The 121896-nt window shown below is 45.5% G+C and overlaps 2 protein-coding genes and 1 long non-coding RNA gene across 4 annotated transcripts; 2 read left to right on the top strand and 1 right to left on the bottom strand.

Annotated features, from left to right (window-relative positions):
• The first annotated feature begins 417 nt into the window (after nt 1-417).
• On the top strand, nt 418-45764 carry fzy (cell division cycle 20 protein fzy). Of its 2 annotated transcripts, none has more exons than XM_050183249.3 (10): nt 418-577; nt 2440-2666; nt 5231-5349; nt 7180-7315; nt 10313-10438; nt 16377-16567; nt 19136-19465; nt 20255-20380; nt 41009-41126; nt 45291-45764. In XM_050183249.3, exons 2-10 carry the CDS (start codon nt 2453-2455, stop codon nt 45470-45472), a joined length of 1542 nt encoding a protein of 513 aa, XP_050039206.1. In that variant the 5' UTR covers nt 418-577; nt 2440-2452; the 3' UTR covers nt 45473-45764. The 2 variants fall into 2 exon arrangements, with proteins under 2 accessions (XP_050039206.1, XP_054929912.1); XM_055073937.1 differs by lacking the exon at nt 418-577 and adding an exon at nt 813-886.
• An 18235-nt stretch (nt 45765-63999) lies between these two features.
• Nucleotides 64000-100319, top strand: LOC126536788 (uncharacterized). Its single transcript, XM_050183791.2, has 9 exons — nt 64000-65473; nt 70800-70926; nt 72528-72616; nt 74870-74971; nt 78545-78604; nt 92499-92633; nt 94432-94482; nt 96513-96566; nt 99785-100319. The coding sequence occupies exons 1-9, from the start codon at nt 65420-65422 to the stop codon at nt 100205-100207; spliced, it is 1095 nt and encodes a 364-aa protein (XP_050039748.2). The 5' UTR covers nt 64000-65419; the 3' UTR covers nt 100208-100319.
• On the bottom strand, nt 81559-84786 carry LOC129386238 (uncharacterized). Its single transcript, XR_008613685.1, has 2 exons — nt 84744-84786; nt 81559-81730 (listed from the first exon to the last, which is right to left on the bottom strand). It is a non-coding gene; the product is annotated as an uncharacterized lncRNA (long non-coding RNA).
• Nucleotides 100320-121896: the final 21577 nt, after the last annotated feature.

Below are 121896 nucleotides of genomic sequence, written 5' to 3'. Positions count from 1 at the left end.
GGTTGCATTTCTGAATACGGAGGCAGCCGCGGTCCTCGGTTTCACGATTCTTTTGAGGTGTTTCAATTATACCAAATACAATCGCACACGACAACGAAATAGCAAAGTGATTCAAAAGAAAAAAAAAAAGCTTCCTTCCTCCATGAGGCGATTAGTAACAAATGCTTACGCATCATTTAGATAACTCCCACAGGCCCACAGGAGATTCTGCGTATAATTTGTTCATCTTATACGCTACAATATACATTTACTACTCAACTTGCAGTCCATGAGCTACGAAGGTGCGTGATAATTGAAAAAGAAAGTGGTAAAAATAAGATAGAACGAGCGAAAATTGTTTTGTGCTGCCCTCTATGGTTACCGTTGCAAAAGGTAGCGTGTGCTCGTGCATGGCTGGTGCGGGTTGTTGGGCGCCACCATTTAAATTTCGTATACTGCTGGCTGGCTGGCCCAACGTCTCAACACTCAGCTCGCTGACGTCGAGCGTTATTGTTGTATCCCGGCGTGGTGCTCTGTGGAACTGCTAGGTCGTAAAACATTTTTTTTTTATTCTTTATCACCGACTTCTGCTTTTAAGGTGAGACACAACTAGTCTTTTAATTCGGTTGTGTTAGCGGTTTGACGTGCTTTTGTTCTGCTGGGTGTGCTCACGCAAAATATCTGCTGCTCGTAGAATAATTCTGGCCGAGTGTACCCTTAATGATCGAATCTATTAAGTCACGCAGGGCCGTTTTAAAAAGTATGAGTGAAAAGTCGAGAATGGTTTGCGTTACCTGCTGTCACCCCTACTTCACAGGCTGAAGTCGGGTAGTGCTAAGCAATAAGCGATGGAATTTTGTGCTCTGGAGTTCTGGGCACGACTGCCGACGATAGTGGTGCGGAACCGGTAATGCTGAGCTTTCATTGCAAAAATTCCCCGGCCAAATTAATTTAACATGTTGACATTACGATATGGGGTGCCTGCAGCATTTCAGGCCCGACTGTCGCGCATTCGTTGTCGTACAGTCATATTGCAATTCTCCTATGAGTATATCGTTTGTTCGTTCTTTTTCTCCCCTGGTGATTGTGCTCTTGACTTTCTCAGCGGCCTGTGATGCTATATCCTGCTTTGGTTTTTAGTGAGCACGTACATACACCCCGCACAACTAGGTGGCACTTCCCCTTAGTAGCGCCTTAGGTGGGTATGAGCCACAAGTTTATAGGATAACAGCGGCATACACCGTGCGTATCGTCGCGAAGGGGTTCTTATGCTTTCGTTAATTTTGAGGCCTTTATTCAAACGTATGTTCTTTTTTCATTTGAAGCCGCTTTGCGCTCGCTACGCCAGACTCTTTTGTTTTTCGACCAGGTTTCGCGTCCTTGTGCTGAACAGTTGGAGGTACCCTTGCCAGTTGCAGCGCATTACTTTCTCCAGGCTTGAATGCGAAGTACGCCTTGTCTCGTTACCTTGAGAAAACTTTCTGGTGTTTAGCCACGCCACTGAAATCAAGTGAAGTCAAAATTCAATTAATTCGCCACCGTCTGTATTGTGCTGTATTAATGTCTGTTCAGCACGAGCACCATTAGGTGGGTAGGTCTGCGCAGCAGATGAACTGGTTTAATGCGTGCTGTGTGACGACCTTGCAACTTCAGTGAGTGAGTGGAAGTCTCTATCAAGATGGTCTATTTGGTGCGTGCACGTACGCGCGCATTAGGATCTGCAGATATTTAACTTGTGGTTGTTTGTTCCACTTTGCAATGATTGGATTATGATTGCAAATGTATTTAAATGATTTGCAAATGTATTCAGCAGTGTCGAGGCTGTGCACACACTCCAGTGTTCTGCACTTGTTGGCACAATGGCACCTTGGTCACAGAGGGTTGAAAGCTCCAGCATATAGCACTTTCAATCAGAAGAGTGCTTAGATACATGATAAAAAAGAAAATGGGACCGGTGGGAGGGTGGGGGGGGGTTGAGGTGAGGGTTCTCTGCACAAGAGTGGCAGCTTAGGCATGTTAGTTCTGGACTGCTAAATCTAAAGTGCGCAAAAACGGAGCGCTGTAGTGTTAAGACCTGGATCTGTTTTTTTCTTCACACTCTTCATTTCAGCAAGGGTTCAGTACCATGTCTGCTGGCTGCACTAGAGTAAAGGGCTACTACAGAGGGTGTTAAAGCCAATGTAACCAGCATGCAATTTACTATAGATGTTGTACTATAGCACGCCTCTCTTCTACGCAGTCGGTTTAGCAATGTTTTATTTCCTTAAGCTACTTTACTCCTTTGCTAGCGTGACTGTTAACGTGCCAATTTCGTGCCCTGCTTTGTTAACTCTTTGAGGTTCCCAATTTTAGAACTTCTTTTTATTTGTATCTGGTTTTTCACCTGAAGCACCATTTCAGTACAGCAGGCAAACAAACTGACTCGCACCGATTTGTAATTTCAACTTGAACAATTTCCAGTGACACCAGCACCATGCCACTGATCGAAAGGGACGGCAAGGACTTCAACAACAGCCGCGGGCTGACGCGTTCATGCAAGACGATGGACAACTCTGTCCTGAACACAACAAACACTTCCATTTTATCCACCTCTGCCCTATTTAACTCTTCATTGCAAAACCTGTCGGCTTGCCAGGCCAACATTTCCACAAGCAAGACGCCCTCAAAAACTCCGAGGAAGACTCCTGGTGAGCTTCAGTTTGAAACTTTTATGCGAGCTTGCTGATTGACAAATCGCTGTCCTATAAGTTGTGCATATCCAGTTTTGGTCAACTACGCAGTCCTTGCAAAAGAAAGTTTGGTGTACTGTGTCACAGGATGGGTTTTGCTAAAACGTGCAGCACTAGTGCAGTTGTAGCAGCATCGTGAAAAAAATTTGCACAATACTGTTTTCTTTTTCTTTTTTGAGCCGCTGTTGGCACATCCCATTCAAGTTTACACGTCTGCAAAACCAGAGCGCTAAGAGCATCACATAATGTTGCTGAGGATATAATCTTGGGAAAACCGCGTTTTGGTTGCTAACACACCTAAAACTTGTATTTGATCTGTTATAAATATTTTGGGTACCACTTCTAGCTGCTATGTTGAAGCAATTTTGGTCCTTTCATGGTTATTGGCTGTAGTTGGGTCTAGTGTCGTCAAGGCCATTGCGTAGGAGGGCCGCATGCACGATGAGAAGCTGCACATTATCCAATAGACTTGTTTTCTGTGCCATGGTGGCTATAAATGTTGCCATATAGCTTATATATGTAGTATGGTGTAATAAATATTTTTTGCTGCCAGGAGAAAGATGTGGCAGCACCACAGCTGATGCAGTGTGCCTCCATTTGGCATTTTACGTGGCCGATTTTGTTTCGCGCTGCTGAAGCTTTTGAACATATGCAACTATACCGATCATTGTACCTGAGGTTGCGCTGGTGCAATCTTGCAGGCCACGCCTAGCTGCACTAAACATGTGCAACGTGCCGCATTTCGAAAGACAAGTGTGACGGTTAGCTGCTACTTGCGTGAGACCGTGCGAAAGACCAGTGCATCCACTTCTCTCTGACTGCGGAGTGCCATGCAGGCTGGTGCAGCTAGATGTGGCTTTAGAGGTAGCATCAGCGCCGGTTCACCCTTGGAGGTCATTAGTCGTCCAAGCCAGTGCATCGAGGTCCGTTGGCCTCCTCATTCACACAGTGGAGCCATGTGAGAGCGGCGAATCTGCCTGGATGAGCAGCCTAGTAGGTGCGCCATGTTGTGTGAAAGTCGTTTTCTTCAACCACATCGCTATTTCGTCGGTTTCATGACTGTTTAAACGAGCCAAATGGGAAGCAGTAGCGAAAGACCATCTCATCGGAACAGAGGGCAGCTATTGTAAAGGCAGTCATGTCGGGTGCTAAGAAGTCGTGTGATGCACATGCCGAATATCTTTTGCTGTTCTATTAAAATTTTCTTTGTACATCACCATCTAGCAGGTCCATTTGCTGGAAAGTTCCTTCTTTTTATGCATGTTTAAATTTGTGCACCGTATTGGGCATATATTGCAAAAGGGCAATGATTTATACAGGGTGTTTCAAGGAACTTTCCAGAATTTTTTAAGATAGCCTGGGGCAGATAGCACAATTCTAGTGGGTGAGCTGGTCTACTCGAAGAGGCTGACATTCCTTGCACAAAATTGAAATGCCTAGTCGATTAAAAAAAAATTCAGTAATTGAGTTTTAACTAATTACCTTGTGGCACATATTGCAATTTACAAATTTTAGTGGGTGTGACTTCAAGGCCTATCAACTTGAAAAGAATTGTGTGGATGACACCATTTACGACCTATGCCACGTCAAACTTGCTATAAGAATGCACTGTTGTTCCACTTACTTTCTTAACAAAACGGTGTTTTATGCATTGAAGCACAAAAGTAACTGGATTTCTCTGCAAATTACGGGAATTAGTATTGGTGCTGTCATCCTGATAATTCATTTCAAGTGGATCTGCCTTGCGAACTTCTATAGAATCTGTTAATAACAATGTGCCATAAGATGTCAATTGAGTTGAACACTTAATTGGTGAATGTTCATTAATTATTCAATTATGAATTTTCGATATGTTGTACAAGTAATGTCTGCCTCTTTGAGTAGAGCAGCTTATGGACTATAATTGTACTATCTGTCACACCATTTAACAATTTGTTAAGGTGTTTGCTGAAACCCCCGGCATAACAAAGTATTAATCAATATAACTAAGTAATTTTGACGGCCTCTTCATCTTAGTTATAACGAGGTTTTACTTCAGTTGTTCACAGGCTTAAAATGTGCTATTCACGAAATTGTCATGGATTCGTTTTCTGGAAAGTTCAGCTGCAAAATCTGATGTTCAATCCAACTTTCCACTTTGTGTAGCATTTGCTGCAAAGCCAGGTTTCTGTAAAGTCCAGGATATGATACACTGCAGTAAGAAATTCTGCATTCTTACAGTGACTTGATTTGGTAAATTGCGAAGCTGAAGGAAAGGGGGGTAGTCTGGTGGTGAGTGTGGGGTGCATAAAGAATGACAAGTGTTTACAGAGCTTCATGTGCACAAGTTATAGCTAGCTCTTGTGGTTTGCTCTTGGTGTTTCCCTTAGTTTTCTTGTATTAGGTTCACATTGCCATTAAATTAATAAAAATTCAGTCCTTGTTGCTTATGTGTTTGTGCTAGGATTTCTTTTGAGTCTGCTTCATTTTGTTTTCGGTGGTGCAGCGTGTGCACAATTAAGTGTATGCATTTCCTTTTTCAGGCAAACACAACCGCAGCCACAAAAACCCATCAAAACAGACGACGCCACTTGGCCGAAGTGGTGGTGATCGCTTTATACCGAACCGGCACAAAATGCAGTTCGAACTGGCAAACTATGTGGTCAGTATTGCTTGTGTAGAAGGAATTTAATGGTTACGGAAAACTGTTTCACCATTTATTATTGCTGAGACGAGTTACATGGGGTACAAACTTGGAGCTTAACAATGCGGTTTGAGAAGTTAAAGGTTGCTTAATGGGTGAAGGAATAAAATATGTTGGGCGTAACCTTAAGGGACAGGAAGACAGCCAGTATTCTATTGGACGTTAACAATAGAAAGTAAAGCTGGGCAGGCCATGTAAGCTGTAGGACAGATAAACGATGGTTTATCAGTAGGGGTATGCAAATACTCAAATATCGCTGAATCGAATAGTCATCATTCAAATAATTTGATTTGAATAGAGTATCTACCATTCGATTTATTGAATATTCAATATGTTCGGTGTAAAGACCCATGCAGTGCCGTGTACCCGTGGTGTGTGAACATGCCACGACCTCTTGGATTTCAGAATCTCTTTGCAGGGGGCAAATTGTGCCAAACTTGCAAATGAAAAAGCACGTATGGTGCCAGCTACATGCGGAGCAGTGATCAAGTCGTGTGATGCGCGGCCTTATCATATGTCGCACTGATTGGCCTTGCGATGACCCCCCTAGAATACAGATATATACACCTTGTGTATTTTGGCGAAAAACTGAAAACTTTCTATGCAATAAATAAAAGGTTGCCTTAAAACACAGGTCCACTATTAAGCTGAGAACCTCGGTACAACATAACATTGCTGATTCATTAGCTTCAGAGGAAAAAAAGACAATTGATTCTATTCAGAAGATGTTCTATTGATAAAAAAAAATTCCGCACCATATGCTAGAACTGAGCTGGTAACCACTGCTGGCATACTAATTTGGCATTTCCTTTAATAAGAGTAGACTGTTCAGTGTATCTTGATTTGTACGTACCTATGCAATCCTAGGAGACTCCCGAGCAGGTGCAGCACCGCACTTTCTTGCCCAGAATTTGTAAGCATTTAATTCTGCACAAGATTTTGATATTCAGCTTTGTTTTCGTGGTTTTATTTTAAATCTACTATTTGGTGTCCACACACCCCTATTTATTAGTTACAAAATAGGTGCCCAGGGAAGGGAAGCACAGCAGAGTATGACAGAGAATTGAGTGATGTGACGAAATTGGGAAAATAGTAAGCAAAAGATGGGATCAGCTGGCACAAGACAGGGGTAATCAGATTGCTGGCAGAGGCAGTCATCCTGAAATAGATGTAAATAGGCTGATGATGATATGACTCTGTGGCAGAGGCCCCGTAAGCCTGTGTGCTCTCCTCGAACACATCTGATCTTCTCTTCGCATTTCTACCTAACTCAATACCATGTTTATTTTTGCTTGTGGCTTCGTTGGTTGCCAAACAATGTAAATGAAATCAAAGCCATGTGCTCCCACACGTCTTATGCATGTCACACGTACAACTTCTATCTGTAGCTATTGCTTGTAGCTGCCTCCTCAATGTATCGCGTACGTCCTCTTGTATCTGCACTGCTCAAATGCTATGCAGGGGGAGATGAATTCTTCTCCATGCCCTCCAGCTGTTTCTAGAGAATTAGTGCCATGAGTGTGAGACTATATGACCACGATTTGTCAACCGTATTGCTTTCAGTGGCTTCATTTTGTTTGACAAACTTACTGTAAAAGTGGTTCCCTCCCTCCCGCCCCACTATAGAGAGGTATTATGTTGATGCAGTGGCCATTTCTTTTTTCCTTGGGTAATTTCAGAACTGTTGCTGCTGCTGTGAAATTCACATTATGAAGCTCCTACAGTGTTTGCTTGGCATGGTAATGTCCATGGAGAGAAAATGATGCCTTTTTTAATTTTTTGTTTTAGCTGACAAATCAAGAGAACATCAATGAGAACTCTGAAAACCCAGAGTATCGGGCTGCCCTGGAAGGTCAGCTCAATACTGACCTTGCCAACTTTCGCATCATGGCCTACAGTGACAAAGCCCCTCCAGCACCTGAAGGTACTTTATTGCCACTTTTATGCTCATTTATGCTAGATTACGTTAAAATGACCAGACTAGAAGCGGCATTACTAGGGAGTTGCAGCCAAAGTAGGGGAAGAACACTGCCGAGAGTACAAAAGAATGCACACATCTGCAAAAGGAGTACAAAATGGAAGCAGGGGTGGGATTTTAGGTGCACTATTTCTCACTCTTTAGTCCAACCTCGATTTAATGAAATTTGTGATGTAACAAACTATTTTCACTTCCCAATCTTAGTTTCATTGAAAACCAAATTCTTGCATAACTTTTTCTTTTTTTTTGCCATTTAGTGAATTTTGTGACTGTTTCGATTTTACAAAGTTTTCGGCAATTTAAAGCATGTACTCGAATCCTGTATGGCTGCAAATCTAGCAGAAAGCTGTAAAAGTGTCGGCCAAGGCAAAAGTTATTTCAAGTGTTCTTTTGCATGAAAAGCTAGTGGCAGAAACGCCATCGGAGTGCGCACACTGGCATGCGGTAAGTAGGAATCACCGCTGCGCCATTTCTCCTGTAGAACTTGCAGAAGCTGCGGGGCACACTGCAGCTCGCAGTGCTTGAAGAAACGAGAGCTGAGGATTTCTGTGCAAGGGGGCATAGGGAGGGAGTGAACACGTGGTAACGGGATCAAGCACGCGCCAGGGATGGAGAGGGGCAGAAACGCATGCCTATCTGTTCTCCCCTCCTAGCGTGCGAGTCTTCTTCTTTCACGCATCCATGCACGGGCCATGCTCCATTATTTTAGAGGTCATATCCATAGCAAATGCAAAGTCAAGACCATTGGTGCTTTGGTGCGCATTCGGTTCTCGCGTGTCTAGTGTTAGCGGTCACATAATCTCAAGTTTCTGAAGTATTCGCATATGTTGCAACAGCAAGTTCGTGGTCATCAGGTTTGATTCGTTAATGTTTGCCTGAGTGCATGTCTTGCCAATTAAACTACAAACCTTACTTCGAGTAGTGTCTTTCTACTACCATCATCGATGCTGTGCCTTTTTAGTGAAACTGACTTTTCTTTTTTCTTTTTGCTCAGGTTGAATATCCGTATCTTTCTACACTTTTTAATTTGTGGGCGTCGCCTGCGGGCATGGAGCGCAATCGGCCATGGTGTCCACGATTTATGGCGTAGCGCGATGCAACGCATGCTGACGCTCCGAGCCACGTTGATGCATATCTCTCGACACTGTACACGCTGGCACTCGTAACACTCTGTTACTACCCGACCATCTTGCAATTTATTTATATAAGTATAAGCGTGATACTGACAAGTGCTTAGATAATACTATCCACCAGGAATGCTCTGGGAAATTCTAAAGTTGTTTTTACAGCCGAAATATGAAAACCTCGAATTAGTGAAACTTGCAATTGAACAAAGTTTTTGCTGCAAGGACAACTTTGTTATATCGAGGCTTAGCCGTACTAAGTTTAAGGAATTCGTCGGCATATATACGTAGGCCGACGCCTTTATACCAAAGTGAGTTGGACCTGCCATACCTTTTTCCATGCAGGTCAGTTTGTTGCAGTTGTTGTTCCTTGGAGTACTAGATAAGACAAAATGGGCTGTAACAAGTCTGAACTTATCCAGATTATGCCACAATTTTTTTTTTCCACACATAACATTTTAGAGGGATGGCTGCTGATCTAATATTGTCAAAGGCGACAGCGTTCTCATTTGGAAGCTCTGGCAATGAGGCCAGGAAGAGCTGCAGGAAATTGAATGTAGCTTTCACAGCTTTGTGCGTCAAAGCAAAAGTGTCTGGCTTTATCATTCAGTCATTGAAGGATTTGCATGTTGTCGTCGCAAAGTTAAGAGTCTTTGGGTGCTTAGGCAGAATGTTGTTCTCAAAGATGAAAATATGACCAGAGATTCTTTTATTTAAAAAAAGTTGTTGCAAGACTGTTACAGTGGTGCTTGCAATGCGTGTGTGCATTGTTCAGGCCATGTTGTCCTCATCATTATACTGCCAACCCCCCTTGCTTGCTTAGTGGCTGTGGTGTTGTGCTGTTGTGCACAAGGTCGTAGGTTCGATTGCAAACATCACTTACAGCACGTGCATAGACAGGGACCAAAAGAACGAGGAAGGCAAGCGCTTGTCTTCGTTGTTCTTTTGGTCTCTATGTACGCGCTGTAAGTGATGTTCACAATGGAATACCAACTAGCCCATACCCAAACCCTGCATAGGTTCGACCCTGGTTGTGGCAGCTGCATACAGGCGGTGGCAGAATGCAAAAATGCTCAGGTATGGCTATTTAGGTGCTTGTTCCACAGGTGGCGAAATTTAATCCAGAGACCCGCACTATGGCATCCTCTTAGCCCAGTGTACAGCTTTGTGAGGTCGCACCACATTTTAATTTTAAGTAACATATACAGCTCATTTTGTAGCAGAGACATTTGTGTTTAACAGCCATTGATTGTAGTTGTTTTATTCCTGTTAAACCTTGGGGAAAAGACTGTGTTTGCCATGTAGGAAACATTAAAAAATGGACTGCACAGTTGCTATGATGGTCCCCCATAAATTAGAAAATGGGGCAGGGAGAGCGAGGTGTTTCATTGCAAGTTACTGTTGTTTAGCTGGAAGCTCCTGCTTATGCGTCTCCATGCACAGTATGTTTCACTGTATCTGGGGAACTTAAGGTACCTGTGAACAGGTAAACTTGCCTTACACTGTTGGGGACCTTACAAATGTCTTTTATTAGGCTTAGCATGCGGCTCTGAATCTGTAGAATATACTGATCCGAAGTCCCAGCAATGGGAAGCTCGGAGAATTCTCATTGAGTTTACCCTAAAGGGAATCCTGCACATTCATTTTTTGTTTGACAGTCGCAAAGAGGATAGATGAAGGCCCTAGTTGTTGCCCTCACTACCTTTCACATTTTTGTCTCCCATGGCCAGTGATCCCTTTCAGATTTAATATAACCGAATTTCACTGTATAGGCCAAAGTGATCTCACATTTTCTCCCCTCTGTCTCGCCGCCTTGCAGGCCATGGCGGCAACAAGGTTCTCTACAGTGCATCCAAACAGATTCCGTCTGCAAAAAAGAACACCAGATTCATACCGAAGACTGCCGAGCGGATACTGGACTGCCCTGACATCAGGGATGACTTCTGTGAGTTGTCTTTCTGTAGTTGGACCTAGCTATAATTTGAAAGCATAGCTTGTATTAGAATTGGTATTGGCACGTAATGGTCGTCCTATGTTTATTCAAGTGTCTGGCACAACTGCTTGAAATTCAGTAGATTTGCTGAAAAGAGAGCCAAGCGGCCTCATTGACAAGCATAATTTTACAGATGCCATAGAATATATGTAAAGTTAATTCATGTTTCACGGGGCTGGAAACGCAGTCGAATTATCGAAAGTATCGAGAAAATAAAGAAAAGCTTGCTACACCAATTCCCCGTTATTTACTGTATACTAAACCGCAACGCTTGCTTCTATGTGGTACAAAATCTGTGCAGAAGCGGAAGTTCTCATTTCGTTACTGGTTAGTGCTCGCAGCGGCATGGGCCTTGCGACTTCCTTTGCAGTGCAGCGTATCTGGCCATGCTGTAAGGCATTCGTCTTCATGCGAGTAGACTTACTTTTCACTACTACGCGCACATCTCTATTATTTTTTCGCCAGTGAACTGCAACGGATCGCGCGCATTCCACTGGGTCAAAATGGAGCTACTGCTTGCGGCAACCACTGCGGATGAAACTGCTGTCTCTGCGCAATCATGCATGGTTATTTTGCAGTTCTGAAAGCATGCGGCCAACACGCGCATTTAGTGGGAACGATACTGTTTGCCACAACTGCTGCAGACGAAACCGTGGGCGTTATCGAAGCGATCACGGATGGCGACTACGCAGCTCTGAACGCACGTGCGGCCAACGTGGTGTCATGTGTGGCGGTAAATGCATGAATGCGCAAATACACACGAGTCATTTCTGTAGATTCTATACGGTTTCTACTGATGACTAGCGATGCGAACTCCACCACTTAGTTTCAAATGGCCGCTAGTGCTGCTTTCTTTCTTTTCTTTTGTTTTTCTTTGCGGCACTTCATGCTCACTGTTATCTGAGGGTTGTCTGAACTCACTGATGTGCGGCCAAATACTACGTACAAATTAACAAGTTTGATGCTATTAACTGATGTATACGCCCGCCGGGACCAAAGGACAGGTCCGAATTACCACATTTTCCGAATTAACGAGGGTCGAATTGACAAACTGTTTACTGAAGCACTGAATGAAATGTGTTGATGGAAACTTGTTCCCTAGAAGGGACCGTGGTGGCAAGTGCTTTTGCTTGCCTTTGTAGTAGTGGTTTTGACGTGCCAAGCCTGTCCAGTGATGCAGGAAAATGCAATAGCATTCAATGCAGTAACTGCAAGGTCCATTTTAAAGGTGTAATAGCCCAGATGGCTGTTTCACTTCTACAAGATGGCAGTGTTGAGTTGTTCATCCGAGTCTGGTTTGCATTGCTCGAGCCCACATCGGCAGGCAATGAAAATGTATTTGCCATAAACGCTTCTCTCTACTTTAGCTGAAGACTTTGCCAGTTGTGTGTCAGGCGCAACATAGCTTTGTTGGCAGTGTTTGAACCTTGTCATCAGCTGACTGAGTCGTTGCGTTGATCATCCCTAGCTGTCAAGTGCTTGCAACTAAATGCAAGTGCAGTGTGATGTCCACTGGCAAAAGGAGCACACGAGTAGTTATGTGGCAGCTACAGGTGCTGGTAAAAATGTGTGCTTATGCACACAGAGCTACAGGCATCGCTTCCTCCATGTTGTCTGCCATATAGTAGTTGTTGCTTAGAGAACTGCAACAGAGATATCTCCTTGTCTCATGGGCTTGTTTTTCTTAACAGTTGACTGCTCTATACACTGCAGACCATTACAAAAACAAGTACGGTAAAAGCTCTTTAATTCGAATTCCACGGGGATGCTATGAAAATTCTAATTATACAAAATTTGAACTTATGAAAGTCGGGGGAAAAATTGTTCGGTTAAGGGGGGATGAGGGTCTTGAAAACTTTTTTTTTTATTTCTTAACATATCTTTCTGAAAATTGGCATGTAGATATATCTTTGAATGCTGATTCCAAATATATATTCAGATTTTATATATCTCATCTAGAAATCAAGATATTGCAAAATAATTTATCCCACATAGGTCTTTTCTTACGGGCCATTATGATAATTTCTTAATTAAAAAAACTAGTTTTAAAGAATAGCTGTCATTTCCAAGGGCCCACTGCACATCCTAAAGCTAAAGAAATTTTCAAAAAGTCATCATATGGGTCATGAATGAATAACAAAGTAGGAAGAAAAATACAATGCGGGAGTAATTAGCTTACATCTGACTTAATTGCTAGTCTATTGGGTTTAATGAAAAATGGAAAGCTTTAGGATGTAGCTGAGGTCTTACTGAAAAAAATGATACCTAATTCAATAAAATCAGTTGATGCGAACATTATGAAAAGTTCTGTAAGGCAAAGGCATTTGATCGAAAAAGCAAAGCTGAGAAAATTGCATTCAAAGTTTTGCTTACTCTACCACTTTTGTTTACCTATCACATGGAAAAATTTAATGCTTTAGCATGCAGCCCAGTCATTACTGAACACAATAACACCAAACTCACAGAAATCTGTTCATGTAAAGATTGTGAAAACCTCTGTATTGCATTGGCACTTGACAAAAAAAAAAAAAAAAGCTCAGAAAGTCACTTGCTATTTTCTTTGAATCTGCCACACATTCACAAAAGTCCTGGGCAGTAGTCCTGGGTTCTGTCAGGCTTGTGCTTCTTGGCCATCCTCTTCTTCACCTTTTCAGCATTGGTGTGACTTTTATCAGACCTGCAGAGCCTGTTTATCTTTTTCAAGGCTCCTACGAATGAGGTAGCTCCCAGGAGTGTAACCAAGCTGTGCTGCAACAGCTCTGCTGGTTCTCTCACTGCTCTCTCACTGCACTTAGCGAGTTGGAGAGTGGCCATCCCACACTTGCTGCAGCTTGAGGGCGCAAACAGCTTCTTTAGCACAGAGAGATCAACGATGATGTACTCTGTGCCGCGATCGTCGTCTTCACTTCCTGTGCCGACGTTCATTAGCTCGAACTTGCGGGAAGTCGCGGACTTCTTCGCCAATGAAGTTTTAATGTTGTCTGCGTATTTTTTCGCGCTCCGCGCACTCCGCCTCCGTGAAAAACACCATGTCGAAGCGTTGAGCACGCGAGCTCGGTTCAGCCGCGTCCGTCGGCACCGAAGCGGCGTGCGGAAACGCCGAAGTCGACGGTAAGCTTAGGTCAGCCGGCTCGGCCGCTTCCGACGACACGGAATCCGAAGCGACTTGCAGCGTCTCAAAAGTTGGCATTTACGACGGGCTTAGTCCAAGCGCATCCACCGGCACTGCAGAGACTTGCGGTAACACCGAAGTTGACACCGATCGGCACTGTCCAGCCGCGTCCTCCGGCGAAGCTGTTGTTCGCGAGCTCAGTCCAGCCGCATCCACCAAGGGCACAGCAGCTTGCGGCATCACCGAAGCTGTAATTCTCGACGATGTAGCGCTCTTCTTATTCCATGCGCGTCTCTTTTTGCTGACTGCTATTCGCGTGCTTACTTTCAAGCGCGCGTCTTGCGCCATCGTGACACGCGGAACAAAGACACCAGGCACGCAAAAGCAAGAAATTTGTGGTTAAAAGAAGCGCCTCAATAGCCAAAATATCTACAAGAACGATAAAGGAAAAGGCAGAACGAAAAAATACTAGGAAACAAAGAGGTGCGCGAAAAATGACGTGCGTGCAGGCGAAAGCAGACGACGCGAAGGAGTCGAACAACGCGGCCGCGGCAGGCGAAGCATGCGTCACGGCCAATCAGAGGGCTGCCCTCGAGGAGGCGCCCGTTTCACCCAATCAGCGGCTGTCTCGCGACGATTTCCCGCTTGAGAACGGGTGCTGATCGCTCCGCTGCGCGAGGGTCTACAGCGTGCCGAGGGGCGCCAGAATGGAGAGCGGGAAACCAGCTTTCAAACGAGACCAAGATGGCGCCGATCGATTCGCGTCACGCGGAGCTACGGCAGCTTGAAAATGAGGCAAACCTTCGCGCTTGGCGTTCAATTTCGGCTCACCGACGTTTCTAAATTGCCGTTTTTCTTATACTTCGAGTAGGAATTTAGCCATAATATTTTGTAGAGGCATAGTTGGGACATTAAAGACTTCAAAAACGCAATTTTTGAAAATTGCCATTTTTGACCATTTTTCGCGATTTCAAGACCCGCGTCCCCCCTTAAGGCGCGCATATAGTCCAACGTGGTGTGAGCACGTGCGCACATGCTGCGTCACGTTGGCGTGAACCCTGACGCAACAAGCATAACCGGACGCGGCCAACGCGGTCCAACGTGCCTGACGTCGGGACGACTCTTGCTCCATCCGCACATTCGTCACGCTGACTGGCGCAGAGAGAAAAAAAAAGTGGCGTCCGAAAAGCGAAGCATCGATTGCGATAGCAAATTAGTAGACAGCTATACAAAGTAATGATAGTAGTTTTATTGGCTGATAAACTTTGAAACATTCGCTTACCAACTAAATAAACAAGCACAGTATTGCACGCGCACAGGTAAGCATGAACACATTTAGCTCTATGACCGCGGAAACTTGCTGAAAAATGGTGGAGTGAGGAAACTTGGCAGTAGCAGCGAGCGAATTGACCTTCGCACAGCTCTCGCTTCAACGCGAATGAAATGTAAAAAGCGCATCGCATACGAAGCTACCAGCACTATGCGCACTCTGCAAACATCGCAGATCGCTTTAAAGATGAGGCCCACGCGGGCATGCATTCTGGCCACGTCGCAGATCGCTTTCAAGATACGGTGCCCGCATGGCCACGTTGTAAGCAGCAGCAGCAACAACTCCCTTGCTTCACCCCCTGCCTCCCACGCGACAGGAGAGGGTGCGCTCCGTCCTGCCTTCCTCGCTCGGTCATGCGAGATTGAGCCGCGTTCGCCAGCTCACCCTCGCATGCTTTCGCTTGTACACAAAGAACACGGCACTCGACGACGCCAGTGTTGCCAACATGCTCTTGCGCACTAGCGCTCTCTTCATCCACGATGGCGCAGAGTTCGAATTATCGGTGGCAGTACGGATTTCAGTATGAATTAGTGGCATGTGTTACATATTGCTTTCAATACATTGTTGGACGGACGGTGATGGCTACTTCGAATTATCAGAAATTTCGAACTAACGAGTTGTGAATTAACAAGCTTTTACTGTAAAAGGCCAGCCACCTGTTCCAAGCAATGGCTGGCTGGCCTTTGCTTCTTTTGTGGCACCAGTACATATTACAGTCCTTCGTATTAAAAAATGCAGCCACAAACAGTACTTTATTTGCATGCCTTTTGGTTGTACATATCTTGCAATGACGCTTTCTCATTTTTGTGTTGTCACGATTGCACTAGCTTAAATGTGCAAGTCTGCTATGGTGTGTGTATATGTGGTGATACTTCTGTCATGTGCTGTTCCATGGTGGTGGCGGTGACAAGGCGAGTGCAAAACTGAGGTGTATAGTGCACTCGTCAGAAGTGAGATTTTTATTAAAATGAGCAAGATGTGAAAGAGCCGTATTTAGCATGGCTGCCAGTTGATTTGAAAGGGATGGCAAAGTACATTTGGCAAGGTACAATGTTATGACATTGCAGCACTGAGAAGCCTGGAAAGGTGGGTAGGTTGAGGGTGTACTGGAAGGAACTTATCAGGAAATGATGATTTGGGATTTTTATGGCGCAGCAGCCATGCAGGCTATAATGCGCCCAAGCACAAGCTTATCGGGAAAACACTGACTCATGGGGCATGGCGCATAACTGAACACGCTGAACTACATAGCTTCCATCAGCTACAATGGCTAGATTTTGCTGTGATTGAACAATATTCTTGACAAGATGCTCAGAGTGCCTGCTGTGTCAGGGGAGAAAACGTGCCAACACTGCACTCCAGCAGCAGAAGTCACAGTGCTCCTAATTCTGTGGTAGCATGGTGCTGTTGTGAGGGCTGTTTTTGACTTCGCTGCCCCTTTTCTGTAGACCTGAACCTCATGGACTGGTCTTCCACCAATCTTCTGGTGGTTTGCCTCATGGGGCAGGTGTACACCTGGAATGCCTCCTCTGGTGAAGTGGACCAGCTGCTGGAGCTTCCCTCCCCTGCCGAGTACGTGTGCTCAGCCTCGTGGTGTGCTGATGGCTCATATCTTGCCCTGGGTACCTCGGACAGCCAGGCATGTGTAACCATTCCTCTACTGTCATCTTTGCTTGCATGCAAATACCATAGATTCTAGCATTGCCATTTGTTGGGCGTGTTGGTAAACTGAAAGCATATTTAGCGCCAGCAAACAAGGACGGAAGGGAGACAAGGAGCGCATTGTGTTGTCTCCCTTCAGTTCTTGTTTGCTAGCGCTAAATATGCTTTCACCATAGATTCTAGTTTGCCATGGGGTAGAGAATCTACAACTCGGCATTTGATAAAGGACCTTGCAGGCTTTCGAAAGTGCTAATGCGCCTTTATGTCCCTACTTGCCTAGATGTTACTGAAAATAGAATTGGGTAGGTGAGCTATTGATGAACAGAAACAACTGTGTTACTGTCGGTTGTCTCTCCGGGGCCATGTTGTGGGAAGGGTGCAATTGCTAAATGGAAAGTGAAATGTGCAGTGACAAATGAAAAAAATTTTGAAGTCTTTATGGGTCGAACTTATGCTTTCTATCACAACTTAGTCGCTGTGGTAGTGGCATCATAGTTGGTGGTCATCGTATTGAATGATGTTCCTTGTAATTGGGCCCTATTTACCATTGTTATATTATGTATGGGTCGCACCCCCACCCCCTCCTGTTTAGGACTAGATAATTGAGAGCATAATGGAGCAGCCATGCCCACATGTTCCTGTTGCAGCCTGCTTTCTCCCAGATGCAAGGACACCACCACCTACAATAATTACGAACCTAGAGCCAAAATGAATTATGGAAATTTCTAACCTGTGCATATGGCATCAATTTTTATTTTTCAACACAAATAAAATAACATGTGTATGGGCTTCACCTTGAAAATTCACACCCAATTAAAAAAAGAAATGCGACCCTAACAAGTTTGCACAGTAACTGGCATGCACTACGCGTTTTGTATACAACAGATAAGACTACGCCCGTCCTTGGAATGCGCTGCATTTGTGACTTCACAGAAGTATGACGCTGCTAATGTGTCTTGCGCAAGCACTGAAACTACCTAGTTGCCAGTGATAGGGCCTGTATTGCACATGTCGCTGCATGGGTAAGTGGTTCTTTGGGGTCTGCCGTGGGCAGCATTAAGCAGCAGCAGTTCAGGTACATAGGAGCACAAGCGGCACATAGATTTGTACTAGTCAGATATGCGTGCGTGCGACACCATGTGTTTGAATAGGCCAATTGGAGGATGCCTCTCGGAGCATCTTGCTGGCAAGCAAGGTTCCGTGTGGCATGAGAAAGACCAGCTTTCCTTATGCTCGCTTGACTAGGCTTGGCGAATGTATCTACAGTTGACTCCGCTTAAACGTAACTCAAAGAGCTAGGAAAATGCGTTCCGTTTATCCGAAGTTTCATTTAGCCGAATCACTCAGAAATCGGCGAAAATGGTTTAATAGAAGTGTCCAGATGTCTTGGTGCTAGTGCTGTGAAAAAGGAGACCTTAGTATGTTTTACTTCTAATATTGCAGCTTATCTTTGTGCAAGGTTCTGTTCGTACACCAATAAATTCTAATAAATTGAAAATCATTCTGCACAGATCTCGCATTCAAGATAGGCCTGCAGAATCTTAAGTGCATTTGTAGTCTTTTGGTCAGAAGCAGTTATGTGCATTGGAATAGTAAGTCTTTATCAATAGAATCATGGTCTTTGCCATAATCTTTACTGACAGTATATTGAATGGGGTCCTTTTAGCAAGTAGCAATTGCATCATCTTGGGTCTCTTGTTCCTGGCAGTGTGAATGAAGCAGTAGTGGCAGCCTGACTGCAAGATGCTACTTACTCTGTAGTTCTCTCTTCCTCTTCACACTTCGGGGATTATTACTTGCCTAGTGAAGTCTACATGATGGAAACGCCGATGAAACTTTAACATCCTTAATTTGCACTAACTTTCCTGCTACTGCCCGATGGATTGGGTTTTCTTCAGGTTTATAATGTCGCCATTTGACATATTTATCGCACGTTTCGTGCTCCATAAGCTGGTGATCTAGGTGGTAGTTTCGTTTAACCGAAGTTCAGAAAATGATGGGTTCCGTTCACCACAAGTTTACTAACATTGTGCCTCATAGGTGGCCAACCAAAGTTCATACCGTAGTTCTTCTAATCCAGCATTTCAGTTTAAGCAAGTTTCGTTTATCCGCAGTCCACTGTAGTAGCCGTATGGATTCTGGTATCTATAGATAGGCTAGGGACACTTTCTTTTCTTTTTGCTGCGTCCTGGGCTGAGTGACTAATACCAGTGAAAACTGCAGTGTGTTTATGATGACCGTTGTGAGTAGCTAATCCTGGCAAAAAAGAAAAGAGGATCCAGGAAGAACTGATCAGGAAAAAGCAACATTGTAAAATCTGATTCCCAGTCATTGTTTCTTTTGCGGAATTAATATGAATGATTAAACCTGTTGGTTGCTAGTTGTTTGACATCTAGTTGAACAATTGTTTGGTGCGTTGCAAAAGCGTTCTTAACCGGCTACAATTCCACTATTTGCACAACTGTGTTTGCAGCCAGTTAAAGGAGTGTTTGTGCCTGTCTTTCATCTGAGTGTGTTGTTCAAAAACCTTTTGCATTGTGTACAGGTCCACCTGTGGGACATTCGTCAACGTAAACGGCTGCGCGTGCTGACGGGGCATGCGTCACGGGTCTGTTCGCTGGCCTGGAATGGCCACACACTGTCGAGTGGCGCCCGGTCGGGGTTTGTGCACCACCATGATGTACGTGTGGCAGAGCACCATGTGGGTACGCTGTCGGCGCACCAGCAGGAGGTGTGCGGTCTGCGGTGGGCGCCTGATGGCCGCATGCTTGCGACCGGTGGCAACGACAACCTGTTACGTGTGTGGCCCACCACCATGAGCCACGGGGCTGTGCAGCCTTTACACTCTTTCACTGAACATCAGGCCGCCGTCAAGGTCAGCTGACGGGCACGGCATCAATGTAGCTGCATGCAACCAAATATTGCTCACGGTGATGTAGCAGAAATCCTGCGAGCTGCATTGATGTTTCCGTTATGAGCACTGCGGGACAGTGTCGAGCTGAGTGTTCACTGGAACATAGATACATTTTGCCACATATCTCTGGGCGTATTTCTCATAAGTGGTGCTAAGCACAAAATTCCTACTAATTGAATGATCTAATTAGTGATGAACTTCATTTCTGCAAAAGACACGCATCATAGTTAAGTTTGTAGCATTGATAAAACTTCGTGAACTACCAGCTAGCTAAAATCTCACCATAAATTGTTGTTCCAGTGTCTGCCTCAACTAATCCAGCTGATGTGACAGAATTGCACTCGTGAATTTTTTTTCTATGCTTCCACATTAAAAAAATTGCCTGCTCTGATGTATACGACATGAATGCGAAATCTAAATTTACTTAGGTGCTAAGGAATACTAGTCATGTAGCACGTATTTTTTTTATTTTTAAGGACATGCTGGTATTCAATGCTTTTTTTTTTTTTTCAACATGACATTAGATCATCTGAACTTTGTTTTGAGTCATTAACATTTGCTGGTGACTTTCAATTCTACCAGAGCAATGTTCCGAGACATATGCTAACTTGCCATCATTTGTCACTAACTTGCCCTACACATAACAGGTATATAATGTACTGGACTGTGGCAGAGCTAAATGCAAAGCCACTTTGTCAGATGGTTATTCTGCATGTGTCTTGCATGCATTTCCACTTTCCTTTATTGCAGGCCATTGCCTGGTGTCCTTGGCAATCTAGTGTGCTCGCCAGTGGAGGTGGAACTGCTGACCGCTGCATTCGGTTTTGGAGCTGCAGCATGGGTACACAGCTAAACTCTATTGACACAGGATCACAGGTGAGGTTGTTGCTTACTTTAGTGCAGTCCCCGCTATCAAGAAATTGGGAAATTATAGCCTCGCGACTTCTTTAGCAGCATAGCTGTGATGCGCCTATTCATCTAAGAAGTGCTTCTCCCTACCCTGCGGACATCCTGATTACTTTTTTCGCTGATGAGCTGGTTGCGATGTCACCGGTGCTCATCACCCTTGACAACTTTGCACAGTGTCAAACCAAAACTACTGTTTACTGCAACAACTGTGGACGAAACCGTGGTGACTATAGACATGATCACAGATGGCGACGCCCACTGGGGTGTCTGCGTAAGCAGGAGTTTGGTGTGTTGCGACACCACGTACCTGAGTACATGAGGATTCGACCCTCCTGTGCCTAGCTGTACGTGGCTTTCCCATGTCCGGGGAAAAGAGGATCCTGGGGGTTGAGTCACCGTCTGGCAGACGGTGACTCTCTAAGTCCTCGCCCCCAATAGCGGCGGTGCATAGCTGGTGTCTGCAGGTATTCTCCAAAACTTGCAGCGTCGCCTAGTTGTACTTGGTGGTGAGTGGTTAACAACTCCACTGAATTTCGAAATCATGTTATGGCAGAAGCTTTCCCCCGCCTTCCAGATCGGCCTCTAAAAAGAGGTCGCAACGAGGTATCTTTCGAATTCACTCGGAATTCACATTCTGAGTAAATCCAGGCACATTCATAGGTTATCATGTCTTGCATAGCGAAGAAACCACCCCAATGCGACAGCTCACCTGCCGTGGTTGTTTAGTGGCTATGGTGGGCTGCTAAGCATGAAGTCGTGGGATCGAATCCCAGCCACGACGGTTGCATTTTGATAAGAGCAAAATACAAAAACTCCCATGTACTTAGATTTAGGTGCACGTTAAAGAACCCCAGGTGGTCAAAATTTCCGGAGTCCCCCACTATGGCATGCCTCATCATATCGTGGTTTTGGCACGTAAAACCCTGTGATTAAAGTTTTTTTTTTTTAAATGTAACAACTGCCCCCTTTTTTTTGGTGCCAAAATGCCTCAAAAAGAAAATAAAGACTACAAAGCCTCTAAAATAACAAGGGGAGACATTCTCCTCGAGCTTAAAAAGAAACAATTGCAAAAGCTCTCCCATCTTGCCAGCATCGGTGACATCAAAGTCACGATCTTGCCACACTACTCCCTAAACACAAGCAGGTGTGTGATCTTGGAAGACGACTTCCTTAACTTAAGCGATGAAGAACTCCTCGGGATACCAAGAGCAAAACGTGATCAAACTCCAGAGAATAACAGTCAGCAGAAACAACGTACAAATCCCAACCAAAGACCTGTTCTCTTCACAGTTCACTCGAAGTGGGGTATGTAAACATTGTCAGGCCATACATGCCGAACCCGAGACGGTGCTTTAAGTGACAGAGGTTCGGGCATGCATCACAATCGTGTAGAGTTAAAGCAACATGCGCAAAGTACCGTATTTACTTGCATAGTGATAACTTTTCTGTCAAAAAAATTGATGCTAATTCAGGGGGGTGATCATCGCGTTGTTTAAATTTCCCGTGAAAAGAAAAAATTTTTCTTTCATCCCGCATTTGCTGCGGGATGACAACAGGTCAACAAGCAGGCGGCTGCGGCAGTAACAGTGTGGGACACCAAACCAAAAATGTTGGCTGGCGGAGCAAGCTGAACGCGATTTTTTTTCTTCTCGTGTGCACATTTCGTGCATTGAAACAGTTTCTTCCGTATCAGTAATGAATAATGTTGTTACTATCGGCAAGTTTGTGGCAATAACATAGCCATGACCACTTTGATGGGACAGAAACGGAGACTGGTGCGCTTAGCTGCCATTAAAATAGAAACCCATGGCGGGCACGCTGCAGTAACTGTGGCATTTGTCTTCACCACTATCTTAATACTGCACGCTTCCGCTATGGGTGGACGAATATCTTGGCTGTGTTACAAACGTTGGTGTATGAATAGGGTACACTTCTAACGTATCAGTGTAAACGTGTGGCTACTATCGTTGCCGCTCGTGATTTGTTGCGTGCCCACGAGTGCAGATGAGAAGAATTGAAAAGCGCCTTTTCTTGTTGTTGACCACAACCATTATAAAGCCTACAAATAATAAAGCCAAGACAAGTTTGGTGGTAGCTTTTTTCATTGAAGTGCGGAAAGTGATGAAAGGAATGAAAGGGGGCATCTACTTAAGAATGTTCGGTGCGTGCAGACCACTTGGTATGTTTGAAGAGTCGTTCGCGTAGCATTCGACAGCATTTGACAAATGGCAAGCGCGATCACCATTAGCTAGACTTGGCACACGACATATTGCTGTGGCAAGTTCGTGGTGTGATCATTACATGGGAAAGGAAAAAAATTGAATTTTGACGACAAAATTCAAGGGTGTGATCATTACGCAAGTGCGATCAATACGAAAGTAAATACGGTATAGTGCCAATGTCACCCCTCGGACAACTCCACATAGTGCAAAGGAAATTGTGCAGCTTATTCGCAATCTTGTCCTTTCTGGAGAAAAGCGAAAGAAATAATTGCACTCGTGATGAGAGTTCTTTCTATGAAGCAAGGAAGAAGCCCTTTCACTTACCTTAAACGAGCTAAGTCAGTGTGGCGTGGTAGGGGGCAGCGCGTCGCAAGGCCCAAGACTTAATCGAAATCGAAGGCATGAGATGTGTGTCTCGGCGACTAGTCCTCGATCCTCCAGCGCCTCGGAGAAGGCCATGGAGGTTGGTCCAAAAACCATGGCGTTGTCGACACCAAAAGACCAGTACTCCCTGGAGCGCGCTAAGACAATCTTCCTGAAACTGCGCCATAAAAAAAGGGACAGGTAACCTGAAAGGTTACCGCTCTCGATTAGAATAGCGATCCTTTCATTACATGTCACCCATCAATTTCTAGCTCACGCACATATAAGTGAGCAGTTTTAATTGCTTTACAATGGCTTTCATCATCCATTGGAATTGTAGAGGTCTGATCCATAATCTAGATGACATCAAAGACATAATAAAGAGTTCTTGCCAGTGGCATTCAGTCTTCAAGAAACAAACCTATGGCCAAGAACGGTCAAATTCTTAGAGGTATTATTGTTGTTCGAAAGGACTGTGAGCACTCTAGCCGTTTGTCAGGAGTAGTCGCTATAATCTTTCAGGACTGCACTTCTACCTGGAATGTTCAGTTGAATACCTCTTTCCAGGCTGTAGTTATCACCGTTCTATCGCATAAAAGCATCACCATTTGTTCAGTGTACATTCCAACCCATACTAATTTAATTTAGTGCCCATAGTACCCTACGGGGCAGCGATAGACAGACCAAAGAGGGCAAATCATTGAAGATATTATTTTGTCAACCAACATATGTCTTTTAAAGGGGCCCTGAACCACCCCTCGGGCTTGTTGTAATAACAGTGCTATAGAGAATGCAATGCAAAAAGACGGGGATAAATAGCTCTCAAGCAGATCGCGAAGTCCTCTTTCTCAAACCTTCTTTTCAACAGAAGGCCCTGTCTTCACTCTTCTGGATGCTTTATTTTGTCATCGGACGCTTTATTTAAACTCTTTGCTCATGATTTTGTGCTTTATTGCTTAAAGGACGTTTCTATTTTGCAATCCAACATTGATGCTATTTCTAACTGGTGCAACAAGAGGTTTATGAAGCTAAATACTTCAAAATGTGAGGTCATGAGAGTAAAGCGTCACAATAAAGCTAATGACAACTTTGCTTTATACTCTTAATAGTTCCGCTTTAAGGGTATGCTACTCGCCTCTCATCTCTCATGGAATATACATGTTGAGCATGTAATTAAGAACGCTAATCGCATGCTCGGATTTCTACGCCGAAATTTCTCTTCCGTTCCCTGCGATTTAAAGATTAAATTGTACGACGCAACTCTTGTTAGATAAAGATTAGAATATGCTTGCTCTATTTGGGACTCGTCTAGCTCCGCATTTATCACCGCCCTTGAATTCATTCAGAACTGCGCTGCTTGATACGAGCTCTCTAATTACTCTTGCTACACCACCGTTTCTTCAATGAAAGCTAATTTAGGTCTACCAACACTTCGGTCACGCCGCAAGTGCTTCCGCTTAAACCTCCATCATAAAATTTTTTACACTAACCCAACACTTGAAAGCGATCTTTTCCTCCCTCGAAGTTACGTGCCCTCGGGGATCTAACATAAACTCAACGTTAAAATTCCTTTATGTCGCACTAAGCCTTAACATGCCGCTTTTTTGCCACAAACAAGCAGTGACTGGAACCACCTTCCCGCCTTCCTAGCCGCAATCGAAGACCCTGTCGCCTTTAAAGTTGTGATTAACAATTTATTGTTAGAACACTCCTCTCTGTAATACCCCCGGGTCCCAAGAGCATGAAAATAAACAAATAAATAAATGTGAACAGATGTATTGATGGCCGAAATGGTTAATTTTGGGAATTTCACTGTAACGATTTTTCAGAACAAACTATGTAGCGCGGTCCCTTGAAGTTCGTTATATAAAGATTTCGCTGTATGTCCCAATGATGATTAACTCTGAGAACATAAGTCAGCATGAGTTGCGTTCTTTCCAGGAATGGCTCGTTAGTTCCTGTGTATAGACTAGGAACAGGGGGAGTTCTGTAGGCGCCAGTTGGTAAGTGTAGCTCTAAATTATGTACTGGATCTAGCTGCCTGAGGTATGACTGTCTGGCTGACCCATAGATTACACAACCGTAGCCTATTTTGCTGCGTACCAAAGATTGGTGTGTATATATATATATATATATATATATATATATATATATATATATTGTAATGAAGAAGAGCACAAGAACAAGGCCAGCCAGAACGTCTCTTCCATGCCTGCTGTGCAACCAGTGGGCCAGCCAGACCGCCAGTGTTTAGCACGAGTGTGAGCTGTTCGGGCAACCAGCTGTTCCTGCTCTGCGTCACCTGCCTTCTTGGTTACGAACAGACGTTACCCTCGGAACTGTTCAGTACACCCATTACAATTGGTGGAAGGTGCGGGGTATTCAAGAACATCTACACCCTGGAACTCCGGTCTCGGACTCTGCCTCCCGTCATGCCTGACTCTCCCCAGCCAATGTCATCGCCAACCCCCGTTGCCTGCTCTGGCGCTGTCCCGCAACGCCATCCAGCGGTTTTCAGCAGTACGGATGAACAGGACGTCAATGACTGTTTGTCTACGTACAAAGGAATGAGCTTGCACAATCCATGGGATGATACCGCCAAGTTAAATGCAGTCATATTCTACCTTGCGGGAGTAGCTCACCTGTGGTTTAAAAATCGTGAAGCCGACTTTCAGTCCTGGTCTGCATTCAAGACCAGTTTCGCTGCAGTTTTCGGTCACCCTGCCGTCCCCAAGTTGCGTGCCGAGCAGCGGTTACGAGAGCGAGCGCAACAACCCGGTAAAACATTCACCTGTTATATAGAAGAGGTTCTTGACCTATGCAAACGTGTGGATGCTTCTATGTCTGAAAATGACAAATTGAAGCACATTTTGAAGGGCATCGCCGATGACATTTTCCAAATGTTGATCGCCAAGAGTCCGCGCATCGTAGCAGAGCTCGTAAACTTGTGCCAAAGCTACGACGAGTTGAGGAGGCAGTGCGATTTGACCAGGCGCCCCTCAGTGGCTGACGAGGCCCTCTCTTCCATGACGGCCATCTCTGATCGCTCCCCCTTGCTCACACAAATCCAAGCTTTCGTGCGGGAGGAAGTTGCACGTCAGCTTTCTCTACTGCCCTTCACTGAGCTACCCCAACAGCTGCTGCTGCAACAGCCTCCTACACAGCTCGCTCCTAATCTCTGGCAGGTTATTGAAGACCAAGTTGCTGAGGCTCTACCAATGTAGCATCGGCAGTACCCTGTCGCCGCGCCACCTACTTACGCATCCGTCGCCGCACAGCTTCCTCGTCAACCACTCGTTGCGCTACATCCTCGGCCGCTACCACCCGTTCATCATCCCGTTTGTCGACCTGCTCCTGCCTTTATTAATCCTTGGCACACGCAAGACAACAGGCCCATATGTTATTATGCCTGTGGTATTCCCGGCCATGTTGAATGACCCTGCCGTCACTGCATGCTGCACTCTGATGAGTTTGTGCAGTCGCCTCCCTGTGCCGACGTGCAGCCTTTCCACGACACTTATTTTAGTCGTCAGTTGAACAGGCCACCAGCCGAGCGCTCGCTCTTTACACGTCGTTCAACTTCCCCACGTCGCCGCTCGTTGTCCCCCATGCGTCGGCGCCCTTCATCCACGCAAGAGGAAAACTAAGCGCCGCAGTTCAGGAGGCAGGAACTGCGTCGCCATCGATCTGTGCAAGTCCTCCATTGTCGCCTTCAAATGTTGTCGACCTTACTGTTGACGGTGTTCCTACGGTTGCGCTAATTGATACTGGAGTAGCAGTGTCTGTCCTAAACGAACGCCTCTCTCGCGCTTTACGAAAAGTTACAACGCCACTTTCCGGGTTTTCTCTTCGCACAGCAAGCGCCCAGCCAGTTCAGCCTTCAGCAGTATGCACAGCTAGAGTTGTTATTCAGGGCGTTCTCCATATTGTGGAGTTCGTAGTTCTGCAGTCCTGTTCTCACGACGTGATACTTGGGTGGGACTTTCTTTCGCGAAATAACGCCGTCGTCAATTGTGCACGTGCTGAAGTCGAATTATCGCCTCTGTGTGACGTGCCCCTCGTCGGCACCACGTCTCTTCCCGCTAAGCTAGTTCTTGGAGAAGACATCGCCATACCGCCGTACTCATCTGCCGTTGTTCCCGCCTTCTGAAGGCGCTGTCTCTGAAGGCTCTGTCCTCTTCACACCTTCAGAACTCTTCATGACCCGCAAAGACGTTCCCCTCCCTTTCGCCACACTTGACATTTCAGCCGGTTTCAGCGCCATCGTTGTCTGCAATCAGCTTCCTACAGCCCTGATGGCTCTTTGCGGCGAAGCACTTGGCCATGTTCAGCCTCTTGACGACATGTTTATAACCGACGTGCCGGATGCTTCGTATGCAGAGCTCACTGACTTCTGTGCACTTCTGCTCCGCCATCACCTGACTTATTCACACCTTTCATTGCCGATGACCTTACTTCCGGGCAGCGCTCCCAGCTTCTTCACCTGCTTGCCCAGTTCCGCTCTTCTTTTGATGTCGCTCAGCCTACTCTGGATCGCTCTTCAACCGTCAGCCACCACATTGACACTGGCTCCAACGCGCCATTGTGGCAGCACCCGTACCGCGTGTCCGCCAAGGAGCGTCAGGTGATCAGTGAGCACGTGGACGACATGCTTCAGTGCGGCGTCATTCGACCTTCCAATAGCCCGTGGGCATCACCGGTGGCTCTCGTCACAAAAAAAGATGGTTCCATTCGGTTCTGCTTCGATTATCGCCGTCTTAATGAGATAACGCGAAAAGACTTCTACCCTCTACCGCGCATTGACGACGCTCTGGACAGCTTGCAAGACACTAAATTCTTCTCTTCGTTGGATTTATGCTCGGGCTACTGGCAGGTCCCAATGTCGGCCATTGATCGCCATAAAACTGCATTCATTACACCAGATGGTTTATACGAATTTAATGTGATGCCATTTGGCCTATGCAATGCGCCTGCTATGTTTGAACGAATGATGGACAATATCTTGCGTGGCCTAAAATGGAGCATGTGTTTGTGCTACCTCGACGACATCGTTTTGTTCGCCCCTGATTTCAGCACGCATCTTCTTCGCCTTAGGCAAGTGTTGATGTCCTTGACCAACGCAGGCCTGCAACTGAACCTGAAAAAGTGCCAGTTCGCCGTGCGCAAGCTCATGATTCTAGGTCACGTCGTATCACAAGACGGCATTTGCCCCGACCTATCAAAACTTCGCGCTGTGGCAGAATTTCCGAAAGCTAAGACACTCAAAGAACTCTGAGCCTTCATCGGCCTCTGTTCTTACTTCAGACGCTTTGTTCGGAATTTGTTTGCGCTGACCAAAGTGGAACGCAATTACAGCGTCGCAGAAAAAGAATGCCTGGCCATCGTTTGGGCACTCGGGAAGTTTCGCCCTTATTTATACGGCAGGCGTTTCAATGTGGTCACTGACCATCACGCCCTTTGTTCGTTATCCTATTTAAAAGACCCGCCCGCTGGGCTCTGCGCATTCAAAAATACAACATGCACGTCATATACCGCTCAGGTTGCAAGCACTGATGCTGACGCTCTGTCCCGCTCTCCGCTGCCCGCCGAGACGGCCTCCCTCTCCACCATTTAGGCGGTATCCTCGGTCGACATCGACACCTTCGCATCGGAACAGCGCAAGGATCCTTGGGTGGCCTCTCTTTTGGATCTCCTTTCTGGCTCACCTGCATCTCCCATCTCCCGCTGCCTGTGTCGCCATTTTCCTGTCTGGGATAACCTCTTGTATAGATGCACCTACCAGCCCGATGGTCGCAAGTGGCTCCTGGTTATCCCTAGGACTTCGCGTTCCGACATGTGCGTGTCTTTCCATACTGACCCACAATGTGCACACGCAGGCGTTTTGAAGACATATGAGCGCCTGCAACAGCGTTACTACTGGCGAGGAATGTTTACTTTTGTCCAAAAGTTTGTCCGCTCGTGCCCGCAATGCCAACGCCGCAAATCTCCGCCTAATCCGGCCCACGATTTATTACAGCCGCTTCCGTTCCCTGCTCGTGCCTTCGACCGCGTGGGAATTGACCTGTACGGACTGCTACCGCTAACACCCGCTGGAAAACGATGGATTATTGTTGCAGTTGATCACCTTACACGCTATGCTGAAACCGCTGCTCTACCTGCAGCGACCGCCAGTGACTTTGCATCCTTTCTGCTCCATCGTTTCATTCTCCGTCATGGCCCACCTCGGGAGCTGCTGAGTGATAGAAGCCGTGTGTTTCTGTCGCAGGTGGTTCAAGCTCTGCTTGCTCAATGCCGCACAGTTCACCGGACCACCACGGCGTACCATCCTCAAACTAACGGGCTTGCAGAGCGTTTCAATCGCACCCTTGGTGATATGCTCGCCATCTACGTTTCATCGGAGCATACAAACTGGGGCACCATCCTCCCATTTGTCACGCACGCATATAATACGGCTACACAAAGTACTACAGGATTTTCTCCATACTTTCTTCTCTACGGTCGCGATCCTTCCCATACCATTGATACAGTTTTGCCTTATACAGCAGACACGTCAGTGTTCTCCCGTTTCAGCCGTCGCCCGATATGCCGAGGAATGCCGTCAATTAGCCCGAAAGTTCACCTCCGCCGACCAACGACAAAAAGCCAATCGTGATGGCGATGCTACGAATCCGAGCTTCGCTCCCGGCACACTTGTCTTGCAGTCCGTGCCTTCTACCACGCCTGAACTTTCGACAAAACTTCTCTCGCAGTATGATGGACCATACCGCATCGTCGAACGCACCTCTGCGGTCAACTATGTCATAGAGCCGCTTGCATAGACATCCGACAAGCACCGCCGTGGACGGGATGTTGTTCGCCGCCTGAAACAGTTCTATGGCTCCGCTTTTGCACCGGGGGTACAGTCGCTGACCGAATTTTTCGGACTCCAAAAATTCGGACATGCTCGATTAATTGGTCCGCTTTGTGGCACCGCCACTCTCCCCATAGACCATAATGTATAAGAACTGCCGAAAGTTCGGACACCTTGCAACCTCTAGTCAGATTTTTCGGACACTCCTTGAGCCAATTCGGTCGAGCACCATGCACCGACTTTGACCGCTGCATGGTTCGACTTGCTGAACGACATTTTTGTATTGAATGAAGCCTCCTTGCTGCCCCACGAAGTGGCGCTACTGCAAATCCCCGCTCATCATCATCGTTTTTGCCCGGTTCGATAGAGTGGCTCTACAGCAGTTCCGGTTTCAGCTTAGTAAGCGATGTAAATACAATCCAGCAGCTGATTTGTTTCTTCGCGCACGATGCTGCGAGTAGGCCACGTTTTTCATTTGTGCAGCTGGTGTCAGCATGACGGCATCGTGATGTTTGCTTTGTGTGCTGTGTCAAGGTTGCGGTGACCCACCGTGGCATACGGAAACATTGCGTCAAGTGTCTAATGGCGCAGACAGCGCTGGGGAATGCTGGCAAGTGGGTGCCGGGAGGCCTGGGATTTGACGTCTACCGATGTGTTCTCTACTGACACCGAATATGTTCTGCCGAGACCTGCGCAGTGGTTGCATTGCGATTCCGGACACCGTCTCATTTGAGTTTTACAGCTGCGGACACTGCTGTACTGACATGCGCAGAACTCGACGACGGCGAGATCATTCGTCAGGTTTCTGCTGCACCGCCGGACGATGAGTCGGAAGATGACGTACCATGTGCTACGCTGCCGTCGCATGCAGAGCGTGTACAAGCAGTGACTGTGCTTTCAGCCACCTATAGTGACCGTACGACCCTCTCCGAGATTCGGGCTTATCTGATTGCATGTAAACGGAACAGCGTGCAATGGCGCATTCACGATTTCTTCAAGCCTACTGCCGAGCCAGAATAAGTGCATGGAAATCAAGGATTTTTTTTTTCTTAATCTGCTTTTTTGGACGCCTGTTTATTCGGACATTTCCACAGTCCCCATGAGGTCCCAATAAACGGTTGGCGACTGTAATTGTAATGAAGAAGAGCACAAGAACAAGGCCAGCCGGATCGCCAGTGTTTAGCACGAGTGTGAGCCGTTCCTGCTCTCCGTCACCTGCCATCTTGGTTACGAACAGACGTTACCCTCGGAACTGTTCAGTACACCCATTACAATGTATACATATATATGTGTATATATATGTGTATGCAGAATGCATTTCCAGTGAGAGCCCCACTGTTTCCGTGACAAGACTAAGTACGCTCAGTGCATTGTTCACTTTAATTTTCAACCTGTTTATGTGTGCTAGAAAGTTTAGCTCCTTATCGAATGTGATACCTAGAAAACTGGTAGAACACATTGGTGCATCTTCAGGACAGGGTCTGGATATAAGCCCCTTTTTTGGGGGTAAAAGACCACAACGAGAGTTTTTTTCAGCATTTTCGGTTGCCCATTGTGTAGGTTTATTTAATGCGAGAGTTAATACCAAGACGTTAGTCATTAATGTAAGTAAGAAACAGTAATAGACCAAAACCGACCCTTGTGGTACGCTTGAAGTAACAAGAACAGTAGGGGAGTCATAATCATTAGCGTGAACATACTGTAAGCGGTTAGTCAGAAAGCATTGAATCCAGTCTAGGATATTTGCTCATTTGCATATTGCTCATTTTTTAGGAGGAGGAGTTTGTGTGGTACAATGTCGAAGGCTTTAGTGTAATCTATGAAGATGCAATTGGTTATCAAATTTTTGTCAAAAGCTCCAAGAAGAGAGTTGTTAAATGAGTAACTGCATTTCACAAGAGAAGTGCTTCCTGAAACAGTGTTGACTAGGAGAAAAAAAAACATATTTTATTCAAGGAAAGATGCCAAGTTTAGATAAGTGTGTTTGAGAAGTTCACAGGGTACACTGGTTAAAGGGACACTAAAGGTTACCAGAAAGCAAAGTTAGTGATAAAGCAATGCTCTAGAACATCTAAGGCGTCAATGTAATCGCAAACAGAGCATTAGTAACCGAGAAATTGAGGTAAATGCATGACACAATTCCGGTACTAGCCCGATGACGAAAGCACTCCTCATCATAATTTGTCACTAGTACTCAACTACTTGTACTAAAAAGATCATTTCATTAGATTATGAGATGGAAGAAAATGCTACTTGTCTACTTCTATTCGATTGCAAGAAAAAAAATATTTTGACGTTACCCTTGAGTAGTATGGGTGATAGAAAAATTTCGGTTTTGCTCGACTCTGCGCACTCGACTTTGTGCCGCGCGCACCTCGGAGTTTCAGTTGTTTCTTTAACGCGTCGTGCTGCGGTGGCCCTGCTGGCTCGCGGAACTTGCATTTGGAACAAGCAGCGAGAATGCCACGTCCATGTGACGTCGTGGGATGCGCGAACGGTCTGCGGAACTTGGCCAAGGGCAGTTGCAGCGGCGAATCCAGCGTTACTTATCACTGGGTGCCAACGAGTGAACCTCTCCATTCGAAGTGGTTAAGTGCCGCCGTACCTCTGCCACAGCGCGCTGGCAAAGAGCCGAAAAATCATGTAGTGTGCTCGCTGCACTTTCGTCCAGAGGATTAAGAGTTCAACGCAGACTTACTGAAGTCGTGTGAAGTGCCTTTCAAAGCAGGCTGTCGTCGTAGTAGTACGCAATGATGCCGGCAGCGCGAGCCCTAAACAGCAGGTCACGTTCATCAGTGCTTAAATCGCTGAACTCGAGCCCAGCATCGCGAGCTAATCTGTCGTCAGGGTCCTCTATTGCTACGAGCGTCGAAGTTAGTGTCTTAAAATAAAGAACCAGCTTATCGTTGTGCGCTTTCCCTTCCACTAGCCACCATAGTTACGCTTTCGCACTGCTGTCGGCTCTGTCTTGGCTCTGTTTCTGGCCGCGCGTTTGCGTTTGTGCAGGAAAGCCGTAGCGCTGTCTGCGGGAGCTGTTTTACTCACCGACGGCGCAATGTCACTGAGACCATGACGTCAATACTCCTCGATCGGAGGGCAGGTGATGTGAACAGCGTTGGAGGTATGCGGACGCTTCAGAATGCATTTTATTTTAAAATAAGTCTCTTCTTCGCACAAAACAAGCGTTTCGAGGTTTCTGGGATGGTATTTCAACAGTCCACGTTGACTTAATATTAACCTTTAGTGTCCCTTTAAAGATATTGGCCTGTAGTTTAGGGGACAATGGGTGTTATTTGATTTGTGAAGTGGAACCACCTTACCCACCTTCCAATCTGCCAAAGTAGAAGCAAGGTAAATATACCTGGTAGTGAAGCTTCTATAGGACCCCATACGTTCAAAACATGGCAATTCATCGATGGTTCATGGGGCTTAGCGCCATCTATATGTGGAGACAACAATTCCGGCGGAAGAAGGAAATGTGACGCCATATCCGTTAAAAATAGAAGCGACATCATTTTGTTTTCAAAGGCGAAAAATTTGTTTTGTTGGCCTGCTTTTAGAGCTATATATTCAAATGCCCCGCCATTCGACTTGCTGGGTGTTTCGAGCTTTCAGCACGGAAAGCGATGCAGGAAAAGGCCAGCCGTACGGTTGTTGAAATCTCGCCCCTGTACAGAACATACTTTCTTTGGAGGCCGACGGAAGCTTTAGGTGTAGAGTGCTGATCCTATCGTCGGATGCCAAGCCCCTTGGCCAGCGCAGTCGCACGAAAACTAAACAATTATCTGGCGGTCGTAACTCGCTACTTTTGACTTAACAGGTTAAGAAGCGATGAAGCTACCCGCATCACCAAATTCAGACAAACTTAGTCAAGCAAAAAGCACAATGTGGGAGGGGGTTTTATTTCAACAGGTGAACTTTACAAGCAGGCCTTTCTGCACATTTCAAGAGCTGCATTGCATTTTGAGTGATAGTGGTGTCAACGCCCCCTGTAATGATGGGCGCTGAAAAGAAATGTATTAATAATCGTAAAATTAAATTAACTTGTATTTTCTTAACTCGTCACAAATATGTAAAATCGACCAGGAATTTTATTTTCGTTGAATGACTAACTGCGTCTCGCTTGAATTGAAAACCGCTTTTTTCTTTTCCAATGTTTGTTCCCTCCAAACATAGTCGTGCTTCAATTGCTGCTCCCATAACCACCCTTGCTGATGTCGGTGACAATTTGTACTGAACCGTTTTTCGCCCGAAGCTTCATGACCTATTTGGATCGACCTTGGTAGAAGTCTGTAAAGACTGCGAATAGAGTTCAAGTATAATGGAACGGTAAGCTTTTGTATATCTTAAGAACTTCAAATTCATGTTGTCATTACCTGCAGAGCTAGACGACTTTATATTTTCTATCAGACAGCACACCTCGCCTGAATCTAGAGATGAAATCCATTGGAACAAAACAAGAGTTCGCAGCTGTTGGCATAGAAAACGCTAAGCTAGAAAAGCAAGAAACAATAACATTGTTTAACACATTGCAGCAGTCACAATTGGGAACAGCATCGCCATTACTGTCGAGCAAGTGAATTGTGTTAGATTTGCTGCCACAAACTACATTGCAAAACTGCCGAGGGCTATCTTGAAGCAGAGTGGGCAAGGTATAATTGTGGAACACGTCTTTTGCCTGCGCAGTGGCATTTTTGTACTCGAGATCAGCACAGGTGTACGCGTGCCATTGTTCGAGCTTCATCATCACTTTCGCTCAGCGAAATATCCTTTTCTTTTTGTTTAACAAGCTCTTCAGATAGACGTTAAACCAAGGAGCCTTGGAAGAAGAAACAATGCATATTTTTTAGAATGTCACAATCGATCAAGTAGGCAACTTTTTCTTTTAAGAGACCAATTTTCTCTTAACGGTGTGACTGTAAATGATAGCTCATAGATTGTCGCCATATGAGCTATCCATAAAAATGTCTCTGTTGGCTCTCGGCACGTGCTGTTGCTATTTTCCACAGATTCCGCCGCCATGCACCACTGAAGCATTGTATAATAAGAGCGACGCGCGCAAAACACACTGAAGCCGAGAAAACTGCTGGAAAAAAGGTGGCTCCATGTTACATTTCACCACGCGCATAGGTGGTACGGCCGCCGAAAGAAGCGTGAAAGAAAGAGGCATGTGCAGAAAGAAGGGTGAAAGAAGGAAGAGACCTCTGTTGCTAGGCAACACTTCTAGGTGGAGCATGCGCCCGCAAAACCTGATGTGTTGTCGCCTCTGCTCGCTTGCATTGTTTCTTTCTCGGGTGCTGTCTCAGGTTTTATGAACCCATGCGCCACGACGTCCGCTCTCAGCGCCTTGTCGTCTGCTAACCTACTGTTTCAGCTGTCATGAAGGATACACGAAAATCTAAGAATCCCCAGATTTTGGAATATTAGTTCATAGTACTGAGGCGTTAACATCACAGGGAGACTGAACAAAAATCGTTATTCTGAAAAGTTCGGTATTCTGAAGGTCGTAGTACTGAAATATTTTTACATTGAAAATATAAGAAGTCAGCAGGGGATTTCTGAAAAAATTGTTAATCTGAAAAGTTCGTTAATGTGGTGTTCATAGTAACGAGGTTTCACTGTATATGCTATGACATTGTCACATCCTGTAACACATGAATACACTATAGGAATAAACCACCTGCCATCAAGCTTCTCAGGCTTTGGTATGAAGAAAAGCGTTGAGTGCGATATCCCAAAAGAGACACTTCATGTTGCAGATAAACTATCCAGATTAGCCCCCTGGCACGACTTTACACAATTTCTAATTTTTCACTGCCGCACCTTAAAGGGACCCTAAACCACCTCTGATATTTTTCAAACATTTCATAACATGCTCATCAAGTACAGAATGCCATAGCAATCAACAATGTCAAGCGCTACAGCACCACGTGCTGCGGGCGTGCCACAAAATAAAAAAAACATTCCTGTGCTCCTCTCCGGGCCTTTCCGGTATCTCCAGTGCTCATCGTGATGTCACCAGGGTGTATGGAGCAGACGCTGTTGATTTGTCGAACAAGAACCTACAACTTCTGGTTAGTCTGCTAGCAGGTACGCGTGCCCGCTGCTCTTTTTCGTCGTGTTGCTCGCTCGTGCACTTGCGAATCGGTAACTACGGCCTGCACTGCAAGTGCCAAGTTGCTAGTGTTTTAATACAGTCGTGCTTGGTAGTCTGATTAGCTGCACGAACAGTCCGACAGCGTTTTGCGATCTGTGTGCAGTGCTTGGCTGCAAGAGCGCCGAATGGAAAAACGAACCGCCAAGACACTGGCTGCGTCATGATGGCACCCTGCGCAATGCCTGGCTTGAGTGCATTGGAGTTCTGGCAGAATCAAAGTGCAATGGTGATTCACGTGTTTGTGGGTGCCACTTCCGTGCTGCACGCGGACCTACATTGATGATGCCGGTAGCGCAGAACGGTTTAACAGCCAGTGGGTGAAAACGGCAGAACATACTAACCTATATCGTTGCCAGGACTTGGGGAAGGCGACAACTGTTCACCTCCAGCAGAGGTGCTTAGGCATGGCGTGTCACCGTATGGATCCATTATATTGACGAGTTTTTCTAGACATGCACGCAACACGGTCCATAGTGGCACGCTTCGCAGGAGCACTGGCACAGGAGCAACAGCAGGTAGCCGAGAAGTGTGGAGTCACAGTAACCGGAAGTGGAAAGTGTTTCGAAAAGTGGGTTGGTGATGACGTATGTGAAGTGGCATTTGAAGGAGCATTCAGTGAGAAGACCAGCTGACAAACGGAGCTTAGCAAAGGAAAGAGCGAAATGATGTGATCATCAAATGCATGCAACTCTGCTATTACGGCACCATTTTGAAAAATTATCGCGGCTACGTGTTCGTTGCAGGCTCGTGCACAAATGAAACACCACAACTAAATTTTGACCTCTGGGCGGTATGGTAGGGTAAATGGTACATGTTAGTTTTAACATAATATTTTAGAAACAGCTGCAGATGTCGCATCAAATTTCGCGCGCTTACAAAAGATGCGCTTGGGTACAACACGACACACTTTGTTTGTGCCTAGATGGTGTGCCTTTCCTGTGGCCCACTCCCAAAATTTCAGGTGTGTTTAATTATTTGATGTACCTTTTCTCTGCAAGCACGCGAGGAATGTGGTGATATTAGTGTTATTCAAAATACCAATAGCTTATATCTTAACTAAAGAGATATCATTTCCACCCTGTAGTTCACACCCAAAAAAGATATCTCAGCTTGTAGAAAGCCACAAGGGGGCTTTCTTGCAGTGTAAATTTTTCGTGTTATAATTCATATCATGAGATTTTTTTAGTTCAGAATATTTGACTGATTGTAGTACATGTGTACTAAGCTTCATTGGAATGGGATGACTACTTTCTGAAGGCGGAACCGCATGGCGCGATTTCGGGCGCGATTGTCGCGCGGATGGTGGGACGCGCATGTCATTTTGACGCTTGCCCAGCATGATCCGTCACGAAATCGCGCCGCCGCGTGCTGCTGCTCGGAGTAGAAAAAAAAAAAATGCGTCGCGTTGCGCATCCGTCAATCGGATTTCGGGTAAGTCACGTGGCATTTCGTCACGTGGCATCTTGGTTTTTGGTTTTACCACCAGATGGCCCTGCTCTCTGCACATCTCGATGGAACCTCTCTGGCGCAATTTTTTCTTCTCGGCAGAACTGGCGCGTGCGTCACAGAAAGCACGTACTACTGTGATTTCGTTCGTGCACCGTGTTGGTTCGCGTATTGTGTTCACCTAAAATGGACAAAGCAACCTTGAACGAGGCCCTAATAACTGAAGTTGAGAAGCGTCGCGTCCTGTGGGACCTACGCGACCGCAATTACAAGAACATCAAACGTGACCAGGCTTGGCGAGCTACAGCAGATACCCTCAGCGTAGACAGTATAGCAGATGCCCTCAGCATCCCCCTTAATAGTAGCAATCGCCTCTTCTGCTCGGTGGTAAGCGGCCGACACTCTATTTTCTATGTGAAGTTGTAAACAAGCAGCGGCCTCTCAGCATGCGGAAGGTACATAGTCGCAGTTTCACACACAGTCTTGCTGCTTGAAATTAAGCTTGATAAATACACTTCGGCCAAAAATATTGTTGTCTAATTACACTAAGATTATTTTTTTTGTAGTGTTCTGTAAGTTTAAGGGCATATTATATATGCAGTAACGGAGACAATGCATGTCGTTGGGAGTTATGTTGTCGGGCAACCCAGAAAATGCAGCGCGAAAGCACCGCTCCTTTTTTTTCGTTCGGGTGCTCGCGCGTCGGCGGCAACGTGGGTGTTTGCCGCGCGTCGCGTTGTTTGCTCTCAAACAACGCCAGCTTGAGAAAAGGTACATTGAATTTGAAGAATTCATAAAAAATGCAATTTGAGAAAAAAGAAGTTTTATGTTCGACTACTGCTTGTGGATGCTCAGAATGCCCCAGGAGAATACATTTCACTGCTGATTTTCTTGCAGGGGTCTCCAAAACTCTTCTTACTGTTCCTTTTGATAAGTTATCCTTCCTTGTTCTCGGTAGAGTCATAGAATTCTGCCCTGTCAACACGCTCTTTGTCAATCCTGTCGAGGGCAATATTACAAAAGAGACCTGGAACGGACCAAGGGTCTCCAGAACAACTTCTCATGCAGAATTACCGTCATTGTAGTAGGCCACAGCATTGTTAGTTGCTGTCTTCAATGTGTAAGCACTGACAGTTTTGTTAGGACAGCGGCACCAGATGAGTTGATTGAGCGACCCATTGGTGTTCTGTGTTCGTCCATGAATACATTTGCTCAGGAGACCGATTACCTTTGAAAGTTCTGTTTCTGCTCCATTTGCGGGACGATCATGCCATCTTCTGGGCAAGTAATACCTACGTTTGAAACTCGAAACAGAGTCGACCACGTAAGCAAAAGCAAAAGCTTCGAATTGTTGACAAATTCAACTTCGCCCTACCATCTGCTTGCCGCCTGGTTAGCTCTGATGGTAGAGCAGCTGCCCCGGAAAGGCGGTGGTCCCGGGTTCGAGTCCCAGGACGAATTTTTCTTCAACTGCGAGGCTTTTCTTTCGAGGAACCCGTATGGGTTTCCTTTGTAGCAATTGCTACGAACGGGTGGATGTCTGATTTTTCCCTTTATTAATTACTTCTCTCCAACTTGCGGGTAGCTGCAGAACTATCACCTTAAACTCTTGCCTTTGCTTTGAGTTGTTGACAAATTTGACTTCGCCCTACCATCTGCTAGCCACCTGGTTAGCTCAGATGGAAGAGTGGCTGCCCCAGAAAGGCGGTGATCCCAGGTTCAAGCCCCGGACCAGGATTAATTTTTCATCGATTGCGATGATTTTCTTTTGAGGAACCCGTATGGGATTCCTTTGTCGCAATTGCTACGATTGGGTGGATGTGCCATTTTCTTTTAATTAATATATATTTTTTTAGTACAAATAATTTACTTACCACACGCGCACATACAAGCAGAAAACACGGCATAATGAAGAAAACCACGAACGACAACGATAAACAAACTGGCCTTCGCCCGCCATCTTTGAACGCCAAGGTGCGCGGCACATTTTGGTGCGACACTTGAACCGCTTTGAGCGGGCGCTCGAGGCCGCGCTTCCACAGGCATGTTCCTTATAGTGCAGTCAATTTTTCTGTGCCAAAATGGCACATTCGATTTTTTTGGGGGGGGTTTACCCTATCATACCCCCTTAAGAAGCAGGACACCCCACAGGAGCACTAGCACGAGAGTTCTGCACAGTACAAGAAACATACAGCACTTGTGAGTTTTACACAGACTGTTCAAAGACTCGTGATTATGTGGGAAGCAGTGTCATATCAGGAACATGGGAACGGACTGTTATACGGACTGTTAGACTCCTTCTATTAATTTGTTTTCACAGCTGATTGTTATGCTCTGTGGATGGCAGTGCAAGAAGTTGTAACTGGAAAATGTAAAAAAAAAAAAAAAAAGAAGCAGTCATTTACAGACTCCCCAAGTTGTGTTGAGCAGCACCAACTACGTTGGGCCCTGCTGTGTGAACTAGGCCAGCATGTCTTCCCACGCCTAGCTGTGCGAGCCTACTTGGCACGCCGCAGAGACAGACAAGTGTGATGGCGATAATGAGCCGCATACTGCTGCACATGCCCACGATGGAAGTGAATATATGCATAGGGGTGAGAACGACCATTTGTTTGACGGCGTGTTAAACGCAAGAGTTTTGAGCTACTGTGCCGGGCCCCCTGAAAAGTGATGTACGTACTTGGTGCATAATGGTAGTGTGTACTTTGGTTTCAGTCAAATGTAGCTCAATAAACCATTGGCAGGATATCTTTCTTTCTTAAAATGAAGCTTTAAATACTTCAGTCTTCATGGGGATTTGAAGGGGAATTGTATTTGTCATAATAGCCATTGTTCCATTATATTCCATTTAATTATAACGGAGTTCAAGTGTATCCCCTTGCACCAAGGCTTCAAAGTGTGACCATAGTGACTGTGCTCATGTGGACAAAAGAAATGGTACATGGAACTAGTTACTGAGACACTGTTTATTACCCCTTTGTGCAATGTGCCAGCCAGCAAGTACTATGAGGAACCATCTTGCGTTCTGCACTTAAGAACACAAAATGTTTGGCTGAGCATTCAGGGCTTGCTTGTTTCCTTTAGCAGGTTCGAGGGTTCAAATTATGACATGGTTCTAGGATTTTTCTGCGGGGCCTACTGGAAAATGTGATATGGACCTGTGTGTGCCAGCTTAACACAGACAAAAAGGAAGAATGTAGTTCCTGCACTAACCTGACTTTGAAAATGGCTTCATTGGCAAAGTATGCACAGGCTCTAGCCATTGCAATGAGGAACTCGTTCTCACCATTGACGACTAATGACACAGGACAGGTTAACTTTGGGTATATAAGCAATCTTTGCAAATGTTTTATGCTGCTTCGATCGTTCCTTGTCACTGTTGTTGACTGGTCTACAAAGCTTGAGTGACTGCTTTCTATGGCCTCAACAGTTGCATAACAATAGTAGCAGCCACGTGCCAAGTCATTTACTAAGATGCCACCGAGTCTTCTTTACCACTTCTAGCAGTGCATCACTGGTTGCTGTGATTTAAGTACCTATAACTCCTTTCTTGATAGGTATCGTCCATCCTGTGGTCCAACGAGCACAAGGAGATCATATCGGGTCACGGCTTCTCCAAGCATGAACTCAGCATCTGGAAATACCCATCAATGAAGAAAGTGGCAGAACTCACTGGTGAGTATTTAGTGGCATGCTAGTTTGAGACAGGTTCTCCTAAGGTTCTCTCCTTAAGGTGCAGCCTGCTTCAGAAAGGGAAATTTTGTTATCCAGTCTTAATGAAATGTGCATACATGTTCAGTTTTTCGTGCCGGCATCAAATATTTCATTTCTCGTGCAGGTAAATTATTTTGCGAGTTAGAATCATATGCGATTTATCGGATTTCAACTGTGAAAGAGTGGCAAAATAAAAATTTGCCTTTTGGCCTATTGACGCATGCATTAAGGCTGAACATGCAACGATGTAAGCGTTCTTCAAAAGGGGTCAATATAGTTATCATTAAATGCAGTAAAACTTTGTTCATTCACATATTACGGGAACGAAAGAAATTTCCGAATTAACTTAATGTCAAATTGTCGAGGGCGTCAAGAAAACAAACAAATGCTTACTACGTCAACACGTTTTTATTACTTAATGAATCAGCAAATCCTGTTTCTACTTCGCACAAAAGCAGTGCAGAAGCTACAGTTCTCATCATCTGGTGGCTAATTAGCACTCGCAGCAGCGAAGGCCTTGCGACTTCCTTCATAGCGTGGCCGTGGCACATGTCTTTATCAGACACGCTTTTCACTACCGCAAACACGTCCAGATTACTTTTTCGCAAATGCCGCCAGGCCGCTGCCCATTGCGTTGTAGACGGTGCTGTTCATTCTCGACAGCTTTGCACTGAGTAAAAACGAAACTACTGCTTGCCCCAACCGCTGCAGACGAAACAGCGGCTGCTGTTGACGAGATCATAGATGGTGACTACGCAGTTGTGAAGGCATGCTGCCGACATGTGTACAGAGTCAGAATGAAACTACTGTTTGCCACAACCACTGCGGACGAAACTGCGGCCGCCGTCGACGCAATCCTGAATGGCGACTGGGCAGTTGCAAAGGCACGCGGCGAACGTGGTGCTATGTGTGGCGGTAAACGCAAGAATAATGGCTTCAGACACAAATAGGCACGAAGCGTTCTGGTGTTGCTGTCATTCAAGTACGATTTCCACTGATGACTATGGTGATACGAACTGCGCCGCTCCCTTTAGGTGGACGCCGTGTCTGGTCTTTTGCATCGCACATTTTCGGCGCTTTGCTGTAATTCAAGTACGATTTCCACTGATCACTATGGCGATACGAACTTTGCCACTTTGTTTCGGTGGACGCCATGTCTGCTCTTTTGCATTGCACATTTGCGTTGTTCAGCGCTCGCTGAGCTCTGAAAGTAGTCCGAATTAACCTGTGGGGCCAAATATGTCAGAATTAATGAGCTTTTACTGTACATTTAAGTTCGCTTTTCGCAGTGTAGGAATAATGTGCCATGAAATACAGTTGATACCGAATATATCTAACTTGAAGGGAATCTCAACATAGTTCAATATATCGATGAATCAAAGTATAAGATATGCCTGTCTGAAATTTGTCTAGGATCTCCGCATGTCTCAACAGTTTCCCGACATCATGAAAAGCTGGAACTTACTGAATTGCTTCTCCAAGGCAGTGTAGAATGCATAAAAGTTGGCTTATTTTGCCAATTAATTTGGCAGAATTATTGCATGTATCATGTGCCAAGTGCGCGTGTGGCGTACAGCAGTTTTGTTAAATTCAGACTGTAATGTAATGATCTGTCCAAGTGGAGGTGGGGGGTTGGGTTCATTCTGGCAGCTCGCGGAGCCCTAAAATGTCATTCACGGAAAGCCTGAATGTCTACAAGAAAGACAAACTCAGCGGTGCAGCATCTTGGAACCACTCAAACTAAAAATAAGATGTCATCCACGCTTTCAAGCTTGTGGAATGCGTGTCTGCTTCAAAAGCGCAAGAGGCCTCCTGTACAGAGTGGTGATCGGCCCTTGCTGATAACGAATGGCCACAGTTTGCAAAAGTCATACATACGTGCAGCGAACAAGACTGAGAGCACCCTGAGAATTTTGTTCCTCCGTGGAAGTACACTGCCCATCAGCTGGTTATGGCGAGGTACGACGGCGCCGCGAAATGCAGGAACAGGCGCCAAAGAGCTGCGCTCTAGAAGAAAGGTTCGTTTTACCCATTGCGAGGAAATTTTATCTTCGTTAAAGTGAGGTTTTCAATACATGGGCATCTATTGGAATTTCAAGGGGAATCGCGATTGCTTCGTTATATCCATTAGTTCATTATATCATGTTTCATTATAACGAGGTTTTACTGGATGTAGAACTGAAGAAGAGTTTCTGTGGTTGGCAGACGGCAAAAAGGAGGTGTCATTGGACTTCGACAGCAACTAGCTGCTAAGATTCAGCAGTGTGCATGTCTGTACGCTTTTGTATGTTCCATGAGATCGTTCCTACACATTACACGTTGACTCGGGTTTCATTACTTGATGTGCGCAGTAGAATCGGCACCAAGTTATATTTTTCTTATATTTGGGCGGTAAAATAACTACGTGTTACAATTGGGGGCATGGTAGAATCGTGCAACTATGGTAATGTGTTGCTTGTCAGTCTTTGCTGTTCCAAGTTTGCTGCTGCTTGTGTGCTACGTCTAAAGTTTAATCATTATTAATAATGTGCATGTGTAGTATCCCATAAAGATGTGTGTGCTTGGGGCAAGCTTTAAAGGAGCCCTGAACCACCCCTTGGGCTTGGTGAAATAACATAGTCTGCAGGAAGCATACGCTGTTTGACAGTTTTGCTGTCAAACGCGATGTGTGGAGTTTGCACTCTGATTGCGAAGTCATCTTTATCTCAAACGCTCTTTTCAACAAAAGGCCCTGTCCTCGCTGTCTTCTAGATGCATTATTTTGTCATTGGATGCACTATTTCATCATTCCCTTAGACGGCTCCTATTGGCCGATAGCTGACATCAAGCTGCGGTCAGCTACATGGCGTAGATACTGCGGCTGCCACGGGGTGCTGCCACAAGCCCACTGGATAAGCGCACTGCGGCTCGCTGAGGATAATAGCGTTTGGCTTATGTTTAGCGCATCGTAGGCACCAAAGATGAAAGTCATGGCGTCTATGTTAACATCCAAAATGAAATTTGAGCTGCGCACCACAGCGACATTTAGAAGGCGGAGTGCTGTGGGCACGCCCCACTGCACCGTAGCCTTCGCAGCACAAGGCATCGAAGAAGGAATGGGAGCACAGCGGAGGCAGTGTTTGATTTCCAATAGCTCTGCTTCTGCTCAATGCATTGAAGTACTTTTTACGGCAAAGTATTTCTGAAATAGCCTATTTTCACTTCAAATTCCTTTCTCCACTTCGATAAAAAGTGGTTCAGGGCACCTTTAATAACATACTTGCTAGCATCCCTACCGCCCTTATGTCTGGGGGATATTTACAAATTCAAGTGTTCACAGGTTGGCAGGTATTTGTTTGCATGGTAGCGGCCGAGGTCTGTGGTTGTTCTCACTCGGCTAAATGCATTGCTTAAAAAATTGTGAAAGAATTATGAAATACAGCACTTTCATTTGATAGCCACTCATACTTGCTGTAATTAGCACTTTACTGTAAGCGTTTACAAGGTCTACTAATGTTGCTTTGCATTCAATGCTTTTGACTGCATTCTAAAATTGCACCTGTAAGGTATGTGATGGCAGGTGGAGTCAGTGGTTACAAATTTCATGTTTCTTTTGCCATGCATGCATTGTTTTGCTTTTTGCCGATGATCTTTTTCATTGGAATGTCACTGTCATTAGATTGTCACTCAGCCCAAAACATGCCTACTGTATCTGAAATTTCTTGAAGGATGTCTTCAATACTGTAGTGTCTATTAAATTGCAGACACAACATAAATACTGTTATACATTGTCAAGTCTGTGCGAGCACAAGCAATGAGGAATGTGCTCTTGAACTTATAATAGTGGAAAGACGACTCGTGAGATTAGATTTGGCAAACGTGCTTGCTGCTATTGTAATGATTTGAATGTAGCTCCTTGCCTTGCTGGGCACAAGTTTTGCCCAATGGAGAGTTAGATTGTTAACTCGCATGTTTGGCAGTATTTCTTATTCTTCACCATCACTATATAACAGATTTGATGAGACCATAATGTGATGGTTCGTGCGAACTTACACTTGTCTTCGCTCTGTTTACTTCTGTGCAGCTGCTGTCGTGCTTTAGTTTGGCATTATCAAATAGGCACTGAAATAGGCACTGTTCTTTCAGGGCACACAGCTCGTGTTCTCTGCATGTGCCAGAGTCCAGATGGAAGCATGGTGGCATCGGCTGGTGCTGATGAGACACTCCGCATATGGAATTGCTTTGCCATTGACCCAGCAAAGAAAAAGCAACAGAAGCTGCGTATGGACTCAACTGCCTCGACTATCTTCCGGCAGAGCATCCGCTGAAACTTTCACAATTTAGCTTTGAAGTGCCATCACTGGCATTTCTTGACTTGGACTGTGTACTTGAAGGCTGCATGTCCACATTTAGAGGGTGTTTTACAGTGCTGAGCATGCTTATCTCTTCCTTCAGTTTTTTTTTCTTCCATTCATCATGGAGTTCATTCGGGCAAAGCTAACTTGTTTTAAGCAAGCAAAATTCCTGGGAGGGAGGTCGTAAACTGGCCATTCTTACTCCTTTAAGCTTTACCACGTTTCCTCAATCGCCTTGTGACCTTAATAAAGTGCACCTTGTGGATTTTTGTTTTGCTTTGTTCCTTCAGGATCTTCTACTTATTGCCACTTAAAATTTTTGAGGCTTTTATGTCATTACACTTTTGAGCATGATTGAGCTATTTTCTCCATTTTCTTTCTTGAAATTTTCATGAGGCACAAGTGCTATATATACATGTGTCATTATAGTTGGCATAGTGGTGCCGAGAGCACAGGACTGCGTGGAACCAAACAGTCATGTACTTTTCAGTAGTAGTATTAACCTGCACGACTTGGTTGCGCCATGAATCTGGCAGCCTTTACGTCCTTAGGTAGCATACAAGGGCTTTTTAGCCATGTGCCTGCTCCTAAGTTAATGTGTTGCATGACACCATCAGGCAAAAAGGATGTTCCACATCTGCCCTTGATGGCTCTGAGTGGCACTGGCTAACACACCCCAGGCTACATCTAATATAAATACCGAAGTCAGTGAATCGAATGATAGCTGTTGCTGTACCACAGTTCGTATTGTAGTGCACGCATGAGTGCCTCGAGCAGCCAGTCACGTGGCTATTTTGTGTGCATTTGCGGGCTTCTTTCATGCTCTGAAAAACGCTTATGCAGCATGTATTGAGCAACCGAAAGCTGTATCGGGAGTTTTTCATATCGCTCTACAATTTTCTCATTGACACTTTTAATGTAATTATATTTGAGAAGTTGATTATGACTAAGTTTGAGTATCTCCAAGCGATGTATGTATGTATGTACCGTATTTTCGCGATTCTAAGCACCCCCCCTCTATTTTCGCGAAAATGTTAGGAAAAAAGTTTGCATGCGAATCTAAGCACCCCCCTATTTGTCAGGCAGAGCGCGTAACCAAGGCCGCCAAACGCGCTTGCTCTCCCTGGAATCATTGCTCGGCGGACCTATACAGGCACGTGGTCCATGCTTCGGTTGGACGTGTTTCGTGGCCATCTGACCCCGGAGGTAAAGACAAAGCTTCGGAACATCAATAGTGACGTGGTTGCGATTCCGGGTGGTATGACGCCAGTGCGGCAACCTTTCGACGTTTCAGTCAACAAGCCCTTCAAAGCCAATCTCGGACAGGAGATGAAGAGTGGGTGCGAAACCCTGACCGGAAGGAGACTCCGACGGGAAAGCTGCACAAAGCGTCCCCATCAACCATCGCAAAGTGGATTTCGGATGCGTGGAAGAGGGTCCAAGTGGATGTTGTGGTCAAATCGTTTAAGAAGTGCTCGATCACAAACAACTTCGATGGAACGGAAGACGACCTGCTGTGGGATACCGAGAGCAGCGGTTCCAGCAGTGCGACGAACTCGAGTGGCAGTGATTGTGACTGAGCATCCTACACAAGTGGTGGGTTCACTGTCTGCACCAATTTTTCTTTTGAATGTTTGCAAAATAAAATGTTATTTCTCGCACCCATCTCGTCGTGATGTCGCAGCGAAAAGAGGGAGGGGGGGGGGTCATTCTAGATTTTTCGAATCTAAGCACCCCCCCTCACTTTGGGCATCGCGATCGTGAAAAAAAGGGGGTGCTTAGAATCGAGTAAATACGGTATGTATATGTATGCATGTGTATGGTATATGTATGTATGTGTATGTGTATGGTATATGTATGTATGTGTATGGTATATGTATGTATGTGTATATGTATGTATATATGTATGGATATATGTATATGTATGTATATATGTATGGATATATGTACAGTAGAATCTCGTTAAACGGAACCTCAAGGGACTGGGAAAATATATTCCGTTTATCAGGAGTTTCGTTTAGAGAGAGAGAGGATTCAGGATTTCGCAATCCCTTCGACTGCTTGGTCCCGACGAGGCAGGCGTGCGCGCAATTGACAGTCTCCGCTTAAGCGGATCTCGGATGCAAAATCTAGGTATTAAAGAGGACTGTACGCTATGGGCACAAACTTTATTGCATGAAAGCAGAAAGCAATGAACTTTTTTTCAGAGCACTACTAAAATTTAAAAAAATCTTTATAGTCCACTTATTCCGCGGAAATCGGTGGGAACTGCGATTTATTGGCTTGTGAAAAAGGACTTTATGTTTGCTTGTTTGAGCTCTCGCAACCGTTTTCTTTGAATGGCACCACTCGTACTAGACAGGCTGCTCAAAAACAGCTCGGAACCTTCTTCTCGTTGGAAGAAACTCTTCAGCATTTGGATTTTCGGTTCCGTTCATACGGTGGTCTGAAAATTCCGATTAACGGAATTTTTTTTACATTGCCTTAATACAAAACCAACCAACTGCGAGGCGTTTGTTCCGTTTAAGCGTTGATTCCGTTTAACCGATTTCTGTTTATCGAGGTTCTACTGTGTATGTATGTTGAAGTTCAAGTTTATTCATCAACGATGTCAGATTTACAAGAATTGTATGCAAAATGAGCACTACACAGGGAGTCCCAAAGTTACAAACTGTCAGGGGGACTCCCATACATGAAAAAATAATTAAAAAAAACTATACAGATCAAGCATTGGTTACGGTGGCATTACAGACTAAGTAAGAAACAGCGCGAAAAAAGAACTCAAAACTGTTTAGTAAGACAAAAAATTGCGAAGAAGACTTCTGTAGTGAACAAGCAATGCAAATGTACAATACAATAAAAATATGAGTAATATAACATGTAGTATAATAGCTAAGTCAATTATGATTACAGTCATAAAAGTCAGTGGTTAGGATGAAGAGAGTTGCTGCATAAGGTATTTCTTAACCCGATTCTTGAATATATGCTCTGTGGGGGATGATTTAATGGTATGTGGAATAGAATTTCATAGTTTTATTCCCGCAAATGTGGTAGTGAACTTACCATAGTTTGTGCGCATTTAGGCAAAAGAAGATTATAGAGTTCAGAGAACCTAGTAGTGTTAGTATTTACAAAAGTTTCAATAACAAAGCCATCTATGTATGCAATATTACGAAATAACTTATAGATCACGATTGTTAACTTTAACTGAGAGCTGATGAAGAGGATGAATGTTTAAACTGCAATAAAGTGGCGTTGCATTCGATAGGAAATGGCTGAAAGTCATGAAGCGAATCGCCTGATTCTGCATGCGTTGAAGTTGGCTGAGGTGAGCGAGGTATGCGTTTCCCCAGGCTGATATGCAGTAAGATAAATGGCTGTGAATGTGTGCATGATAAAGGGAATGGATAATGTGTGGCTGAAAATACGAGCGGGTTTTGATTATGGCGCGTATTCCAAACGATATCTTACGGACAAGTGACTGCGCATGAAGATTGAATTTCAGATGCCTGTCTAAAACTACGCCAAGAAACTTAGTGCTAACAGATATTGGTATTAAGTTGTTTTCAAGACGCACCGATATAGAGTTCGAAATTAGTGTCGGGAAGGAATGAAAAGCCATAAAAACCGTTTTTAGCGGATTGATGCACAACATGTTCTTTTGACACCAGGAAGTTATGTTATGCAGATCAACGTTAACATTTTGCTGTAGCTCATCGACATTGTTAGCACAAGTAAAAATAGTCGTGTCGTCTGCATATAATATACAGTCTGTAGTGGTTAGAACATTAGGTAGGTCGTTGATAAATAGCAGAAACAGCAGCGGGCCAAGGATCGAGCCCTGAGGAACGCCTCGATATATGTTCTTAGCAGATGAGAGTTTGCTGTCAATCTGAACAACTTGAGTACGATTAGTTAGGTAGCTAGAAATAAGCTGAAGTGCTGGGCCAGTTATGCCGTAAGATTCAAGTTTATGTATTAGAATTTTGTGATTAATGGTGTCAAAGGCTTTTGTTAGATCTATATATACACTTCCAACCAGCAAGCCTTGGTCGATTGCCTTCTTTACTTTATCGGCGAAGGTTAGAAGTGCAAGCTCAGTTGAGCAACCCTGCCGAAAGCCGTACTGTTTAGGTGATAGTAGATTAGATTTTGCTAGGTAGGATGATAAACGTGTATGAACTAGTCGTTCAATGATTTTACTGAAAAATGAAAGAATACAAGTAGGCCTGTAGTCATTCAGAAGTTCACGATTGCCTTTTTTGTAAACAGGTGTTATTTTACCAACTTTCAGAGAACTGGGAAATATGCCTGCTTTAAACATTTTGTTAACAATATCTGCTATGATAGGAGACAGTTCATTAGAAACTAACTTGATACGTGATGGGTGAACAGAGTCTAGGCCAGGTCCAGTAGACCTAAGCGAAGATATAACACAAAGAACTTCCTTTGCATTCGTAGATCGCAAGTAGAAAGATTGAAGATGACGAGGCAATGTCGGTAATGGGGGATCTGTTTGAGAATCGCAAGTACTGCTAAAATACTTGCTGAAGGCATTTGCGATATCAGCTGGGTGGCAGTATGTATGTGTCTCAGTTTTTATTTTTGTTAAATGCTCACGGCATTTATTAAGAATTCGTTAATGACCTGCCAGTTGCGCCTCGTATTATTGCCATTATTCAATATCTTGTTCTGAAAGTAATCTCATTTAGCACATTTAAGTGCTGCTGCAAGCGTGTTAGAATATATTTTGAAACAAGATTTAAGTTCACAGTTAAATGGTTCACAAATTACCCTTTTGTGGAGCCGATTTTTCTTCAATATACATCGAAGTAGCGCTTTCGTGACCCAAGGTTTTCGAGGGGAACTGAAGAAACGAGTTGTGATAGATGTAGTAGTGCATTCATGAATGCCGCGTGTAACTTCAGCCAAGAACAACTGATAAGCCTCTTCCGCGGAAGATTCACAGAGTACTGCGGTCCAGTCATTTGACTGTATCATAGAGATAAATTTTTGAGTCAAAATGTACTTTCTCTTTCTTTTCAGTCGCTTTAGAATTTTCTCTACCAAAAGTAAAAAATACAGGGTAGTGGTCGGTTATGCTGTGCTCGATGACTCCTGCCGTATGATCTGTAGTAAAGTTGGTTAATATGTGATCAATTAACGTATTAGATCCTGTCATGTCCCATCTAGATCGAGAAGTAATTAAAGAAGCAAGGCCATAGCTAAGAAAACACGCAAGATAATCGCAACATGATGGACTATTAGGGTCGATAATGTTTATGTCGATGTCTCCGCAGATAATGACATTTTTGTTTTCGTTCCCAACAGTGTGCAACAACTTTTCAAACTGCAGACAAAACTGAGAGTAGGACGATGATGGTGAACGATAAATGCACGCTAACACTGTGTTCCGGCCATCAATTGAAAAAACACTCTGATCAAATTCTAATCATATAGATTCGCAGATCAAATTAGAAAAGGCAAGATCATTGCGGTTTTTGTATGGCAATGATGATTTAATAAATATGGCAGATCCGCCGCCACGTGGCGTAGCACGATAGCAGTACTCTGCATTGTACTCTGGTAGCGCATATAAATTTCTATCGTCCAGTGACAACCATGTCTCAGATAGACAGATAAAAGAGAAGTTGTGAATAATTATGGAAAGAAATGCTATGAGGTTGTCATAGTTTTTTCGTAGACTACGAATATTGAAATGTATTAGCAATAACTTGGGAGTTTCATCACTGAAATGTTTTTTAAGATCCTGACAAGAAAACATTCTTGCGCAGGTTTAAGATATGCAGCCGCAAACACTAGTAAGCTAGATGAAAACAGTTGTGGCGAGGGTGGGGCTAGCGTCTGTTCTTGGAGCCAGGCGTTAGCCAGGCGGAGGGACGGGGCGTCTGCACGTTCGTCCGCAAAGGGCTCACGTTCATCGAGCACCAACTCAAACACGGCCGCAGCAGGGTGGAATACGCCTTCACCGAAATCATCCCAAGCAAACAACGGAAAGGCAGCCTGTTCATCGCCAACATCTACAGTAACCCTAAGCACCAAACACAGAAATTCAAGACCCTACTACACACAGCCAGCACCCAAGCCAGAGACAACACGTTGCTGATCGGAGGGGACTTCAACGCCGCCCATCGAGCGTGGGGTTATGTGAAGGACACGGCCAAGGGACGGGACTTATTACAGGATACCCTGGACCACAAATGTGTCCTAATCATGGACCCCGCGCATCCTACCCGCATCGGCAACTCCGTAGCACGAGACACCACACCAGACCTTAGGTTCATAAAAAATGACCACACGGGCAAAGTAACATGGCACAACACGGGTGTCGACCTGGGCAGTGACCACTACATCCTCGAAATTACGATACCCAACCAATCACGGAGAAATACCATTATACATAAGTGGACGGACTGGGACGAATTCCGCAAGGGGCGCCTCACCACAGCACAAGCCATCACAGAGATCGAAACCTGGACGGCGGAACTCCGCGATGCAGTGCGCTCAGCCACAAAGATCATAGAAACAGACGAGGACGTCATCATCATGGACAGCCGCCTGGCCCATCTGATAGAGGCCAAACGTTCGATACAGGCGCGTTGGAAGCAGCACCGGCTGAATCGCAAATTGAGGAAGAAGGTGGCTGACTTAAATAGGGCCATTGAACAACATTGCAGGCTCCTGTGCCGTCAACAGTGGAACGAGATCTGCAACCGAGCTGACAGGGAATTGCATCGCAGTTGTACATGGAATCTATTTCGGCACCTCCTAGACGAAACAAAGACCAAGTCAAACCAGCGCGACCGCCTGGCCCGCCTCATGCACACCATCACACAACAACAAGGAAAAGACACTGTTATCAGGAGCCTGGAAGCCAAGTATCTGCCAGACACGCCAACGGAAACCCACCCGCCGTACGGGGGGCTGCCCAACGCGTGGCTCGACCGAGACATTACCATATCAGAGGTACGGGTAGCGCTGCACGAGCTCAACACCCGCTCAGCGGCCGGCCCAGATCTCGTTACAAACAAGATGCTACGCAACCTGGACGACGCTTCGATAGAGGCCCTAACCGATTACTTCAATGAATGCTGGCATTCGGGCAAGCTCCCCCGACAGTGGAAAACGGCAAGAACGATCCTGATTCCGAAACCGGGCAAACCACTGGACATCGGCAACCTGCGTCCCATCTCGCTGATGTCCTGCGTGGGCAAGGTGCTGGAGCACGTGGTCGCCAACCGGTGGCAGGAATACCTAGAGAAGGAAGGCCTCTATCCTGACACGATGATCGGCTTCCGGCGCAGACTCAGCACACAAGATGCCATGTTACAACTGAAACAAGAAATCGTCGACAACAAGACACAAGACAGCAAAGTAATTCTGGGTCTCGATTTACAAAGTGCATTCGACAAAGTCAAACACTCAGCCATATTAGGACAAGTATCAAGACTCAACATGGGGGTAACGAGCTACAATTATATTCAAGACTTCTTGACCAACCGCATGGTAGAACTGCACACCGGAGACCTCAAGCTCCCCGAACACAAGCTCGGCAGTACGGGTACTCCACAGGGTTCGGTCATATTGCCGTTGCTCTTTAACCTCGTCATGATCGGGGTAGCGAGGGCAGTAACGGGGACCGGCGTCCGGCATACGATCTACGCCGACGACATTACCCTGTGGGCGGCCGGCGGCACCGACGCCAGCATCGAGCAACAGCTGCAAGCGGTGGTTACAGCCATCGAGCAGCACCTTGATGGCACAGGCCTAATGTGCTCGCCCGCCAAATCCGAGCTGTTCGTCGTCGCACCGCTTCAACCGGGACGGAAGCGCGCTCCTCTTCGGGCGTGTGATCACATCAAAATTGTGACTGCATCGGGGCAACGCATCCCCGAAGTTCCCAAGATCAGGGTCCTGGGCCTGCTGCTCAACAAGAGCGGCCGCAACGACGAGACCATCAACAAGCTTACCACCAAGGCAATGGACGCCATCCGGCTCATACATCGAGTCTCTACACGACGGGCGGACATGCGTGAAGACAGTCTCGTGCGCCTTGTCCAGTCGTTCGTGACCAGTCACATCGCCTATGTTGCGCCCTACCTTAACTGGCACGTCACTGACAGGACCAAGATCAACACGCTGATCAGACGGGCTTACAAGACAGCGCTGGGTTTAATTGAGACCACGAGTACGGCTCGGCTCTTGCAGCTCGGCGTCCATAACACCCTAGAAGAAATAGCCGAGGCGCAGCTCACCGCGCAATTCGAGCGCCTCTCTACCACCAAGACGGGCCGCAGTATACTGACGTCCCTGGGTTACAACCCCCAAGCTCCCAGCCGGCAACCGTGCGAGATCACAGATGAGGCGCGGGCCCACATTTACGTGGACCCCATCCCGAAGAACATGCACCCACAATACAACCAAGAACGGCGGCAGGCGCGGGCCAAGGCCCTCACCGAGCAACACGCCCAAGACCCGCACGCCCGGTACGTGGACGCTGCGGAATACAAGCGGAAAGGCTTCGCGGCAGTGGTCGTTGCGGCGGCTACCGGCACCAAGACAACGGCAGCGAGCGTGCGGTGCACGAACGCCACAGACGCCGAGGAGGTTGCCATCGCTCTGGCGATCACCGAGGCCGAGTGTCGCACCGTGCTCAGCGACTCGAGGAATGCCGTGCGCAACTTTGCCAAGGGGCGAATGTGCGCGCCGGCGGCCGCCATCATCGGCAAGCTCCAACTTGAAGACCGCGGCAGCATCGTCCGTATCAAGTGGTTCCCGGCGCACGCCGGCGAGTGTGCATCCTCACCGAACCACAACGAGACAGCCCATTCGGCGGCGCGAGCGCTTACCTTCCGCGCCCCCGAGAGTGACCGTTCTGTGTGGTGGTTCAAAACCAAGGACAGATTGACTAGTTATGCCGAAGTAAGCAAGTGTTACCGATTAGCTCGACGGACAATGCCGCCTCCCCACCCGGCACTCAGTCGGGAGGAGGGCGTAATCCTAAGACAAATACAGACCGCGTCACTCCTCGCCCCCGCAATGCTGCACATGCTTCACCCAGAGCTCTATCCGTGCAGCGGGTCCGGCGGACCAATGGCACATCATGTGGGACTGTGCCAGGTTCCCTACGGCAGCTACCTCCAGGACTTACCCGCCAGAACTTCAAAGTGCACTGCAGTCTGCAGACAAGGACTCACAACTATGGGCCGTCCAGCAGGCCTGGGGTGCGCTCGAAAAGCACAAGCCTCATGACCCACTACAAACGGGCCCGACTGGGCTAGTGCAGAGTAGGGTATAACCCCGGGTCGGCGCTTGGCCAGCGTTATGACTCGTTAAATAGTCGTTTGCCGGCACATTATTAAAGTTATTCCTATCCTATCCTATCCTAGATGAAAACAGTAAGATCACCCGCACTAGAGATCCGGTACACACGGCTGTCATCTGTCTTTCGTGCCTTGATTACGCAGTGGTCTGTCCAGAGGTGTTTCCAGCCTCTTGCTTTTTTCAGCTCAAGAGCTTGTGCAAACAGCCGCTTTCTTGCGTAAGATGTTCATTTACGTATAAGGGCTTCTGATCCTTTTGTGGAAACCCAAGGTTCACAGTGGTCAAGCGAGCCTTGCGTGCCTTTTTCATGAACTCAGTTTTTTTTCTTGGGAGCAAAAGCGTGCAATAATATTTTTCTTTTTTAGCTGGAACACGATGTGCAGTATCGACATCCTCAGGAGCGATTTTGCATCCTATAGCATCACCCATAGACTGAACAACCGCAAGACAGCTTTCACCTATATATATATATATATGTATATGTATGTATGTATATATGTATGTATGTATATATGTATGTATGTATATATGTATGTATATATGTATATGTATGTATATATATATATATATATATATATATGTATATGTATGTATATGTATAGCGCTCTAAGTGTAGGAAGTTGGCCTTCGTGCGCTGTTTTAAATCCTGCTTGACAAATAAGAGGGGAAAGAGTGTGGCGACAGCGCCTGTGCACATTACCTGGGCTTCTGTGGTTATAACGTCATGTGCATCGGAGGTGCCGGTGCGTCTGCAGCAGCGGTTGCGGCATATATGCACCAGCTTTCCGGGCCTCACCCAGATGTGTGTGTGTGTGTGTGTGTGTGTGTGTGTGTGTGTGTGCACAAGAAAGGAAACCGAGGGCCTAATTTTTATTAGTCGTATCGTAAGAAGCCAACAAAGGCTACAAAGACAGCACAGGGGAAATTGCATGTACTTATTAAAGAATGTTAAGCGAAATGAAAGTGGAAGAACAACTGGCCGAAGGTGGGCTACGAACCCACGTCTTTGCTTATGCGTGCATTGCTGTCCTTGTTGGCTTATCATATGACTCGTGTAAGGCCGTCACTTCAGTGAACAACTTCGAGCTGGCATGAAGTTTCAAATGGAACTGTTACTAAAACTATTCGCCATTTCGGCAAAATCGCAGCCTCCTTTTTTTTTATTTACAGCGATATGTTAGCCGCTCGTTGGTCAGCATTTTATTACAATAGCAACTATATGGACACTCCAAGCGCATTTCTGCCATCAGCGTCGCCGCGGCCGTGAGGTTCCGTATATAATTCAAGGGCGAGAGCACCATCGCCATGCGCCTTACGCTGTATGTGCGTGTGAAAGTGTGTGAAGCACCAGGGGAGGAAAGGGAGGTGGGGCGGCGTTCTACTCTAGCTGAGACTTCCTTTTGACCACCCCGCTTTCCCCGGCGTTTCCTCCTCGTTTCCCCTGTCGCCCCAGCCTCCCCTGCTCCCCCATTGGCCAATTTGTGTCACATGGATGCATGCATTGTGGTTTTGTACATATATTTTTTCCAGCGTGCTCCGACCGCCATTGTCGACCCAGTGCGATGAAAGTAAGTGCAAACAGATTGAACGGGTGTATTAGCACACCAAATCAAGTGCGTTAGGGACGAACACTTCATTGTGATACCGTACAGCTGTGCCTTCGGTTGCCGCAACCGTTACGGGGAGCTCAACACGCAAAGAAAAAAAGCGTGGATGCGTAGCGTTGGACGGCTGCCTTCAAGGAGGTTGCAAAAGACTCACTGCTTTGTGAAGTGCCACGGTTCTTCATTACCACTTATTTTGAACGCCTGCCTCTCCAAAAAAGTGCTGGCGTATGTGTCAATGCTGTGCGTGGTTTTTAGTGCGTTTATCTTGATTTTTTTTTTAATGTGCTCGATTTGTTTCATAAAAGTTTTGCCGTGAAAGTGCTCGCATCTGCAGCAGGCATGTGACATAAAGGAGTCTTTATTCAGGCAATTTTTTTTCCAGCTCAACTAGATGTTAGCACATCCTCGATGCTTTTGCAAGGTTCAGTAAGGCTTACGAATGCAGTCGTTTAGCTTCAGTGTACGCCCGCATGTATTCATTTGGTTTGTGGTGTTTAAATTTTTTAACGTCCCGAAGTGACTAAGGCTATGAGGGAGGTCGTAGTGGTTGGCTCCGGATAACTTTATTTAGGTCACCTGGGAATGTTTAACATGTACTTTGATCATACAGTACATGGGCCATTCAATTCCTCGATGTCCCGTAATTCTCCCGCGGGAGCGGTAGCACTATGTCAGACGTTGGTGCGTTGGCGTGATTCTACTTCTTTAATATATTTTATTTACTAGTTGTAACAGCGTGTCATTATTTCGTATTATTGACAGTGCCTCCAGGGCACCAAAGCGGCAGCAGGAACACCAGAGCTAGAACCAGGGCTGGACCTTGGGTTGGGGCCCGCTGAGGTCTGTGCGTGCCAGGGGGATATAGTATCGGCGCTCCACTATCGTGCATAGCTAATTTTGTATGTGAACACTTGCTGTGCCGCAGGTGCTCTCCCGAGGCCTCGGGTAGCTTTCCTGGAATAGTACATGTAAAAAGAAAAAAGAAATGTCACGACGACAAAAGCACTCTGCAACAAAAAAATTTGGAGGATGCTTATAAGCTTCGCCTTTAAGAGCGAAACGCGATCCCCGACTGCTTCTCATGCTTCCCGGCAACTGCAGTGTGTGTAACCGTAATGCTTACCGGGAAGCGCTCGCGGCGAACGCTATGCACGAAGGCGGGCTATCTGGTCAAAACACGGCCTCTTGCAGAGGCCGCGATGCGACGGAGGCGAGCGCCATCTGGAAGTCTTGCAAGGAAGCGGGCGCGCTGCTCCGTGAACTCCGAGATATTAGAGACCTTTAGCTTGTACGCTATTCCGGTAAACGGGAGCGGTTTGGGCGGATTACCGGATGGTAGGGGCGTAAACGTGAGCGGTGAAGCCGCCTGGTGTTGTAGAGCTCAACCAGACAAACGCATAGCTAAAGCTGCAGTAACTCACCATATCCTGCTTCGCCACTCGTGCAAATTTTTGGCAGCGGCGTAATTGTGAACACGATTACGCCACTGTCGAAAATTTACGCCAGCAGCTAAGCAGAATATAGTAATTAGCTCTGTGTTTGTGTGGTTTAGCTTTGCGCCACCAGCTGGCGCCACCAATCTGGCCGCTCACCTTGACGCCCCCGCTAAACCGGAAAACCGCCCGCGCTTGCCCGAATACCGGACACGCTAAAGGTCTCCATTTACGCGCCGGCGTACGCAAATGGCGGACGTCTCCGGTCTGTGCATTGTAGAAACGCTGGAAAAGGGGTTTGAGTTTTCGAGTAATTGAATATACCAGAAAACATAATTCTAATTACAATCCGAGAGCTATCATGTCTGTAGGAATTGTGTGTAAATCGTAGTTTGCGGTTTTCCGCTTATTTCAGCTTGAGAAATTCAATTAGTTCAGTGAATTCCTTGCGTCACATGTACGGCCTAGGTATCTGGTTCGAAAATATTTTCTGTCGATGCGACGTCTGACGCTGGACGCAGACGTCGGATTTTCTGCGACACGGGCTCCTTAACGCTTTCGCGTTAAAAAGCGCTCGTGCGAGAATTACGGAACGCCAACGAAGAATCTACCCACGGACCTCTTGCATTTCTCTATTCCGGCTGCTGCCGGAGGCGTCCTCGGTAATGGAGTGATGAGCAGCTGCAACTCGCACGTTTTGTGTGCGGGATTATCATAGCGAAAAGCAGCGAAGTACCACAGGTCACCTGATAAGGATTACCATTTTTACTGCTTAACGTTAATATTTTTATGTATCAGATTAAGTAAATGGGTATCGCATGCGCCAGGCACGTACCTGCAGGACTTCTTCCGGGGGGGGGGGGGGGGGGGGGGGGGCAGGGGCGCAACTCAAGGTAATTTTTCTAAGCAAATGAAGGGGGTTACCTTTACTAGTACAAATGTGAATAGCGTCCACCACTCACCATTAGGACACGTAAACCTGCAAAAGACAAATAAGTTGAGGCGTATCTCTCAGATACGCCCGTGAGATACAGCTCTCCTTTACTTGGCAAACAAGGAACCACGTCAAATGGACTCGCGCAGGAAGAACAATGCCAAGAACAAGTAAACAAGCGAAAGTGTAAAATAAAGGTTACTGTAGTAGAATACAACTTAAAGAAGCAGCAGTTGGCAACGAAGGCACACAAACTGTGTGGGGTTTTGTTACTCGGCCAGCCACTCACAGAAGCAAACAAAATCGTCGTTATGCGGCCTTTTCAAAATGGCGTCGTACTTGATACATCCGGAGCGTCTTCTGTTCTTGAAGAGTCTTTTCATCGGCGGAAGCAATGAGGTATGCAGCAGACACAGACAAAGTGTATGGAGTCTGATCATTTCACTCTAAAAAAGTCAGCGGTGCAGTTCATTTCACTGCTGAACCCGTTTTACTCATGAAATTTCACTGCCAACTGAAGTGAACCTTGACAATAAATAGTTGCAGAGAAGCAAACATTTTATTTCAGTTCTATAAAGAAGTAGGATTTCGCCATTCCACTATAACAGGCAAGGTAAAACGTATAAATTTACGCGCTAATAATTTTGTTTTTTGTGGTTACCACCTTATTTGGGTAAAAGGAAAAGTTCGAAGTACGAATTATTTGCAGCTTAATTCGCGGAGGAACAGTGGCAGGCGGTTATGAGGGCGTGGGCAGGGTTTCGCTGCAGATTTAAGTTGTATCCGACTAGAGCAGTGTTTTTTGAATTAGCTCTGGAAGAAATATAGAGGAATACACATTTGCGGAACAATCGCAGTTCTTTTGGATCCCTCGTTTACTGCTCTACCAAGTTCAGTGCCAAAACCGACTCGTATTGTTATTTGGGAAGGTGCGTAACGATACGTGGCCGCCAGTCCTGTAGAACCGGTGGAGCGCAGGACGCTGCGGTTCTAAATGTACTGCGCCCACCGCCGGTAGGTTACACAAACATCTACATAAGCACAGCAGAGAGGCAGCGTCAGGCGGCTTGACTGATAACTGTAGAAGCGTCATTCAAAACACACGGAATTGTTCTCCACTTCCGGCGGCGTTTTATCTACTTACTTTTTAAATAAAAAGGTGTTGATCCATAGATATTTTCATAAACAACTGTTAAATTTGTTAATTTTCACTTTTCCTTCCTGTTTGGCTGTTGCCTTGGCTCTCTCCCTTAGTAGATGGTTTAATTTCTGAACTCCTTGCGACTTTGGGGGTCAAGAACAGATCGTGGTTCTGTAAACGGCACCCATTAGATCATTGAAAGCGGACAAATTCGATATGTCATTTATATCTTACGTGAATTTCTTACGTTGTGTACAATGGTTCTGCGAAAGTTGTACTTTCATATTACTAAATGTTTTGAGATTCATGTGTAACATATCACTTTTGTCCGCTTTAGATGTACTAATGGTATCACAGAATTGTGATACCGTTTTTCATTGCGGAGTTATAGAGTTGCAGATGTGATAGCTTCGTTTTCTGAAAACTTTCGATTTCTTCCAATTTTTAATAAAACATTGACGACCTAAATAATAAATGCGATACCAACAGTCACTACATTTTAAGTTTTTCTTTTAAATGCTACAAACCTCGCCAAATTTGGTGCAGTGGTTGCCGAGAAAAACGAATTATGCTCCGCATGGCTCGAACGAAGTTTTCCGCAGATTTCCTCTGTTAGCGCGTTAGCCGTCGTCTGCTATGGCCGGGTCGACATAGGTGGCGCCACTGTCGAGGCAGCGCCGAGCGAAGGAGTGGAACGGAGGAGGAGGGAAGCGGTTATCGCTAAATTTAAACATTTGGGGATTTTAGCTCCAACTTAGCATGTGGCCGCTGTGCGCTGTCGCGCGGCCATGTCTTGAGAGCGGTCTGCTGCTCGTAGCTTTGTGCGTGCTGTGTGTTCTCGGCGCTCACTTTGCGTTGACGTGACAGACAGCACGAACATGAGTTCGCTCGCTGCTGCTGCCGTGCTTTCTCACGCCAATGTTTTGAGAGCGAGTGTTCGCGGTCATCAAGTATTATGTGTTCATGTTTGCTGTGCGCGCTGACACCATGCTTGTTAATTTAGTCAGCAAGCTAATGTTTACAAGTTGATACGGCTGATAAATGTACTATCTTTCCTTGGTATGGCTATCTGATAATTTGCTATCGCAATCGATACTACGCCTTTCGGGTGAAACAGCGACTTTTGCGTCCGTGCCCATGGGCAAAAATGTGGGCCGATCTCGGAGGTAATTCAATACCGGCCGACCCGCGGCGGATGTGAGGCATGCTTCAACACATCAGAAAAATGATGCAAAAGGTGCATACATTCTTTGGAATCACGTATACAACATACAGAATAGCGTTCATTTCAATAAAGAACAAGCACAAAACAAATATCCGAAATACATAATTGATGATAAAGCACACTTGATAACAACGTGAAGCACATAGCGCTCCCCGCATACGTTACCCGCTAAAGACTACTGTTGCGCAAGCTGTCGCGGTGATGGCAGCCTGCGACGTTGGGAGGGGGGAGGTGTAGTGTGACGTCACTGGCCTTTCGTATGTAAAAGAAGCAGCCTAGCAACTTTCATTGTTGTTGCAGCACGGCTATGCATACGCAACGCATAGTTAGAACTCCAGAGGAGCGGCGTGAATACGAGGAGCGGCAAAGAGAAAAAGAAACAGCAATACGAACAGCGGCGGCGTGCTGTAAAAATTACCATTACCCACATTACTGTAAATTACCATTACTGATATTACTGCAGTGTAGTGCAATAAAGCATTGCACATCCCCCTCAGCAGTTGTAGTGGTGAATTCAGCAGCTTCGCTGGATATCCACTTTGGCTGGCTTGGCCGGGATGGCGAGTCATTTTTATTATTATTACTATTTTTTTTTCTTACCACGAGTCCGAGTATAAGCGCTGCTGAGCTTGACTGCTATTGATCCTGACTCTGAGTGAATCCGTCTTGGCCTCATTTCGATTACTGAATGAATTATTTATGACATTTGCACGCAAGTGACGATGTATCTATACATTCCTAATAAACGTTGTAAATATTAGAAATTTCTTCTTCAGTTGTTAGCATTACCTACTGGAAAGAGAAGCAATACTGAGACATAAATCATTCACGTGCATTTCACACGCCGTTGATGAAAGACTGCCGGAGGGGTCACTGAAGTGTGCAGGTTTTTTTTTTTTTCCATGGTCAACAAAGTACAAAAAGCAATTTGTAGCGAGATGAACATACAGCAACATGTTCATTCTCTAGGCATAGGCTATACATACCATTAGAAATAATTGTTAGCTGGCTAGCTCCTTCTCTGTAAAACATATATGTATTAAGCTTTGTCCTGTGTATACAGGGTATCCCAACTGTCATGCAGCGAGATTCAAAAATATACAAATTCCACGTAGAACCAAGGTAATGTTGTTTGCAGTCGCTTGGAGATGCTCAGATTATTTTTTGCATTCCGCCTAATTATATACTTAGTCTTAATTTATTAATCATCGATTGGTTGGCTTGCAACCGCTCAAGATCACCAATGCACGGAATCACTAAAGTTTATGCACTGCATTATTAACTCCTCTTGCTGAATTTCTTCAGATAATTACCTAACTCCTCCTAATACTAGAAGTCAACATCGCCAAAATATCGCGCCTTATTTTGCCCGTAAGGATACTTAAATACAGTTCCTTTCCCTGTGTGATTGAATATTAGAACGATTTGCCTCGTCCAACTCGTTCGCTTACATTAAACTTAGCGATTATTGAATATATAGATAGTATTTTCGTTTGGTCTGTATTGTTCATATTGTCTCTATTATTTGTCATTGTTCTGCTTTTCACACGCACTCCGGCAATAGCCCAATAGGGCTGCTGTATGTATAAACAAAATAGGAATAAAGCAACTTTCCAGATAATATAAATAGATGAAAAGTGCCAATGATAAAATTGTAGAGAAACATGAAAAACTACCGATGCAGGTTCATGTTGCTCAATACGTGCTACATGAAAGCGTTTTTTCGAGCCTGAAAGAAGCCTGCGAATACATGCAAAATTGCCGCACGACTGGCCGCTCGAGACACTTTGCGTTCATTGGCGGGCTTCTCGAAAAACAAACGCTGTAGCACGCATTGAGCGACAGAAAGCTGTATTGGGAAGTTTTTCATGTTGCTCTACAATGTTCTCGTTGACAGTTTTAATCAAATTATAATATTTGAGAAGTTGATTAATTATTTAAAGCTAATTAGGTAATTAGGCGAAATGAAAAACAAATAAGCTGAGTATCTTTAAGCGACGGCAAAGAACATTAGCTTGGTTCTGTCCAGCTACGTGGCATTTGCATATTTTAAAATCTTTATGATAGCTTGGACGCCCTGTATGTTTACATATATAGTGTCTGTGCATGGTGCTCACAGTGGAAATAAAAAAAAAATGGCTGTGGCTTAGCTAAGGTTAAGCCCAGGATGCGAAGCATACTAGCCTTTATTTTAGTTGTTGAACCACTGTTTAGCCTGGTGAACTGCTGTTGCTTGGCTATATTTGGTTCGGCTAGACGAAGAAACAACTCATGCAGGCGAGCGCACGAGCTGAGACCCGGCTATGTAGCTACGCGGCCGCAAGCGAGCGCACGAGTTGAGCCTTCGCTTTTGCAGCTGTTATGACGTCATATGGTAGCTACGCGGCCGCGCGCGGCGCAGCAAGGAAGAGCGTGGTTGTGCGGCTAGTATGCTTCGCATAAAAAAATGAAGTGAGGCAATACGGATGAGGTAGCTGCCGCTGGTGCTTCAATGCGCTTGTCCTCCTATTGCCAGGGTTTGCAGAAATGAAGTGAAAACATGAATTAACAGCCTTGTACGCCCGCGCCGACAATGATGCCGCGCTTAGCCGCAATAAAATTCTAAGTGAAAAGGTAGAGGCAACTCAAAAGAAACCTCAAATGATGTGGATACGTTTAGTATGGATACAGTTTAGTAATGACACTTTAAGAGAGGGGGGGGGGGGGGCAGGTAAGCTTCGGCATCCCCGGAGGACAGGGGGGGGGGGGGCTCCCCCCCCGGAAGACTCCAGAGGAAGCTCGTGTCCCCTCCCTCCCCCTCCCCCGTAGTCGGCGCCTATGAGCCGGACGCATGTGGTACATGTGACGCTTCGCGTTCAAAATCCGTGCCTGAATGCGCACATAGCAAGGTCACTCTAAATAGGTCGCGAAGCTTGGAACGAAAAGCGTGCCAAAACCTATCGCCAAAGATATCAGTTAGTAGTGCACGATTGAAGCGCGACTAGGTGAGGGGGGGACAAACACTGAAACTAGAAAACCTATGCGAAAAAAAATGAGCGCAAATACTGTCATACGAGTAAATATTCCGTTTCAAGTATTTTTCCTGTACTAAAACAACAAATGTTAATTTTCTTCTATTCCACAATTTATTAGTTCGTTCTTGGGGACCCCTACCAACCAGTGATTCTGGCGCAAGACTTGGCAAGACTGTGCAAACAAGCTATTGTCGAAATGCCGGACGCCAAAGAAATTCAAACATTCGCGCCAAGCAGCATAAGACCTTGACGTCACTGTCATTTCCGGTTGTGACGTCACTTTTTTATTTTTTATTTTTTGCTTGCTGTTGTCCCCACAATACGTAGATGGCGACGGTTGCAACGAGCCGCCGTTTTCTTGACTTGTGGGCTTCTATGGAAGCTTCGCTACCAGTTTACATATACCTTGCACATAGCTCGTGCGAGTGTGCGTTCAAATATTCAGTGCGCACACACTTGATGTAACCCTTCGAGAAACGCGGACGTTAGTTCGCGAATAAACCGCGGTTTCGTAACCCGTTCCGCTCGCTCGCCTGAACCGCGCGGATTAGACGAGGCTCTTTGCGACGACACTGTAATAGCATGACACATGGCGTGGCACATTTTAACGCTTGGCTTGCCTGAAGTTTGATGTGAAGAAGAAAAAAAAAGAAAGAAAGAAAGAAAGAGAGAGAAAGAAAAGAAACAAGAAACAAAATCACAACTTCATTCCTTTTTCTTTCTTTGTTTTCTTTTCGCTGAGCCAAATTCGTAATCTTCTTTCATGCTTCAGACAGACGCTTACGTCAGCTCGGCTGCAAGACGTAATGATTAAAAAAAAGAGAAGTCAGGTAATAGATCTTCAATAAAAGAAATTAAGGAACGTTTTTTAGCTATTTACTGAGGCTACCTTATCGGATTCGCCTCACGTGTGCAGCCTCAGTGGCGGCAAGAGGGCTTCTTCCGCGTGAGCGAGGTCAGAGGGACGTGAAAGAAGAAGAAACTCGTCGTATCGAGCGCCGGCCCATATTGTGTCGGTGAGCTCCTTTCCGCGTCAAAAATGCTTCAATAGGCTGTTAATCTTCACGGTGGTGCTTGAAATAAGTATCGCTAACCGTTTCCTCGCGACGTGTAGGCGAAAGAAAGGAAAAAAAGAAACTTCTTTCTCAATTTTAGTAGCTGTACCTTTGCTCTCAACATTTTGCCTTTAATACGATCGCGTTCTCTATTCCAGAGGAGGAGATGTGCTTCACTAACACACCAGGAACAATCAAGGCACTGGCAGCCTTCTGCTTCGTACGTCCTTTTTTCTTTATTATTTTCTCACGCAGTGTCTGCCGCAGTCCATTCTGAACTGCATGCGTATGCGACAGGCCACAGACCTCGTTAAAGCGGGCTTTCGTTTATCGGAGGTATTGAACACTTGAATTCAGTGTAATGAATTTGTGGGCTGGTCGGTGCGGCATTTGTGCAAAGGGAAAAGAACAGTACATAAGCGTTCTTCCTGTTCATGTACTCTTCCCTTCCCTACCACTTTAGCGTTCCCCTTTGCACACGTGAATTCAGTGCCTAAAGGTTGCAGTTCTGATATCGATATGTGTGCATCTCCAACCTTGCCAGTGGAGCAGTGACATGACAGGTGTGCCATGGGACGCTGCTCCTCGTACCAGGGACAGGCTTGATGGTTTCATTTCTCTCGCGGCATGGTGGCAGATCCTCACCCAGGCACTCAATTCGAAAGGTATGCGTGTAACGGCCGTACCAGTAATAACCTCTTCAGACCACAGGCCTGTGCCCCACCCCGCGGACAACGGCTTTCATCATCTTCAACGTTGAACAACCAATTATAAGTTAACATAACCGGATATGGGACATAAGGATAGGTCCAGGCGACACTATGTGACAAACGCGTAATCATTTAGTCGCCACTGCTTCTTTTTGACAAAATTGATACATTGCGCGAGACGTACCGCTACTGCATCGTCACCGACGACGAAAGATGAATGTGTTGTACAGTCAACCACAAAATCTTACGGAACACGAAATCCGAGAAAAAGCTCAATGTCTGCGCAGCCTCACAACGCAGCCTAGTATTCGCATTTACAGCATCTACCATTATATGTAAACAACATTATGATGTTCAGTTTTACTGACTGCTGTTACAGGCTGCTCGGAAATAGAACGTTTGCCGAGATCCCGTGGTCCGTAAACATTTAAGGTTGACTGTACATTTAAAATGCCACCAGATGCCGTGGCAGTTCAGGATGAAGACTGCCGGAAGAGGTCCAAAAATTTGGCAACCAAGTACAGGGTAATTGAAAGTGTAAATCATGGAGTAAGGGAAAAGTTTGGAGGGATCATCGCGCAACGCGATTGAAGCCAAACCTGTCGGCTCAACACGTGATCGTCACGTCAAGGTGGGCGGTTGGTTTTAGTGTTCCCGCTCCACAGGCAGAGCTACGGCAGGGCAACCGTCAGGCGCGCGCCGAATAAAAACTGCTAGCATAGTTACTGGGAACCAAATGTCTCGACAAATATCGATTCTTTCTCCGTGATCTCGACGCAAGAGGTCACGTGTTGGGCCGACACTGAGCAATGTGATTGGTGTCACGGAGCGTTCACTTGCCAAGGCTGGCTGCCTGACGTAATGCTTCTAACTTCTTCCTTCCTCCATGGCGTAAATGGACAACCAGGAGTCATCAGAAAGAAAGTGAGAGAAACAGAGACAGCAAATTGGATGCAAAGAATGGAAGCAAAAACGACCATGGAGTATTACAAGAGTGGGAAGAAAGAAATTATCAGGTAAAATCTGTAGAAAAGCACAATGGGCAATCTGGAGCAAATATTCGCAACAAGATGAGGCATGTGCATGCCGCAGCAAAATTCCGGAAACTACTCAGCATATCCTTAGGGAACGAGAAGGGATTCTCGCCCAGTGAGACCCGTAGGTAATGTAACCAGAGGCTCTTGGATTTAAAATGAACGAAAGCATCAACCGGTCAGCAGACAAGATAAACAATAAGCGTTTAGAGATGGAAAAATAGCAGGACAGAGATTGATACGACCGGATCTGTTATAGGCATTGGTGGGAGGTTAATATACAAGGCAGGTAGAGAAGTTTTGAGAAAAAAAAAAAAAGGTCAAGGACATGTGTGCAAAAATGCTAGAATGAAAAAAACGTTCACCGACGATTACGATACTCCCTAATGCGAATTTTGAGCGCAGCTCTGTTTAGGCGTTTTGAATTCGCGATATATTGTTGCAAAGAAGTTCTGAACGATAGGGTCCTCCGGGCTGCAACTTGATTCTGCAACCCTCGCAGAATCAAGCGTCTTTCATTTCTTTAGATCACTATCAGCATATGAGCATTTGACAGTACACAAGCAACCATTGTTGCGTGAACTATCAGAGCCGTTCAAAAATAATTTCGTTATAACTAAGGACTTCGACGCCTACGGCGCCTTGTGATGTGCCGTCGCGACGATTCAATTTTTCTTTTTTCTAAGTTCTTGGACGTTTCCATATCATTATTTCTCAAGTTGCCTCGCATTGTACGTTTATCAGGCCTAAAGTTCACGGCACGAAGCGAAACATTGTGCGCGGACGTGCATGCAGACGCGCAGTCGGTCGCTACGAACCCGTGCGATCGCTGGATTGAGGCTTCATTCTTTATGTCCCATTTGGTTATATAGACAGCCCACTATAGGAACCCATTTTGCAAAGTTTGCTTTCAGCGATTGCCTATCTTTCACGCAAGAAGCTAGTTCGGGGTACTCCATCGCGGCGACCGCGCGCAGCGTGCATTCACTGTACGTATTCGGTAAAGAGAGAGCGTCTGTGAACCATTCTGTGCTTTCTGTTTGCCTAAGATTATTATTTCGGCAGGAAAAAATTTCCCTCGTTTCGAGAGTACTTACAGAAATGTCCAGGAAGGCGCCCGCGTGGTGTTTTTATTGAGCGCCGACAGCCGAACCTATGCGGAGCGCGCCACCGTATCCCTCATACTACGCAAGCGAGGCGCTATCGGCAGATGGCGACTCCGTAAGTCCTCGCCCCCAATTGCTTCGGCGATTTCGCGAACTGCAGTGCCGTATACGGTAATATCCAGCCACTTGCGTTATGTTTTCCCCTCTAACGACTAAACTCGCGTCCCTTCGAAGCTGTAGATGGTGAGGACGAGATCAATGCTTACTTTTCCACAAGAGTTTGGTGGGAGACAGAACACCGAGCTGCACTTTTCGGTCGAAGGTCCGGGCTGGTCACGTTGTTTGTTGGCTGGGAAATATTTACAAACGGTTGAACGTGGTGGTCACAGTGTCTGTGACGTTATTTCAATCATTTTAATCTGCTTACAAAGAAGATTAGGAGGGATGGAAGAAAATTTTTGTTTCAGTCTTGTATTATAGCCTCCCATGAAAGCACAAAATAAGGGTCGCAGTTGCTGTCTGTGACTACTGTTACTCGAGCAATGTAGTTTACTGCGGCAGATTCGCGCCGTTATTCACGGCCAGTTGAAGTCGACCGACTTTAGCGTACCCTTTCTGATCATGTTGAACTTTCTCATAAGGATGACTTCAATGGAGCATCGAAAATAATGTCTTCCTTTTCAACACATCAACACATAATCTGATAGGTATGAAGTTGCCATTTTTCTGTTAAATATCTGTTTTTAATTTCGACACATGAATATGGAAGTCTTAAGAGAAAGTTTTAGCTCGGGTGCTCTTATATCTAAATGCATGTAAAAGGAGAATTCGTTTTTCTTGGCAACCACTGCACCAAATTTGACAAGGTTTGTTGCATAGAAAAACAAGATCTAGCGGCTATTAATTTCGAATTCTTGAATTAGGTCGTCAATTTTTTATTAAAATTGGGAAAAATCGCAAATTTTCTGAAAACGAAAATAACAACTTTACAACTTCTAACTCAGCAATGAAAAATGATATCACAATTCTGTGAATTGCATCTAATAGTACAATATTGTTATGTCACAAATGAAACTAAAAAGGATATATGGCAATATGGAAATATAGCTTTTGCAGAAGCCTCGTACACAACGTATTAAATCCACGTAAGATTTAGAATGACATATCGAATTTGTCCGCTTTCAATGATCTAATGGATGCCGTTTACACAACCACAATATCTGTTCTTGATGCAGAGCTATTAATTTGTAAACTTCGTGCTTCTATTTTGTTCAAACATTCCTAATGTTGAAAATACTTGTAACAAAACTGAGGCCATAAATCGAAATTATGCTCTCAACAGTCACTAGAATTTCACTTTATCTCTCAAAGGCAACAAATTTCGTTAAAATCGGTCCAGGGGTCGTCTCAGGAAAGCGTTTCTGCGTTTTACATGTACTTGAATAGGCCGCGTCGGAGTTGGGCCCGAGCTAAAGCTTCCTCTTAAGAAGACCGTACGGTTGTCTCATATTTTACTCGGAATATTTCGAATAGCAAAAAGCGTTGGTTAAAGTTGACTGGGGAACTGACATGATGTTAGCCGACCATACGTGTGCTGCCAAGGAAGTCTTTTTTTTTTGTAGTTAAGAAGAGAGTTCTAGCAACGATATTACGACGCAAGAACTCGAGTGTTAGACAAAATGTGCTGCGTCTCGAATCCAACTGCATTGAAACAACACAAAAAGCAATGAACACAAAATTGAACTGTACAGAAGCCATGTGTCTGCATTCCCTTTATTTCTTTTTTATCCCCACTTGTGATTTAAGGGGCAGTTTCACATGGTCACTTTGTCGTTTCATCGTTCCTCCTCTTTGCTTCAGACGTGTTCAATGACAACTTCCTGCAGTGCTGGAAAGTGTAGTTGAGGGATAGAGTGCTAAGCAGCACGAAAGTTGAGAGCAGTTGGCACTTCACGGCGGTGAGCCACGTATCATGAATAGAGACGTGGGCGTGACACCAGCCACACACCCATACTTCTGTTTTAGGCCTTTGTCAAGTTTCCAACTCCAATAAGGTGGTTTCTGAACCACTCCGCGCTCGAAGGCGAACAAACAGTTTCTCTCTCGCCTTCGCAACGCTCCCTATCCCTTCCTCACCGGGTACTTCTCTTGAAGGCGCATAGACACTGCGTTAGTACAGGAAGTCACGTTGGCGCTGTTGTTTAAGAACATCATCAACTTCCGCTTATCGTGACTCTGCTCTTTTCGGCTACACGCTGTTGCTACCGCACGCGCAATGCGAAACGCGCTTACACGTGCGAAGTTTGAAATCAGTTGATTTCGCACGACAGGCAAGCGAGGCGTCGAACAAGAGCGCCCGAGAGACTACATGGCAAAGGCGTGCTAGCAAATGGATCGGAAGTGGTGTCTCCTTGCATATGTACCACTCTATAGCTTTTGGCCTAGTTACGTCACCTGCACAACCCTATTGGCGTAACAATGTGTGACGAAGGGATAGGGAAAAACCGGGAAAGAGCACACGATTGTTTTTTCAAGAATCACAGAGGGTCTTTATCTTAGGGGCCCTTTGAAAATGCGCAAGCTTCAACTGTTGCAAGCATATAGATGCTAAGAAGGCGGCGAAGCGACAGAACAAACGATGAGAAGGAAGGACACAACGCAGGCGCTGACCATTAAGTGCTTGGTCTATGCTGCAGTGCGTCAACATGTTCAACCTCGTGTACCTCTTCATGCGGTACCAAGAGTTGCTGCCCGCCCAGGCCCAGCAACTCAGAAGCCAAATCGAGAGCGTGATGCCTGACGTCAAGAATCTTGACAAATACAGTGAGTACCGGCACAGTGGCGTGCTGTCTTGGCGGCGAAGTTTCATTACTTCAATATAAGGCGGGTTTTCTGAGTGCATATATTCTTTGTGAGTGGCTGCTTTTATAAGCATGGTCACAAACATAACGAACCTTTAGGAGTAAACTTGAGTACGCCAAGGAACACCCAACAACACAGAGCGTTTGTTCGCCACGATAAACAGTCTAAAGGCTCTTACAGTATTGTGCAGTAGAAGAGAACGTATAACGGACTGAGGACTGCAAGAATGTGGCAAAACAATGAATGGCGCTTGTGGCATGACGTCGACACGGAACCGGAGGTGACAACCAGGAGATAGTATAGCGACAGCTTTGACACGTCATGTCGTCGTCATTTGTAGCGTGTGTGTGTGTCTGTAGAGGCGTAACCTTGCATACTGGAGGGCACGAACCCACGGACCACGCTCACAGATTTTTTCTTTTAACGCGAATGTGAATTTCATCATCATCATCAGCCTATTTACGCCCACTGCAGGGCAAAGGCCTCTCCCATACTTCTCCAACTACCCTGGTCATGTACTATTTGTGGCCATGTTGTCCCTGCAAACGTCTGAATGTCATCCGCGTAACTTTCTGCCGCCCCCTACTACGCTTCCCTTCCCTTGGAATCCAGTCCGTAACCATTAATGACCATCGCTTATCTTCCCTCCTCATTACATGTCCTGCCCATGCCCCATTCCTTTTTCTTGATTTCAACTAAGATGTCATTAACTCGCGTTGGTTCCCTCACCCAATTTGCTCTTTTCTTATCCCTTAACGTTACACCAATCATTCTTCTTTCTATAGCTCGTTGTGTCGTCCTCAATTTAAGTAGAACCCTTTTTGTAAGCCTCCAGGTTTCTGCCCCGTACGTGAGTACTGGTAACACACAGCTGTTATACACTTTTCTCTTGAGGGATAATGGCAACCTGCTGTTCATGATCTGAGAATGCCTGCCAAACGCACCCCAGCCCATTCTTATTCTTCTGGTTATTTCAGTCTCATGATCCGGATCCGTGGTCACTACCTGCCCTAAGTAGATGTATTCCTTTACCACTTCCAGTGCCTCGCTACCTATCGTAAACTGCTGTTCTCTTCCGAGACTGTTACACATTAGTTTTCTGCAGATTAATTTTTAGACCTATCCTTCTGCTTTGCCTCTCCAGGTCAGTGAGCATGCATTGCAATTGGTCCCCTGAGTTACTATGAATGTGAATTCATTCCTTGTAATCACGAGAAATTTCAAGAGGAGGCAGATGCAAAAGGCAAGGAATGCCCGACAGAGGTCCCTGCCCCTGCATACTAGCAGCATTACAGCGCGTATAAAACAATACACATTTGCTACAAGCAATCCTTGTAATTAAACGAATAACACATTGCGTAATGTTTACTGCGCAAATTTATCAGTGAAGGCAGCGGTGCTACCAAAGCTATGTACAACGAAGTACAATAATCATAAATAACTTGCAAAATACATACGCACACAAAAGAAGTGCTAGTCCAATTCATATGCGGACACAGCCCAAGAACAATGAAAATAAAATGTCGCCTGCAATAACCAAGGAATATGTTCTTAATTCACAGTGGCCCGAAGAGACGGTGTCATCTTCGTCAGCCTTTTTGCGGGCATCAGCGTTCTGTTCGACTATGTCCTCTACGTGGGAGTAGACAGTGTAAGTGCGCAGAAAGACTAGCCCGCCATTACCTCCTTAGATTAAAGGCTGCATGCTTTGAAACCCGGGGCTCTAGAACATAAAACTATTCCAATCTGTTTTTATTCCAGTCTCCTGACATCAAATTGACGTAACCACCGAGGCAAGCATCAGGCAGTAACCCGCAGCGTTGCTTGAAAAGCCCAATCAAACGTGCTTCTCGTTTATAGGACGTCACTTTCTTTTGTTTTCAAAGCGAATAACATTGCCTACATTGAGCAGTTTTTGCTAATTGGCTGAAAAGAGGCGAGGATCACGCTTAAGAGGAGAGAGTTTCAATAAAGCTGAGCAGCACAGTAAAAGTAGATGCGTCTGCGATTAGTCCGCTTCTCCTAATTAGCTTGCGGTAGCTGGTGGAAAATCGCCGCGGTGTGCAAGGGGAGGTTAAAAATGCCGCCAAAACGGATCTTAAGCAAAGAAGGGTTGGCAGAGCGATGTTGTTTACTTGCCGAAGGGTCACGATAACTTTGTACTGCCACGCAAAATTGTTTATTTTAAGCAAATAAATACATGCGCCTCGGCAGCTCCGAGTAGCCAGTGCCAGAACGATCGGTGGGCAGCCATCATCTATTCCTTTGGGAACGGGCCAGTCTCCGGCTATTCAGAAAAAAAAATCACTTTTGTTCGGCATATTAATGCGTGTTTAACGCCCTCACATCACTTTGATGCGGTGAGTTTTCGCGGTTTTGTGACGTTGCGGTACAGACAGGCGAAGTGGGAACAGCTCGAAAATGTTTGACCAATAGCAATTGGTCAAACCACGCCTTTTTCACTAACGGCAAAAAAAAAAAAAAAAAGAAAAACTGTGGTCGAATCAGAACTTATTATCTTTCTTTCGTTCGGTTTAATCATGCATAATCAGTGCGCAAACATCCTATCAGATTAGGCGTTTTTGTGTGGTTTTCGTGACGTCGCGTGACAGACAGACGAAGTGGGGCTAGCCCGAAAATTTTTTGACCCACCGTCGAGGGCTGATGCAGGATTGGAATAGAACAGTTTGGAATAGCTTTACGTTATAGCGCCCCTGACGTCACGTGCGAAGGCAGGTAGCCTGTACAAGTTTTTGAAGGACGGAAGCGATGCTTCGCATGGTCTTCTTTCTCCAAAAGAAGAATTTTGCAATCGACTTTCTGACTTTACGAGCGATGTCACGATTTAAAGTATGCAGACATAGTGTCAACTACAGGAAGTGTTGGTTGACCGTAGTGTATACGTTTTCATCATGTTAAAGACAACACTTCAAATCGGCTTCTGGCCCCACTATGCTTCTTTCGGTCAACTTAGGTGCGCAGGCTGCTGGCCAATCTTATAAAGCAAACCAAACACTACAATCTTTCTACTAAGTTGAAACCAAGTTGCACAAATATGACTCGCTTTCCCATTTGCAAATGTAGCTATAGGTGCAATGGCCCCTCTTGTTAAGGTGACTTTCTGTCAAGAGTTTGTCAAGCTAATGGTGGCGCAGTCAGTTTTAGATTCCGTTACGAATGAAGCTAAATTGTTTTAAGGCGACGATGAAGTCATATTGGGTGCTATGCGCTGTCACTAGTAGTTCACACTCCTTTGTAGTTTGGACGATGATCTGAGCGAACATACGCTGTTCAGAAATGCAGCTTGTAGAGGCATACTTACGATTTACGAAAAGGGTCTTGATGCTTGCATACGCAAGGAATGGCTATGCCATAACTTTATTCCTTGCGCATTTCAGTGCTACAACTAGTTTCAGCTTATTAATTACAAAGAACCATTCAGACGGAAACAGCACATCAACGCTGGCAGGGCGAAAGCGATAAAAACACGAAAAATTGACTTTAGTTATGGAAGCCACCTTCGTGATGTATATATACTACACGTAATACCAGTGAGCAACAAACAATTTGTTGTGCATCGGCGATCAGCGACTTGAAAGAGTTGTGCTGCTGCAAAAGTCAGGTTAGTGCCATTTTTTCGAGTCGCTTAACTATAGTCTGCATGTACTGGTTCACACGTCGTTCAAGCTTGTGGTGCATCGATGCCACAAATTTTCGGGTATCCCGTTGTTTATGTCCTCTGAAGCTCGAAGAGAAGTAATGCGTGAATTTCGAACATTGTACGCTATCTTGTGATTCAACCATTGTTTGGCGCAATTTGGCCACACATGGCCCTGGCGCCATTAAAATGCACTCGTCATCAAACGATAAAGTAGCGAGGTTAACATAATAGTTGAACTTGCAGCAGAAGCCCAGGCTGATCTTGTGCGCATGGACGTGGGGCATCATCGACAGTTCCTTCGACGCCGCCATCGGGATCGCCTCGGGAAACATGAGCTTCATGGATGTGAGTGTGCTTTTCTTCAGTCAGTTTTCTTCCGTTCCTCTTCGCAACTTATTCGGGGCGAGGACTTACGGAGTCGCCATCTATCGGAAACGCTTCTCTTACGTAGCATGAGGGATAACGCGGCGCGCTCCTCATAGGTTAGGCTGTCGGCGCTCAATAAAAACACCACGCGGAGCCATCGTGCACATTTCTGCAAATACTCTCGAAACGAGGGAAGTTTTTGCTGTCGAAACAATAACTTAAGGCAAACAGAAAGCACACAATGGTTTAAAGGCACTATCTCTTTATCGAATACGTACAGTGAACGCACACTGCGCGCGGTCGCCGCGATGGAGTCACCCGAACCTCCTCCTAGCGTAAAAGGTCGGCAGTCGCTGAGAGCGAACTATGTGAAATATGTTGTTATAGTAGGCTGTCTGTATGACCAAATGGAGCATAGCATAATGAAGCCTCAAGGCAGCGATCGCACGGGTTCGCGGTGACCGACTGCGCGTCTGCATGCATGTCCGTGCACAATGTTTCGCTTTCGCTGCGAGCGCGTTTTCGCACCGTGCCGTGAGCTTTAGGCCGCAGCGTATGAGATTTTGACAGTACACAAAAATTGTTGCGTGGACACTGTCAGAGCTGTTCAAAAATAATTCCGTTATAACTAGGGATTTCGACGCCTACAGCGGCGACTTGTGATGTGCCGTCGCTGCGATTCAATCTTTAGTTTTTTCTAAAGTCTTGCACTTTTCGATATCATTATTTCTCAAGTTGCGTCGCACTGTATGCTTATCGGTCTTCTCAGCGAGCAATTTCCCGCTGCTTCTTTTCCTTAATCCAGTACATTCATTCTTTGGTGCTAGCACAAACGTATGAGCTTATGCCATGCCTTTTTTAAATGTGCTTCTTACCGTTCTCTTTCCAATCCGGACACCGGGCTCCGTTGCGTACGTCCGGCACCGAGCAGTAGTCTATCATGTTGGACGCCTTCAAAGGGAGCCACTACCTATTATAGGCCTTTCAGATGTGAGGCACACACCTGGTGCGGGAAAACCTCACGACTTAATCAGAACCGCACCGAAGGTGGGACTTTAAACCTTCGTTTTCAGCTCGCTTCGGCGCTTCCGAAGCAGCCGACGTGGCCACTGTGTCCACGTGATCTCTCATACCACGCCACGCCGGCGGCGGTGCCAGCTTTTCCAGTGGTGGAGCTCGCCCCCAGTAGTCTCACATAGAGGCACGAGAATGCCAGGCGTCGCACTTAGCGAAGGAGTGTTGAGGTACGAACGGGAGTTACATGTTGTGATGAGTTCTGGAGAACTCTTACACATTTTGAAAGGATAATTTGTCAAGTTCTGCTTGACTGGATTCGATTAACTGCCTCTGGCATAGATTCTTGATTTCCTATCCATTTATGCTTGAATACTTATTGCGCAGTATATTTAGGTTATCAGCACCTCCGGGTATCGGAACCTTCTTTCCGAACACTCTTCTTTCCTCCAGTGTTTTTTCGACACGAAATGTCAGAAAACTGTGCGGGAACCGTCGACGACGATTGTCGATGTAAACGAATAGTCAAACATGACCGTTCGCGACCCCGTTTCACGGCACGCAGGAGGCATTCTTTCTTGGCTCGGCATCGTTCTTCCAACTCTTCTTGGGTGAAGACCCATTCTGGCGATATTTTATAGCACCTAGAACAAACTACAAAACCTTGCAAAACTTGTTTTAATGCGAATAGCTTTCTTTGCTTTCTACAGCTGTTTCACCGAGGACACAATCATCGAGCGTGTAAGGTCACGCGCTCTAGCGCAATCGAGTTGCAGGGCGCGTTCGTCGCCGAACGACAACTATTATAACGTTTTGATACGCACGTGCTGTCGCGCGCAGGCACCCACACATTCTGATTGCGTGTATGCCTCAACGTGCGATTGCCTCAACGTACGTTTCTACCTTTTCAAGTAAAACAAATGCATATAATGCACCAAGCACATATATCTATTACTTGTAACATATGGTGAAATTGACTTTGTGATTAGCTGCTGAAAATTATTGTTGGAAATCGGCTGATTTCTCTGTTGCCCCAATATTGCGGCTCGTCATTGTCTTTCTTGACAGATACATTTTTGTAAGGAAAAACAGAAGCTTGGCAGGATCTCTGTTTGTAAAGAACAAACTTTAGGTCGTGCAAGATTGTGAAATATGTTTTGATAAGTGCTATAACGTGATTCCCCAGCGCGTCCTCACACAAGAAGAGTTGGAAGGGTGATGAAGGCGCGGTACACTGCGAAACATGTTCCCGGACGTAACGTTGTAACGTTTGCTAGTAACGTCGGCAAGTAACGTTGGCTCCGAACGCAAACGTTCGGGAGTGTGCTTACATTGACAATCATCGTCGATGGTTTCTGCACAACTCTCTTTGCATAAAATGAAGGTAATAAAGCTCGAACACTATCTCCCCCCCTCAAAAAAAAAAAGTACAGGTAAGCATCAGAGTGCCTTAAATAATTTAGTAATAGTCGAGCCCACGTATAGCGATTCCACTACATCAATGTTTAGGCTACTAAAAACAGTTCCTCGACAACTAAAATGTTTCACAAGGAGTCTATAAAAAGAACTGTTCGTTTTTAACAGTCTGATGCCCTGATCAGTTCGGGTATAACGAACGGAATGAATCGTCACGTGGCAGCGTCTCAACGAGTCGGGCATTGCCCCATGTAGTCTCGACATCGGCTGCTTTAAGCTTAATAGCTCGTTTAGGTGTTCTGGATAAGCCAGGGGTTTTACTTACAACCACGTTGACAGCTTGACAAACACGCAGACTCATTGTCAGATGGAAACTACCTAAACATAGCTCAATCATGAATTTTCGCCAGTTAACATAGTGCGCGTATTTTTTTTTTAAAATAAGACGTCTCTTTGGCCAGTTGTTGAGTACTGTATCGATAGTTTTGAGTGCAAGTCAAACTACAACGAAGTTCTGATGCTGCCAACACATTTTGTGCAATGAAGGTGTTCGCATTGTATCCGAGTTCGACTGTATAACGCTCTACAAACCAGTTTCGGTTTCGTTTCCCAGGAGGCGTATGTGTCGTGACATCATGGCACAAAAGGTGGTCATGTGGGTGCGGGACATCGCGGCGTTTTTTGCCCTCATTTCGGCTCGCATAGGTGGTCTGTTATGCTCAGTGAGTGGAAGCAAAGAAGACGACCAAGAGAACCGGAGCGAGTGCCGAAACGTCGCGATGTCCTGTAGTGTCCTGACGTCCCAATAGATGCACTTCCTGAGGAACTAGGCCACGAAACATGTTTGTGGAAAAGGTATTACTATAAGTAAATCAGGGTGCTTTTGAGGCGTCCGAGCATTTTTTCCGGGGTATCCAGGCACAGGACCTTCCCTTTAGGCAAAACATGAAATGTCGGAAATCTTACGTCCGTACTCCTTCAAAGAAACATATCAAAAGCAAAGGAACGCACAAAAAGAAGGGTTGGGGGTGGGGAAACGAACAGCAGATATTACAAAAAGAATGACGCACAAATAAAGATGCCGCGGGCGATTCAAGAGACCGTTGTAAAATTTACTTTCAGGGCCTCGCAAGGACGCCCGCACCAATCGAAGTCGCAGTGCTGACAGAGAAGCCATTATTTGTAAGTAAACATGTGATCACCAACATGTAACATGTGGTCAGTAGACATATGCTCATCGTATATACCGCAGGATGACCCTGTTTTCACTCGTTCACGAGGCTACTACACCTTAAGCGTTCTCAGTACCTTAAACTTCAGCTTGGTACTCATTAAGATATAGGCGTATTGGTGACATTTATACCTATAAGGCGTTGCACGTTTACTGACAAGGTATGCGCATACAATACAACGTTTAATGGTATTTAGTGATGTGTGCACGACAAGACGTTAAAGTTCACTCGTAACCCGCCGTGGTTGCTTAGTGGCTTTGGCGTTGCTCTAGCTGCTACGCACGAGGTTGCGGGATCGAATCCCGGCCGCGGCGGCCGCCTTTCGATGTGGGCAAATTGCAAGAACGCCCGTGCAGCGTGCATTGGGTGCACGTTAAAGAACCCCAAGTGGTCGAAATTATTCCGGAGCGCCCCCCCCTTCCACTACGGGGTGCCTCATTATCATATCGTGGATTTGGCGCGCATAACCCCAGAATTAAATTTTAAAAGTTGTCTCCTCTATTTCGGCTGTGTTGCGTTACACAGTAATGTTCCGTACTACCAAGAACAAATGAAACGCAGCACGTCTCTAACGGCAAAATAGCGACTTCTGTTATTCGTCAGCGGCCGCGCCTAATATTTTTTTTTGCTACCAATTACCACTACAAGCGCGGACTTCTAACTTTTCTTATATATTTATTTTCCGAGAGTAACATGTGCACACACGTGAAATTTATAATCCCGAAGCAAAAGAGAGAAAAACAAATCCTGCTAATTAGTACGTGACTATACGCCGACCGTGAAACACCCTAAGTGGGCGCACCACTTTCCAGGCATCCCAAAAAATGACTCTTTTCGTGATAGAGTGATTGGAAGCTCGCTAACAGCGCCATCCTTAGCAACCGACCGCTGATTCGCTAATGATTCTAGTTTGAACATTCACATGCTTTCCGATTACTGTGGTGCCTTCAAAGTGTGGGGCGCATCTGCAATCCGAACAGTGCAGCACTAAGAAACCGTCCCTTATTTTCTGAACTTTTTGTTTGTGTTCTTGGAGACTCACGTTAAGGCGCCTGCTCGTTTGCCCAATGTTTTTTTGACCACATGACAAGGGGATATCGTATACCACCCCTTTGCATCAATGTAATGACCGGTTTCTGTGCCTTAAATTGTAATTTCCGCCTTTTGTTCACCGGACATGTCAACCTAGAGATCTGCATCAACTTGTTTGGAGCAGAAAAAAAAATAAAAACGATTTGAACCCCTGCTCTCTTTCCTATCCTTTTCAAACGGCGTGATACATTGTGCAAATAGGGATATGACAGCAAAACTACGGCGGCGGACGGGCTGGTTGTGGCCCAGACTCGTTAGATTGTGTGAACTTGCTTAGCAGTGCTCCAGATACCGAAATGAGCAGCGTCTTCAGGTACCCACCATGTTTTAACCTGTACGAACCTGTGTATCGAAACATTGCTGAACACAGCCCTTACAAAAATTTTTATAGAAAGTCCATAGACAGTCTATAGACATTTGTCTATGGAGTCTATAGACTGTCTATAGACATTTCTTTAGACTAGTCTATAGACAGTCTATGGACTTATGGCCATACACTTTTTATAGACTAGTCTATAAAAAGTCTGAGTCTATAGACAGTCTATACACTGTCTATAGACAGTCTATAGACTTATAACCATACTTTTTATAGACTAGTCTATAAAAAGTCTGAGTCTATAGATTGTCTATAGACTGTCTATAGACTTATGGCCATACACTTCTTATAGACTAGTCTATAAGAAGTCTGAGTCTATAGACTGTCTATAGACGGTCTATAGACTTATGGCCATACACTTTTTATAGACTAGTCTATAAAAAGTCTGAGTCTATAGACTGCCTATAGACCGCTTATAGACTTATGGCCATACACTTTTTATAGAATAGTCTATAAAAAGTCTGAGTCTATAGACTGTCTATACACTACATATAGACAGTCTAAAGACTTATGGCCATACTTTTTACAGACTAGTCTATAAAAAGTCTGAGTCTATAGACTGTCTATACACTACATATAGACAGTCTATAGTCTGATGGCCATACTTTTTACAGACTAGTCTATAAAAAGTCTGAGTCTTTAGACTATCTATAGACTTATGGCCATACACATTTTATAGACTAGCCTATAAGAAGTCTGAGCCTATAGACTGTCAATAGACTTATGGCCATACACTTTTTATGGACTAGTCTATAAAAAGTCTGAGTCTATAGAGTGCCTATGGATTAATTAAAATTCATGTTTGTAGACAGTTGTCTGCAGAATGTCGATGGACAAGTGTATAGGCTTACAGTTCTACTTTTGTAAACTGAAGTCTATAGAATGTCTATAGATGTCATTTGTCTGTATACATTTTATACACTTCAGTCTACAAAAGTAGAACTATATATACACTTCTACTTTTGCAGACTGAAGTCTATGGAATGTCTATAGACAAATGTATATAGATAGTCTATAGACATTCTATAGACTTCAGTCTACAAAAACAGAACTTTATAATCCGATACACTTTCTTCTATGACATTCTGCAGACATTTGTCAACAAACATGCATTTTCATTAATCTACAGACACTCTATAGACACAGACATTTTATAGACAAGTCTACAAAGAGTGTATAAGGCCATAACTCCATAGCGGCTACCTACTAGTTTTTTTTTTTACAAGTTAGTTTACATTTTTCTTTACATGCGGTAGCAAAACGTTTTGAATGTATTTATGCATGTGCACCTGTTCCTTTTCATCTGCACTTATGCATTACCGTTAGCAGATTAATAATGCTCCTGAACCAGCTGTACTTTCATATATGTTGCATAAACAGAAAGAATTTATATAGTGTTGAATCATGCAGTGCAAAAAAAATAAAACAAATGCACCGGCAATGCATTAACCGTTTTTATTGCTCGATATAATATATGAATTCCTTAAATTCATGTCTTATGCTAATTATGGAAACAGATTACATATTTACACTACTCCTTGGCAAGCATGGTCGCCAGGCTGGCCTTGACCTTTGTGTCATTAGTCCCAAAGGTGCTGCAGGTGTATGCTGCAAATAAGTAGATGCAGCAATATGAGGCAAAAATAACAAGTGTGTATTCTTTGTATGTTCATTAAGCAGCTTAATATATTTGCTCAAACCATCTAAGTCAATACTTAATGCGGTTTAACTATGACTAAGGGCTGCTTGTCAATACAAATCAGTACCTTTATACAATGTTTTATTGCATGGTATGGTGAACAATTAAACAGTCACAACTGCTGCTCGTGCCAGCAACAGTATGTTCCCTTTTATGACAAGTTCATATATGATGCATTAATGTACTTATCCCAAATGGTCTCTATATTTATTGCTGAAACGTTACCCAGTTGTGCTGTCTGTACAATTTTTTGGCTGGTAGTTAAGTATGCCCGTGCAGAGGGATATTTTCAGAAGACGTGACTGGAATATTCACAGTATCATGCCTAAGATTGTAATTTATTTTGCTTAATACACATTTAAATGTCTTTCTCATACTTTTAAATGAATGGTCATTGGCCATAACTTCAACAGAAGGCAGATGGGTTGATTGTATTGATATGGTCACTTAATTTCTTACAGGTAATGAGGCCTCTTGGGCATGCTAACAGGTTTCCAAGTTAGGTATACCACATGAGCACCCGAAATACCACACGAGCACTTTGTGTCATGGCACGACAGATATGCACCTCCTAGGAAACAGAACTGATAAGATAGTTCGAATGAATTCTATCACAGTAAATTATTTAAGGTGCTTTGAAAGATGAAATTTTTTTCTAGGCTATCGAGGTTCAGGACGTTAACGCAAAAAAAACATATTGAGTAAGAAATGCCTTGTCAGTATGCTTGACTTTCTTTTTTTTTTTCAATAAATAGGACCAATTTCCCTCAATTTTTATGAAGTGAAAGGTTTTAAAAATATATTTAACACAGAGATTCTCTGGTAACGTTGTATGACATATGACAAGACAGCATACCTATGTGGCCATTTTAAGATTTCCCGATCTTTTTCCAAGCCTTCCCTGGCTGTTTTCATGAAAATTTTCTGGCAATCTATGACGCCTGCAGCTTAAGTGCAATAAAAAAAATATTGTGGTTTAATGCTTGCCAAGTACTGCCAGTCCATAATATTTAGATAAAACGAATAACACGTCGGTCACTTGATATGTAGTATTAGATGCAACTGACTTGAATCCCTTGTTTAATAAAGCTGACAAGGGCTTCGGCAAGTTCCTAATTGATGGCCACACGAGTACAGCACGGAAGACACAGAGACACACGTAAAACAAATGCAACAATGTGAGCGAAAACTATACAATGAGATATTTTTACGGTTCAATAGTAGTTTTTTATATAATTTGCTCTCATCACTTATGCCTCTAGTTTAACTTTGTTTCTCTGACTAAAGACTACATGGCAATATTAATCAGTACCATTATGATGTTTCGTTATATTACAGTGTGATAAGCAGTTAGACAACCGTAATGGTCGCCGGTGCCAGCAACGGTACGTTTCGTTTCAAGACAGGTTCATGTGACACACAGTGTACTTATAAAAATAAAATAAATGCGAGAATCCCAAACGATTCCTATAATAATAATTGTTGAAACAAAGATACCCGGCTGGACTGTGCACATTTTTCAGGTGTTAATGCAATATGCCCGTGCCGAACGAACATGCTCAGCATACTGACTGCACTTTTGAACAATCAGGTTAACATTTGCAATTTATTTCCGTTTAGAACAGTCTGCAATGTCTCTTTTCTCATACTTCGAGATGAATACATTTGCCACACTTTCAGTAGAATGCACATGAATGGGGGCGTACTGATCAGGTTACTTAGCAACTAAAACATGTTACAATCTCTTAGGCGTGGTGATAAGGGTAGAACAAATGCAATGTCCACTGAATTATTTGAATAATCTGTGCGTTATCTACCAAGAAAAGACCACCAAATTGATAATCTGGCTCTTTTTTTCTTTTGTACAGCGCATATAGTATGCAGTCTGTCCAAGACGACGGCACTACATGCAACAGTAATGAAAACCGGAACACTTATTACACACGACAAGGGCTTCATACCATGCACGACTGGCACAATGCGAATCTGCGCCAGCAGCTGCCTAGTGATTAAGAGCACGTAAACTGCATAACGCCGAAGCATCGAAAGGCGCCTAACGCTTTTCATATAGCTCGAAAGATAACTTCTGCTGCTAAACTGTTTAAAAAAAGAGACAAAAAAAAATCTTCCAACTACCGTCAAACGCAATGCCTTCAGTTTGAAACGTGTAAAGGTGCTTCCCGGAACGACTAATATAGTGTTCTCCAATTTTTTCGGCTAAGTTGCGAAGCTGCAAGTGACTGAGCTTATCGCAGGTTTGATGCTCCAAAGCGTTTGTGGTTGCATATAAATAGATTGGGTGAATTAGAGATTTTTGCTTGATATTTCTTCAAGTCTCGTGTTTTGCTTGCGGTAACTTCCCAAAATTAACTTGCGGTAAGTTCCCAAACGATGCGAAAACGGCAGCGCACACACTGCTGATGCATGCCCCGCAAACACGGCCCTTCATTCGAGTACGTCAGCAGTTATTCAACTATACGTGTCTGTCTGAACATTCTTGATGCTAACACAATTTCGAGATATATACGTAAAGCGTGTCACGAGAATTTCACTAGACATGCGGCGCAGCATTCATCGCGGCCGGATCAAGCGCCACGAAATTAGATCTACCGCACTGGCTGCCCAACATACACAATGCACAACATACACAACATACACAACATACAGTATCAAGTTAAAACATGGTGTACGTCCTTCTTTACGCACGTAAACTATAATGCTAAAATCAACAAGCCCGAGCGATCGCTCGCCGTAAAACATTCCGTATAGTAGAAGCGAGAACAAGAGCGCGTTATCAAACCATGTCAACGACAAACCGACACTATACCCGAGTCGCCTGCGCTACATGCAGCCGCTTCGCGCTAAGAGATGCGCTCACATAATCATGAGCTATTGACGCAAAACGTCTTTGCTAAAGCTTACCGTTCAGTGTAGTTGACGTGTGATGCCACAAAGATGACACGCACACACAGACACCGACGTTCAGGCATACACCGCACACCGGTACAACCGTTTACGTGCCTGGCGCACTCGTTGAGACGGCGCACCGCCGCGCATGCGCAAGAGCTCCGAGCATGCGCAGGAGCTCCGCGCGCGAGGGCGTGCGCGCTCGGAGGAGTGTGAGCGCCTTTTCCTCCTTCATTTTTTTTTTTGTCTCTTTCTCTCTCTCTCTCTCTGCGCGCCATGCGCGCCGGAACGGGTGGCTTATTCATCTTTAACACCACTATTCATCTTTTTTCATGGACGAAGGAAATGCGCTGGTAGGTTGTATGACAAACGCTGTGGGCTATCGTATGAGACTGGAACGCTAACATGAATGCGCTGTTTGTAAAAGCCGTTACAGGGCCCTTCAGACGTTTCAGACGCATTATTGCCAGCGTCGATTAGTAATACAGCGTACTTGTAGCATATCTTCCAGCGTACCGCCAAATGGGATGCCCGCACGTATGTTAGTGCTAATTTTCTGTTCCGATGATAGGTCAAAGCAATCAGTACAGCATTGAGGTACTCATATGCGTGGCTGCGCAGGCATACCGCCGGCGAAATACTGGGTGGGCTCAGTGAATTTGGCACCTATATTAAGTGAATGAGAAACTTTGATAGGTTTATAGCGCAGGATATCAGTCAACAAAAAACCGCCCGATGTTAGTGACGCAGCCGAGATATGAAGACAATGTGAAATGTATCCGAGAATCGGACGACACACAACGCGAAGACCACATGCGCGACATCGGTTCATCGCACATTCACAAAGTCCGCGTTGTCAGCTACAAACATTACGAGTGTATTTGCTGTTAGCTTGATGCCTGTTTGGAATCCACTTGTAGCTGAAGCTGGCGTTCATAACATCTATTATAACAATTGGATCGGCGTTTTGCTTACTTTATTCTACTGCCGCAAAAGTGATGCGACAACTGTGAAGACTGTCTTGGGATTGCCGAGAGCGGCTACGTAGATGATATCATGTGGTCAACAAATGCGGAGGTATACACTATGTGTATACTAATGTCTACAAATAGGCTCTACAGCAATCTCAGCAGTATACAACTTCAGTGGCTTATATCAAACGCAGCTACGTATTATCCACCGGTACCTGCGCTTGGTTACAGCGTACACGCGTTGGGCCCAGATTAACGATGTTTGTCTATTGTTAATCTATAGACATGCAAGACCACGACAACTCAGAGGAAGACCAGGTGGTGAATTCACCACCTGGTCTGCCGGCTTTCGCCACTTATTCACCACCTTTGCCACATCATCACCATCTGACCTTCACCACCTGGTCTTCGCGAAGTGTCCGTCCGGGAAGCAGCCAGGTTTAGGGCCTTCGGGTGCCTGGAAGACCTTGGTGACTCGGACGGTGCCTGCTCCGCCGCGATCCTCGTTCGGGGCAGCTGCACCGAACGCAGACTAGCAGTCTGCACGGTTTGCCCGCCGCGCCAGAGTTGCGGTGCCGTCGTGCATGAACCAGTGCCATATCATCGCGTTCGCAGAGGGCGGGGGGTATGGGAACTCGGAATTACAAATTATCGACTTTCTTCTATACATATTCAATCCACCGGGAGTAGAGAAAAAGAAATAGAAACCTTGTCGACTATATTGTCCATAATATAGAGAGTCTATAGACAAAGTATGGACAAAAATAAATAGAAACTGTATCGGCTTTCGTCTACAGGTAGTCCATATAGAGAGGAAATAGACAAAGAAGAAACAAACACCTTATCGAATTTTTTCTATAGACTGCAAGTAGATAAAAAGAAATTGAAATCTTATCGACTTTCGTCTATAGAAAGTCTATATACAAAGTATATGGACAAAAATAGATAGACACTGTATCGACTTTGGTCTAAAAGTAGCCCATAGAGGGGAAATAGACAAAAAGAAACAAACACCTTATCGATTTTTTCTATAGACCGTCTATAGACAGCGAGTAGACAAAAAGAAATCGAAACCTTATCGACTTTCGTCTATAGAAAGTCTATAAACAAAGTATGGACAAAAATAGATAGAGACTGTATCCACTTTCGTCTATAGGTAGTCCATAGAGGGGAAGTAGGCAAAAAAGAAACAAACACGTTATCGACTTTTTCCTATAGACCGTCTATAGACTGCGAGTAGACAAAAACAAATAGAAACCTTATCGACTTTCGTCTATAGAAAGTCTATAGACAAAGTATGGACAAAATGGATAGAAACTGTATCGACTTTCGCCTATAGGTAGTCCATAGAGGGGAAGTAGGCAAAAAAGAAACAAACACGTTATCGACTTTTTCCTATAGACCGTCTATAGACTGCGAGTAGACAAAAACAAATAGAAACCTTATCGACTTTCGTCTATAGAAAGTCTATAGACAAAGTATGGACAAAATGGATAGAAACAGTATCGACTTTCGTCTATAGGTAGTCCATAGAGGGGAAGTAGACAGAAAGGAAACAAACACCTTAGCGACTTTTTTCTATAGACCGTCTGTAGACTACGAGTAGACACAAAGAAATAGAAAGCCTATCGACTTTCGTCTATAGAAAGTCTATAGACAAAGTATGGAAAATATAGATAGAGACTGTGTCGACTTTCGTCTGTAGGTATTCTATAGAGGGGAAGTAGACAAAAAGGAAACAAACACCTTATCAACTTTTTTCTATAGACCGTCTATAGACTGCGAGTAGACAAAAAGAAATAGAAACCCTATCGACTTTCGTCTATAGAAAGTCTATAGACAAAGTATGGAAAAAAATAGATAGAGACTGTGTCGACTTTCGTCTGTAGGTATTCTATAGAGGGGAAGTAGACAAAAAGGAAACAAACACCTTATCAACTTTTTTCTATAGACCGTCTATAGACTGCGAATAGACAAAAAGAAATAGAAACTTTATCGACTTTCGTCTACAGACAGTCTATAGACTTTGTATCAACAAAAGTCCAAATCTATAGAAAGGAAAGGTCGTCTATGAAAAGTCTATAGACTTTCTATAGACAGTCTAAAGTCATTTTTGTAAGGGAGTGCTTGCAAGACTTATCTCGTTCCAGGGACAAGCGTTTATGATGACTTTTTTTGCGAACTCATTCAGCGACGGGTTATACGGCAAGAATGGTTCCTTAGCACGCAGCGCATATTGCCAGCATATGTGATTGAAGGAAGGCGTCAACTTAAGATCGAATAAATTTGCTTGCTTAATTAGTAGTAACATGGAACACCATCTAGCCCGGTCTCAAACCTTGTTGCTCATATTTTAACAGCTAGAGCTATTACTAATCGTCGCATTAAAATTTGCCCGCGCGATAACGTAAAGCTATTCCATTTCAATTCTATTTCAATCCCCTCATTATTATTCCGCGATTGGTCTGAAATTTTCAGGCAGGCGAAGTGGGCCTAGCGCCCACCCGACCTGACGACAGTGTGAAAACTCACCATGTCAAAGTGACGTCTCGCGCTGGCTGTTTGGAGCCGCCGGCGAGAATTAATTTTGCCCAGATTTCGCAAGCGCAAAAGTGTGCAATAAGATGAGCTGCTGCTTTCACTTCACCGTCTTCTGGATTTTGCATGACTGTTCTCTGCCTATAATAAAAAATGAAGTTCGAAACGGAACATCAAGCAACAAGTAGAGTATATTCTGAGTGAGACACCGCGCACTTATTTAACCTATCTCTGCGCGCAACGAAGTTACGTAAAGCGATGTTTGCTCATCTCGTCCTGCTTTTTCATAGTTTCCCATTTGAGTGCAGTTAATGCAATACTCCTCTATCGAAAGTACACCTCGCGGAACTTGAGACCTTATTTCATACAGGCAAAAAACGTAAAGAAAACGCGGCTCGTGGAGCCGGACAGCTACTTCCACAGTGGCTGCCAACTTGCGGGCGCTGAACTACGACATAGATTGGATGTGGAATCGACGCATATTTAGATACGGCTTCAAAAAGAGGAGAACTTGAGTTTATTTCGAAATTTATTTGGTACCACTTTTACGCTGAAGCTTTATAAAGCAATTTTGCTTTCAGTAGCATGCAATTCTTAATTTATTCAGCGTTTCTGTCCTAAATGAATTGGCTAACCCCTGCAGGAAAAAAAATCACGCAGAAGCCATCGAAGATAAAGGGGTCTTGGACGACCCCACGGGCTTGGCGAGATAATATAGTCCGCTGATAGCGTACGCTGCTGTGAACATCTCAGACAAGGCAAGCGGAGCGCGAAGTCACCTTTCTCTCAAATGATCTCTTTTCAACAGAAGCCTGCTCCTCAGCCTCGTCTGGACGCTTTATTTTGCAATAAAGCGGATTCCCTTACGCGGCTGCTATTGGTAGTTGCGGTTTGCTACGTAGCTTAGATACCGCGGCCGCCAACGGGTGCCGCCACGAATCCACTGGCTAAATGCACTGCGACTCGCTGAGGAGAACCGCGTTTGGCTTACGGTTAGGGCGTCGACGGCACCAAAATCGGTAGTGGCGTCTACGTTGACATCCTGCTGAATGCTTTGAAGTACTTTTTGGAGCAAAATATTTCTGAAATAGCCTATTTTAACTTCAAATGCATTTCTCCTCTTCAATAAAAAGTGATTCGGGGCCCCTTTAAGTAAGCGAATGGCTTTCTTCTCCCACTGAATGGTCCGTAAATGCCCGTGGATCGCTGAAATGCAGTGGATGTAAGCAAGACTCTGAAGACACCCTGCTTAAGGCTTCAATGATGTTTCGATAATACATGCATGAATTTATTTTGTAATCTTTTTGGGCGAGTAAAGGCAAATGCTTTGATGGAGCAACCAATCATGTCGATTTATTTCTTCCCAGGTTATTGATTAGGAACCGCAGCCAATCCTATACGCCGAACACCGCACTGAAAGAGTGATAATGAAGTGTGTCTCGAGGTATTTGTTAGTAGCAGCAGTCGAAGGTGATTTCTGACGTTCAGCTTCATGGCGCTGAGCTCTGAACTCCCTCATCAGGTCTAATTGTCGCTGTCGTTTTGCATTCCTTCTGGGCAGTATGTCGTTGCCAATCGCCCGGCTGTCAGATACACGGTCGCGGCAGAATACGAGCCGCACTGGTCGCCCCCTATCGGCGCATAGACCAGGTGATGAATATTCTCGTCACAACGTTCATAAGAACATTCAGCTCGGTAGAAGTGGAAGAGGCTGCGATTGCCCTTGTTGCCATCCGCAGCGACCCGAACACCATTATAGACACTGACTCCCAAGCGGCATGCCGTGCATAGAGAGACGTATGCGTATCATAGACGGCGCGCACACTACTGCCAACATATCGAGACAAACTGCATCGGGTCAAGGTAGTATGGACCCCTGACTATGAGTTCGTGCCCGCTTATCGGTGAGCTCACTCTGTAGCTCGAGCGAATACCCTCCGAGCATCGGCAGACGACACACAGGTGACGGGGTTTCGGATACGTGCCATCCGCTGACACAGTAGGCAGAAGTAACACAATACTACCTATTAGGAACAAGTAGGCTATCTGCATTTCATAATAAGCTAACGAGAGAGGAGGCATGTCGTCTGGCGGCGACTGCAGACGAACACGTGTACAGACACTTAAGTTTACTACACCAATGATAACTCGTACAATACAACAGTACATGCCCTTTTTTGTGGCAAATACGGGACTTTATACCATATTACCTGGGGTGCCAAAAAAATCCTGTGGTTCCCACCGTCCCCCACCCCAGCCAGCCCAAATGGGAGGCCACGCTGCTCAGCTCTAGTCTGGATGACCGGCGACAGCTTGTGAACAGGGCTTGCTCAGCAGCCAAGGACACAGGAACCATGGACTAAGGGCCCCTCCCTCAAGGACAAGGTTCACTTTAATTACTTTAAATAAAGTTTATTACTACTGCTACTGTCGAGCCTTCGAGCCTTGCAGACACATAGACGACGTCGCTACGCCAAATCTTCTTCACTGAGGGTCTCTTCTGGCGGCACTTTCAGCGCCTGTTTTACTCCGCCGCGATCATCGAGGAGCAACTGCAACCTGAGTGGACCAATCGGAGACGCCGGCACCGCTCTCCTCATGTATGAAGAAAGTTCATACTTAGTTGGGATCGAGCCTCGAAGCATTTAGCTTGGTGTTTAGGTGGCGGTAGAGGCAGGCAAGTTTAGCTTGTAGTTAACAGACTGAGCCACTAGGCTCGTGGAAGGCAGCGTGCGCTTAAATGTAACTTACGCATGCACAATGCCGAGCTCGGCGACGTTGGTGGCATCATCTATAATTTTTTCTACAGCCGCAGTGTCTACTGCGGTTCGTGACAACATGGCACTAAAGTGCAAGTTAGACGGCCAGTTCTGGCCCATGTTTGAGACTGTCGAGACTGAGCAGAGGTTGCTGCGACAGGTATATGAGAAGTGGGCGGAGCGACGTGGGCTTTCGCATTTCCACAGTGAACCTGGAAGCCTCACCGGCAGGGCACCAACAAAAATAGCAAACACATGATGAGGAAGGATGCCAACATTGACCTGCCGCGAGTCCTCTTCAAGAATGCTGTCTACACTTAAATGCTAACGTCAACTGATCCAGCAAGACAGAATGAGGCAAATAAACTCATAATAATCTTCATAGTCACAACTTTATTAAGTGAATGGGGAAGTTTCAGGGATAGGGGGCGCTTATGCGAAGTGGTTCTTCGTCGCCTGAGAAACGGACATGCAACGCTCGCCCGTAGGATCCCCCTGTTAGACGAAAGACTATCATTCATAGAGCATGCCAATAGTCGTTAACCGCTGTGCACATATTAATTTACTTCCCTGAAAATGAAATGCGCAGGCACTCTGGCATATTAAACAAATACCGCATGTACATACCTTTGCATTCTCCATTGTTACAAGGTGTTGAGTTATTAATTCCTTAAAAAAACACACACATTTAAGTAGCTGCAAGAAATGGACGTCCTGCGCGATCTCTTGCTCCCAGGCGAAGCCACTTAAACTTCCAATCTTCTAACGCTTGTGATCGATCTTATGTGTAAAACAACTCGTATATCTGGCTCTCGCACGTTATATATGTGAGGCTGCTGCGCCAATAAGGTCTAAAGTAAATGAACCAAGCATCCGGTTTCTTTAATTATAAACCGGGTGCCAGCGCATTTCTCCGATGGAGAATGGCAGGAGGAGCATGCAAGCTGAGCCATCGGCCACGCGCTTCCCTGTTCGCATTTCGTTCGTCCTCGGCAGGACATGTAATAGACTGGAGCCGTGCCGTAAATATACGTTATAGCCAATGCAAATGTAGTGAACCAAAGGAAAGCTCTTATATAGCCGAATATGTCGCCGGCCCATATTATCACAAGAAAAATTGAACGACCTTAGGAAAAAAAAAAATCTAATCTTGGTGTTGTTTTCACCGAATAATCGGGGCGCGCCAGGCGCCTTCCTATTCGAAATTTAGCCATCCACAGTGCTTGATCAACAGTCTCAGGCTTGAGCAACGTTTCGACAACAGGGCGAAGCCTCTCGTTCGACCACTTGTTTGATCCCATCAAGTCTCCGTTTTTCTGCGAACACTTCGTCTTGGGTTTATTTAACTTTCGCAATATGCTGTGCTGCAATCTTATGACTTCTGTAAGAAACGAGACTTCTTATGCTCTTGTCGCATCGAGTTTATCTCTTCCGAGCAATCTCTGGCGTTGCCACTGCATCTTGATGCTGCCAGACTGAATCGCCAACGAATTTCTTCACAGCACGTGTACGGCAAATCTATCCAAAGGCTCGATGCGGCGCCAGAGCTCCGGTCGCCATTGACGCCAGCGACGCCCGCCGAGAAAGGTCCACACGACAACGAGACCCAATCCTCCGCGCGAGCCCCGAGAGAGCAGGTGCGTAGGAGCTTTTCTTTGGTCAAAGTAGGCAGTTATAACAGGGAATGACAGCAAAGGACTATTTTCTAGATAAATTTGTAGAATAAGTTCTAGCCGGATTTTTATCTTCTGCGCCTACGCGATGTCTTCTACTAGAAATTGCTTAAAAAAAAAGCGTGCCACACACTCGGTGATATTTAAAAAAAAAGAATCTACTGATCAAAAAATTATAAATGACGCATCCCTTGTTAGAGTTAACCAGGTAGAAAAGGGGGTAGCGGATGGCAGGCGCACGGCCTCGTTGCCTGTAGCTGTTAGCTCCCTCTGTCACGTGGCCGAAGCCGGTGTACGATGCTTGCCGAGGGTCGAATGTTGATGCGAGGTGTATGCACAGAGAAGTACGACGTATAGTATATGTGAACACATTTAAGGCCTCTATAACCGCTGTTTCACGGTGTCAAGTATACTGTGGGGGATCGGCCAGGAGAGAGAGAGAGAGTATGTCCGAGTGTCCCGGCTGTACATACCCAATGACCCAAGTTGTTTACTCGGCAATGCAGCACACAAAAAGTGGGAGGTAGAGGCTTTGAAATCATTGCCCCAAAAAAAAAAAAAAGGAAAGAGGAAACCCCGCAGACTTAATGGAAGGCAACTGCTTGGCGAGGAGTCTAAAATGGGGCGTAAAACCAGTAGCGAGCGGCTATGGGCTCCTTTATATAGTGCAAATCCATGGCATGTTGCATGATAGTTGTGCAAAAAAAAAAAAAAAAAAATCCAGAATGGTAGATAAAGATTATGGGGTTTTACGTGCCAAAACCACTTTCTGATTATGAGGCACGCCGTAGTGGGGGACTCCGGAAATTTTTACCACCTGGGGTTCTTTAACGTGCACCTAAATCTAAGCACACGGGTGTTTTCGCATTTCGCACCCATCGAAATGCGGCCGCCGAGGCCGGGATTCGATCCCGCGACCTCGTGCTCAGCAGTCCAGAATGGTAGGAACGGCTACTAGCTGGCAGCAGGAGTGTTCGTATGTAATACAACTTATGGGGAAGCGATGCGCAGACATTCGACTTTCACCAGATGCTTTCGAACTTTGTAGCGTTCCCTCCAAGCACTGAAAGTGCGGTGACACTGCGGTACGGCGATAATGCGTAACCTCAAATAATAAAAACATTATTTATTTGCGAACGATAAAACAAAAATATACATGAATGTCAGAGTTTTTTCTGAATGTCTTACGTAAGGCTTGCCGCCGGATGAGTTGCTCAGCAAGTCAATTTTTTAGGAATTCGCAGAATTAACGGACTTTTTCTTCCATTTCACAAAACTTCCACTGTGAACTCCGTGGTATTTTCATGCATGTTTGCTGCCTTAAACGAGAAACCTTTACAGTAGATTGCTTGTTCAATTTCCGGTTGCTTTCTGAAGCAAAATAAAATTTTCTGTTAATAAACAACTAGCTTCGGTTGATGTCGCCACGACTGATGACGTCACGAGAAGCTGATGTGACAATTCAAAAGTAACGTCGCCATGCGCTTGGTTACTTCTACGTCGCTTTGACCATATACGATAAAGTCGTTCCCGGTTAAAGTAATTTACTATACCGGGAGAGTAATCTATTGGTCGTTTTAGGAATGTTAGTTTCCCTATTCTGTTCCATCGGAAACACAGGAAGGCTCCGATTAGGCGTCCACTGAACTGAAAGTGGAGAGAAGCACTTGCGAAAAAAAAAAAGGAGACATGCAGGTTTAATTAAGACTGCTACTTACTTTGTTGCTGTGACGAATAAATGTGCTTCTGACTTGCTGCGCAGGTCAGCGACTACCAGTCTACCATTGTCGACCACGAAGCCTATCGACTTACGGTGAGTTGTCCGGAACAGCTGGGAGCCTCGAGAAAATGTTGTTGACTGCCGACTTCACAAAGTGCTAAATGTTCAGCGAATTACTTTCTCCGCGATGGACACATTTAACGACATGTCTCGTCGCAGAATGCTCGTCCTCGCTTGTTTTCCGAAGAAAAAAAAAGTGCAGCGGATCCAACGAGTTGGAATCTATATACAGCAAAGCTTCGCAGGCCGCTGCCGCGGATGTGCGAAGTCGAGCTTTCTGGTTCTTTTTTTTTCTCTTCCCGAACGACTGACGCCACCTCTTCCGCGGATGCGCGGAGACGAGCGCCATCTGGTGGTGGTGCAAGTAACATAGCAGCGAGCGCGGCCCGAGTACTCCGCTGTGATTGGCTGGCCTATTAGACATGAAAACAACCAAGCCGCAGCATCCACGATCAGAAAACCCGGCAAGGTTAGCAAAGAAAAGCTTCGCTTTTAAATATAGTTGGCCACGATATTGTGTCAGTCTGGAGACACACATCGTCTCGCACAATCGTATAGAGCGCGGCAGTACTGCTTTACGAGGATTGTAAGCGAAATGACAAGGTTTAATTTATGGTACAATTAAATGCTCGCCATTAAGCGCTCTAGAGCTCTCCGGCGGTGCGTTTCACGTTCGCGCTCCAGCTCGGAGCACTCTAATTTTCGAACTTGGAGCGCGGCAGAGATTTGACAGAATTTCATTTACGTGGCTCCCCCGATTGCTCTGAGAGCATACGAACGTTGGGCTCTGGCAGGTTTTTTCTGGCTCCCATCTCGAGAAGGCCCCGCATCGTTGCAAAATGTGTTAAAGAGCGGCGGGGATCATCGGAATGAATAGTAATAAATTATTAGAGGGGTATCTAGTGCTGCAGTCACACTTTTGAACTCTCAGATCTTTACTCGTTAGCTGGCGGTGTATCGCACACCTGAGGGCAAACCGTTGGTATGCGTGACCCCAAACCCCACATCTTCCACCCTATATACACAATGAGGAATCCAGCGTTGTTGCACATGGGAAATCCGTGTAAGACACACATGTATCGACGCGCAGGCTAGATGCTCACTGTGCCTTAACTCAGGATTCTCGTTGCACTCATGCCTAATGCAAATCCGCTCAATCCAGTGGCACCCTTGACTAGGCACTCCACCTACATTTTCATTTTTTGCCTTTTCTCAATAAAGTTGACTCTCTTTCTCTCTCTAATGGACATTTCGAACGCTACCTGCGCGCACTCTGGTGGATGCCAGAGTTGAATGTCATTGGACAAATTAGGGCCGTATTTATCTGCACAACAGTGTCCTGGCATTGGCAGGTAAACGATCATCTCGGCGAGGAAGAATTGCACATAGAGCTTATATGTCAGAGACGGCCTTTAAATACAGGCACTGGTATTCGATACGCAAAATATATATGTTTATAAACAGAGTTCCCAAAGGAATTCCGGTTAAGCCATCTGAACCGAACCAATTCTTAAACCTTCTTGGGAGCAGAACAAGTTATGATTGCCTACCGTATAAATATCTAGAACTCTCCAATTGGCACCCTCTTTTCTACAAACGTGGAATGTTTGACAAGTGAATTTTACTGCCAATTGCAACAAAAAAAGCTGAATGCATGAGCTCGACGCATGGGGTACTTTATTTATATCTGAAAACATCAAGAACATGTGGGTATAGTATACTATGGGACAAAATATTTCGTTTTCCTTGACTAACTTAAAATTGACTATCAAAAATGCATGAGGGGAAGTTTTATGGGGTCATAATCACACTGCTGCCACAGCGTGAATAAGAGTGTCTTTGCACGCGCCAGAACCACAAATTTCAGTTTATGAGCGCGGCTTCAACATCATGATAAGTATCATAAAAAGAACTCGCGGCTGTTCCGAAAATTTCATGTAATATCGGCTACTGTATTGCTTCTTGCTGTGCTCGATGTGTACGACGAACATTTTGCATATCGGCTCAAAAACTTGTTTAGCTGAGGAATCTTATCTTTGTTTCGTGTTATCTTTTTTTTTCAGCAAGAACAAAGCACGGTCCTGCTGCTGTACGTTCTACTTCGACTGATATTTAAGGTTAGTAGGCAATCTACTTGCTTTGCTATAACTTTGCTGCTTTGAAACAAATGGGAGAAAGCACACAGTTCCGCTATTTGTCGAACCACTGCAGCAGTATTATAACAGGCGAAATGCCTTTATCGATGAACTTGAAGGCGTGGTGGGAGAGTACTATCAGTGAAAACCTTGTCCGAGAAAGACAGAGCCGGTATCACTTCAACAACCTATCAAAACACCTTGCTGACTTCTTAATGTTTTGTAGCTGTTCCAACAATTGTTTTTAAGTGACATACAGGCTACAGTTTTGCGCACGTTAGTAAAACTATGCTTTTAATTTTACTCACCTTATGTATGTTACTATTATATGCCATTACTAAAGCCCTACCGACCTGTTGCGCTACAGACGTCACTAACTTCTTGCTTCACGACGTTATCTTACACCACGGTGCACCTCAAAAACTTCTCAGCGATTGTGGAAGGTACTTTCCTGCCAAAGTCATCGATGATTTACTTCGATCATGTGCTACTAAACACAAGCTTACTACCGCTTACCATCCTCAAACTAGCAGTCTTACCGAACGCCTGAACGGCACATTAACCGACATGCTAGCAATGTATGTTTCCTCCGATCATCGCGACTGGGACTCTGCTCTACCATTTGTTACGTTCGCTTACAATTCCTCGCGCCCCCACACAGCTGGCTACTCACCTTTCTTTCTCCTATTTGGCGGGAGCAGACTTTGCTTTTCGAGACTCTTCTTTCGACCATACTCGACTCGCCGACAGGGTACACTCGGGATGTCATAGCCACAGCGACTCAAGCACGCCAGATTGCCCGCATTCGTCTTTCTGCTTCACAAACATGCCAGAAGTGCCGTTACGACCAGTGCAATCATGACGTGGAATACGAACCAGGTGCTCTTGTGCAAGTTTGGTCTCCAACTCGGCGTGTTGGTCTTTCGGAGAAACTCCTCTAGTGATACTATGACCAATACTACGGCCGATACTACTGTATCCTCCGCCACGTGACTCCTGTCACATATAAAGTGTCTCCACTGGATGCCACCGTGCCTTCACCTCTCTCTGACACCATCCACGTCAGCCGACTGAAACCGTACCTTTCTCGGACTAATGAGCCGCATCAACAAGGTGCTTTTTCCGCCGGGGGTGATGTCACAGTCTGTAATGTGGGATGAAGAGGACATTGATGGATGCTAGCCTTGGAGACGGCGAAGAGGTTAGGTTTTTCGCTGCTCTACGCATGTTGGCTCCGCCATTAAAAACCACCTGTGAATAGACACACACACACACACACACACACACACACACACACACACACACGCACACGCACACGCACACGCACACGCACACGCACACACACACACACATATATATATATATATATATATATATATATATATATATATATATATATATATATATATATATATATATGTATATATATATTATATATATAACCACGCAATTAAAGGTCGGCATTGTAATTCATCAGGCGTTAATGACGGTCGTTACTCCGTGCAGGAATGTCGTTCGTGTGCGGCATTGCGGTCTCACCACGTGTGTGTAAAGTACAAAATAACAAAGGAGCGTCGTCCCGATGTAATACTCGATCACGATAACACGGTTCAGCGTTGCGCTGAAGGCGTCTGAGAAACATGGCGCGATAAGGAGCACCGCCACCGTGAACATAGCGCCGCCTTACGGCGTCGCATCTTGACAGTGCACGGTATGAGAGCAAACGAAAACCGTCGGCGTCCGTATAATTGCGATCGTAACAAAACGAAGAAGCAAAGTGGACGCTACGCTCGGTGGCGGAGCGAGGACAGCGTTCTGCATTCCGTTGTGACATGAGCGTTGTGCGCACGTGTACACAAGTGTGCTTATAGTGTACCTGCTGAGAGGCTGTGTCTGTGCACTGGTTTGAGCGGAATGAACAGTAAACGTTGACCTAACAAAGCTTATAGCTTCCCGTCGGTCACATCACCCTAGTGGTCGCCGACTCCAAAATTCACGTGCGACAATTCCGTCTCGGCAACGCCTCGCCATGCGCTCTGCGCATCTTAGCAGGCTTCAAGACCCCTATATCAGAAGCGAAGCTCATCTGGATCGCTGGCCACGAACCGGTAGCTGCAAACTGGCAAGCCCATGCCGTAGCCCGAGCCTGCACATACCGGGTGCCACATCAACAGATAACACCAACGTCCCCAAATTAATTCTACCTAACCAATACTCATAAATCGTCACTCGTTAACGAGGTCAGAGCTTCAGATTCACCCCTTCATACCGGAGCCTGATGCGGGAAGATGCCGTGATCTGGCGCCAGCTACAAGCCCACACATACAGGCACCTCGCCGTCCTCCACAAATTCTATCCCGTCACATAACCAGCTAGCTGTCCAAATTGCTCGGAATAGCTCATTCTATGCCCCGTCACGTGGGCTTGCAAATACAATGCCCTTCCTCCCTCCCTCCTTCGCCTACATCGGGGACCTGGGAAACTGCGCTGCTCACCTTGCACCCAGACTATCGATGCCTCCTGGTCGAGCGGGCCAAGGACGCAGTGGCCAGTCCTGGAATAAAGACATCAACCCTTCCTCGGATACTTTCTCGTATTCAATAAAAGTTTATATAATCGTCATCTCGTGCACCATCGAAGTGCGACGCTTGCAACACCACTGTTGGCGAGCCTCATCACGCCAGCGTTGCGAGACGCCTGGTCTCGTCAGGGCCTTGTTCCTTCTACCTAAGGTCCCTAGATAAAACGATAAACATTTTTTATCTAATCTAGGGATCTTACACCTCACCAGCGGCGTCTGCCTTGCGTGCTGCGTCACGTCAACACGTTACACCTACGTATATAGTTAGCACACCGCCCGAAGTGTCTAAGCGCTAAGCTAATCCTTGCTATCGCTGTAAACGCTGCCATTATTTTTTCAGGAAACCGTGAAAACAGGCAAATAACGTTTTTCAGCGCGTTTAGTCACACTAACAGCTTCGCTGTAAAAATAATATCCTGGATAGCAGCGTGCGCGCGAGCGCAAGCACGCGCACAGTGTTATAGGCCACCTTTTAGTGTACGTTTTCTGGCTTTTTGTTTATTCTGAGGTCGACCTCGCTGTCTTTCTGTAAATATATCTTATTCTCTCTCCCTTCTGATTATAAAGTAGCCACGATCCTGCAGCTCGCGGATCTCTTGTTATCGCCCTCTGTTGTCAGGTGGTGGCACTGTCCGGCATCAAGGACTTCGCCAGCCGTGTGGCCATCGAGTGCGAGAAGCGGAACCTGGCGCTACAGCTCGGCCACGAGGCAGAGACGGTGTCCCTCGAAGAGCCGGACGTGGCGGGGCCGCCCAAGTCGAAGCGCAAGATCGCCATGCCGCAGGATGTGCCTGCACCGAGACCGCCGCCCCCTCCGGTGGTTCCACCGTTTATCCCGGGTATGCCGGGAATTCCGTTTCCTCCTCCGCCCGGGTTTATTGCGCAGCCGCTTCCGGGTGGCAGAGGGCCTCCGCCTCCTCCTGGGATGCTGGGGCCCGCCGAAATTCGGTCGCCCGCTTCCCCGGGGTTCCTCTTCCCGCCACCGTCGGTGCTTCCCTACCCCACGGTGGACCCTACGGCGTTCGGGAATCGGCCCCAGTGAAAAGGGGCGTGAGGCGCCCACGGCACAGAGGAAACTGTTGGGTGCGCGGTCTGCCGAGCCCCGCAGAGCCTCTGCCGTCCGCAAACAGGATTAAAGTTTGGTGATATTATCGCGCGTACGTTGTTTTGCTTTTTGACGGTGTCCGTTTTCCACCGGATTGTCAGTGAACGTTTTAAATTTTTCAGGTCGGCGCAAGGTGGGCCTACCGTATCCGAATAATTCTCGGATGTCGTCGCGGGTTCTGTATAGATTGGACGCGTGGAGCGAATGCTGCTTTGTACATTCTCGAACGCGAGCGAACCTGAGCGATTGTTCTGGAATATACTGTTGGTACATGCGGAATGAGATTTCGACGACCGACAACTGTGCTCGCCGCTATAGTTGTGCTCTGAGTGTCACTTGTTTTCCGAGCACAAGTTCGCCCAATAGAGTTGTGCCTCGTAGTTTCGGCACTCTCTGGTTCTTCACCGTTACTACAGCGTGACGACATGTCTCAAAAGTAAGTATCTTCGGTTGAGTGCGTCAACAAGAATAAGAAAAACAAAAAAACATGGCGCCTGAGTCCACGTGAAACTGTGGGTAGCACGCACATAGCTGACGCTATATCAAACACTTGTGAAGATGACTGAAACCATTTAATGTAAATTTGCTGTCTTAGGTATACCCTACCATTGAGAAGTTGCTTAAGCGCACTTTCGTTGACGTTAGTGGTTGGATAGCTACTAGGAGTTCCGTGATCAAATTTTCAGCTGTAACGCCTTGTTGCAACTAATAAAGCTTTTTAAGGAGAGAGCCTTAAGTGGCTCTTGCAATAGCTCATACCCGAAAAAAACGGCGTACAGTCCAGGGAGACCAAACATATCACCAGGAATGGCTCATACCCCCGTAAGCATGCAAAGATGCAATGGCTGAATATGAATGAAGAAACGAAAACAAGAAAGAACGTAAGTAGCATCGAAAGAATGAAAGAAGGAACGAAAGAAAGAACCAACGAAAGAACACATAAAGAACAAAAGAAAGAACGAAAGAACCTTTAGATAATGCATTAGGTGCTCGCATGTGTCATTGAGGGGGTCGACCTACAGCGCCATACGTTTATTTCACATTGCGGTTCGTTATGCCTTTCAAGTAGTCTGGCCCCTCCAATCGTATAACTTAATGCACTACCACGTGTGCAGCAGGCCTTCGCCTTCGCGTGTTATAGGAATGTGACATGCTGCCGAACTTTGTCGAACGAGTCAATGTTTTGTTTGGCTTTACACAATGCAGACACTTCTGGCCCGTCTTATCGTGCCCAAAAATGGTTGCATGCTGTACGGTGTTTCATGTGAAAATTAGCATATTGTAAAAGGAGCAAGACGCCTAATTTGAAACTCCTATACGTACGTCAACCTCTCGCGGCACGACACTCATATTTCCCCTGAATTTCGGAATGTTTAAGGACCGTCCAGATCGGAGCAAGGGCTGTAACGCTTGTTTGGCGTATTTCCAGTAGCGACCGACTCAGCCGTCGAAGAAAAGTACCTATGATTTCATCCCGTGGAGTATGATTTCTGGCTTAAATATTGACAAAAGAGATCTAAATGATAGATAAGGAGATAAAGAGATAGAAAGTGCAGCTCTATTGAAATGCGAGTTCTCGTTCGGAAATGCGAAATCCCTTTGTGCACCATTTTCCTAAAATCAGTTTCGGCAAAATTGAGTTCGGCAAAACTGATCAACAAGGCCACATCAAGTACACCACGAAGAGTTGTCGTCTTGGTACGCCTTCATGTGGACTTTACACAGACTGAAGAGCGAAACATAATTTTCTTGTTCCGCATAGGTACCTGCTCTTTGTAAAGCTTTGGGTGGCCTTCAGAGCACGAGGTGGTGCTCCACAAATCACTCGCAGCAGAGGGTTCCTGAACAATGATTTGAGCAATATGGTAATTTCAGAGTGGAGATTCTTCTTGTGCTCCAAAACTGCATGCATAAACAGTTCTTCTGTTTCTCATCGCCTGTGGAACTCGTACAAATGAGTACAGACACGGCAAGCGCACGGCTCCGCCTTTGGAGGTCGTCCCGCTGCGATCGAGGGTCAGTGCCGCCTAACTTAGTTACGCTGCTTCCAGATTAGCCAGCGAGGTCAACTCGCTTACGTCACACGCCGGCGCCTTCACCCCTAAAACAGACTCGGCTATGCTCTACGCTGTAAGCTGTGTTGACGTTTCCCTCGGTGGTGGACTTGCATCAACCGTGTGCATAAGTGTGCAGTTCATCGACACTGCCTTTCCGATGGCATTGACGCTGGTATTGTCTCGCAATCTAATTTAGTCGAGAATACTCCACTTCATGTCCGTGCTTTTAATGCGATAGCATCCTTTTGGAACTTCACGAAGTTTAGGGTCTTCTGTCCGTATCTAACATATTTCACGCCCAACTTGGATCACTATATAGTCCATTGTCTAATAGGTAGAGTATCGGGCTGCAAAAACCGGGTTTGAAACCAATCGTCGGACATATTTTAATGTGATTAGCATTCTTTGGGAAGTATGATGATGATGACGACGATTTTAAAGCCATTGGCACATACCCACTCAAGAGGATTGACCATGAGACGGGCAGATTTTAGATATGTGTTAAGGGAACAAATTTAGAGATCACCCATTTGTGGTAGGTATGTTTGTGTATAACATCTTTCATGCTAACTTAGGTCATTGGGTACGTGCCATTGGGCACGTGCACCTCTTCAATGAGCCTTTTTGACTCCAACTTGGGTCACTGGGTAAGCAGGCCGCAGGCGGGCACGCTCAGACTCTTGCAAACGAACTCCTACCCAAATCCGGCGTCCCTTAACAGCATATATTTATTTATTTATTTCATAGTACCTTACAGGCCCCAAGGGCAGCATTGAGTAAAGGGGGCGTCATCGAACAAATGACAAGAGAAAACAGATATATGAGCGCTAAAAAATGTGAGAGCTAAAAATGTTTCTAATGATCAAGTGCTTGCAAAACAGTGTAACAAATAAAAGCGCTAAATCAATGCAAGGAGTTGTCGGGAAAGGAATGAAAAGTACAATTCACGGTAACATAAAAAGAGATGTAACACTCGCGCAAACTAACGTACTTAGCGCGAGCACATAAAGCAAACAAAATTGAAACGACAACAGTAACAACAACAACAACATAAAAAAGAAAGACATGGCCCATATGTGACACGTATTATATGACATTACATATGTACAGATGAATATATTCGTTATGATGAAGACTGCAGGTTCAGTAGTTGTCTGAATTTATCATTGCTCATTTGAGCGACAGTGCTGTTAGGAAGCGAATTCCATAACCTAATCGCTCGCGGTAGAGCCGACAAGTTAAATGCGTCAGTGTTGTCATACATGCGAGTGAGGCTTAAATCATTATAAAGTCGTCGTGATGTGCAAGACGCGCGTTCCAGTGGCAAGTTTGATGGCTTCATTTGGTGAACATATCTATGAAACAAGGACAGGAGTGCTATGTCACGTCGGCTACTCAGTGATTGATGGGTAAGGTCGAGTTTTATTTGAGTAATGCTTGACTGGTAGCTGTAATTTAGAGAAATAAATCGACTAGCTCGGTTTTGGATGGCTTCTAACATGCGGATTAAGTATTCAAGGTAGGGAGACCATATAGGGGACGCGAACTTAAATGATAGGAATGCTAATTTATGGATGTTAGACGGGCAGTTACGCAAGTTGCGACGAATATACCCAAGAGATTTGGAAGCGTTCGCGCATATGGTTGCAATGTGAAATGCCCAGGAAAGGCTCCCGGTGTAAGATTTACGCCTAAATATTTATATACTGATACCTGAGATACTATATTTGTGTTTATATAATAGGAAAGGCTATGAATTGATGTTTTTCGCGTGAATATCATTAGCTGGCATTTAGATGAGTTAAGTTTCATTTGCCAGTCTTCACACCATTTAGTAACGAGATGAAGGTCCTCTTGAAGAATTCGATGGTCATCAAGGTTGCGAATTGGTCGATATAATATACAATCATCGGCGAAAACACGCATGCAGAATGAGATGTTATTGGGCAGATCATTGATGTAAATAAGAAAAAGCAAGGGTCCTATTACGCTGTCCTGCGGTACACCGGAACTTACATATGCAAGGGGTGACGTAAAATTATTAACGACTGCAAATTGCTAACGATTTGTTATGAAGTTACAAATCCTGGACAGCGTTAAGCAGTCTAATTTCAGAATTGATACTTGAAAATTAAGCGGCAGTGAGCTACACGGTCGAAGGCTTTGGAGAAGTCGAGAAAAAAGCAAGCTGTTTGATCCCGAGGTTTATCCAAATTGTTCTTGCGTCGCCTGTGGCGAGGTTGCTACTTTGCCTCATATGCTCTGGGACAGCGGGTCGTTGGGCCCGAAGTTCACCAAGGAAGAGTGGGATGCGCTCCTGCGAAGTCCCGTCTTTGAGGACCAAATCCTGGCCGTCCAGCGCGCCCGCGATCGGGCCGGCAGACTAGATCTGTCAGTCCCGTCGTGGGATTAGCCGGGTGCGCGTTTTATCGCGTTTTGCTGGACCCAATAGAAGTTTATTCACTCACTCACTCACTCACTCACTCACTCACTCACTCACTCACTCACTCACTCACTCACTCACTCACTCATGTGCCACGGGGTACATGCTACCCTTCAATGACAATATATATATATATATATATATATATATATATATATATATATATATATATATATATATATATATATATATATATGCATGCATGCAGACAATCTTCGCTGGATATATATTTTAACATTACCACGAGTGGTCTACGCAGCAGCGCCGCAAGATGGCGCAGCGTGCACAGAGGGAAGCACGAGAGAAGAGCTCAGCGGTGGCTATATAGTGTGTCGCAACATTTTACAACAACAGTAATTTTATCCAGATAATCAAAAATTGTATGCGAAAACGTCTGGATCCTAAGCCATAGGCTAGTTATGGATCCATGCAGTTATACAAAGAAAAAGTAAACGATTCAGACACGAGCACAATAATTTGTTTTGGATAAAACAAACAAAACAAAAACAGAAAAAAGAAAGAAGGAAATGCAACCAAACAAAAACCAGTAAACCAAGGCGCAGACCATCGCAGGAGGTTAATGCTAATCGCATTAACGTCGATAGTCCTTCCGAAATGGTTTCTGCAGACATATTTTATATACACAACGCCCCACTACACATGAATCCCCATATATCACCCAGCTCTTTAATTCTACAGCACAAAAAATGAAAACAAAAAAGGAACTCGCGCGCACGTTGCATCTGCACTGCATTGCAGCCATTTTCTCGAGCTAGGCCGAAAGCCACACTTTCGGAAATAGCGTATACACAGCTAAGTAGTTCGCCCAGCGAAACGTAGATGACATTGAGGTGCCCCGTAAGCCTCCATTTCGTAAATAGTTCCTGGAACTATTTTACGGAAGCGTCTAGGTGCCACCATCTTGGGCTGTTAACGCTGCTGTTTGCTGTCTTTAACGAGGAACTGTACGTTACTACAGTCGATTCGGAAGCATGAAAACAGTTGTATAAATGTGTTCAGCGTTTCATGACCATGTCACGTCACTTTACTTCTAATAAACCATATAAATTGTTCGTGTAGCAGCCCAAGACGGCGGCCCCCATGAATCGAATGTAAAATTGTCTTAAAGACGGTTTCATGTGCGGTTGGAATATTGGGAATGTTGGCTTCCATGAAACGCTCGCTGCCATGTTAAATATACCCTGCCTCGTGGCGCGAACGCGTGCCCACCATAACGAAGACGATGAGCGGACCGAGCCGCGGACCGAGCCTCGATCAGATCCTCGATCAGATCGCTCACAACGGCAGTAACGCATCTCGTCGGCACCTCGTCTTTCGGGCGCTTGCTGCGACCGCGGCTGGCTCAGTTGTATTCGTCATATTGCTTGTCGCCATGGTGTTCGGGCCAATGCGATCCTATTACCGAGCGTCGTCTCCGCCGTTCTGCTGCCCCGTCGAAGGCACCCTGCTCGCCTCCATGGTGAACGGCAAGTTCAAACCGTGCGACAACTTGTACGCCTACGTCTGCACCTCCGTCAATGCCAACGGGGCTGAGAAGTCGAACATGCTACTCCGCCGCCTCAAGGACATGATCGCTGAGCGCACTTCCACTCCAACAATGAATTTCCCATCTTCCTCTTCCTTGCCAAGGAGCAGGGTGGTAGCGTTTCTCCGAAGCTTATACGCCACGTGTAGGGTCAGCTTGACCACCGAGGCACAGCGTGACGAAAACGGTCTCGATGTGCCAGCGCGTTATTTACAGATGGCCGCTGCTCTGTGGGACATCGGAAGGGAGCTGTTGTCGCGGCTGGACGAGGTGAATCTGATGATCTACCTGCTGAAAACCAACATTATGTACCAGATCAGCTCGGCGGTGGAAATCCACTACTTCACGTTCGACGCGACGTTTCTGATCGACCACAACGCCCTGAAGTGGAACTCCGAAATGCACCTAATGTGCAGGGAGTGCGTTTCGGCGTCTCTGTCAGCCTATCGGCGGCAAGCCGCTTCTGAAACGCTCGTCACCACCGACGACGTTGTCACCTTCGCGGAGCGACTTCACAAGCTCTACCCGAAAAGACGCTTGATAGAACGCTTCGTGATGGCCAACATATCGCGACTCTGGCAGGCCGAACATTTCGCCAAAGCTTTAACGTCTCTTTCCTGGATGGGCTCATCGGATGGATTCGGCATCGAGGCCTTCGGCACGAAGCAACTCGTCATCCTCCGCGAACAAATCACCAAGCGAAAGAACTGGGCCGTCGGTGCCGTCTACCTTGTCGCGCACACAGTCGCGAGGGGATACTTGGAAGTTCCTCTTAATGTAAGCGACCGCGCTGACTTTCACTGTGAGAGGTTTGCCACCCGACTGCTGCATCTCGTGGACACAGCATACTGGGAGCTGTACGGTGACTCGGAGAAGGAGCGTCTCATCTCAGACATCTTCAAGAGTGTTCTCGACAACGTTGCTCTCGAGGTCACTTCTAAGATATTGGTCTCTGCTGCGGCTAATGACGTGCGCCTTCGGCTCGATGCTCTAGTGGCCAATATCACCCTCCTGACAGCGGCAGTTATAAATTACGATCTGGCCGATATAACGGAGGTGGACACAGCGGACTTTGTCCGCACTTTGCTGCTGGGCCGGTCGTTTGAGTTCCAAGCCAGAAAGAAACGTGATGCACTTGGTATTTCTCCCAGTGTAAGCGAGGTGAACCCTGTTCTGCACATAGGGCGTCGTATGTACCTTGAAGTTCCTGCGTCATTCTATAGGTAAGCTTCTTACAGGTGCGTCTGCTCTGGAGCTGACTGAATTTCGGGCTCCTTTATTTGTTGGGGTCTAATAGGCTTCTCAACTTCAGCATCGTGTTATATGTTCAATCCCACCGTGTTGACGGTCAGATAAATTTTATGCGTCACAGTCTTGTTGTGCCATAACTAGTTTGATTAACTACAAGAAAAATACTAACTCGTGTTGGTTTGTAATTGTGGCGTCGTGGCTTGGCCAGATTTTTGGTTTCAGAATGTCCGTCAGAGGCTGTCAGAATTCCGAACGAATTCCGGTGGCACGACAGCAATGATGTAGCCAAGTAGCTAACGGCTTTGACCAGTGGCGTAGCCAGAAATTTCGTTCGAGGGCAGGGGCTCACGTTGCAGCTCGGCCTCCTCCTTATAGATTTGTCGAGGGATGAAATACATGAATAATAACTGCATTGCCATTGCGAAAGATGTTGCAAACGAATTGTTGAACGCTGCGCACTGTCAAGACAAGTAAAATACGTATTTTCCATAAAAGAATACATTCGTTTGTCCCAAAAATTGTGTCCGGAATAACTGATATCAATGCTTCCATGTTTATTGTCTATTTAATAAGTAAAGAAAATATCACACGAGTTTTAGAACTATATCAGTCCGAAACCAGCAAAGCAGTGCATGCCGCTGATATGAAAAATGTAAAGGCCATGAAATGAACAAGTTGAGTACAAATGTTTTAATGAAACTTTGTCAGTCGAGAACCTTGTTTACATTTTTGTACATATACAAAGGCCAGGGAAGAACCTCAATGACGCTGTCATTTGTTCCAATGTATTGCTCAGGAGCAGCTGTCACTGGTCGTGTATTGCGAGTAATTGCACTGAAATTATAGTCGCAACAGAGAGCACATGTAAAAAGCAGGAGTTCTGCAAAATATACGAGGGCGAGTCAAATGAAAGTGAGCCAATGCGAATATATGACAAACGGGCTACCTTATTTATAAGTAGTCTCCATGAACATTTAGACATTTGTCCCACAGACTAATGAGTCGCGTGATTTCCTTCGCGTAAAACTCCTTGGGTTGCTGCTTCAAAAAGTCTAACTGACTCTTTCACGTCATAGTCTGACACGAATCTCGTTCTCTTGAGCTGTTTATTCAATTGCCCCAAAATGAAGTCACAAGGCGACAGGTTTGGGCTGTATGGTGGATGTTGCAGCGTTTCCTACTTGAACTTTGCCAATTTTGTATTAACCACACCAGCGACGTGGGCACGGGAATTGTCGTGGAGCAAAATGATCCCATTCGTCAATTTTCTACGTCGTTTTTCTTTATTGCGACACACAGCCGATCCGGCGTTTCACAATATCGGAAACGATTGATAGTCTCTCCAGGTTTAGCAAATCCTATCATTTATGGCCCCTGACGATCGAAAAAGAAAGTCAACTACACCTTTCCGGCGGAAATGACGGCCTTTGCTTTCTTTGGGGATGGTGAATTGGAATGTTTCCGCTGTAAACTTTGCCGTCGTGTTCCAGGCGCGTAGTAGTGGTGCCATGATTCGATCCCGGTCACAATTGCAGACAAGAAGACATCACCCTCATTGTGATACCGGATCAGATGAGTCAGGGCAGCGCCAAACATCTTGGGCATCCATTGCGCACACAAGAGCCCATAGCCGAGATGTTAATGAATTATGGTGTGAATCGACGAACAGTGACTGATGCTCACACGCTCTGCTAGTTCGTCGATGCTTATAAGCATCGATGAACTGTTATTAATCGCGGTTCGTGCGAAAGAACCGTGCGCGCGGACCGGGGCGAAGTGAGCGGCCGACGCTCTAGGCATCGGCTGCACAGTGCGTCAGCATCTTTGGTGGTGGCACACGGAAAGGAAGCGCCGTCGTCCCTGATAAGCGATAGGCTCGACACACGGCTGAGAGCGCTGCAATACGATAACGCACGAGCGCGGTCACGTGGTTTTATTTCGTATTTCGCGGGCTTTTTTTAAAGAAAATCACCACGCAGCGTGTACGTTGTCACAAAATATCGGATCGGTCGTTTCTGAACACCCTTTACAACGCAACGAAACGCACTTAGCCCTAAATTAATATTATTTTTTTGCATAATTCGTCCTAATTAATTAACTAATTAAGCAGAATATAAAAAAATACTCTATGGAGCGCAACGTGACGGCAAACCATATGCTGTTGGTTTCATTCAGCTGCGGCTAACTTCTTTTTTTAAATCCTTGGCACAAGTTAAGTGAAACACGCTGTATATGTGCTAAAGTCAAACTTACCAGCAAAGCCGACGTGGAACTGTGCTTGGTACAGTGCGAGAAACGCTTCCATCGGCCCACTTCGACGCATCAAGCGAGGAGTCACGTGAAATATCGCAAAGGTGATATCACCGGAAGTGATCGCTCGAGAGCATCGCCCCTAAGTAAAACAATTCTCTCTTCTGTGAGGTACGGCACCATGGCTGATGACTAAGTTAAGGTATACCCACGCAATAACGCTAAACATGCACGCGGCAGAACACGTCAGCTTTGGTATGACCTCACTTGCGCGCATATTTTCCTCATCGGCAAGCAAGTCATTCGCTATCAGTAGGAAACACTGGGGCTGTGATCGGCGATGCTGAGATCGGCCGCTCCTCGTTGGTTTTTCCGATCGGCGGCGAGCCGCATGCAGCGATAAGTAGCTCCGAGACATATTCGGTCCGCGGCAGATGAAAAGTCGCGGTTCGCAAGTTTTCCCGGCATGCCTTCTACCACCTGCGCCATGCCGCACGCGTGGTAGAGCGCAGCTCGCCCGTCGAGCGTCGGCGTTGTCCTTCGTAACCTAGCGAAAGAACACAGCGAAGGATGGAAGCGAACGCGAAGCGCAGCGGTAGATGAAAGACGGCGGTAGCGAAGAGAGCATGAGGAGGAAAGCGGAGAAGGTGGCTATGGCGAAAGCGTGAGAAGTGCAGCGCAGCGCAAGACGGGCTTTGCGGCGACGATGGCTGCGAGATGGCGCCAGAGTAGAGTGCCTCGTCTGTGCGGAAACAAAGCGCTGCATGAGCGGAGGTCTGTCTGCAGCTGCTGCTGCGAACCGCGCCCACGCATCACCCACGCGCCGCTTATCGAGACCTCCCGATTAGCAAGGTAGTTGCGCCACACATCGCTCCCTTTGCAACGTGTGGCGCGAGACAGATTCTCCGCGCCAGCCAATATACCGCAAATTGAAAACCCGTATACAGCTGCGTACAAATGTCGCATTGGGGAGTATCGTAATTGTCGGTGAATCTTTTTTCCCGCGGGCTTGTGTGGACGTGCCTTTACGGGACGCGTCGTCGCCAATACCCGCTGCGCATCTATTGTCACAGTGCGCCGTTTTGTCTCGCCGGATCATCAGAGACTCGCTTACACCGATTTCCACAGTGCGTGAAATTTTGTTTTCGCGTGCAACCAGAACTCTGCCTGCTATTCGAATTCTGTGCAGCTTCGTGCGCGTCGCCGAGGGCTCCAGCCCACTCAACATGGCCGTGCTGGGCGCTCGGCTGGCGGAGATCCTGTGGCGCGTCGTACTCCTCGAAGAGTGGGAAGCCGACTCCCGAGACAACGTAGAGACGCTGCTGCGTTGCTTCGCCGACGCGTACGAGTCGCAGAGGGCGGCGGACCAAGACTGGCAGCAGGATGAGCACTGGGCCACCGTGCGCCAGGCGGCCGCTTCGCTGGCGTTGCGCACCGTGGCGCGAACGATGTCTCAGCGCTGGGACTGGTACACCGTTCGCCGAGTGGGCGACGACTCGAACTCTGCGCGCTTGTCGCACGCGCAGTTTTTCTTCCTGCAGGAGGCGTACGGCCGCTGCCCCGGCGAGGGTTATCGCGCTGACGAAGGCTACGTGAACGTTCCGGCGCATTTCGTGTCCGAGTTTGAACGCGCGTTTCACTGTCCGCACAAGGCGAGCATCGACCGAGTGAGGGCTTGCGCAGCGTGACCTGCGCGAGCACGAGGCGTTGGTACAAGACTGTCGCTTGAGATTCTTGAACGGACCACCTGGAGTTTGCAAATTTGCGTCATGCAACGGACCATGTCGCGTTGCATGACCCGACATGAAATACAAGTGTTAGCATATTTGACAATGAACAAGTAACTTAGCTTTGGAAAACCCTCCGTTGATCACGTCTGCACTAAAATGCGACGCTAATTACTCATAGAAAATGTCCGAGGAGGAGCGCGGATCAATGAACGCCGGTGAGTGGTGTTAACACGGGACACCCATTGCGAACTTGTGTTAAGCCGTGTTACCGGGTGCACATGGCAAAGAAAATTTCGCGAGAACTAGGTGGCATAAAAGTGCGAACGACATGGGTATGCCAATGGCATGGCCGCCCTTCTCATAGGTAAACAGTTCTTGCAGTTTCCATTTCTGTAGAAACTTGTGTAAGGACTTTCCATAATGTGCGTACAACGCAGGGTGACTGGTGCTGCATCGCGAATTCTCATTCACGATTTTGCGGAGGCAGACACACGAGTGAGAGTGCCTTGCCTTAACATGTGGATATTGAACTTAAAGATTTGGCAAGACAACTTGTAAAAAATGAAAGAGAGAGAGAGACGGACCGGACGGGCGTTATCAATGGCTCTCGCTGCACCAGTGCTGTTATTCTATAGCCGCCATAGTGCTGTGGTCGGTTTTGTCCGTGTCCTCCTTCCCACTCTTTTTTGTCCGTGTCCTTTTTCTCGCTCTTTAAATTTCTTGATTTCGCAATCTTGCTCGGAGTCAACTCGGATTTCGTTATTCAAATACATGTTAAACGGGCAACTCTTCTCGGGCAGCTGCTAAACCTACCTGAATGAAACTTGTTGCATTTGGGAGGAAAGGTTAGATTCCAGCAACTGATAGGAAGCACAGTTTTGATTTTGACATAATATTCATATATAAAAATGAAGAAATTGAAAATCGGCAAGAAAAAGCAGGAAGTTTACAAATCTAACTCTGAACCAAAAGCAGATATTGCAGTTTTGTATGGTTGGTCTCTTAAATAATATAAAACGGTCAAATGTGACACGGATTTTCAGGTTACGTAAAATTGCGACGATGTTTACAAAACTCTTGCGAAAGCCCTACTCGCATATTATGGGTACATTTCAGAGCCTTGTATAATGCATCAAGTTTTCCCGCCTTAGTTTCGCATTTAGGTTCAGTTTGCAGAATGTGACATCGTATTTGATTGTTGAGTAAGAGTTGTAAGCTTGGCGGGTGAGCTGAGTGAAATCTTGGAATGTTGAAGAAAAAAAAAACCTAATAAAGTTGGTAACATAAATTTAAAATACACTTCCTGCAGTTACTACATTTTAACTTCTTTTAAAGGAAACAACGTTTATGAAAATGAGTGCAGTGATTGCTGGGAGAAACAATTTCTCCGTTCCCGTTGCAGATGGGAGCTCCCGAGCTGAAGCTTCTTCTTAAGCACGCGGCAATAAAATATTGGCCCACGCCGTCCCTCTGCATGAGCAGAGGAGTGTCGGGCTTCCCGCAATTATCAGCTGCTGCTGCATGTGTACAGATACACTGTGCCTCTAATTTAATTTCTTCTTTTGATATGTGGTCGACATCTAAATGTGTTTGAAACATCTACGGCGGACGCACAGTGATTGCTGCTCACTAAAAATTCACAGCCTTGTTTTTCTTCCCCTTTTGTCACATTGGTCATATTCTTTTTTTTTTTTGGTTTTGAGCGAGACCTGCATATATTCGATTCCCAGTTGCTGACGTTATGACGCGGTGCCCTAAGATGAAGGAAAAAGAAACAACTGAAAAGAACTTATGCACCAATTTTCATCTTTCTAGACCGTGGTCCAAGAGCGGAAAGGGAGATTGTAGATGTACAACTTTATTAATTATTTTGTTTTGCTGGTCAAATACTTATAAGACACTATTCAGGCAAAGTGATGGTGATAGCTAGCTGAATATTATGGACAGTAGGACTGCTACAGTTTCGTGCAGCAAAATGTGCAGCAAACATCTTAGGCGGCTCGCGAAAATATGTGGCATCATGACTTCCGTTTTCTCTTATTCCATAACCTGTTTACCTTCGTTAACTACTTATGCTTCGTATTCGCACTGGTTTGTCAAGCTTCAGTCAAGAGCCTCTCTGTCTTATGTGCCAGAGATGTGTAATCACGCAAACGCTCGCGTCCAGCAGCAAGTTATACTTACTGCTGAAATAATGAAATTTGATTCTATGATTTAACGTGCAAACATTATGATATAATTGCGAGCCACCCCGTAACGGGGGATTACGTATTAACATTGATCACCTGGGGTTCTTTAACGTGCCCCCTAATGCACAATACAAGGGTGTTCTTGCGATCCGCCCACATCGGAATGTGACCGCCTAGGGCGGGATTGTCCTAGTTCGTGTGGTCTTGTTTGAAGCCTCTTGTATGTCATATATAAAATCAAACATTAAATATGAAACAGGAAAAAGAAAAGATTGGAAGGGACAAAAGTGCGGAAATGGGTGAATGCAAATCATGGAAGCCGAAACAACCGCCATTCTCCGAGTGAATGATTTACGAGTATATGCGCCCTTGTAATCCTGCGCAGCAAACACAAATGCTTCACCAACGCACGTAATATCTGCGACCTGTTAAAGTACAAGTTCGCAATGGTTCTTTCCGACTTGTCGTCCTTAACTGCCGAGGTATGTCCGAGTAGTTGCAATACCAACGCCCATTGGCTGAAAGCGGTGCCTAGAGGAGTCACGGGCCAGTCCGGGATGACACATTTAAAGTACCTGATGTATAACTGAAGCGACGATTGATCAGGGCGAGCACGTATGGAAGCGGCACTGTGAGCAAGGCAGACCATGGCCCACGTTTCCCCCCCAAAAAAGCTGTTACTCTACAACTGTTCCGAAGAGTGAATTCCATCCCATCCTGACGCAGGGCATATAGTTAGCGAAGGCCCCGGCTAACCAATGACAAAAATATTTACAAGCAGAGAGCTTTGTCAATACAGCCCCTTAACTGCTAGCTATCATCACTCAATTAAACCGCAGTACCATGCGATATTCCCATAAATATTTTTCCAGCCGTTCCCGCCGTTCGCCTATATCATCTATCTGCTTGGCGCTGGGTTTCACCATTGTGTCGTTCATAGTATTGTAGTCGTCATCGCTTGCCAGACGAGCTGTTAGCGTTTTGTGCTTCGTCTACGTTTTGGAAAAAAGTAATGTATTGAGGAGATGTGTAATTTCGTTGGAGTTCCGCTGTCAGGAAGAGAAAGTTCCGACTTCAATACGATTAACACCGTCAAAGCGTATAGTGACCACTCCAAACGGCACTGAAAGCCGCTTATGCACCGAGAAATGATGATGGTCACGTTGTCGTGGCAATGATACGCTTTTGACAGCAGCAGCTGTTGTGGAGACAGTCGAGCTACATTCTCGGGGCACGTGGTCGCCGTATAGGCTGCTCCTGAAAGGGCTCCACGGCAATGATCATCACCTTGTTACCCATTCAAACGATAACGGCAAATAAGTAATCGAAGAAGAAAATTTGTTCTTCAATGTCTTTCCTTACTGTCTGAAATAGGGCTGCGAGAGTAGGTTCTCGCTGCTTTTATGCTCAGAAGTTCAAGCCCTAGCTAGAGGGGAACAAGAATAAAAACTGAATGAACACAGCGCACTCTTGCTTCGGAAGTAGTTTGAGCAGCAACGGTCGCTTGACTAACCACTACGTGGGCTCGCGCGCAGACAAAAAAAAAAAAAAAAAAAAAAAAAAGAAAGAAAGAAAAAAGAAAGAAGGAAAGAAAGAAAGTCATGTTCCTTGGGTTTGTATCTGTTCTCGCCATGTTTGCTTGGTGCAGTTCATTGCAAAAAACGATATGGAACAACGGCAAAAGAAGTGAAAATAAAAACGCATGTCGACAACACAGTGCGCCTGCTATGAACTCGCTCCATTAGTTCTCGCCCATCCCACAAGATCAGCGGTGCCATTACGAGCGAAGAAAAAAAAAGGAAGTTGAATTTTTTAAATAATAACGGCAATAGAATAGTCCTAGCCGGCCACTACATTATTCCAGACGTGTCTTTCCATGTTTACACGCATCTAGAGCTTTGTGTACTTTCTATCTTTGAAGTCGTGCGCTAGGAGTGTACAAAATGGTGCAATAAAGGGCAGATGATGACGTGAAAATTAAGAGTAAAAAGAACAACTAAAGGCGCCGATGAAGAGAGTATATGTTTTATGTTTTGACCCTGCGTAAAGTACAGTAACTCCCCGTCACGCTGTCGAGTGCGCTGGCTCTAAGAGTGTCTTCCGGAGCTAAATTGAGTTCGCCGTTGATATGTGGACACTGTGAAAAGGCTCATTATTCGTTTGTCCGTTTATATCTTCCTTGTGTTTTTTTATTTTTTAAAAAAAGGCAGCCGTGACGTTCTTAAGCCTGTGTTCTCATCTTTTTTTTTGTGCGCGATTTCTGTGGACATTCTTGGGTCACTGGAAAAAAAAAAGCGAATTTTCATGGCGCTGATTTGGACGTGGTCACGAGTATAAGGTAACAATCCTTTGTTCTGCAAACTATAGAAATATAGTACAGTGAAGTATACATTCGTCTGTGGCTGGAAATACGATTAAGTGTTAATTTACCAAAAATTTTATCCTATAAAAATTGAAGCAGAACAAAAGCGCCGAATAGCGTAGTTTGTGTGTGCAGCACCGTGTTTCTACACTAGAGGGGGCATAATATGCGTGTACAGTAGAGTAGGTAGATGGGCTGAACTGTAAGCGCCTGGAACGCTCGAACGAGCCAGTGAGCTCACATTTAGAGGGTGGATGCTATCACTAGTTTCTATTGACTTCACTGTCTTATCGAGTAACATTCCTTTATTTACTATGAGCCGCCTTCTGGTTTTTGATGCAGTGCCACTTCACTAAATATATGTGCCCTGCTGCCGGGCTTTTCGATTTAACCGGCAAAAGCCACAATTATGTTGCCATGACAACTTTCTAATTGTACATTTGTGGCACGGGAAGGGGTGCCGCAACTCTCTCTCTCTATCTCTCTCTGTCACACACACACACACACACACACACACCATCAAGGCATCGGAAATATGCGCTAGGAGGATCCAATGCCTCGCGAGGGCATTCTTTGCAGCACGCGGCTACGGTGCATGAGATATACATAAACAAGCACCGTTACACGCGACAAAGACGCGTCAAGAAAGAGAACAGAGAATAGATGGTTGTTCTACAGAGCTGCTCCTGCTGCCTGTAGAACAACTGTAGACAAAGTGGCATCGGCGAAAAAAGCTCCGCGTGAAAGACACAACAGGGGAAGACGATAGAAGTAGGAGGCGACATGATTGCGCTGCTGTTCGTGAGGAAGGCGCTCGAGATAAGGTGAAAGTTTGCGTCAGCTGACAGTGACGCAGGGGATGTATTTACAGGTCACAAGCCTTCGCAATGCTAGCAATCTTTTTTTAAAAGAAAAATAAACTAATTGTGGTCGTAAACTTCCCAAAACAGTACAATGAGTAATGAGAGACGACATAGTGAAGGACTGCGGAATAATTTCGACTAAATCTGAGAGCGTTTTTTATTTCTTTCCGCCACCATCGGAATGTGGCCGCCGCGGCAGGTAATCGCACCCGCAGTCTCGTGCTCAGCAGCGCAACGCTTTAGCCCCTGAGCGACTGTTGTGGGGCAAGCTTTATTTAAAGAGACACTAAGGAGAAACACTAAATAAGTTTGGAGTGACAAAGTGTAGTCTTTCAAAGCTATATTAGCGTCAACTGCGTGATAATCAGAAGAGGGAATGGAAGTCACAGTTCAGTTTATTAATGTTTTCGCTGAAATCCCAGCGCGGGCATATACTGGGTGTCCCAGCAAACTTTAGCCAGATTGAAAATATGCGAATGCCACGTAGCTGGGCAGAACCAATATAATTTTGTTTGCCGTCGCTTGGAGATACTCAAATTATTTTTTTTTCCATTTCGCCTAACTAGATAATTAGCCTTAATTAATTAATAAATTTCTCAGATATTTTAATTAGATGAATAGTGTCAATGAGAAAATTGTAGAGAGACATGAAAAACTCCCGATATAGCTTTCTCTTGCTCAATACGTGCTACATAAGAATGCTTTTCCGAGTGTGAAAGAAGCCCGCAAATGCACGCAAATTTGACGCACGACTGGCCGCACGAGGCACTTTGCGTCCGTCGGTCCGTCCGTCCATCCATCCATCCATTGTGGTCGTGATGCCGTCGTGCTCATTTTATCGTCGTCATTCCAGCTTTGTCATCCGACTCTCATCCCTCCGCTGTCGTCACGCCATGGTCATCATACAGTGGTCATGTATTTCTTGTCACACTGCCATTGTGATGCGGTCGTGGTTGTTCAATCGCCGTCATTCCAGCTTTGTCACCCGACTCTCGTCATCACGTCATTACGTCATCACGCCATCGTCGTCACGCTGTCGTTTGTTATTGTCTTCACTCGAGTAACGTCATCGCATTGCCGTCATGTCGTCGTCGTCATACCGCCTTCGTCGTTCCATCAACGTCAACCTTCGTCATTTTATCGTAATCATACTGTCGTCATTCAATCGTGATGATGCCGCCCTTGTCATTCCGTCATTATCAGACAGTCGCTGTCCTGCATCCGTTGTCAGGTCGTGGTCGTCACGCCATCGCGGTCGTGCCATCGTCGTCCCACCAGCGTTTTCATTCGAGTCTCGTCAGGCCGGCGTTGTCACACTAACGTCGCCATACAGGTTTCGTGATATGGCTATCGTTACGCCATTGTCACCATGTACCCGTCGTCATCCCATTATCCTCATGTCGTTGTCACACCGCATCGTCATTGCGTTGTCGTCATACAGTCGTCGTCATGCATTCGTTGTCATGCTGTCGTCCTGATGCCGTCGCGGTCATTACATCGTCGATATTGTAGCTCCGACATCCGGCTGTCATCATGCTGTCGTCGTGAGCCATCGTCGTCACACAGTCGTCCTCATACCATTGTCATCATGGCATCGTCGTCTTCACTTAAGTAACGTCATCCCATCTATTCAGTATAGCATTCGAGCTACATCGCTCGAATGCTATACGCATTATTGTCGACAGACATCGTGAGTTTAGGTCTGCAGTAATATTTAATGTGGACGAGCATCTTTTGCGCGCACATGCTTACATGGGTGGCCATTTAACATACTGTTTGTCTACATGAAGAAGAACATGCCTTATTCACCTCAAGCGTTTAGAAGGCCTTCAAAATCAAGCAAACTCACGAAATTTTTAAAGTCCGCTGCTCTGCCATTCACTGCCTATTTATCAACTTCGTATCCAACCCCTTCGGCAATTACTTCAATACCAGCTATCGCTTCTCACGTTGTGCTTTATTCCCCATGACATACGTACAGATGTGCTATCTTTATGTCACATTCTTAATACACGCTACATTATATTTTTTGAACGGAACAACCTCATTTCACACGAAGTCACGTCAAATGGAGGAATGATGACGCTCAGATTCGGTGGTAACAGTTTGGAATTCAGTTACTACATACATTAAGATTATCTCTTCTCTGCACGCTTTGAAGCCAAAATAAAATTTATAATAATAGATGAGTTGCCTTCTCTTCGTCTCCTGGGGGTGAGGGGGGACTAGAGGGAGGAAGTATTTGTAACAGTAATTTCTTTTAACGCTTCACGATTTATGCAATGTTTAAATTGTTTCGCTCTTGCTTGGTTATAATGATTTTGTCAATACTTCAGTGTTGTATAATTTTTACATCCGTTAGTTACGTGATCTTGTTATGGTGACTTTGTGCCTCTGTTGGATTATGAGAATGTATTAAATTCTTATTATTTTATCTTGTGATTGTATAGATCTGTATCATTCTGGAACATGTAATACCTACACTGTTCCATGAATCGTGTTGCTGCTTATGTCATTATCTTGTATGAAGGAGTTCCCCTGGGCAGTTTCTACTTTGGGACCTCCTAATGTACTGCTGAAAATGTATGCTTGTTTTTCTTTCGCGCTACAAATAAAGTTCATACAAAACTAAAAAAAATATATTTATTATTTATCTAAATGAGAAGTCTCAACACACCGATCCTTTTACACTGCGATTAGATAGATGTCTGTAAGCGAATGACATCGTTTCTTTAGAATCTGGAAACAGCCTACTCGCGCAATATCAGCTGCACGCTGAAGAAGAATGTTAACATGGCCGAAATTCGAACCTGGCTTCGCTGCATGTGAGGCGAGCATTTTATCGTCAAAGTGAGCAGCTCGTAAAGCGGCCCACTATTTGGTACAAGTAGCTGCGACATCTCCCGACATCCCCCGATTGGCGTGTTGCTCATACCGCCATTTGTTGCTCCACAACGCAGATCTCGGAGGCTCGTGCATATTTTAGTACGTCGCTCACAGCGCGCACTGGATTTCGCCGCATTATATGTCATAGCCCACCTATTGCTGTGCGTAGCGTTGCTCTCGCTTAGTATGACAGCAATGACACACGTGAGATCGTCGATGCTATTATATAGGCGTTCAAGTTGGAGCTCGCCGTCATGACTGAAATTTCAGTGATAGATTTGAGGAAATAAGAGGCTGGAAATAAGTGGAGCCGCGATTTCAGAAACGCAACACAAATACAATTATTGGGTAGTTGTTCACTCTCTAATAGTTCCGCTTCTTAAGAAGGCGTTGGCGTAGACTTGGAAGAATCTTTACCCACGTCTGTTGCTGGCACTAGTATTGCCTGTCATTCACTCGCCAATTATGTTTAAAGGACCTGCGTCTCACTAGGTTCATAACTGCGACAAAGACCCAGTGAGTGAGTAAATGAAGAGTTGCCTCGTTTACTTGTCAAATTGTTTGAAGCCTTTCTGAACTCTGGTCATTCCTGGGAGCACGCGCACATCTGGGTAAATAATACGCGGAGACTCCGTTTGAGTTGAACTTGGCAGGCGTGCCTGCGTTTCTGAGGAAATCGCAAACGAGCAGGAAGATCGTCTATATTGTAAAATCGGATAAATAGAAATAAATATGCGTAGATCCAATACCCATTTTCGGAATCTGTGGGAAGTGCAGCTTTAGTGAAGCGGTTAATAAATGCTACATAAGTGATGGCGATGCGCCAAACCGTCTTTACTTTCACCCTATATGCAACGCATAATCTGACGCTATATGTTAACGCACCGCAAAAAGTCACCGCTCCAATGTCACGCAGAAAGATGGATTCTGGGGATTATGCGTGCCAAACCACAATCTGATCAGGAGCCGGGAGGCAGTAGAGGGGGTGAACTCTAGATTAATTTTCACCGCCTGGAGTTTTTTGTACGTGCACCTAAATCGAAGTACAGAAGCGTTTTTGCACATTTCGCCTCCATCAAAAAACACTGTCGCCGCGGCCTGGATCGAACCCACGACCTCGAGCTCAGGAGCGCCACGCTATAGCCATTGGGCTACCGCGGCGGGTGTTAACCACATGCAGTTTTTACATCTGCGAGCTATACAACGTTCACTCGATTCGCCTGAACGCAAACACCGAATCGGGCAGATGCACAATGTGAAATGTTCATGCAGTGATGCCATGAGGACGAAGACGACGTATGATGCTTGTCGATTGAAGAACGGCGATAACAGACAGGTGTGTGTACGCACATAGATGCACGACGCAGATATAGATACGCTGAAAGGAATGCGTGCCGCTTGTATCGCAGTGGAACGTACCCATCCAGGAGCACTGGCCAAGAATGAGCATATACTCGTCTGCCAAATCAGAGACAATCAAATTCAGTAAATCGGAGAAGTCGTTGAACATTATGCTCTATTATATTAAGAGGTCTGTGTGCTTTTAGAGGTATACCTGTCAGCCAAACAGAATACGTGAAGGTTTTAGGTCCTCATATGTTGTTTGATTTCGCAGAACAGAGGTGCGCTTACCAGCGCTTTGTTGGCCAGAATTCAGAGCCTATATACAGATCCGTTTGCTGGAGCTTGCATTCAGGGCACACATAAATTATAAAGGATATCCTACAGCGAAGCTGTTGGTCTCTAGTTGGCGGGGATTTTTCGTGGGCTTGTGCTTCTCCAAAAACGGTACCGCCACCTGGCCGCCGCGGCCACTCAGACGAACCTCAAATGGCAGCTTGGAAAGGGCTTTGCCTTTGAGTTTCCGCGTAACAGAATTATGTTTTTTTTTGTATATCCGAATTTCAATACGAAGCTATCATGTATGCAGCTTGTGTGTAAGTCGTACTTTACGAATTTTCTGACGCAATTTATTTGGAACCCGCCGTGGTTGCTCAGTGGCTGTGGTGTTAGGCTACTGAGCACGAGGTCGCGGGATCGAATCCCGGC

The sequence above is a fragment of the Dermacentor andersoni genome, chromosome 4, assembly GCF_023375885.2.
Source record: "Dermacentor andersoni chromosome 4, qqDerAnde1_hic_scaffold, whole genome shotgun sequence".
Classification (NCBI taxonomy): domain Eukaryota; kingdom Metazoa; phylum Arthropoda; class Arachnida; order Ixodida; family Ixodidae; genus Dermacentor; species Dermacentor andersoni.
The sequence above is the reverse complement of the archived record's forward strand: the minus strand, read 5'-3'. Positions and strand labels throughout refer to the sequence as shown.

What these genes read in the sequence shown, in the direction of transcription:
- fzy (XM_055073937.1), top strand. Translation starts at nt 828, where the DNA reads ATGGAATTTTGTGCTCTGGAGTTCTGGGCACGACTGCCGACGATAGTG. An exon ending in AGCCCCTCCAGCACCTGAAG is followed by an intron (nt 7,316 to 10,312) that starts GTACTTTATTGC and finishes GCCGCCTTGCAG; the next exon opens with GCCATGGCGGCAACAAGGTT. An exon ending in CTATTGACACAGGATCACAG is followed by an intron (nt 20,381 to 41,008) that starts GTGAGGTTGTTG and finishes CTTTCTTGATAG; the next exon opens with GTATCGTCCATCCTGTGGTC.
- LOC126536788 (XM_050183791.2), top strand. Translation starts at nt 65,420, where the DNA reads ATGTGCTTCACTAACACACCAGGAACAATCAAGGCACTGGCAGCCTTC. An exon ending in CACTGGCAGCCTTCTGCTTC is followed by an intron (nt 65,474 to 70,799) that starts GTACGTCCTTTT and finishes TCTATGCTGCAG; the next exon opens with TGCGTCAACATGTTCAACCT. An exon ending in CGCGAGCCCCGAGAGAGCAG is followed by an intron (nt 92,634 to 94,431) that starts GTGCGTAGGAGC and finishes CTTGCTGCGCAG; the next exon opens with GTCAGCGACTACCAGTCTAC.